The sequence below is a fragment of the Podarcis melisellensis genome (genome assembly GCF_964234715.1).
Source record: "Podarcis melisellensis genome assembly, chromosome: 2".
Taxonomy (NCBI): domain Eukaryota; kingdom Metazoa; phylum Chordata; class Lepidosauria; order Squamata; family Lacertidae; genus Podarcis; species Podarcis melisellensis.
In genome coordinates this window covers 49,682,727-49,826,905 of record NC_138529.1, presented here as the reverse complement: position 1 = coordinate 49,826,905, position 144,179 = coordinate 49,682,727, and the positions used below count along the sequence as shown (strand labels likewise).

Below are 144,179 nucleotides of genomic sequence, written 5' to 3'. Positions count from 1 at the left end.
CTTGGCAGGGATACTGGAGTGGCGTGCCGGTTCCTCCTCCAGGTGGATCACGTTTGGTCAAAACTCTCCACTATGACCTGTTCATCTTGGGTGCCCTGCTCGGCATAGTTCATAGCTTCTCTGAGTTATTCAAGCCCCTTCGCCATGGCAAGGCAGTGATCCATGAAGGGGAGATACATATTAGGTCCATAAATTACCATATAGCACATATTCAACACAAAAACCAGCAACAATTTGTTGTTGACAAAGGACAGCTGGACATATAAAGGGCCCCATTACCTTCAGTAGCTTAGGGCCTCATCAAACCTAAATCCCACCCTGAGATAATATATGAGCTGGTCTTGAAATTCAAGTCAGCTTTTTAAATATCTCTGTTTTAAAAACAAAATTAAATTGTTATTATTAATTCATTGAGTTACAAAGCCATAACATGCAAATAAATAATGCAACCAACATTAAAAAACCGTGTTTGTGTATGAGCAATAGACAAACTACCCCCCAAACTGCTCATTCATCAGGACATATGTTGCCCACTTCACTTACAAGATGAGCACTGTAAGAATAAGCCAAAAATCATACCTCAGTATAATCCAGTGCCTGTTGCATGCTGGCAGGTATATATATACAGTCCAATGGCCCTTTTAAAGATGGAAAGCAACTTCTAGAAGCCATTGAAGTTATTCTGATTCCTGCTGCTTCTAGCTTTCAGGGAAGACCCATTGCAAAGTTTCCTCACACAGTGAGTATCCTCCCACAAACCATGGGATACTACCCGGCCAATTTCCATCTCCTTGCTGCAAATTATTCCTCTTAGAGGGTGCACGTTTCAAATGCACATTTGTTTCTGTTTTCTGAGCAGGATCAGAGCAAAGCTTATAAATGAATCTTTATTGCAATTCACACCAAAAATGGATCTCTGTCAACATAGAGAATGTGACAGAGCAGGAAGGAGAATTTATGTGCTAAACTGTGGATTCAGTCCAAGTATTTCCTCACACACTGTATCCAGGCGAATAGCTCCCTTGTTTCATATCATCAGTGAGAGGGAAAATGGTGTCTTTACATTGTTGCCTGGAAAAACAATTATGGTTATTAATTGCACTAAATGGGAAGGTGGGGTAAGAACTGGAAGTTAAGCACCTTTCTTTTTTCATAAACAGGAAGACTCAGCCTTTCCCGCCATTCTCCATGATTTGGGGATGGAAGCACCATGTGGAACTCTAGGTCTTCAAAAACAGAAGCCCCATGGGAAAACAAAGCAAGTTGACAAGCATAAAGGAAAAAGATCACTGATAATCCTAGGACAGTCAGGATCTTAATTCCATAATGTTGCAATTGTGTCATGCAAAACTTCAGTGGTTCCATTCAGCACTTTGGAATTTTCCTTGAACTCTTTATAACCTAGTGGCCTATGTTGAGACATGCATAAATATCCAGCTCCCTATTCTATTAGTAAATCACAAAGATCTCATACGTACAATCCCCCAAGTTCTTATGGGAGCATTCTGTCACACACAATTCCACAGCAACATATTGATGGAGAGCCTGACATAAAAAGATGTCAGAGATGTAGCATGGGCTGTTAACATACTCAAGAACCTTGCTGAAATTATACCAAGAAAGGAAGAGGGGAGGGTGTGACTACGAAACGGGACGTTGGTTCATGCTTCTATGTCTTTTTTAATGCTTCAGGGAAACCAGGAACTGGAGCCAAAGCTCAAACATAAGGTATTTGGGGTTATTACTGCCAGGGCTTTCCATGAGCAAAGATGTGACGTTAGTTTTGCTCATAAAATTGTGTAGTCTGCATCACCTAGACAAGCCTGTTCCAGAACTTCAGTTCACTCTAACATTTTGAGACTTTAGCACCTATGTGTGTAATGGAACTAGCTGTTATAAAATAATTAAGTACCATCCTTAGCAAAATAAAGGTTATATGTGTTTGATCTTTTTCATATTCTTTCATTTTAACTAAATACAATTATGTTAATTTATAATATTCTAAGAAAAGATGTTGCCCTTTTATTATTAAATGTGATTTAATTTTGCCACTCAGCCTAACCCTTCTGAATCTCAAAATCATTTCTCAAACCGCATACATTTATGCTTTTATAAAAAAAATCCAGAATTAACCCCCTTCACAATGACTCAGTTTTTGCCTTTAGAATATCTCAGACTTAAAACACAGCAAGGTTGTTCATTTCTCCATTCAGATCAAAGCTGATTTGGGATGAAACACATCAAAATGCAGTATTTCATGAGAAATGACAAGATTTATACAAGATAGATATGGATTAAGAACCTTTGAGGCTAATTCAGATGGGACAAAAGGTATAGAAGTCCCACAGCCCAGCATTCTGTTCCAGTTATGGCGTGACAATGGACATGCTTTGGTCAAGAACTCTGGTCTATATAAAGAACCTGAGTGCAATTGTGCCTCCTCACTTTGGATTCCTACTCACTGGTTTTCAGAGGCATACAATGAAGAAAGTGGAGGCACAACATAACCATTGTGAGTTGCAGCCATTGGTGGCCTTGTTTATTCAACAGGGTTTACCATATTTTTCCTTGTATAAGACTAGGTTTCCCCCCTAAAAAATAATGTCCAAAATTTGGGGGCGTCTTATACATGGCTAGATCTCCCCCATTTTCTTAAATTGGAGTCCCCCCAAATAGGGGGCATTTTATACATAGAGGCTGCTTTTAGATGGAAAAATACGGCATATAGTACTTAATCATTAAATCTTCTAAGACTTCTAAGCAATTTACATAAAATATTAAAAATACATTTAAAAGCCATCTAAGTTAGTGGTCCTCACTGCATCTTGTGGTAGGGAATTTATATAACTAGGTACTGTGTGAAGTAGTACTGCTCCCTGAGAGTCCTGAATCTCCCAGCATTCAGTTTCCTTGAATAAATAGGTAAATAGGTGTTCTCACATTTGAATTTCTCTGCAGGCAACCATGCCCAACACACAGTTGTTGCAGAAAGAAGATCAGATGCACCTTAGCAACAAAAGGAACTAGGGTGGACTGAGTAAATGAAAAATGGATAAAAAAACTTATGGAATATGCAGAAATGGTGAAACTTACTGGAAGAATAAGAAATCAAGACAACATACTTTTTATAAAACAATGGAAATGGTTTACTGAATATTTACAGATAAATTGTAAACAGATAAAAACATTTGCAGGATTATTGTAATAACCTACAGATTTATAAGAGTATATATTTACAGTAGATAATTAAATGAGCAAGTTAAATGAATTTGGATATGCAGAAGATATTATAAAATGAATTTAAGGAACTGCAGAAAGAGGGTGAAGGAAGTCAAATTTTGAAATGTTAAATTGATTGTAAAACTAATGAAAATGTATAAATTTGAAAAGTATAAATGGACTGAGTTATGTTTTTTTCTCCTGATTTCCAATTTATTATTCTGCTGGCTTGTGGACATTGATGGGCAATGCCTACGGCAAGATTCTGTTTATGTGTGGGGTTTGCCAAGCCTGAAACTGCTTGTCTTGTCCAGATTCTATATGCCACCATAAGTCTGGCATGTTGCCATATGTGTTTCTTTTAATCAAGCTTCTATTAAACTTTTGCTGAAAGGGATTTCTCTCCCCAATGGAATAGCTGCCAGGCTTCTCCACCCCTTTGCCTTTTGAGCACTGACACAAAAGCCAGCTGCCAGACAGAAACGGGACAGAAAGAACCCTGGCACCCGGTAAACTGGCTGAATGGATGTTGTTTGTGCTTCCCTGGGAGGAAAAGGAGATCCGTTACTTTCCTGGGAGAGATGCCACTTGAGAGACAAGAGATTTAAAGCAATTAAACTGGGCATATAGCATTTCTCTGCCAGAGTTCATGTATTACCCTGAGCAGTTATAACATGGAAACCTGGAATTTCATAGGTATCTAAAAAAACCAACCTGCTTTCTTTCTGGAATGATCTACCAAATCTTTGGATACGGGTTCAATTGAGAGATTGGGTCTAACCCTTCGGTTTGAAATGTCTCCTCTGAGTGATGTGGCACACCTAACAGGGCAGGAATTTGAAGTGAATTCATCGCTTATGTGCAGAATCACACATTCTTAATCTAGATTAATAGCTGCTTCTCTCTCTATGCTCTATTAAAACCATTGCTATACAAAACCCCACCCATGAATCCCTAACCATAGAATGGTTAGGTGGGCTCTTTAGCTGGGCCCAAAGTTAACATTTCTCCATGGGGTGAATATGTCTATATGAATGACAGATATAGGAAATCCTGTCTCAAGGATGCTTATGGAAGAAGCTTGGGTAGGAAGATGAATAAGGCCATTCTTGCCTTGTGCCCAGCAACCATGATAGGAGTAACCCTCTAGTGCAAACTGGTAATGAAAAGTGCTTGGGGAAGTATGAGGGATGGAGGGAGAAGTTTCTGCAGGTAGTTTAATCTGCAATGCGAGAAGATTACCTTTCCATCTAATGGTAGCCCAATGGAGTCAATGGACTCTATCCTGGTCCCAGTTAATGACCAGTCCACCCATAAGCTACTGTCATCTTTCTGCTGGCTTGAATAGATGCACTAAACTCACTACCCACTCATTTGGAGATGGTGCAAGAGACTCAGTGTTCAGTTGTTGTTTCTCCCCCCCCCCCCCGCTGTTTGAATAAAATATCATCTTGGAAACTGACATGTTGTCTCGTTGTGGAGAAACTGGCACAATCACAGTGGTTTTAACCAAGTTTCAGCTGCATACTACTTGGACTATGAAAATAGGACTGTGCTGATGACACTTCAGACACCACTCCTTTGATAAAGCAAGGAGAATGCTACTACGCTGTCTCTGTATCAGGATAGATGAAGATAACTACAGGTGGTTTTTTTTTTTATTCCAGCACATGATCCCTCTATATACAATTTGAACTGCTACAGTCCAGGAACAGATTGTAAAAGTGAAGAAATGGGAAAATGACAGAAGTAACTATGGTGCTCTCCTCTCAGAGGCATCCCCAGTTACTGCCTTGTAATTGTGCTGTTACCACACATCCTTCTTTACATTTGCATAGAACTACACACATAAACCCTAAAGTTTTCTCTCATCCAGAGTCCCTGGATGCCACAAAGGAATTAAGATTCCCAAAAGGAGGAATAAATAAGGAGAGAATAATCAGAAAATAGGGCACCCAAAAACACTGTGGCAAAGGCACATAGGTAAAAAACGGATAATGACTGGGTTAGCACAATAGTAGGGTTGCCATATTTCAAAGAGTGACAATCCAGACAGAAAGGTTTTTTTAAAGGGAACTCGCCATATGTCCTGCTTTTCACAGACATTTAAGCCTACTAGAGGTGAGCGTTTTGGAAGATTGGGCTATAGTAGAGTCTTGGAATTATAGAGTTGGAAGGGATCCTGAGGAGCATCTAGTCCAACCCCCTGAAAAGCAGGAATCTCAACACACAGTCCCCCATCCAATGTGAAACCATACCGGGCCCTGCTTTGCAAACGCACTAATAATTTTATTGCTACACCGCTAGGATGTGAGGAGCGCTGTGGAAGACCTGATACAGAGTTACAACTCTATCACTAAATAAGGAAGAAAAGGGAGGAAAGATGTAAAGTAGACAGAAGATGAAATAGGTTAAGGAATGGATCCAAATTAACCATTGATACCTGACCCAATGTGACACAGGTAGTTTTTTTGCAAGTTAGGCAGACAAGAAGAGAAACAAGCAAGGAAGAGGGCGAGGAGAACACAGCTATTACTCACACTCACTTCATCTTGGAAGAGGTATGTTTTCCCTCAAAGGTTCACTGTAAAACAGGCACAGCTAAGCTGCTCGGCCCTTCTGAAGCCTGGTATGGTATGGAACTCTCTGGAATGAAAGGCGTGTGGGGGTATACAGGCAGGCAAAGCCATGGGTTCTCCTGGAGTCCTCATAAAACAGGTACTAAAATAGAATAAGATAGGAAAGAAAAAGCCACCAAAGCTAGATGGAAACTCTTCTTAAAGGCTCAATTTCCCAAGGGAGGGGTTTCATGAAAGAAAAAAGGAAAAGGAAAGAAATATATATGGTGCTAGTGGGAATTGTCTATTCAGGCCTGTCCAGCTTCTGGCCTCTCAATCGCTTTATCAATGGCTGCTAGTCATGACTGCTATATGCCCTTTCCAGGATTATTCTCATGCCCTGCCTATGGGCTTCTAGAGGCATCTGGTTGGTCACTGCAAGGACCAGGATGCTGGACTAGATATGCATTTGGTCTAATCTAGCAGTGCATCACAAGAGTGATAATCTATGTTGGAAATGTAAAGAAAAAGAAGGTACCTTTTATCATATGTGGTGGACCTGCCCCAAGGTGAAAGACTTCTGGGAGAAGATTTATAACGAATTGAAAAAAATGTTGAAATATACATTTATTAAGTAACCAGAGGCCTTTCTTCTTGGAATAATAGGTTTGGAATTGCCCAAGAAAGATGTTAGATTATTTTTGTATGCCACAACTGCTGCTAGGATTTTGTTGGCTAAAAATTGGAAAACACAAGAAGTACCAACAGTGGAGGAATGGCAGATGAAGATGATGGACTTTTGGGAGCTAGCTGACCTGACCGGAAGAGTCCGCGACCAGAAGGAGGAGGAGTACCAGGAGGAATGGATGAAATTTAAAGACTATTTAGCTAAATATGCTAAGATAACTTAAATAGAAATACTTGCAGGTACCAGATTGGCTTAGGATTTAAATATGTGATATTATAGAATAATACGTCTAAAGCTAAGAAAGAAAGAAAAGAAAAGATGTTAATTGACTAAGTAAATTTTATGAGAAATTAGTTTTTGAAAACTGTTACAATGATATACATTGAAACTCAGCCAGGGGGATTCGAGGAAGTCACCTAACAATGTTAACAAAAGTGGAACTATTATAGTTAGGATTTATGTTTCTTTGTTTATGTTTGTTATAAATTTGGAAAATCAATAACTTTTGGTGATGATGATGATGATGATGATGATGATAATAATAATCCAGCAGTGCATTTTTTTAAAGCAGATGCTTGCTTTGACCCAGCTTTTGGAGGCGCATCTCCTAAGACATGATTTCTTCTAATATCAGTAAAATAGCCACTGGCATGCATTAGATCCAGGTCGACTGCATATTGTCCTCCAACATCTGCCTGCCAGCCCCCATGTAGCAAATTGGCAGGGCTTGCATTGTGCAAGAGGGCTTTTGCACGTGTCCCCGCTGCACACACTGGAAATTGGCTCAGGGTGGGGTGGGCAAACCAAGGAGCAGCAGACATGGGAGGGAAGAACAGATGTTCTATCTAGCAAGCCGAAACGCTGATACCAACAGAATGTTGGAAATGGTGTGATGTTGAATTCCACCCTTTGTGTCTGCCTCCCCTATTTCCTAACTGGGGGAGCTTCCATTTGAGGCCAATGTGACCAGCCTTGTCCTCCAGATGTTTGGGTCTACAATCTCATCAGCCCCAGCCATCAACTACCCTCTCCTTTTTTTTTCTTGAGAAGTGCTGGCATGTTGAATTGAAGGATGGCATTTGGTTTTGTTCCCTATATTTGTTCTCTATGTGAACTATGCCTGAGAGACACCAACTAACTTCTCTGGAGGAAATGAGATTGGAAACACTGGTTTGAAGTGATCTGAAAACAATTACTTGATTCAGGTTGATGCCTCTTATCTTGTACAACACTGATAAAATCATACAACAACACCCATTTTTGTGTCTCCGCCTGGAGTACAGTGACTGCCTCTTTGGTTATATAACTTTGCACTTTTTTTCTTGGCTGGGCTAATTTAAGAATCCAAGTCCAGCATAGCAATTGTACACACTTTCTCTGATAGATAAATGTCATGCCTGCAGGAAGCAATTCCAATGCTATTTATAGGTCAAGTCCAGAAAGTGTGGACATCAAGAGGCTTGTAAAAGACAAACAACAAGTCTTTCTGATCTTTGGAGAAAGGACAACACACAAGAGATAGTATGTTAGGATGTTGATTTTAGAAGGTGCAGGTGGGAAACTCTTCCTTGCATAATTTTGTCAACTTCCTTTGCTGTCAGAAGTAAGGAAGTGAAAGAGTTTACAGCTTTCTAAAAACCAAAGAGTGAAAAAAGAGGAAGGGGAAGTCCACGGAATGGCTGGAGCTGGTGTGAGCAAGGTAGTTTTGCTTGTGTTCACAATATTTAAAACCATAATTAGATAAATGATCTCATGCATCTGATACAGAACTTGGACCCTCTGCTTTTAAAGTCAATATCTATTTTTACATGCATTAAAGGCCCACACAATCATGCAGGTGTTGGGGAAATATTTACACCACTCATAGGCAGAGATGCTGTGAGTGATTTCCAATAGGTTTCCCTACCAATTGTGTAAATGCTTTTCCAAACAGCATTTACAGTTCCAAATGAAGTGCTAGATAGAAAAGAATTGCAATTTTGCAGACGAAAAACACTGCTATTTCAGTGCTGTGGTGGAAATGTAATTTCCCTCCATTATTTATTTTATCTAAAGGAGAGATGTTCGGATCCCCTAGAATGGATCTCGGCTAAGCCTCATGTAATTGGAAGATTAAGTCCCAAACAGGCAGGCATCTTTCAAGGGACAGGAAAGACATAATAAATGGCAGCTGTTACAAGCATCTTAAGTCCATAGCAGAAGAATGGATGAGTCTCCAGAGACTTTCAGCCGGGATATAAAGGCAAAAACTCAATATACCCACAACATCATTTGAAAAGGCCAGTAACGTAGTCTAGATGGCTTATAATTTAAGAGGATAGAAAGGAAGAGAGACATAAGTAAAAGTAGGCACTAGCTCTTAAATGCTGCTGCTGCTTTCTCCACTCTGCATCTCTCCCCCCCACCCCCCATATTGATTTGAGTCTTCCTGTGCTCAGGTTTTTATAGCCAAAGCCTGTGCTCAGGTTTTTATAGCCAAAGCTGGGCCCCTAAATAACTCAGAGAAACTATGAGCTATGCCGTGCAGGGCCACCCAAGATGGACAAGTCATAGTGGAGAGTTTTGACCAAACATGATCTACCTGGAGCAGGAACCGGCAAGCCACTCTAGTACCCCTGCCAAGAAAACTCCATGGACAAATACAACAGGCATATAAAAGTTATGACACTGGAAGATGAGCCCCTCAGGTCAGAAGGCATCCAACATGCTACTGAGGAAGAGCGGAGGACAAGTACAACTAGATTCAGAGCTGATGAAGCGGCTGGGCCAAAGCTGAAAGGTTGCTCAATTGCGGATATGCCTGGAAAGATTTCTGAATGTTGGAGAGGGAGCAAAACCAGGGGGCAGAATGAAATGGACTGTTGAGAACCCTAATCATTGTTATACACATCACCAGGTAAATTGTCTGAGTGAAGGACAGTTCTTGGAAGGAAGAAATCACATGGCAGCTGGTTCTAGTTGAGTAGATCTGCTGTCTTTTGTACCTTTCTAACTACATAGTCCTTCCTTGTACCCTTCCATCCTTGTTATAAGCCTGCTGTTCCTCCTTTTTCTCCTTCATTACCAGAAGGAGAAAAATCTTCATGAAACAGACTGTTGAGAAATCTTAGACCCCTGAGACAGATAAGGAGGCTCAAGCATGAAACAGTAACACAGCAGACAGCAAGCAAAGGCAGAGCAAAATGAAAGTGTGTATTGTTCGACTGACCTCCAAAATATTGGTTTTGGCGGAATCTGGGTGGCTGTTCCAGTTGAGCAAAGAAAAGCTTACAGGGTACAAAGGTCTGGGAGACTACTAATCTTGACCTGGCTTTTTGACTTTGATATTCAATTGGTGTTTTGTACACTGAGTGCGTGCAAGAGAGAGAAAACGGGATTCTCTTTCCATCCAATCAGGGAGGATGACAGAGGCTTTCCATGAATGTGCTCCAAATGTAGACTTTTGCAAACGAGGATTTTGGCAGTCCACACCCCGGGACCTGGCATATCTCCATGAAAAACCTTGCTGCACACAACGAGGGATGAGTGAATCTGTCAGTTTCGGTTTCTCTCATTTTTCTCCAGTCTTCAGTTCAGTTTTTCGGTCTTAAACTCAGTCTGCCACATTTCCACACCAGCTTGCAACCATTATTATTTTTACAAAACCCTCATGAAAATTCACCGTTTTAGTGTTAATTTCTTCTAATATGCACAGTTCTTCTATGCAATTTTGTATAATATATGCTTTCACTTTGCAGAGCAGTTTTCCCCAATAGAATGGACCTTAGCATGTTATTTTCACTAATGTATGCATTCTAATGTACACTTTACCCTAGAATACAGTGGTACCTCTGGTTAAGAACTTACTTCATTCTGGAGGTCCGTTCTTAACCTGAAACTGTTCTTAACCTGAAGCACCACTTTAGCTAATGGGGCCTCCTCCCACTGCTGCACGATTTCTGTTCTCATCCTGAAGCAAAGTTCTTAACCCAAGGTACTATTTCTGGGTGAGCGGAGTCTGTAACCTGGAGTGTCGGTAACCTGGAGTGTCTGTAACTCGAGCTACCACTGTATGCATTTTTGTACACGTTACTTGGCTGGAGAACTGAACTGCCATATTTGGAGAAGTGCGAAAGGATGTCTGTGTTTCCATTTGTGTGTGGATTTGGAAAGTGTGAATTCAGTAGGTTTGCCTTGGAATGCAAACTGAGTCAGATTCCTTCTCCATCCCTGCACACAACTGACTGATCTTGGAGGTTTCCCAGATGACAAAAAGAACCATAGAACTGTAGAGCTGGAAGGGGCCACACGGGTCATCTAGTCCAACCTCCTGCAATGCAGGAATCTTTTTGCCCAACATGGCATTTGAACCCACAACTCTGAGATTAAGAGTCTCAAGCTCTATCAAGCAGGATAAACCACAGAATAAATCATAGGACAGGTTATTAGTAAAACATATATAGAAAGTAGAAAATGTCACAGAACCAGTGCCAAACTGGCCAAGGAGAAGATTTTCAGGAAAACTCTGGACAAGTACTAACATTAGCATTAACGTGGGATGCCGGAGTGAATTTGCTTTTTCACCCTTTGTTCCAGACTGCTGATGGGGATATCTCAGCTATGTGCCAAGATATGTAAGATTCAGATGTGTGAATAACTCACAATTCCCTCTTTCCCTTGAGTCATTCACACATTTTCTTTTGCCTTTACTTTCCAACATGCAAAGCAATTCTAAATATCCACTTCAACATGGGCTGACATAATCACCAGCCCTTGCACAGAAAAGTCCTTGATTCAGCTCTTATCGCACCATCTAATACGTATTTGTTTTTCCTGATCTGTGGCTTGATATTCTAATTCCCCTTGGCTGCTGGTGCTGCTTTATCTTTTAATAAGCAGAAATATTCTCTATTGTGAGTGGGTGAGAAGAGCCTGAAGTGGTGCTAGCTAGTCATCCATCTCTGGCTTTTATGTCGGGCCAATTCTGCTGATACCGGGAGGAAGCCGAGTACTTCTGACACCACCACAAAGACTTACAAGATGATCTCATCTTCTAAGAGGTTCTGTATGTAATAATAAATACATGTTTATTTCCAAAACATGATGTGCCCATAGGCACTCCTTGCTTATAAATCTCCTTGCTGTGAGTAATCTGCTCTCACACTGCTTTTGAGAGGGAAATGTCATAACAGAATCTCCCATCTGGTAAGAGAGTCAATTTCCCCACTCCTAGTCAGCCAAAAGGCAAAAGAGATTAGATTGCAAGTTTACACCAGTCAGGTGCTTCAAATGGTTGGATATTCAAATTGAGTAGCAAATTTGAATTGGAAATTGAGAGAAAGTTTTAATTGTTAAATGAAACCCATTCTTGTAATTTCTCTCCTGCTTCCTCAGTTGTGAATCCCAAGTGTCATGTCTGCCCATCCCCTTTGCATTTGGTTTGTTGCTTCCCCTTGACTCCTCCTCTGAAGCACTAAGGTGCCATCAGGGTGGGACTTATAGGGCAGAGGTCCAGGGTTCCACTCAGTAGTGCTGAAGGGCCATTGCTCAGTAGCAGAACATCTGCTTTGCATGCAGAAGGTTCCAGTTTCCAGCACCTATGGCTAGAGTGGAGGGTTGCAGTCATGTACTGGTTGGTTCTTTTTTCCTTGTGGTGTCCTTGCATAAACTCGGTTCATTTTGATTCACAACTCATAAAATGTGCGTCACTGCAGCCCGCTCTTGCATCTTGAGAAAATGATGTCATTGACTTTGATTCGCCCAGCTGCATTACAAGAACTCCCGGCACAATGGACTTCTGCTACTGGTTCTGCCACTATTAGTCATGGCCCACCAACACCAAGTACCCACTTGCATGCCCCGCCTAGGGTTTTGTAGTTTGTCTTGCAGTGTCTTTGTTCTCATCTTTGCACAATACCAACAGAGCAATTTCTGCTCCTGTCCCTTTTAAATTACACACACATTTTTTTTAAAAAGTTTTCTCAATTTGGTCTCCAAATTAAACAATAAAATGGCAGGGAGGAATGGAGAGAAGAGATGGCCGAATTTTTCTGTGATATTTACTTAGTGGAAGTAAAAAAGCAACAAAGCAGCAAAGGTGGAATCCTAACCTGATTTACATCGGAGTAAGCACCATTGATTCAAATGGGACTTATTGTTGAGTAGATATGGTTAACCTGGTTTGGTGTTACTATTCCAAATAGAAACAGAGGAAAGCATTGACAATGGAGCCTTCTGGCTTGTCTCTCATGGAAAACCTGGATTGCATACTAGGTGGAATAAATAAAAAGATCCATTGTTTATTCTTGGTGCATAAAATGGAAATGAAGAAATATTTATTGCTACTCCACCGTAAATCATTTAAGACACTGTGCCTTTGTTTAGGCAGCACAGAAGCCTCATTTAGTGACATTCATTCTTTAAATCTTCATATAGAATTCTTAATCACTGCTTTCTTCATCAGATACAATGACTTAGAGCAAATAATCTGTTTCATGAAATATTTGTGTTGAAGTCTCAGTTTACAACTAGCACATCTACAGCAGACCTGCCCAATTTGTGACTGGCCAAGTTGAGCACACCACTTGAGGCATGTATTGTGGTTCACGAAGGACTTGATAAATTCCTGGTACTTCTGTCTGCCTGGAACTGCAAAAACAAGTGGATCAGCAAGCAGGGGTGTTTTTAGGTACCCAAAAGATACACAAATGCACACAAAATTGGCATATGCTTATTTATATGTACAAATGCACATTTAGGTCTCTGAAGAAATTAAGAGGGTGACTGGTTGTGGTTTCTTTTTTGAAAAGTTTTAAAATAGAGGGCAAATCACTAGTACCAAAGGTCTGCAGTTCATGCCCATGGACCACTCTCATAACATTGCCCCTGTTGTCAAGCACTTGGTTGGTGGACTGTCTGTGGCTTGGTGTGGCAGGTCACCTGTTGAGGAGTCCTGATCCACTAGAAGGGAATTCAGTTGCTCAGGGTGCTCTGAACCATCTGATCCAGTGTGCACACTCTTCATTTAAACTGTAGATAATCACCCAAAGATACAATTCCTTGCCCCCTTAATAAACTGGAGTTCCCAGGATTCCTTGGGGGAAGTCTTGTGTTTAAATGTGCTTTAAATGAGTAGTGGCGTGCGTGCGTGACCTAATTCTAGTCTTAATTTAATCTTTAAGGCACGCAAATGCACAGCTGCTTGTGCAACTGCAAACTAGAAGTGCAAACAAACTGTTGTTTGTTTTGTACTGCATTCACAGAGCTTCATAGATCACAGCTTCTATCCCTTGTCTTTTATGGGTCTAACTCTCTTTGTTTATCCTGATGTCCACCCTTTCCATGCAAGTGGATTAATTAAGCTTTACATATCTAGTTAAACTTCATGTTTACATTTTTTTATTCTGAAGCAGAGCAACCAGTATTGGGAAACAGGGGACTAAGTACAAACTAAAGGCGATGTGTAGGTGTTGCTGACCACCATCGTACGCCTCATGCCAAGTAAGCTTTGATAAAAGAAGTGTGTGATGTGTCACATTGTCACATCCACATCTTGACTCCCTGCAGGTGACAGCAAACGAGTTGGAGTGAAAACATGGGAATGATGAGCAAGATGGCTGACGTCTCTACCAAACATTAATCAGAAGAAATACAGTAGAGGAGGGGCCTGGTCTGGAATGTATCCCCCCTTATCTTTATTTAGTTGACAGACTAAACAGGTCTGACACACTCCTGCATGAGTGTCAAAGGCAAAAATCAGCAGCTTGCTTTTTCTTAAATATGTCTAAATGAATCTGCAGTTATGTTTCACTAAGTAAATTTGGTGTTTGTGTTTATGTCTGCCTTGGAGCTATGTATGTGATTACCAGCAAATGCCTTACACCCTTCTGTAATAACTGTGATGTGACAGTGACACTCTGTTTTTGTTTGTATAAGTTATCCTTTAGTGTTGTGGTTGATATTTTTGTTCATTGGCTCACTTTATCTAGAGCAGAGCTTTCCAGGCTTTTCATGTTGGTAACACACTTTTTAGACATGCGTCATTTTGTGACACAGTAATTCAGTTTTATTAGCAAACTAGAGGTTAAACTAACCCCTTTCCAGCCCCAGGAGGAGTGCAGGGAGTGTTTGCACAACACACGTACACACCGCAGCCAACATATTAATATATCACAACACACACTTTGGAAAGCTCTGATCTAGAGGATGAAGGTTTTCCATGTTATATAACAGAAGTAGAGACTAATGAAATAAGCATGGTCCCCCCAATCCCATAATGAACTGTGAGTGGGCTTGTCAGCTACAGAACAGGCAGAAGGCTCACCTGTTGGTTTTCCATCTGTGAGGCAGCTGTTAAAGGCGAAAGAGCTGTTCCTGAAAAGAAAGGCGGGCAGAGGGAAAGAAGAAACAAACTCTAATAATGAGTCAGGGCAAAACACGGAAATTCTTTTGTAGACTTATATTTAAAAGGTTAACGGTTAACTTTAAAAGACTTCAGACACCATCTGGCAAGAGCCTAGTTTGCTAGCTATGTGTCTTGATGGTGTTTACATTCAGCAGCATTGTGAACCCTCTTGAATTAGGGAAGGAAACCACAGAGAGAAAATTATGACATTTCCCAGGAGCAGTAACCTGAGTATTCAAACCTGAGAAATTGCCTTGAGCCAGTCAAATGTTGTGTTATGTGACCTACCCTTTTGAACTCTCTCCCATGACATATCAGCCACATGCCACCTCTAGTTTGGTTTCATCACCAACTGAAGACCTTCTTTCTTCAACAATGCTGAACAGATGCCGGTTTGACAACAGCCACATTCACAGCTGCTCACAGAGGTGCTAAAAACTATAGCAAGCTGTCTCCCTAGCTCAGGCATGACCAAACCTGGCCCTCCAGCTGTTTTGGGACTACAACTCCCATCATCCCTAGCTAACAGAACCAGTGGTCAGGGATGATGGGAATTGTAGTCCCAAAACAGCTGGAGGGCCATGTTTGGCCATGCCTGCCCTAGCTGGTTTGGGGGTTGCCCCTGGTTCTGATCCAGGTCAAATCAATGTGCCCCTGCCTCCCTTGTTCTCTTAGATTCAGGCAGGTGGCTAAGGCAGCTCTGAAGCGCCATTGTGCAAACGTGTGTGTGTGCAACAGTAGAGACCTGGCTTGAAAGCTTAAAGCCCACCATTGCTACACAGGAAGGATTGAAGAAAAGGAAATACGAATTGCCCACACCCTGTAGCATGACCAATCGTGGCTAGGAGCAACTAAGAGCTAGGTCTAAAAAACTGTGTAGACTCACACATGCTGGTCAGCTTCCATTTTGACTTGAAATATTCATTTTGGGCTTCTCAGAAGTATATAAAGACAAGCAAAAGCTGTTGGGGGCGGGGGAGAGGAGCACCAGCCTGCAATGGCACCCACCAGAGAGCCATCCAGCTAAAGAAAAGCTCTATCTCTGACTTGGGAATTATGGAGAATTAGCCCAACATTCAAATAGCATAGATTTCCCATGTGCACCAGGCTCCCTCTCTTAGCGCGTTGCTTTATCCCATGACTAAAGTCCGTGTTTTCCATTGTAAAGCAGAAGAGGGCTGCAGAAGAGTTTGCCAAAGTGCAAAGGCCTCCATAAATGTCAGACTGCTGTGCTTGCTGGTCCTTGAACTCTTGCACTGTTGGAAATCTCTGAACTGTCCCATCTTGATAGCTAAAGTCAAAGCACTTGGAAATGCAAAGAATACAGTGAACTAGCAAGAAAATGGGGTGGGGTAGGGTAGGTTGTTGTTGTTGTTGTTGTTGTTGTCGTCGTCGTCGTCGTAGGGTAGGGTAGTTAAATGACCTTTTCAACCAGTTGGCTTTTTTGACATCATAATCTGGAAAGGAAATAGAAAGACGACAGGTTAGAAAAGTTATGCAGTATTCACAAGCTTTTGCCAACCTTGTGCCCTCCATGTGTTTTAGACTACAACTCCTATCAGTCCCAGGGCAGCAGTGCTGACTGGGGCTAATAGGAGTTGTAGTTCAAAACATTTGGAAGGCACCAAGTGTGCAATGGCTGGAAAAGATATGCTTTTGTAACCTACTGAGCCCGGGATCGTAACGGAATTTCCATTGAAAACCTGTCTATTTGCAGATCTTGTTTTACTCAGTGATAAATGGGCACCAATCACAATTTTATCCATTTGCAAACTTGTTCTTCTAAATTGGATATCTCCCAAAGTTTGTATCTTTTATTTGGAAAACAAAGGCATTGGGGCATCAATCTCCCACAGAAGCACTTAAGATGGTTTAACAGCTGCTATCTGTTTTAATGGGAGATATTTCAGCATGTGCCTCTCTCTCTCTCTCTCTCTCTCTCTCTCTCTCTCTCTCTCTCTCTCTCTCTCTGTGTGTGTGTGTGTGTGTGTGTACTTTGCCTCTGCAGCTCTGTTCTTCTCTGTTATACTTCTGGGTAGATAAATTGTCAAATTCATTTATGAAATGATTTGACTTGGACCCACCTTCACAAAATACCGGATGAGTAGCAGTCGGCTCTTGGTCGTGTTTTAGACTTGTGTGGACATTCTCCTCCGTGACACAACATTCCATGTCAAGTTAACAAGAAACAATGCTGTGAACCATATGAGGCTTGCTATATAAGGTTTGCTCAGCTGTTCCACAGCAGTTATTTTGTTTGAGTTGAGTGAGCAGCAAAGTCTAACGTCTAGCCTGCCCTTGATTTGTGTTTCCTTTCCACCCAAAACTTCTTCCGTGTTCAGTTACACTTTCTATGCTATGTGGTGTGAAGCCCAGCACTTTACAAGCATTCTCTAATTGAAAATGAGAATCTCAGCAATGCAGTCTATATATGTTTACTTGGAAGTAAGTTACACTGTGTTCAGTGGGGTGAGTTGATCCCAGGTGAGTGTGTTTAAGATTCCCAGAGGCTCTACCAGGCTCTACCCAACCATTCTCCATTTTTCTTTTCTTTTTTTAAAAAACAACTTTAAAATAGAAAGGAGCTCACATCCCTCACAGTGGTGTGAGCCTCTCTGGGCTCTACCCACTCCCTCTACTGGTGCCTACACATCCTAGGTCTTCAGAGTGATGCAACACAATACATGGTTATGTTGCTCCAGAGCCGCTCCAAAAAGCGTGGCAAGAAAGCCTCAGCCACCTCATACACAGGGCCAGATTTAGATAAAGAGAGGCCCTAGGCTATTCCACTTGTGAGGCGCCTCCCCATCCCCCACCCTCACGAATAGAAGAACATGGAAGAGTATTATAAACAAAATTGAGGGAAGCCAAGGATGATGACGGGAATTTAAAAATCTGCTGTTCACAATTTCTCCTCTAAAGGACATAAGATGTTAAATACATTGTGATTTTTAAAAAATGCATAAAATTAACACTCAAAAACTTTTGCAGTAACTGAAATTGGAAACATTTTGTAGAATAAGCATTATTTCTTAGGAAAATGAAGCTGTAACGCTGGGCAGGCTGGTCTTCCTGTTATATACCTGCTGGGATTGACAAGGCATATGACCCTCACCTGAATCTCATAGCTCTCCTGACAGGTGATTTGGTCTGCAGCCACAGTGTGGAAATAAAGGAGGAGATTGCCCACCAGATACCAAGCACTCTATTATTCAAATTAGGCCCCAGTGTTTTTCTTACAATCTCCTTTTAGAAGGGTTACTGTTAATAAAGCCTAACATATTTTACTGTCCCCTCAGAAAAAGAGGCTACATGAGTCCCCCCCTCCCCATGCTGCATTGTATTTGCGGTGGTCAGTGCAATAACCTCAACTGCTGGCTGAAGTGAAGCAGTGTGTAAGAGGAACAACTGGTGTTTCCTTGCAGTGCCTGGAATGCACCTTAGTTGACAGAAGCCCCACAGCTCATTAAACATCTTTGAAAGCTGTAGCCATTTCCTCTTCATCACTGTGATCCAACAGCTGATAAGACTGGCTCAAGAATCATTACAGTGTTAGTCACTTGTCAGCTCACAGTCCAGTGAGGGCTGCCTGGAATGAATACACTCTCTGTTTTATGTTTGGCTTACCGCATAGATAGTGTGATTTCCATTGTATTTCATCTCTGGAACTTGGAAACACTTTGACATTGTGGCTGACATCAATAGAAGCTTGTAGACAGGGAATGAGCTGGGAAAATGTACATGGCTACCTCAGCCAATTAAGCCAATTAGCACAAGGAACAGGATGGTTCTGTTGGTAAGAATTTCAATGATCCTCGTGGTCCCTTCCAACTCTGCAATTCCATGACCAGAATTTTATAGATAGATAGAGAACTTGGAGAAGTGGAGGGGAAACTAACAATGCTAGTTCTCAGATGTGAGCAGGATACTTTTTTAAAAACGACCACAACAACCACAACAACATTGGGTAGATAATGTAGAGAAACTTCAATGTGGGCAAGACTGTACTTGGGTAGCTCCTTATGTGTTAGTTAAATAAAAGATATGCATGGGGGGGGGGGAGAGAGACAAAAGAAGACACAGATCAGCATAAAAATTGCTTATGCATAGAAATACTGCTCACCATAGCAGAGATTGTGTATAGATTGGGTAAAAAGTAGAGACATCACCTTGTCAACAAAGGTCCGTATAGTAAAAGCTATGGTTTTCCCAGTAGTGATGTATGGAAGTGAGAGCTGGACCATAAAGAAGGCTGATCGCCGAAGAATTGATGCTTTTGAATTATGGTGCTGGAGGAGACTCTTGAGAGTCTCGTGGACTGCAAGATCAAACCTCTCCATTCTGAAGGAAATCAGCCCTGAGTGCTCACTGGAAGGACAGATCGTGAAGCTGAGGCTCCAATACTTTGGCCACCTCATGAGAAGAGAAGACTCCCTGGAAAAGACCCTGATGTTGGGAAAGATGGAGGGCACAAGGAGAAGGGGGCGACAGAGGATGAGATGGTTGGATAGTGTTCTCGAAGCTACAAGAATGAGTTTGACCAAACTGCGGGAGGCAGTGGAAGACAGAAGTGTGTGGCGTGCTCTGGTCTATGGGGTCACGAAGAGTCGGACACGACAAAATGACTAAACAACAAATAGCAGGGATGGTGTGACTGTTGATGGGCTACTTCATGGCCCCTGCTCTCTCCTGTGTAAGATAGGGTTGTGTTCACACTCCTATTTGCTGTGCACTCCCTGCATTTCCAGTACTGGGTTTTTAATGAGTTTTCGTACAACATTATCCAAAATGCATATGTATCCTTATATTATGTATTCTTATAAAATACTTCTGTTTGGTGTGCTGTTTCTCAAAGCTGCTTCACATCGATCAGGATCCTTACGTCGTTCCTAATTCATCTCTAGCCAAGGAGTGCATCTCCTGGTGTGTACACAAACAAACAAATCTGACACTAATGAAGTTTTCCTGATGTTGACATGGGGGGGGGGGAGAGGAAAGAGCTGTGAGATGTGCCAAAAACATGCACAACTTCACTGCACTCTAAATGCACAGCTCACTGTGAACATGGCCTAGGACACATGGCCACTCTAGACCATACAGGCTAAAGTATTGGACTGCTCTTTCTATGATGAGGGGCAAAATCTTTTCCCAGGTACCATGACTACAGTCAATGCCTGCTGCCTGGTAAATGCTGTATCTGCATGTACAGCCCAGTTAACAATATGGAGATTTATCCATGTAATTCAGGATTGAAATGGTTGGCTTGCCTGTGTGAACACAACAAGGGAGCTAGAGCATTCATGACTCCTCGAGGTTCTGTAACCACTGTGGTTCATGATGTTGACAAAATTTGAAATTCCTTCAATCCAGGGAATCTTGAGTGAGGAGCTGGGGAGCAGGGATTCTCTAGACCATAAAGCTGCCTTGTCCAACCCACTCAGAGTCTCATTCTGCGGCCAGCTGAAGCCAAATCTTACTAGGTTGCCGGAAAGTTTCCCCTATTTCCCACCCCCTAGAAGCAAAGAAAACGCATGAGTGGCAAAATCATAGCCTTCACTGGAACAGCATCCAGGATAGTACTGATCCTGAATGTGAAACACATGTTGTCTTTGCTTGTCTCCACCTTGTATCCAGCACTTGCTGAGGCTCCCTTGTGTCCATAGTAAGATATTGGCTGCCCAGGGCAACAGAGAATTGCTCAGGGAGTACACTGGTAGATGGATGGGCTCCTAGCCACTCTGAACTAGAGTGGAGAGGCATGATCTTTGCAGCCCCTTGACCGGCATACTTGGTGGAGGCCAACCTGACCAACCCCTAGGTATGTCCCTGGTCTCTAGTTCCTTTCAACAAAGCAGTCAGTTGATTAAGCTTTCAGTCCTCAGCCTAATTTTTCTCATCAAAATCCAGAGTGAAGTGCTTAAATTTGGCAGGGTCATTTATTTATTTGAAGGTGTGTGTGTGTGTGTGTGTGTGTGAGAGAGAGAGAGAGAGAGAGAGAGAGAGAGAGAGAGAAATATATACTGTCTTTCATAAACATTTATTTCAGGGAAGTTTACAGTGCAGTATGAAATCCAAAGTGAATACTAAATTATGTAATAAAACTATTAAAAATCAATAAAAGGTTGAAACAACAGAGCAGAAAACAGAAGCTTAGTAGAATTCCTGAGAGAATAGAAATGTGTTAACCTGGCACCCAATATACCTACATTTATTTATTTATTTATCTATTTATTTTTCACTTCACTTATTTATCATGTGTTGGGAGGACAGAGATTTCTGAAAGTGGTTTCCAAAAATATTGGACAATATATAAAACATAATGAATTTTAAAGGCATTAAAAGTGGGCACCAGAGATGCTGTTTGTGACTAGGAATGGACAAACCTTTCAATTTCAGTTTCTTTCAGCTTTTCATTTTTCCAGTCTTCCGTTTTCCCCATTTCCACATCTGTTTCAAATTTGCTTTACTTTTTAAAAGATGACCACATGCAAATTCAAGCACCTTTTTGTGCAATTTCATCTAATGCACATTTTTTTGCATATTATTTTGTGTGATATATGCATTTTTGCAAACAGTTTTTTGTAAGGTAATGCATTTTTTGGCATTAATTTCACTGGTACAAGTGTTTTTGAGTACACCTTCCCCTTACTTCCTTTTAAAAATGTATTTTGGTTGGAGGACTGTATCACAACACTGAAGATAGCTGTGTTTCAATCACTATTTGTGTAAATTAAGTGGGTTCACATATGAATGAAAAAAATTCTCTCCCATCCCTTATAACAGAACCCTCCTGACCTCTGACGGCTGGGATACTCTTGGAGATCAATGCAGCTGCATAAAATATCCCCAAAAGAGACTTCAGTGAAGCAGAGCCACAATTAAAAAAACCATGATATGGCTGAGAAGTCAGCTGGAGAGTATATAGTTATCTATACAGAATAACTCTGTTTATTCTGCATAGTGTTTTAGGTTGAGCCAGAAAGTCTTTTTGCCTTTTATCTTTATTGCTGAGGGGATTCTGTTTACATCATTAGACAAGCAAATTTAACAGGGCTTGGTCTCTACATATCAGGCTGAAAGACAGCCAGGGATATTCTAATGTTTGCTGTATGCGGTGTGGTCAGGGTTCAGCCCTGTCCAGACTTTGAACCTGAGACCTCTTGAGAAGAGGAGTGAGGAGAACTGAACACTCCAGCAGATCTCCACGTCACCACTGCCTTTAATGAGCTAATGGATCCAGATATCTTTGCTTCAAGACTCGAGGTCCTCAAATCAGCTGCCTAGCTTCCTGGCTGGCTCTCAGACACCCTCTTCTTCTCCCAAAGCACCACAACAACAGAGGAGACAGCAAGCCAGACAGAAGTTTGAGAGAGCCACTTCCAAACTAGAGAGGAGGTGGGGTTGTGGGCTTCATGCCCCCTCCACGTGCGCGGGGGCTGGCTTTCAGCAGCACGATTGAGGGAAACCCTGACCGCGTCATCCCCTGGCTAGCCAATCGGCTGGCCTAGGGGATGTGGCCTGGGCTATTTAACACTGGCGTGGCTGGGGATCTCCCTCTTTTTTTTTTTTTAATATAATTTTTATTAGGTTTATAGTATACAAAATCCAACTTCCAAACACTTATTTCCATAAATCTAGTGGACTCCCCCCATCTTCCGAACACTGCATTCTCTGTAAATTTAAAACCTCAGCAAATTGTTAACTTATTTTAAACATAATAATATATCTTCCATTTTATCGTGATATCTGGTCTCTAAACGTTTCAGTCCAAATCCATTGTTTTAGTTTCAACACAATAAAATTATTTCATTACACCACTTCTGTCTTGTTGTTCCTTATTTTCCAATTCAAAAAATTAACCGATGCTGAAGCTGTAATTTCCTAAAAAGGAGCATTTTTTAACATTCATACAACTTATAATGCTTTTTCAAATAATCCTTGAACTTTTCCCAAACTTCCTCCGTTTCTTCTTCTCCCGAGTCTCGGATTCTGCCAGTCATTTCAGCCAGTTCCATATAGTCCATCAGCTGCGTCTGCCATTCTTCCAATGTGGGTAGATTTTGTGTCTTCCAGTGCTTTGCCATCAAGATCCTTGCTGCTGTAGTAGCGTACATAAAGAAAATTCTATCTTTCTTTGCCACCCTCTGGTCCACCATGCCCAGGAGGAAGGCCTCCGGTTTCTTGGGTAAGGTAAATCTAAGCACCTTTTTTAGTTCATTATGTATCATCTCCCAGAAGGCCTTCACCTTCGGGCAGGTCCACCAGAGGTGTAAGAATGTCCCTTCCTCCTCTTTACATTTCCAACATTTGTTGTCAGACAGGTGATATATCTTTGCAAGCTTGACTGGGGTCATGTACCACCGGTATGTCATTTTCATAATATTTTCCTTCAGGGCACTACATGCCGTAAATTTCATTCCGGTGTTCCATAACCTTTCCCAGTCTTCAAACATAATGTTGTGCCCCAAATCCTGCGCCCACTTTATCATGGAGGATTTAACAATCTCATCCTGTGTATTCCATTTAAGCAACAAGTTGTACATTCTCGAAATTAACTTAGATTTTGGCTCAAGCAGCTCTGTCTCTAATTTCGACTTTTCCTCCTGGAAACCCACTTTTTTGTCCGCTTTAAAAACTTCCTGAATTTGAGCATAATGTAACCAATCTCGCACCTTGTTTTTTAACTTTTCCATACTCTGCAACCTCCAATTATCTCCAATTTTTTCAATTATTTCCCAATATTTAGGCCAGTGGGCCTCCATATTGAGTCTTTTCCGTGCTTTGGCCTCCATCGGTGAGAGCCACCTCGGAGTTTTACTCTCCAATAAGTCTTTATATTTTGACCAGACCATAAAAATTGCCCTTCTGACAATATGGTTTTTGAATGATCTATGAACTTTAACCTTGTCATACCACAAATATGCATGCCACCCAAAAGCATTATCAAATCCTTCCAGGTCGAGGACATCGGTGTTCTCCAATAAAATCCAATCTTTCAACCAGCAGAGGGCTGCAGATTCATAATATAACCTCAAGTCCGGCAGGGCAAACCCCCCTCTTTCTTTCGCATCCGTTAGTATTTTAAACTTAATTCGGGGCTTTTTGCCCTGCCAGACAAATTTAGAAATATCCCTCTGCCATTTTCCAAAACATTCCACCTTGTCCACGATCTGGAGGGCCTGAAACAGAAATAGCATTTTCGGCAATGCATTCATCTTTATAGCAGCTATTCTACCCAACAAGGAAAGTTTCAGTCTTGACCATGTTTCCAAATCTCTTTTGATCTCTGACCAACATTTCTCATAATTGTCCTTAAACAAATTCAAGTTTTTGGAGGTCAAGTGCACCCCTAAATACTTTACTTTTTTAACCACATTTAATTCCGTTTCTTTTCTGAACTCCTCTATTTCAATAGTTGTCAAATTTTTTGCTAGAACTTTAGTTTTTTGTTTATTCAGCTTAAATCCCGCCACCCGACCAAAGTCAGAAATTAATTCTAACGCTCTTTTAGTGCTAGAGGCTGGCTCCTGTAGTGTTAATACCAAGTCATCTGCAAATGCTTTCAGTTTATATTGTTTCTCTCCGACCACAATTCCCTGTGCCAACCGGTCATTTCTAATCTTGTTCAATAGCACCTCCAGGACTGAGATAAACAACAGAGGAGACAGAGGGCACCCCTGTCGTGTCCCTTTTTCAATTTTGAACTCCTCTGTCACCACGTTGTTCACTATCAATTTAGCTTTCTGTTCTGAATAAATTGCTTCTATTCCATTTTCAAACCCCCGCCCTACTCCCATCCTTTCCAAATTTTTCTTCATAAACATCCAAGAAATGCTGTCAAAGGCTTTCTCCGCATCAATAAAGATCAACACTGCTCTTGTATTTGAATTTGTCTGTAAAAATTCCAGAATATCAATGATGTTTCTTGTGTTGTCAAATAAATGCCTACCAGGGAGAAAGCCTGCTTGGTCCTTATGAATCACTTCATTTAATACTTTCTTAAACCTACTTGCCAAAATGTCTGCAAAGATTTTGTAATCCACATTTAGGAGTGAGATAGGACGGTAGTTTTTAAGTTGAGTTTTTTCAGTTTCTAATTTTGGTATCAACGTGATGAAAACTTCTTTCCACGTTTCCGGTGCCTTCCTCCCCTCCATAATCTGGTTGCAAACTTCCAACAGTGGTTGTATCAAAGAGTCCTTCAATACCTTATAGTATTTGGAAGTGAGTCCATCTGGTCCTGGAGACTTGCCTAGTTGAAGATTCTGAATGGCGCATTCAATTTCTTGGAGCGTAATGTTACAGTTCAGGGTTGCTCTCATTTCCTGAGGTATTCTTTGTAATCCATTAGTTATGAGAAATTGATCCACCTCCGAATCTTTTTGTGGCCTTTGTGAATAAAGTTCTCTGAAATATCTCTGGAAACACTTTCTAATTTCCTCAGGTTTCTGAACCATTCTCCCTTCAATCTCTAGATTTGTAACTGTATTAAGCTTTTGTCTCTTTTTCAACTGCCAAGCCAACAGCTTCCCACACTTATTAGCTGATTCAAAGGATCTTTGTTTCATTTGTTTAATTTTCCATTCCACCTCTTGATTTATCAATTTCGAATATTGTGCCTGGAAAAACTTCACTTCTCTCAACACTTCCTTCGATTTAGGCCTGGATCTCAGTTTTTTCTCTCCTTCTCTTATTTTCTCCAAAATCTTCTCCTTCTTTTCATTCCAGAGCCTTTTTTTAATTGTGTTCTGCTGTATTAGAAACCCTCTCATAACTGCTTTACTTGCGTCCCAGATTGTTCTTTTTTCCACAGTTGTCTTTAAATTTATTTCAAAATAATCCTTTAAAACTTTTTGGGCCTTCTTAACAATCTCCTGATCTCTTAACAAAGCGTCATTCATTTTCCATCTGAAAGATCCGGTTGTGTTTAATCTCAGTTCCATTCTCAAAGCATTGTGGTCGGAGCAGGTTTTTGGGCAGATTTCCACTTTTCTAGTCTTAGGTGCCAGTCCTCTAGTTATCCATATTTGGTCGATTCGCGTCCATGTCATGTGGGCCTCAGAAAAGAAAGTTCCTTCTTTCCCTAGAGGGTTCTTGATCCTCCATATATCAGTCAAGTCCAAATTGTCAGTCATTTCGAAAAAAGTTTTTGGTAGTCTGCCGTCTTTCGTTATGTTAGCACTTTGCGACTTATCCATATTCACTGAGACGACTCCGTTCATATCTCCCAGCATGATAATGTTGTTGTAATCCAAATAGTCCAGCATAGTCTCATGCAGCCTCTTGAAAAATTCCGATTTCCCTTCATTTGGGGCGTAGATTCCTAAAATTAAAAACTTTTCTCCTTGTGTCTGAATTTCAACCGCCAAAATTCTGCCCTGTTCATCTTTAAATACAAATTTTGGTGACAAGTTCTCCTTTGCATATATCACCACTCCTCTTTTCTTAACTTTGTCCGATGAAATAAATTCTTGGCCTAACCTTTTATTAATTAACACTTTTCTGTGGAGTCTTGTCACATGTGTTTCTTGCAAGCAGATAATATCCAATTGTTCTTTTTTCAAAATATGAAATACTTTTCTCCTTTTTTCTGGAGAGTTCCCACCATTTATGTTCCAACTAAGAAGCTGTAGAGACATCCTGGTCTAGTACTTGAGTATCACAGTTGGGTATCTATGTTATCCTCCGTTCCCGAAGGATGTGGTGCCGGTCCGCCTCCAGATGGTACGTGTCCTGGTGGTAATCCCGGTGGTGGAGGCCAAGAATCTGCGGCTCTCTTTTGGAGGTCCTCCTCGTTGTCGTACAGGAACTTCTGCTGGTCCTCTAGTGTTTTAATTCTTACCTTCTTTCCTTTATAGGTGAATGATAAACCTTGAGGGAATTCCCACCTGTAAGGAATTGCGTTGTACCTTAACAGTTTGGCCAAGTCTGTATATGAGGCTCTAAGGTCCAACAGATATTTGGGAATGTCTCTATAAATTTCTGCTCTTTTGCCTTCAACTTCCAGAGATTTTTTAAAATGTTGGCCTAGTATCTTGTCTCTTTCCTCTCTTGTTCTCAAGCAAACCAAACAGTCTCTGGACTTGTCTTTCTTAGCCGATCTTCCCAATCTGAAGGCCGTCACAATTTTGAAGTCTTTGTCTTCCTCAACCCCCCAAAATTTAGAAAATAACTGCGTCAAAAATTCCTCTAGGTTGCCCTGCTCCAGTTCTGGGACGGCCCTCAGCCTAAGATTGCATTCCTTACTTTTCAGTTCCACCATTGACAGGTAGGCTTGCTGTTCTCCTACCTGTCTTTTCAGAGGTCTTACTTCCCCTTTGATCTCCTCAACCTTTTTGCACGCTTGCTCAGCTTTTTGATTGGCTTCCGCAGCTAATTTATAGTTCTCAGCCGTAGCTCCTTGCAATTTCTCAATAGCCTGAGTATGCTGGGAAACCTGATCTGATAACTTACTGATAGTAGATGTAGCTCTATCAATTTTAGATGACTGATCGTCCACCTTCTTATTCAAAAGTGCCAATTGTTCCAAGATTTGTTTCAAGACTGGATCAGTTCCTCCAGTTGCCATTTCTTCTGTAGCAAGCGTTTCAACTTCTCCCTCCTGTGCCGTCAGCACAGTTGGTACCGAGGATCTACGTTGATGTGTTAACGTTGTTTGAACAAGCTGCCCAGCTCTCTTATCTTTTTCTTTAGCTTCCTTAGCTTCCTTAGCTTTGGCTGCTCTTGTTTTCCCTGGGCCGCTCATTCCCCAGCTGCCTCTGTTCAAGGTCAAGTAGTCTTTCAATCCATGAGAAAGGCAAGTCCAGAATGTAAACAATTAAACCACAAAGAATCTCGATATAATACAGTTCCCAGGCCTCTATACCTCTGCAAATCCACCAGGGGGGGGTGTTTCATGAGAAGGAAAGTTTCTTTTCCGCCATCAAAGTTCCTATCAACTTTTATAATCCCCAAGTTCAAAAAGGAGGTTCCCAGATAGTTCTGTTTCAAAATAGTGCCACAAGGTGACAGAAAGGTTCCAGTATCAATATTAAAGCGATAATGTATCCATCCATGCAACAATTTATACTTCAGAAGAAGTTTCAGCAGCCTGACAGTTCTCCTTTGCAACACTGGCAGCCCGACAGCTCGGTTGTCCCCTTTAACTCCACGTCACTCCGCAGTAGGGGGAAGGTTCCGTAGCGAAATAAACCAAATGATTTAATCCTTCATTCCTTTTAATTTCTAAAAACACAGTCTATTGATGCCCCTTCATACTATTTTCAAAGTCTCTTTTTAAGCGCTTCAGCCCACATCCAATTCTTTGCTTTGCTCTGATTAGCAGGGTCGGGAGACGGACTTCCTGTTACTCGCCTCCCGTTTTCAGCCGAATTAAATAAATTTAAGTCAATCTTTAGTACCCCTTACTCACGGGTAAATTGCAGCCAATTCCGATACTTTTCAAGAAGAAAGGTCGACGCTCATCAGCAGCAGCAGCGCGGCTTCACTTCCGCGAAAAGAGCGATGAACTCACAGCGCCGCTCCCCCTTTCACGTTCCGGAGCCTCTTACGAGGTCCCTTCCTCGCTTCTGGGGGGGCTTCTGGCACCCGCCGAGTCCCACGGCCGCAGGCTCGCTCTGCCTGCGGTTTATCTTAATGGGTCTCCGCTTTGCCGTAGCGGACGACCCTTTTTCGCGGAGCCCCTCTTCACTGGGTAAAGAGGACCGCCATTGCCGTTTTGCGCCGCCTCCGGAAGTCGGGGATCTCCCTCTTTTGCCGCCTCAGCTTCTCCGGTTTCCCACCCTCCCACCCTTTAAGGTTTTCTTTTGACCTTGCTATGGACTTTGGTTGGTCGCCATTAAGGGGCCTGGTAGGAATTTTTCCCACTTGGCAAATTGGCACCAGCCACTTGGTTTTTCGCCTACCTCGTAGCAAATCGCCACAACTTCCTCGGCATTGGCGGTTAGCCATTGGTATGGGTATTGTTATGTAGATGGAAGGGAGGGAAGAAGCGCCATCACCTCCCCCAAATATTGAAGGGTAGTCCGATAAAGGATTCCGGGGGGTGTGGCCCTGTCCGAAGCCTATGGAGGTGAGGGCCTAAGGCACGCCCCTGAGTGGTGACCCCGGGGGAGTTCCTAGTTGATGTGCATCAACCACCCCCTACTGGTGGTTAACCCTTCCCAGACTTCAAGCAAACAGGCTGACCTGGATAGTTGGTTAGGACCAATGCCTAAGCCAATACCGCTCATCACCTGTAACCAATAAAGTTGTGGCCAATTTTTGCCCATTAACCTAAATAATTGTGTCATGTGTCTTTATTTCCACTGGGGGGAGGCAGGAACTTGCCATGCAACTGCTGCCAAAATGCCAGCTGCCTACTCAGGAGGAGGGAGAATGCACAGAAGAACTTGCCTGGATTAATGCCTAGCTGAGAACCAAGAGGGATTGGTGCTTCCAGCTGCCATATAAGTTCTCAAACTCAGCTGCTTCCTTGCTGAAGCAACAATGAGCTCCAGCCTTCCTGATCTGGGAAAATTGACAAATCCACCTCCCACCCAACATTAAACTGTAGGCTTTTACTTATGAATGCCACTAGTCTCAAGAGTGGACTTTGGTAATATGGCACCCTGAGTGAGGCAAAGTTTGGTTCTTATTTTCACAATAATTCATTTTAGTAGAGTTGCTTTTTTATGGATCTTCTCAGTAGGTGCCTGTATGTTGATGATGTTTTGTGACTCCTTGGATTTAAGATCTCCATCTCTGCCAGATTCATGAGTCATCTATGCAGTTCCTTGTCTTGCAACTCAAGCATTTCTCCAGTCAGCCAAGAACATGGGGAGTCTAATGTAGACAGTCATTTTGTGGGCTACAATACTTTCACTGTACCTCTCCTCCTCATCGCATCCCTTCCTGAGTCACCTCTTCCCAAATGTAAAACTTTATTAAAAAGTTATTTGTGTTATTTTAAAATAGCTCCAAAATGGTCTAGGAGCAGAATATCTTGACATGCACCTACTCCATAGAGGCCTTCCCAGCAATTTCATCCTATTTTATGACTCGCCCTAGGAGAGTGATGTGGCCACCTTAGAAGAGCTGTTTGTGCCATGCGACCTGTCCTTCAGCTGTGCTATCCTATTACCGGTGTTGAATATTCAACTGCCAGACCATTTGGCTTCTATACAGTGGTACCTCAGGTTAAGTACTTAATTCGTTCCGGAGGTCCGTTCTTAACCTGAACCTGTTCTTAACCTGAAGCACCACTTTAGCTAATGGGGCCTCCTGCTGCTGCCATGCCGCCGGAGCCCGATTTCTGTTCTTATCCTGAAGCAAAGTTCTTAACCTGAAGCACTATTTCTGGGTTAGCTGAGTGTGTAACCTGAAGCGTATGTAACCTGAAGTGTATGTAACCTGAAGTGTATGTAACCTGAGATACCACTGTATATGGAAAGGTTGGGCACTATCTTGTCTTTTGCCTCAGGCAGCAAACATATGAGGCAGGACATATGGTAGAGCATATGCCTTCCATGCAGAAGCTATATGCCAGGTTCAGTCCCCAGCATCTCCAGGTAAAGTTGGGAATGAATCGGGTTTAAAACCCTGGAGAGCCACCGATAGTCAATATAGACAATATGGAGCTAGATGGTCCAATGGTCTGGCACAGTATACAGCATCCTCCATATTCCTTCCCATGTCTCAGGCACATCCTGAGTCTTATTCTGGAGGTCCTGCTTTGGGTCTGTCCATTCTCCTGTCAGAAATATAGTGGGTGCATATAGAAGATGGGACCTTTTCAGCTGTAGTCCCCAAGTCTCCCAAGGTCTACCTGGATCTATCACAATTTACTTTTAGGCAGGCATCAAATATATGTTTCTTTGCTTTGGAGTCTTGGTTATTTTTAAGAAAGGAGAGATAAAAATATGAATACTGAATTATTATTTTTTAATAAATTAAAAGCCCCCTTTTGGAAAATCACTCAGATATTTTACTCCATGGGCGCAAGATAAATGAGCAGCTATCATCTCAATTTCAGCCAATGAAGAAATGAAGACTTTGTACTATAATATGCTTAATCCCTAGAAATAAACTTTGCCTAGATATTGGTTTTTAATTATGCATCAGCATGCAACTATCTACATTTTGCCTTTACATGGAAAAATAATTTCTTCTTGGCTACACACAAGCTTCCTTATCTTAACACTCATATTGAGAATCTTTCTCTGGTTTATGTCCAATGTTGAGAGTATCATTCTTGCATAAACACACTCTCTAAAGAATTAGAAATAGTGTTTTGGGGATTTAGAAAAAAAGTATTTCTTTTTCCTTTGAATGTATGCTCTCTACAGCCTGACTTACCATTTTAGTGTACATTTGATCTTCCCCAGCACTGGTTTGAAAATATATGTCATGTTTAAAGAAGTTGGCAGTGTACTTGTGTGACAGAACTTCCAGGACTGTGAATTCTCATAGGATATCCTACTTATCAATATTGTTCTTCCCTAATAGCTGGTGTCAGAGTTCTCTTGCTGATAAAATGTTCTGCATTTGGGAACAAGCTTAAAAGTGGTTGCATAAATGCAGTCACTTGGAAATTTTCTCTGCTAGAGGAAGAGGGGAATTTTGGAAGTAACGGGCATATTTTAAAGGTCTAACAGCCTGTGTTTCCATGCTTTACTTTGATGCCTAATTTGTGATTCTAAACCTCTGCTGGGGCTTTCTCCCCAAAGAGTACTTGCCTCAAACCTGGATCTTGACATCCAGGAAATTCTTCATTTTTATTTATATATATTTTCCTTTCTACAGACAAGATGAACATGCAAACTGTGGGAATTTCACTTCCTTATGACATTTTGCTGAATGAAGAATACTTTTCTCACTAGAAGGGCATTTGGCTGATGGTAGGGATAGGGAACCTGTAGCCCTCTAAAGATTTATGGACTCCAGCTCCCATCATGCCCAACTACTGACTGTGCTGGTTGGGACTGATGGGAGTAGAAGTCCAACAACATCTGGAGGGGCCCTGGTTAACCCTACTTAACAGGCTTCTGATATTGCTTTATTCTTCTGGGATGAGGTGTTAATTGATGCTATTGTGAGTGTTTTTCTACAGCTATTTTTATAGGTTATGTTTTATCTCACTTTTTAATGCTATTTAGCACTGTAATAAAATGTTTAATGTTTTTATTGTTTTAATAATGGGTTGGAAGGTGACACTCCTTAGTTTGCTCAGGCAACATTAGACAAGTGTATTTGAGGGGATCCTGACCAACAGTTTGCCATAAGAAACACTTGATTTACAGTTGACAAACAGGAGCAAACTAGCTCACACAGATATGGCTATACAGTGGTACCTCGGGTTACATACGCTTCAGTTTACATATGCTTCAGGTTACAGACTCCGCTAACCCAGAAATAGTACCTCGGGTTAAGAACTTTTCTTCAGGAATGAGAACAGTAATTGTGCTCTGGCTGCACGGTGGCAGCGGGAGACCCCATTAGCTAAAGTGGTGCTTCAGGTTAAGAACAGTTTCAGGTTAAGAACACACCTCCAGAACAAATTAAGTACTTAACCCAAGGTACCACTGTATTATATTCACATGCACGTATATGCATATATGGAGGACTTCTGAGCACATATCCCCTCTAGTCATTGGTTTCCTTAATGGAAAGTGAATACATGCTAGACCATAGACATACCGGTATGCTAGACCATAGACATATGGTTGAATATGTCGTTCATAAATGTCAGGTGTGGACTCGGGATGGGTTATCTTCAAGCCCTACATGTTCTAAAGTTTGGGCTGAGAGAAAACAATCCACAGGTTTACTATTTTTTCCCCAGCTGGTTATTTTCCTTCTCCCCACTCTGCATCACTGTCTGCCAGAATTTCACAATGTGTTGTAGACGTATCACAGGGTAAGTGGTCCTAAATATTATGGGGAAGAGCTGATAGACCTGTCACATAGATGTCATTTTGAATGGCATGCATACTTTGTCACTTTGGTCTTTCCTCAGCATGGTCACAGTTCTTTAAAGCCATGCCTGCCTCGCTGATATTTACCAAAGGAAAGTCACTTCTCAACCAATCTGGTTTCCACAAAAATTTCTTTGTCAGATAATTGAGCAATATGTGTTTTTAGCAAGGTGGAGGTCAAGGAGTTTTGAAAACAGAATCGTTGGACTAGAGGGGACACTCATTCAGCTCAATTTTTCCAGGCTCACTTTGGACCAGCTGCAGAAACCCAAAACAGAGAGTAGGGGGATGAGAGCAAAGGCAGGGGGAGGGGGAGGCAGGCTTGTTTTATTCTAGAATGTAGCACTTAGCATTCTGAGCCACGTTCTTCTAATTTCAGCCTAAATGTATTAATAGCTAATTCAGAGCCATTGGTGTTACTCACAGCCCCCCCTCTCTGCAAATAATTATTGCCTTCTTTGTATTGTTACTCCTTTTGATACATTTGTAGAGCCTAACTAGAAAAGGGTGTGATTGTGTGATAGATTGTTGCCTCTTCCTTCCTCTGTGGGATATCAGTAGTCTAATCTTGTACAAGGAGCACAGGGTGATGTTCAGGAACCAACTTTATTATGAAAGTCACAAAGAATATTTTTAGTATTGAGTTCTCTTATAAGAGAGACCTATGAAAAAGCTGTTAAAGGATACTATAAATAAAGATCCAGTGGAAGTGCAGCAAGACAATCAACATGGCAGACTGGCTTGAGCGTTGAGCTCAGACTTCAAAAAACCAGATTCAAACCCTTCCTAGGCTGTGAAGGTGAGGTGTAAACTTCAGAAAGTTAGTGAAACTCTCCCAGCATAACTACTTCCTAACATTATTGTGAGGCTAAATCTCTGCTCCAAATGCCTTCAGAGAAATGATAGGGTTCCGTTTTAGGTCAAAAAAGCTACTCCCCAAGGTCCCAACACACTGCAGCAGTTATGCTGAGAGATAGTGATGTGCTGAAATTTGTGCTTCATAGCTGAGCAAGGATTTGACTCTGGGTACTTTAAGTCCAAGCTCAACAGTCTGGCCCAGGGACAGGGAACAATTTGCAGACCAAGGACTACATTGCTTTCTGGGCAACCTTCCTAAGGTCATGTGCCAGTGGTAGGCGGGGCCAGATGCAAACGTGGGTAGAGCAATGGATGCAAATGTTTGTCACTGTACACTAGGCTAGTTTCTACACTCACACACTCACTCCGTTCTAACTTCCACCTAAGCAAACAAGAGACATTATCAGAGTTCAAAGATACATTCCAGCTAGGCAAAAGCTCTGAGAGGTTAGCAGCCAAGCCTAACAAATGCATATTCTTGCTAGTTGGCATGACAAGGGGCTAATTCCATGGAGTAAGGTTTCCTGAACTTGGGTGTCCAGCTGTTTTTGAGCTACAACTCCCATCATCCTTGGCCATGGGTCCTGCTAGCTAGGAATGATGGGAGTTGTAGACCAAAAAAGCATTTGGACACCCAAATTTGGGTAACCCTGCCATAAAGCTGTTTTGCAGATAGGCAGATACTCAGACCATAGAAATAGAATTGACAGAGAGAGCTCTGTGTGATGTCATTTCCCCTCCTCTTCTGGAGAGGAAGGAGCAAATAGTATTTATCTTCGCACCCCTCTCTCTCATCCTTTGGCAAGTGCTGGATGCAGACATATCTCTGCATGCTCCAGTTTTAGGCACATGCCTGAAGCTGGTTATACTGCATAGTTTTTACTGCTGCCACCAATGCATGACTATATAAGTAAATCTTATTTTTACTTACTTTACAAGTTCTTGCCTGATTCTTTGTTAAACAGGGTAAGAAGGGGCAAGGTAGCTTACTTCAAAACTGGACTTACTCAAAACTACGTTTCACAGCCTAATTACTATGCTTTAAAGTTTGCTGCCAAGGATGGGATTTTGAAATACTGTTCAACCCATAGATGTGGGCACCTAGAGGAATAAATGACAATTTATATATCCTCTCCTACCCATTAAAACCCATCCCACAAAAACAACTGGGATACAAAGCAGGAGCATTGGGGTGTGTGCCTTGGGGGAGTGGGGTGTGGGGCCTGGAGAGATCTCTAAGGGTCAAAGAGAAAGACCTGGAAGGATGCATTTGGCAACTGGGCCTGAAGTTCCCCACCCCAACTTTAGCTAGTACACAACATTCATTATCTTGCTGCCTTTCCAACAGATAGTTATTTGCATTTATAGTATAGTATTGTGACCAAGATGTAGAAGACTAGGCAGACAGGAGCCACCATATTGTTCTCAGTAAATACCAAAATATATACATAGGCCTTCTCTTCCCAGCATTCGTGGGTGCACACACCACAGTAAATGTGGGTATTTTGTTGACACCAGTGCTTCAGGAAATGCACAGTTGACGACAAGGAAGGTGCCTGAGGTACCACAAGATCAGGGCCATGCATTTTTATGTGACACAAAATAGAAACACAGTTAATGATAAGTCATCCATGAAATGATTGCTAGAGTCATTTAAATTAAAGAGGAGGATAGGATGAGCATACGCCAGGTGAATTAATTTGTTGGTTCAGCTCTCTCACTAAGGCTGGTCAAAGCAAAGTTTGCAAATTGCTCAGCATTTTTGCAAAGTACAGCAGAGTTCAGCTGCCAGCAGGGCTTAAGGATCTGAGAAGGAAGAAGGCCCAAACTTTATGTGAGTTTTATCTTCACAGCAGCGTCATGTGAGAGTGATCTTCAAAGCAGTCTATTCCCAGAGAAGCATCAGTGACTGTTTCTTATTAAAAGTCTGCATCAGAGTCAATCTGCAACTGAGCAGATAAGGAGAGAAGGAAGACCAAGAGCAAGTTGCATATATATTATTACCTATACTATTAGGAGCAGGATATATTAATTCTAATGGTACTGCACTGTTAAAAAATGTACTAGGTTTTCAGCTTTCAGTTTGTTTGTTCCTCTGTCTCAGTGAATAAATCTGTGAAAGACAGGTGTAGAGGCATCTTTGATCATAAACCTCATCTCAGACTTAAAACACTAGTGGAGGCAAGCATCAGCAGGTGTGATTTTATTCTAAATTCAACATGTAAATTTAATTTTACTTTCACAGATTTGATGCAAATGGATACCTGGTTTGTTTTCTTTTGATTGAGCCTGAGTTTGTGCAATGTTAACAGTAGGGTATTTGGCTTATCTTGATATAAAGGGTGCAAATACATTTTGTATTGATTCAGCCCTCTTATTTCTTTCCCATAGTTTGTGGTTAATAGATAATTAGCTGGAGGCAGCAAGAATCCAAAAGGCTTGGGTTATTTCCCTGCTTCTTGTTGACACGGCTCCCATTGAGCTTCACCTGATATTTGTAACTTTATTGATATATTAAAGACAACAAAACTGTAAGCAGAGCCATCTCATCATGATTTACAAAACTTTAGGCTCTGTGCCACTGATGTCAAACAAGGACTGAGGGCTCTATTATATATACACACCAAGATAAAGCAGGAGAACTCTTAATGGGATTACGGCGATGTAAATACAATAAGACTCCAGTTATGTAATGCATGTAGCCACCCACCCATTCCTTCCACCATTAGTTTTGTAAACACAGTCAACATTCCTAAGATCTAGAAATAAGTCCTCATCTGAATCTCAACAAATACACCTTATATTGTATTGCCTGAGAGAAGCCAGGTTCTGACCCTGGCAAGCTTCCAAGGGAAGTGAGAGGGAGCCAAGGGTGGAGGCCCTTTGCTCAGCTAGCCTTGTTGCCAGCCCTGCACAGTTCACAGAAGTAGTGCAAGGGAAATGCTATGAGACATGACAGCATCAACAGCATTCTCCAAAGAGAAGTACACAGCAGCGTATGCATTATGGGTGGCTGGGAGTTGCTCTTAGCATGCCCCATTGCATATGACAGTGGCAGACTCATGGGCTTAAAATCCAAAACATGTGCAAAGTAGGGCATGTGTGTGCGCAAAGGAGTGTGTGAGCAGGGGGTGCTGGTTCCTGACACCGCCCCTCTGCCCCACAACTACTACTCTTTTTGCTATAGATTCATTTCTGGTATTGGAGCCAATATGTTATCGAAGCTGACTATTCCATTTGGTCCGGACAACTGGCGATGACTAGAATAAGAGATTTATCTTGTCCCTCCTTGCTGCTTTCTGCACGCAACCACATGTGCACACTCATGATCATAGCCTCAGAAGCTCTAATCTTTATCATTCTCTACTAGGCTATTTGCCAGATCTGTCCAGTCACTATCTCAGCCGCTTTTCAAGTTTTGAAAGATCAGCCTTGTTCAGACAACAAAAGGAATAATGTAAAGGCATGGAAAGAGAACAATGACATGGTGGTGGCAGGCCCCACCTCTGACCTCAGCACATTCTGCTAGAGATAATAATAGAGCCTACACATGAACATTATCTACGTAAAGCATCACCCATCAATTGCTTCAGATGTCTTGTAAAAACATTTTTTTTTGCCCAGGCTTTCACTGACCTGGAAGACTTGTCCCTGTTATTGCTAAAGTTCTGTTTTTATAATACTGTTTGTGAAGGGTAGCGTCTGATCTCATAAGAGGAAGGGTCTCATCAGGAGTCTTTGAAAGCTGGGACACTGAAGGCACTTGGCAACCAAAAGACAGAGGGGGCAAAGTCACTGTTTTGTTGCTGTATCTCAATTTTTATGATACTGTTTCATTATTTTTATTTTTTATACCTGAAATGTTTTACAATAAAAGCACAAAGTGTATTCCAACCTCCTGCTGAATGCATGACGACTGGGAATAGGGCTGTATGCACATTGCACAATCCCATCCCCACCCCAAAGGCACTGAATGTGTGAAGAGGACTAGAAGAAGTGTAGCCAAGCTCATTTGGAAAGGTCAAAATCCCTATTCAAATTCTGGGTTGCCTTCAAATAACTTTTGCCCAGAACAGAGCCATTGAAATGAATAGACCTAAATTAGTAATGGCCATTAATTTCAATGGGTAAATTGTTGACTACCACTCCTTCTAAACAACAACATCAAGAACATGAAAGCATCTCCCTCGTATGCACTAGGTATGCCAGAGACCCTGTGAAAAGAAAGGAGAATAAGGGTAAAAAGCCCAAAGCGGAGTCAGCTCCAACTTATTGCCAGCAGTAGAAAGATGGCTTTTAAAGAGAGAGCTGAGGGTGAAATGTGGTGAAAATGACTAATCCTTCTGCAAATTCTAATTTAAAGACATCCATATGCAGAGCGTCTCTTAGGGCACACTTGGATCTGTACAGGTTGAGCCTCTAACCTCTGAGACAGGGTGACCCTTGCTCTGTGATGGACAGAACATTGCAGCACAATTCCATGCATGCTTACTTGGGGGGCCAGCGGAACTAAGTCCCCCTGTGTTCAGTGGGGCTCATTCACTCTTTAGTAAGGGAGTGTAGGACTGCAGTATTGGACTCAGGTTCTGATCTCTGCTCCCTGGGTGATCTTGGGCCAGTTACTATCTCTCAGCTGAACTGACCTCACAGAGTTGTTGTGAGAATAAATAAGGGAGGGATGTGCACGCCATCCCAAGATCTTTTCCTTAGAGAATTAATATATAAATTACAGACCTCAACATACAGATAGGTAGCCGTGTTGGTCTGCCATAGTCAAAACAAAAAAAATTCCTTCCAGTAGCACCTTAAAGACCAACTAAGTTAGTTCTTGGTATGAGCTTTCGTGTGGATGCACACTTCTTCAGATACCAATATATCAGATACTTCTTCAGGTATCTGAAGAAGTGTGCATGCACACGAAAGCTCATACCAAGAACTAACTTAGTTGGTCTTTAAGGTGCTACTGGAAGGATTTTTTTTTTGTTTAGACCTCAACGTGTAGCTCAGCGGTAGAGCTGGTAGATTTTGGAGTTCAATCCTCAGCATCTTTAGGTAGGATTGGGAAAGGATTATCTGAAATCCTGAAGAACTGCTACCAGTTGGTGTACCAAGCAGGTGATATTCACCTAGATGGAGCAGTGGTCTGCTTTGCTATTGGGCAGCTTTCTAGACTCCTAATAAAAAAACAACTTCACAATCAAGCTCATCTTGAAAATATAGACTGGTCTGTCCCTTGACACCTTATTTCATTCCAGATCTGATTTCATAAGAGGCTGTTGCTGTTTTATCATGTCCTCTCCCACCACTGCTGAGATGGTTTTTTCCCTTTTCTCCCTGTCGCTGGGAACTCTTGTAAATCTCTAGGGTGGGTCCCATGTGGACATCTGGTGCAATCAGAAACACAAGGGAGTGGCCCAGATGATTTGCTGCAACAGATCAAAGTGGCATGGATCTTGATCTAGCATCATGCTTCTAGTGGTGTTTTGTAGCTGCTGCCTCAGGGCAAGGTTGAGCCCTTCTCAGTGTCAGGAACACGCCCTGTATAATTAAGGGAAAGCCTCTGGCAATCAACACTGGCATACTCAAGGTAGGAGATCTCGTGGTGCCCATGCTGTCGAGATGGATCAGAGCTTGGGTTAGCCAGCATATGAAGAAGAAAACGTTTTGTGGGAATCTTGACTGTTGGATTCCTGATGTGTACCTTAATTCTGATTCTGAGTTGCTGGTCAGAAAATGCTGAAAGGACCTACTTGTATGATTCTACCATCTTCTAGTTATACAATGTATTTTGTTCTCAGGTGATTGAATGTTCTGGTTGTTCTGGTTGCACACAAAAGCTCATAACAATAATAAACTTAGCTGGTCTCTAATGAATTTTTTTATTTTGCTTTTACTGGTTGTCATCTGTCTGTCTCAGGAGACAATGGAAGAGTGCACCTTCAGATGTGAAGTCAAAGCATTGAAGAGTTGTGGTGCCTGCTGTGGCTGTAGAGAATGATATGGGAGAGATATGTTTTGTTGCAGCCAGATATATTTATTTTACTAGAAACCTGTGGTAAATATTTGGTTGGTTATTTCCAATTAATATCTGAAATTCAACCTTCTGCTGGTCTGTTTCCCTAACCAATTGACAACATACAACGTTGCCCATTCCTTGGTCCTATGTGGCATTTCCTCTCATCTCCTTGTTTATAGTTCTACAGGACTTGGTCCATACCCTCCAACATTTTTTTGATGAAAATAGAGATGATTGATTCCATAATGAAAATTTCACTAGTTACACCCTATGCATCTTACTGGGTTGCCCCAGCCACTCTGGGCAGCTTCCAATATATATAAAAACATAAGAACATATTAAACATTTTTTAAAAATCCCTATCAGGATTGCCTTCAGACTACTCGGGGTTCATATAACGCCATACTCTCCAACATTTTTCCAATGAAAATAGGGACATCCTAAGGAAAAGAGGGACATTCTGGGATCGAATCAGAAACCAGGACATCTTCTCTAAATCAGGGATATCCCTGGAAAATAGGGACACTTGGAGGGTGTGTTGGCCTATCTGCCCCCCAAGCTTCCAGTCTTATTGGCCCTCTTAAAGCGTACAAATTTTCTTGTGGGAAGAGTGCTGTTGTGTTGATATCTTTCTTGTAGGTTCCCATATGTATCTGGTTGGCCACTGCAAGAACAGGAAGCTGGACTAACTATATGTGCCTTTGGCTTATCTACCAAGACTCTGCTAATGTTTTAACCTATCCCCTCCTTCTCTGGTCTCTTGGCTCCTCAGTCCTCCACTGTCATCCATGCCTTCACAATTCCTCAGCCACATGTAGCTCCATCTAGGCCATGTGAGTTGTTTCTCTGCAACGCCTCTACCTAGAGGCTGTATTGGTCATGGAATATAGAGGGATTTGTAGCAGGACTTGAAGGAAAGAGGCATGGAATGTTGGGAAGAAACAGGTAATAGTGGCTGGAGAAATTGAAAAGCAACAATGATGATGATGATGTTGCATGCCACTCCCATCTCCAAGTGGCACAAGGTTCCAGATGCTTATCCAGGGTTCAATTTCCTTGGAATGAGGGACAGTGGAGACTGTGGTGTCTTTATAACATATGGTTTATTTACACATACATACAACCTGAGCCTACGGGAGGGGCCCACAGGATTAACACTCCAGAAGGTTTGGCTTCTACCATAGTCACAGCCTTGGATTCAAGCAAAAACCAAGTGTGGCTCTTACTGTCTGGCTTCTAGCCCAGCTGATACACATTCCACTGCCCCAGCCTTTGTTTTTCTCACAACCAGCCAGGTGAGGAAGCAGGCACACCCATTTGCCCTCTGGAACAGAGCAACCACCTTTGTTATATTAATAACCATACCTGGGAAGTAAACTACAATCCTTGCCAACTCTTACTGGATACAGGACCCCAGGAACTGGAAGGGTCTCGAACATCATGCAGACTAACCCGGCCCCCTGCAGCTCACAACACTAGTAATATTACTACTGCTACTACTACTACTAATAATAATGCAGAAGTTGGCAAATGAGGTGATGGAATGCTGAAGTGGAAGTAGACTCACTGTACCACTTCAGTTTGTGGGGTAAACCAAATTTTTAATGCTCTGACATGGAAAATTCTTTGCACATGGAAGAGCAACACAACCAGCAAATGGCTTGGTTACAACATTTCCCCTAAAGATCAGCTTTCTGTTTGCAGGGATTTTTATTTCCCCCCAGGCGCGGGGCTGGGGCAGGGGAAGCCCAAGCTTCCCCCAACCCCAGCCCCCAGAACAGGCAGCTATCCGCAAGCCTAGGGAGGCCGGTGGGAACTCCTGCCTGTCTCCCCAGGCTTGCGGATATTTGCCCGAAGACCGGGGCGCGCTACTCAGCGTGCCCCAGGCTTCGGGGTGCAGGCTGCAAGCCTGGGGGAGACCGGTGTGACTTCCCGCCGGTCTCCCCAGGCTTGCGGAGAGCTGCCCGAAGCCCGGGGCAGCTCCGCTGTGCTCCCTGGGTTTCGGGCTGCAGGCTGCTGTCTGTAAGCCTTGGGAGCCTGGTGGGAAGTTGCGCCGGGCTCCCAAGGCTTGCGAATAGCTTCCTGAAGCCTGGAGAGTGAGAGGGGCTGGTGTGCACCGACCCCTCTCACTCTCCAGGCTTCAGCGAAAGCCTGCATTTGCCCCATAGGATGCACACACATTTCCCCTTCATTTTTGGAGGGGAAAAGTGCGTCCTATAGGGCAAAAAATACGGTACTTATTTTTACATGGAGGAAGATTCAAGTGTGGGTTTTTCCACCTGCAACCTACAATCTCTTGTAGGTTCGTTCTGTTGCAGGTGTAAATCACTTTGTAAAAGAAAACGGAGTACAGAATGAACTGAAACACTTTTATCTGTCCATTAAAAATAGTTGATGGGTCATTTAGAATACCCCCCCCCCTTTGGTAAAGATTTGCTGTTTGGTCCTGGCACCAACTTCGTAGTTCTCAGGGAACAGTAGAGGAAGCGCCACACTTCCATTGAAAGATGTGATGGACCAGATTACTTGGATTGGCAGTAGATACACATAAACTATTTAAACTGGGATTAGCTGATAGCAAATTGTTTGTTTAATTACATATTTAACCTGAATGATTTTTCATGGCTTTTGTTTGAGATTGGATATAGTTAGTGTTTAAACCTTCCCCACAGCAAGGGGTGTGATTCATCTCCTCCTCCTCCTCCTCCTCCTCCTCCTCCTCCTCCTCCTCCTCCTCCTTATATTTAATTTAACCTAGAAATTTGAAGCTACTACAGCTCCTTCAACCAACCAGGACAACCGCCATCCATGACAGCAGCTCTACAATTTGTCAGCATTCCATCACTTATCCCTAGACCATTCATGAATATTCTGTGATAATTGGTGTGAGAGTGACCTTTTGAACTATTTCATATGCAAGGTTTTCAATAGATGTGTCTGTTTTGCTGCTGGTAAAATCCCAAGGCACCCGCACATCACATCTGTCACTTTTGTGTTCAGTCCATGACTATGCAGATGCCTCAGTCCTACTTATCTTCTCGACTATCCTATATCCCCTTAAAAAATGTAGCAATTCCAGACTCACTCCTGGGCATAGTGAATTTTGTCTGGACAAATGTGACTTTGAAAAGAAGAACAATACATAGTGAGAGTCTTTTGGTGGGACTTCTAAAATGTACTGTGCAGCTACCGAGGCCATAATTTGAAAAGAAAAAACTGAGTACAGGGGAAAGAGGAGCTCCTTATCTCTTATTCCTCATGCTGCTTTTTGCTGCTGAAAATTGCCCACACGTACTGCTTTTCTCCCCGTTTGGATAAAGGCAGGAGTAATCATTTCATTCTCTTGGTAGAGGTAACCATAAAAGCAGCTGTTTGGGTGCACTTTTCAATGGAAAAATAGCCCATGAGGAAAGGGATAAGTAGCCCCTTTCTCCCCAGACTGGTCTTCCACCTCAAGGTCTCCCCTCGAAAAGAACTGCAGAGCTACATATGTGTTGTTCCTCCTTTGTAAGAAATGCATGTTACCAATAAACAGTGACAAGATTCAAACCTTCAGGACAATAAAATTGCACATTATCACAAAAGAACACATGTATTTGCTTACATTCTGTCAGACTTCTTTTCCTCTTAGTTTTCATTTGGAAACAGATGTTTAAATGGAATTCCTAGGAAACCCTGGACACTCAGGAAACCTCATTCCTGGAAATCAGATTTGGAGAATTATTGGCATGTTCCTTGCTACCTTGCTGATTACCACCATGGCTTTCTATTTCTGTCTTAATTGCTGCCCATGTTCCCTTTCCATTTCCCTGCTTTGGGTGTGAAAGCAAGAGTTCATTTTTAATTTGATATCATCTCTGAATGCTGCAGCAGCAGGAAATGCAAGATACAATAGATGATCAGCAGTCAATCAAACCGGGTATCACATGCAGTCAAAAGTATAACGTTGAAAACTAGGCTTTTTCTGGAGTAGAGTTGGGTTTTATGATTTGACTGCCCATTAAGTTGGTATAGAAAGTGGAGACAGTGCTTAACTTCTAAAAAAACATGGGTGCTGGTCTCAGGCCTATGTAACAGTCATAATGCCATATGCCATATAAAGGTTAGACTTTCATACTTAATTATAAGAGTTAATGTGTATGTGGACATCTAAGCAGTCATGAGGAAAATAAGTTCTCTAAATTTGCAGCGGCACTTCTCCTCATGTATTCCAGGACTCAGTGCTGGTTTCTGAAAAACGTATTCTATGGTATTATCTCTTGTGACAATGAAGTTCTGGACAAGAGACCCTTTTCTCTGTGGTTTGGGCTGGAATGCTTACATTTTTTAAAAAAACAAACAAACAAGTCTCTCTCCAAGGCCTTTGCTTCCTGAGAAACAGAGGCCTTAGGGGAGCATGTGGCTTGAAGGACAGAGGGCTACAGAAGGCAATAAGTCAACGGCCTACTGAGTCTTCAAGCCTTTCTCCTCAGCTAAGATATAGCAAGAGCGCTGAAGGAGCAGAAGCCTGGATTGGAGCCTGGTACTCCAACTATGCTGGATGGGTGAGTGAAAGGGCCTTGGGCTCTTGGAAATGTAATGGATGTGTAAATTTGGGTTCTTTGAGGAGTCTAACCACCTGACTCAGGGTACAGTCAGATATTCCTCTGGGTGGCTTGCAAAGTAAATAGCCCTCTAGCTGGCTTGGGGTCTGTGGGAACCTGTGACAGTCCTGCTTACCCACAGCAGAGTTCTACTTTGCTTCAGGAACACTGCCCAAGTTATCTGGTTTCTGGGGCAACACAGATCCACAAACTGCTGACATTTCTATAATCCATCCTTCCTTGAGGAGAGCCATACCTTACTGAATACTTAGCAGAAAGTGAACAGTTCCTTTTACTGCTGTCTCTCTGGAGTCTGCCTGCCTGTCCACCTGCCTGATGCATTACTCTAGAGCCTTCTTCCATGTTCTTCCCACATGAAATTGTGTTGGGTGTGTCAAAATTACATAATGGAAGGAAAAGCTGTAGGAGGCGGATCATCTTGCAAAGCTCTTACATCCCCTCCCTTTCCCACCACATCTCTAATCATGATCTGTCATCAGCATTATACTTTTGTCCAGACTAGACAGAGTGAGGAATGCAGCCAAGCTCCCTTAATTCAAGGGAAGCCCTGGGGTTGACCAATCTCCTGCTGAGTGCCAATAGTAATCAGCAGATTAGTTGGCAAGGGAGATGCCTTCTTGCAGCAGGTACAGCCAACCCTCCTTTTATCAAGTTGTGTTGATGTAGGTGAGCCCAACTATTCTTTCTATCATATAATTTACTTTTTATTTAAGTATTTACATAATGCATAGCTAAGCAGTCGGCCTCTGAAACCTTCATTTGTTAAGACTGAAGCCAGATCTAAACACTAGCTGCATTGTTGTTGTATAAATATTTCAATAAAAGTAGGTCAAGAAAAGGGGAAGTGAATGTTTTATAAAATGTGCAGAGCGTGCCTGCTCTGCTTGGGGAGATAATTCTCTCAAGTCACCCTGCAACAAATTATACTACTTAACCAGGCAGCCTACCTAAGGATATTGAAGGAGAAAGCACAATTGAAAACAATGTAGATAAGTAAACTTTGATCAGAGGGAGGATGACAGTTTAAGGAGCACATGCAAAAGTGTTAAAGAGTTACAAACTTTCTGGTGAAGACTGTGACTAGGCACAAACTATCTACGAAGACTCGTATATTTGTCCCTTCCTCTACAGTCGTACCTTGGATCCCTAACGCCTTGTGAGTCGAACATTTTGGCTCCCAAACACCACAAACCCAGAAGTGAGTGTTCCGGTTTGCAAATTTTCTTTGGAAACCGAACATCCAATCCGGCCTCCGATTGGCTGGAGGAGCTTCCTGCAGCCAATCAGAAGCCACACCTTGTTTTCTGAACGTTGTGGAAGTCGAACACTTCCGGAACGGATTCTGTTCGACTTCCAAGGTACGACTGTACTCCCACCACTGTATTTATCAGTGTTTTCACTTAAAATTGGTGACAACTAATAGACGACATCTCACCTGGAGCAGATTAATGACCCATTTGGCCTTGCCTTCTTTTTAGGACAAAAGTTTGCATTGTGTATTAAATATTGTTGAGAAAATGCAAGTGGTTTGAGCTAGGAGAGAAAATATTATTTGGGGCAGTAATGTGCCGGAAGCAGCAGCTCTGGACCTGAGCAGTGGAGAGAAACACAAAGCCAATGAGACAATGTTAGGCTTGCAAGATTGATATCGGACAAATCAAAATGATTGTGGGAGAAGGACAGGAAAAGAAGTTTTAACTTCCTTTTCATCCTCCCACTTCACTCATCCTACCCGGCCTTTATTAGTTGCTTTGGAAAGTAGGTTTCAGAACTGCCGTATTCCAATCTTTCACATCCACCACAATGCATTGTAAAAAATTGAATGCAGGAAGAGTTTCATATGATTTTGACTAATGGAAGAGGAGCCCTGGCTATTTTGAGATTGAACAGCTCAGCCAGAAATGCATCCAAACAGCCATGGTAACTGTCATAGGAACTGACATGTAAACAAAGAGAGATTCTGGCATTTAACCTATATTTATAGAATAATAGAACTGTAGGTATATCAAGGGCCATCAAGCCCGAGGTGCTGGAATCCACTTGGTGGTGATTTATTCACAGAAGAGGTGTGCATATAGAGTCTGTGAAAAATCATAACTCATGTTGATGTTGATGTTGCTGTAGATCAGTGGATGTCAGAGTTGTAAGCAGAATTGGGTTTGACATTTAATTACCAGAGGTAAGTGTTTTTGAGCTCTTTAATCATTCATTTGCGCAACCCACTGACTCTTTAAAATAAGTTTTATCAGCTCATATCCTTAAGACTCCTGAATGTAATTTGGAACAAATTTAGTATTCACAAATTTAAGAAACCAGGCAGACAGTTTTGTATACTAGGTGGGCAGGAGCTATAAAATATTTTCATCCTACATACTTCTATACTTTAATCCAGACCCACAGTCTTCCTTGTTTTTCCAGTTTAGGGCCTTGGCACAGAACTGACAACATACTTCATGCTTATAAGCACCAACCTCTGGCATTCCACTCTTGGGAACCCCACCCACATGTGCACTCACACAGACACTCAGGCAAAGACCTGCCATGCTCAACTCTGTTTTAAATCATCAGCATTTCTTGCAAATGCCAAACTCTTGTCTTGCTTGGGTTGAGCTTGTCAGTTACAACAAATATATGCAAAGCAGGTGAATATTATCCCATGTGCCCAAATTATAATCAGGTTGCTATTTGGTATATTGCAAAACAGATGAAGTAATATGGGATGAGTAACTCCTAAGTAAGTATCAGTCCTGAGTAACTCCTAAGTAAGTATCAGTACATTAGAGTATTGGCAGAACTCATGCTCAGACTAAGAAACTGCACAACCTTCTTCCAAAATACCTCTTCTTCTAAGTCCCTTGTACAGGATCACTGTCATGTTTCTAAGGATGCAATTTTATACCCACTTTCCTTGTTTTTGAGTAGACACTTCTAGAACTGAACTGTAACCTTGTTCTGCTGCCATTAAATCCCATTAAAATAAATCACAATACACCTGCCTGCAGTTTCCAGTCCAGAGTTTATATGCAGGATGGGGAACTTGTGACTCCTATCAGTTTCAGCCGGAAAGGCCCAGTGGTCAGGGATAGGAGGAGTTGTAGTCCAACAATAGCAGCAGCAACAAAAATGTGAGCTGCAATCAGTGGATTTGCCAAAGATTCCTTTGCATCAACGTCATCATTAGCCTATCAATGTACATTGCACTAGAGTTTTGTAGATAAGAGAGAAGCTCCTGCCCCTAAGGAGTGTATAATCTAAATAAGACAGCAAGGAAGGTGACAGAAGGAAAGGAAGACCAGGGTAGCAAGGGATGAAGGTGTACAACTGCAGTCTCACTTATTTAAACTAGGCTACAGATGGGGATTAAGAGATGAAACCCAAAATCTTGCCAAAAAGATGGGTTTTGACAAGGGATTTGAAGAAGAGAGATGGTGCCAGGTCCAGGGAGGAAGTTCTTGGCATAGGAGGCAGTTGGCAGAAAGGATGAATGGTTAAGGAACATGAGCCTTTCAGACAGCTGAGAGTTGTAGAAGTGGAGAAGTTAGAAGTTGGCAGGGATACTAGTCATATATTGGGAAATAGTAGCAGACTGGGTTAAATTGTGCTTGTCATGGAAGGGGACAGAAAACCAGGGTCCAGATTTGATGAGGGGTGCTACAAAATATCATACGAAGAGCCCTGATGGATTAGGCCAAGGATGTATCTAAGTCAGCATCCCATTTCCCAGAGCGGTCAATCAGAGAGAAGCCCCCAAGCAGGATATGAATGCAATAGCCATCTCTCATCATGGTTGTTTCCCAGTAACTGGAATGGTGCCTCTGTTCTTGCAGGTAGCATATACATATAATGACAAGTAAACACTGATGACTCCACGTTTCATTGGTATCTGGGTAATAGCCAAACATACACATGAGGAGAACTTGGATCTACAGTAGCATTGCTATTGGTGTGTGGTTAGTTCCACAATCAGAAATTAAGCCACCCATCCTCAATATTTCACTTCACCTCTGAGCTCCAGAGACAACTTCTTGCAATTTTGAAAATACATAATCAAATGGATCTACAGTTTCTAACAAGGTGTTGCTTTCCACCAAAGGGTTTCATGAAATATTGTATGAAAACAGTTTGTTTCCCCCCTGAAAGCCAGAACCTGGGAAAGAACCAATTCACAGAATACATATTTATGAGCACATGATATCTATCACATGTTCTTATTTTAATACTAGGCATGAGCCAGGAAGCCAGAACACACTGAACATTATTACTGCTATTGTTTTTATAGGGAATACTTTGCCTTTTGTTCTCTACATATCAGCTTCTACCTGGCTTGGAGGTTTCAGTGAAGCAATAAGGGAAGTGGCTCATCTATAAGGTAGTCTTCCCCACCCTGTTGCCTTCAAGATGTCCATAGAATCAGAGAATTGTAGAGTTTAGAAGGGACCCTGAGGGTAATCTAGTCTAGCCCCCTGCAATGCAGAAATCTCAACTACATCATATTTGACATATTACCATGCAACCTTTGCTTAAAAACCTCTAAGGAAGAAGAGTCTACCACCTCTAGAGGGAGATTGTTCCACTGTCGAACAGCTCTTACTGTCACAAAGATCTTCCTGATGTTTATTCAGAATTTCCTCCTCCCTCCAGAGCAGGAGAAAACAAGCTTGCTCTATCTTCTATGTGACAGCCCTTTAGATATTTGAAGATGGCTCTCATATCTCCTCTCTGTCTCCTCTTTTCCAGGCTAAACATACCCAACTCCCTCAACCATTCCTCATGAAGGGTCTGGGAACCAAGCCCTATCAGCTTGGTCGTCCTCCTCTGCACATGTTCCAGCTTGTTAATATCCTTCTTAAATTCATTCACAGCCAGTATGGTCAATGATCAGAGTAATGGTGGGAGTTATAGTATGACAACTGGAGGACAATTGTCATACTATAACCAATATGGCAATTGGTTGGGGAAGACTACCATAAGTACATAAAATTGAAGAATGGAAACCATGTGGGGACCAATGATGAGGTGAAATTATAAACTGAAGCATTCCAACAGGCACTCCAGATTGAATAAGAGCACCCAAGTGTTCCACAGTATAGTGCAGCTGAGAGAGTGTTAGACTTGTGCCAGAAACACCTGGGTTCAAACTTCCATTGGATGCTCTGCCATGGATGTGCTGGTGATCCTGGCCAAGCCACTGTCGCTCAACCTAACCTCTCTTAGTGGGCTTTTGTAAAGGGTAAAAAAGAGAGAGCAAACCATGTACACTTTCTGGAACTCCTTGGAAAAATAGGAGAATATTAAAGTGTCTGAAAGTGAAATGTGTGGCTCTCATTATAGGGCACTCACCTGGATTCCAAGTAGTGAAGAAACACAACAGGGACTCGGTGCAGTAATTGCTGAAGACTCATACCAAGAACTAACTTAGTTGGTCTTTAAGGTGCTACTGGAAGGAATTTTTTTGTGTGCAAAAGCAGGATCCAAAGAAAAGAAGGAACAGAACTTCCAAAAATAGCAAGCAGGATTACTGGGTTTTGAAAGGTTTTGAACTAGTTCATTGGGAGGGAACGTTTTAGCAAGAATAACATCAACTCATAAACATATCAGATGGCTTTTAAAAAACACACACCAGTTCCTGATATAATCTGGCGCGGGCTATTGCCACCACAATTATAGGACGACACAGTACTTAAGACATATTCTAATGTTGATGGTTGCCACATTGAACAGGAAATCCCAGGCCGGTTGTCATTGTTTAAGGAGTTGTGCACAACCAGTTGTTTTGATGTGATACAATAGGTTTGGGCAGATAAGGGCACTGGGTCCAGTGGCATGGGGCCTTTCGCTCTCAGCAGTCAGCTGTTATATAAAGCAGGTTGCTAAAGGAAATGTCTGGTTTGATTCTTCTTGGGCTCTTTATCCCTTAACAAAACAGTGTTTTGCTAGAGCAGGGGTGGTTAACCACCATTTTGAGGTAGGGGTGGGGGGCTGACCTGCTGCCCTAAGCAATTTTTCTGCCTTTGCAAGATCCCAGCAATTTTCTTGGCGGGGCAAAAATAACAGAAAAAATGAAGTAGACACAGCACTGAAGGGGCAGAGCAGAGCTCAGTAGTCTGGCAATCAGATTGATCATAGGGTAAATGGTGAGGGAGTGATAATTCCCCCATCTCAGCTGATTTACATGGATCAGCTGACGGGGGTGGGCACTGTGTGCCTGTCTGTCTCCATGCAAGAATGTGCATGCAAGAGTGTGGAGTGGACACACCCACTGCTGTCAGCCCCCAGAGAGTTATCCAAAGATGAATATAACTCTCAGGCTAAGCATGGTTAGCTATTCCTGTGCTAGAAAATGCTATAGGCTACGCTGGAGTCATTCTGACCAGGGTGAAAGTGGAGCATTGGTTTTCCACTGGTAGACTGTGATGGTAACTTCCGCTAGTGAAACCATTATCAGTTTTCGTTACAGTATTTTTAAGAGACTCAGAAGGGAGAGAAGGAAAAAACAGGAGGCAAGTGGACATACAGGGTAAAAAAAAAAAAAGGTCCTCAAATCTGGGCTGAAGAGGACTATCAGTTGGTACAAAGTCTGAAACAGTTGAAGAGCACATAGTAGGGTGGTACTTGGCATCATACTTTCACAGTGGAAGCGGCAACATCCTCAGGGTGAACAATGGCCCACTACAGAGGCAGTATTGTTCCATATGGTTGCAGTAGCTATACTGAAACATGCTTGCAAGTTTGGGCCATGTTCTCAACCACCCCTCTGCTATGACATGAATGTGAGTTGGAGTGTTAATCCGTGCCCCTTTCTTTCCCCATTCTCAAGGCAATCCTGAAGATGTGGCCAGGCAGGCAAAAATAAATAAATGTGTGCTTGGTTTTATTTTCTTCTATGTGTTATATTTTATGCATTTGGGAGATGTTTTCTGCACAGGCATGAATGTTGGCAGCCATCCACCATTATTATGTAAGCTACCCTGAGCTCCTGCATAACCTGAACTCGCTCAAAGTGCTGCAGTGCCCTGCCTCAGTAGCCAGGTGGGCACTCTTCCTTTCCCTAGTCCCATTTTTTAAAGGGTGGAGGTTGTTATTGGGACCACTGGGTATCAGGAAAGATAATGGCTGCCCCCACTGCAATTTAGGTGGTGGTGGTAGTGAGAAATGGATATAAAGGAAAGGGGAGAGTTACAGCTGATTTTTAGAGAGGAGATACAGCCCAAAGAGAAGGAAATGGTTAGAGATATTTATCTAGGGCACAACTGGTCAGGGTAATTATTGAATGGCTCTCTTACAGGCCATCTAAACCTAGGGAAATGTTATCACTCTTCTATGGTATTTTTTTTTAAATGATGGATTTTCTGTACTTTTAGGGTAGGGACAGATGTTGAACATGGGGGAAGATGTTTTGATCACAATATTGCACCTCATAGAAAGCTAGTGAACAAAGGGTGGCTAAATCACAATATATAACCAGTGTGGGAATTGCACTTTCAGGGAAAAATATATCCATAAAAAATAACAGCTGATTGGGATAATGGTGGTTGAGTTAAAAAATGTTACCATGAGGTGATTTCCCCCTTTAGTTTTACATACCGTATTAACATGGTTTTGTGAAAAGATCCCCCATGTAGTAAAACTGAAAAGTTTCCAAAAATGTTAGCAGTCTAGTAATTTATAGGACAAGAAAACTGGGGATCTGGGAATATTTTTGGAAGACAACTGTACCTTATAAAAATGAAGGGGGAAAGATCATTTGGGGCAACGTTTTCAAAAATAATCGTGCAAATTGGCCATACATGGAAAACAATCGGAGGCTGTTTTAAGAATCTCCAGTTTCCGGTCATTAGCAATGGAAAAATGCAAAATAAGACCAGATCACACCCAGTAGCTTGATCTCGCAATCAAAGAAAACAATATATCGTATTCCCATTCTACATGTCACAAATTTCTCTGTCTCCATTTCATCTACCCTCAGTGCTTTGGAGCAACCTCACAGAACAGAAAAAAACTCTATCTGACTAATAGCGACCACATAAGCTATTTTTGGTTTGATAGGAGATTTAATAAGAAAGCTCTCTGAGAATTAATTTTCTTTCAAAGAAGAATAGAGCACATAACGTTCCTTTTCCTATAACTCAATTAAACAAGTTGCTTTCCTAATATTAGGAAGGCCTCTTTCCCCACAGCTGTTTGACATCAGTGATTTGGCTTAGCACATTCTCAGGGCCAATCAATATCCAGCCATTTTGTCACCAGGGGCAAAATAAATTCACTTCCACTATAGGGAAATGGGAGAGGAAAGGAATGTAGGCAACAGGCTGTGTAGGCAAACTGCAGGAATGGGCAGTGTTCTGTTCTGTTCTAGGCTTCTTTGTTTCTTAAAATTATACATGATAGGACATATCTGGGTTTAAACAAAAGGATGTGCTGGCGGCAGACATACGTGTAGTTTGAGCCTAGGAATGTGTTGGTTTATGCCTCCTTCAAATAAGGATCTCAGAGTGGTTTGTGAAATGGATGAAACCATACCAGGATTTTACAGATGGGCAGTAGCAGACAACGAGGTGGGGTGGCTGTGCTTACCTGACCTCCCAAGCAATGGAGTCGCCACTGAGTACTGGGATGGAGAGTGGGAGAGGTAAGGCAATGGGAAGGTCAGTGTTATGTAGATGCATTGGCAGAAGGACCATTTTGGCTTTACCATCTTGTTACACCGTGCCAATCCCCTTGCCCCTCCCATTCTCTGTCCTGGTAATTAGCAGCAACCCCATGGCTGCGAGGTCAGACAAATACTGCTGCCTCATCTCTCCATTTGCTACTAAAGATGGAGTCAATGATGCATGCAGAAAAATTACTCTATCAAGGGTGACAAACTTACCGGATATTTCCATTGCTCTCTTTGCTTCTTAGCCCCAAAGGCAGTAGACCTCAAGTCATTCCCATGCTTGGTGTTGATTTTTCTTGTGATGCAGGAATCAGAGGTGTTGCTTTCAGGGTGTGAAATTATGCTATGAGCTCTTATTCAGAAACCTTTCCAAAGATCTGAAATACGTGGAAAAAAGACCCATTATACAAGCCTTTGCTCAAGAAAAACAGGACATGTTGCGTTAAAAATCATTGAGTGCTTCCTGGATAGCATCCTATTGAAATGTTGCTTTTTTATGATGAGCCAGAAGTGGCATTGTTACTGGAGGGTCACACTGCATGTAGACAAGAGCTTTATCTTCATTGTAGTCTCACAATGTTCTGTCCCTAAGATAAAGGTTAAAGTGGGCACAAAGCTTTATGCTTGGACTAGCCCCCATACAACAAAATCTTAAGAATGTTTACCCAGAATTAAAGAAAGTCTGCTTAGAGCTGCGTTCTTCCATCATAAAAGTGTTCTCCTTTGAGTTGATTTAAAGTGGCTCCTGGTTTGCCACAACTTTGTCAAAACTGCTTTTTAGTTAATCATTTCCCAGCATTAGATAGGTGGAACTATGCTAAGAGGAGAAGGAGGAGCTGGTGGCTTTCTTTCTTTAAATTGGAAGGACTACAGTGTAGTTATTCCAGTTCAAGCACATTTGCAAATTGCCATAAGTAATTGCCATTCTTATTAAAATTGCTGCTGTATTTGAGCAATAGGTCTTAATCCCCATTGCCCCCCGTACTTCTGATTTCGCCTTCTTCAGTAAAGTAGCTAATTACACTTATTGGGCTGGCTATTAACCAGGAGGGACATTTAATCATGCACCATCTTGCATTTGCTCCCCTGAGTCCAGCCTTCCTATTTGCTCCTGTTTCCAGGGATGGAACTATCAGGATACCAGAACATTTACTGAATGCTGGGAGTGAATGGAGGAGGGACAAGGGGGAGGGGATATTTTGCAAATGGTGACCAGCTAGCAAGAGTGGGGAGAGGGAGACAGAGTTGGTAAGGTGGAGAGCAGAAAGAGGCTGTAGTATCTTTCACCTGGAAGTTACCTCTCTCTTTCTTTCTTTCTTTCTTTCTTTCTTTCTTTCTTTCTTTCTTTCTTTCTTTCTTTCTTTCTTTCTTTGGAAAAAATTTGTGGGAGCTTTTTAGGTAAAGGTAAAGGGATCCCTGACTGTTAGGTCCAGTTGTGGACGACTCTGGGGTTGCGGAGCTCATCTCGCTTTACTGGCTGAGGGAGCCGGCATACAGCTTCCGGGTTATGTGGCCAGCATGACTAAGCCGCTTCTGGTGAACCAGAGGAGTGCACTGAAACGCCGTTTACCTTCCCGCTAGAGCGACACCTATTTATCTACTTGCACTTTGACATGCTTTTGAATTGCTAGATTGGCAGGAGCAGGGACCGAGCAACGGGGGCTCACCCCGTCGTGGGGATTCGAACCGCCGACCTTCCGATCGGCAAGCCCTCGGCTCTGTGGTTTAGACCACAGCGCCACCTGCTTTTTAGAATACACTTAATTCAATCCTAATTAGAAGCAGGTCTGCTCTCTCCAGTGCATAATGGACCCAATGTCTGATGGCTTCCACTGTAGAAGTTCCTTGAGTGAAAGTTCCTAGCAGGGAAGCTTCGTGCTAGGCATTTACTCTGGAATTGCCTTTCTTCATTCGCTCACTTTTTATAGGGCTTCATCAGATTGCAAGCATCCTTTCCCACCCACTTGTAATTTATCTTTCTTCAGTCCATAAAAATAAAAATCCAGCTCTCATGAAAACAGCAGACCCCCCCGCCACAATCCCACAGGTTTAAAGCACTGTGTAGCACTACATTTATTTGCAGAAATCTGCAACTAGCGTAATGTGTTGCCAACATCTGGAAAACCATAGGAGCAATCTCCAGGAGAGATTTACAGTGCAGCAATACACATGTCTACTTTGACTGCAGTTCTAGAGACACTTACCTGGAAGTAAACCCCACTGAACTCAGTCGGGATTATTTCTGAATAGGCATTTATTGTCTTGCACTGTAAACCTTTAATATATAGATATATGTACATCTGCCCTTGATAACATCTGACATTGCTCTTGCTGGTTTCAGGGCTGGCCAGCCTATGATTCAGCACCATTCTGATTACATTATGAGCAGGTCTGAGATATAATCATATTGAAAGGATAACATATATTTGACTTGGAACAAGATAATGAGCTGGCAAAAATATCTCAGGGTTTCTCCATGATTGTGCATGTTCCCCTTAATGAGCAATTTGCCTCCAGAGGACTGGAGGGCAAGTGTTTGAGCAAATATATGTTTGACAAACAGCAGTTTGGCAGTTTAGAATTTGGAAAGCCCTTAGGCCTGTTTGGGCATTCAAAAAAACCATGATGGCATAAAAGGTGGAGGCATCACAGGAGCACACATTCCCAGGTCCAACCCAAACAGTCCCTGTCTGTTCCACCCCTGACTTTGCTGTGTTGAGCAGGAAAGCATGTAGGAGCATGATTGTACAGGGTTGTATTACAGGGTTCCTGATCACGGAGAGGCTTCTAACCAACATTCAGTTAAACAAACTTACAAGCCCCCTTTCTCATCAATGAGAGTGATGGAGCAGGCAGTCAGTCAGGGGCCCAGCCCTATCATTAGGTAGAGTGAAGCAGCCACTTTACTGCAGTAGATACTGAAAGGTGGCAACGAGGTGTTGGAGGACAGAGGTGTTTGTTTCATGTGGCCTGGCCTTTTCTGAAACTCTTAAGTTAGCCTGCTTCCTTCAGGAGCAAAAGGAAATGCTCTCCTGTCACAAGGATGGAAGTAAGAGTCAATTGCCAATCCAGCCAGCTTCTGGCACTATTTTGCTTTATGTCTTGGCTCAGCTGTGCAGATGGGGACATTGGATGGTGGGGTTGCATATGCCCCATGTCCCCTGCATATTTCATTGCCTCACACATTCTTTGAATGCCTGAACAGGGAGAGGGAGGGTGGGAGGGAGGGAGGGTGCACTGGGAATTGGCTGGAAGTGAAGCATCTTGAGGTGTTGGGTGTCTCTTCCCATCTCTCTGGATATATGTGGGGCAACAGAGCTTCTGCCTTTCAGGAAAGTTGGTTTGCTCCTTTTACATATTCGTAAAAAATATAAATGGATGTGGGTGGTGCTGTGGGTTAAACCACAGAGCCTAGGGCTTGCTGATCAGAAGGTCGGCAGTTCGAATCCCTGCGACGGGGTGAGCTCCCATTGCTTGGTCCCTGCTCCTGTCAATCTAGCAGTTCAAAAGCACATCAAAGTGCAAGTAGATAAACAGGTACCGCTACAGCAGGAAGGTAAACGGCATTTCCGTGCGCTGCTCTGGTTCGCCAGAAGTGGCTTAATCGCGCTGGCCACATGACCTGGAAGCTGTACGCCAGCTCCCTCAGCCAGTAAAGTGAGATGAGCGCTGCAACCCCAGAGTCGGCCACGACGGGACCTAATGGTCAGGGGCCCCTTTAACTTTACCTTTAAAGAATATAAATAATACAAAGACAGCACCAGTACTACCTCATCTATAGATGGGATTTCCTGAAAATCTTAGCATTGAGCTTATCTACACATTTATTTTCCTAATTCCTATCTCACTCTGTGATCTCAATGAGACGTGAGTTGTTTTTTTTTTTTACCAGTTTCAATAAAAAACACGAACAAACAACACATATTCCTGAATTCGAGGGGTTGGACAAGATGATCTGCAATTCTACAATTCTATGATTCATTGTTCTTTCACATGCATGTACATTCTGGTTTCCTAAAGTAATCAGCACATAAGAAGATACAATAAATTGCATGTAACTCTCTTTCTCTGTGTGTATTTATATTTATATGTGCTTGGGTGCACAATGTTAAAACTGTGCTGCAGAAATATAACACTGCATGGGTCTTAGAGGGTACTACATTGACTTCCTCTAATGCAAAGGGAAGTTACAACCCTGAACTCATTCCTTTAAGATTTCTGTGGAACTCTGCAGCTTAATTCTCAAGTTAGTAGGTTCTTGCTTGTAGCCTAAGAAGCAAAGCAAGCGAACAAACAAACCCTCCCTCAAATATAAAATAATAATAGAAAGTTATCTTAAATCAAATAACCTCCCTAATCTTTTAAATCTGTAAATAATATTTTGAGCTGCCTTTGTTTTATCTGTTTGGCTCCTGTTTCTCCCATCATTTTCTAGCCTCTGTTAATCACATGCATAGATTTATGTAGGGAAATACAACATTTGGCTAAAAGTTGATAAGTTTCTAATATGTAGCAGTTATATTCAGCACTAGAACTAGAGGTTATATAAGGAGAATCAGCTACTGCGGGATGATTTATTTTATATTTTTTGTACTTGATTATGTTTTTATATTGTCCTGCAAAATAACGAATATCAGAGATTCCTAAGTCCCCAAGCCAACTGATACTATATCATATAGACAGTTAAGTGGCGGGGCTGGGGACCATTGGGCAGGGAGTCAGTATATAAAATACTGCTTGCAGTGTTGCCTATCCACTGGAGGCCAGAATCCAGAAATTGCATGCTGGATTCTCCCAGGATTCTTTGGGGGAGGTTATGTGCTTTAAATGTTAAAAAAAATGATTCAGGATTTGTTATCATAAGAGGAGCTAGATTTAATCAGAGATAAACTGCACTTTAGAGATGTTTACTGATTGGTGGTGTAGCATGGGGGCTGCCACAGGGGCATTTGCCCTAGGTGCAAAGTTGTTAGGAGCGCAACATTTCAACACTAGGCGCTGCCTCAATACAGCTGTGTGCTTCTGTTGCTGGGCCCTGTTGAAAGTGGCTTCTCCCTGTGAAACAGGAAGTGACCTGTGCATCATCTCTGCGGTTGTGGTACATATGCATACTCCATCCATTTCCCTTCCTCCCACCCCACTTCTGTGCAGCCCCGGGCACTGGCAACCCATGCTACGGCACTGTTACTGAGGACTAGTATGACACAGAAAAGCTATTTGGAGATGTGTGAGATTCCCCCCCCCCCAAGTTGTGTCTCTAGTGAGTCAGACCCAATAACATTTAATAATGTAGATCTCATCTAGCTACTGTTACAATTACACCTGTCCAATAACTGTTGCTGCTGGAAAAAACAATTTGGTGTGCTTTGACTGAATTCATTGTCAACTGAATCCATTACCTTTCATTACCTAGTTCATTTGCAGTTTTTGGCACCCTATTCATTAGAAGGCTTCCATTCAAAGCTTCCAAGTAAACAGATGTCCTTTGCTATAATGTAGGGCTAAGATGATTGCTCACGTTTCATTCCTTTATTGTTCCCCTTCTTCATTCTCTGCTGAGTTCTACTCCTCCTGAACTTTGGTTTAACTAGCAGAATTTCAAAGCTTTCAGTTCCATCAGCTCATTTACCTCTTCCTCTGTATTAGAGGTGGAAAACTAATGAAACTCTTGATGTTGGTGGACTACAACTCCCATCGTCCCTGACCACTAGCCCTGGTGGCTGAGGCTCTAGAGAGCTGGCATACAACAACATCCCAGAAACCACAGGTTCCCCCATCCCTGTTCTACATTGATAGTTGTTGTTGGCATCTGTCTGTCTTGGGAGGCAATGGAGGAGCACACCTTTACAGTGGAGGTCAAACTCTTGGAAGGTTGCAGCGCCTGCTGTGGCTGTAGAGACCAATGTAGGAGAGATATGTTTTGTTGCAGCTGGGGCAGATGAAGATGTCCAGTTGTGCTGCTGCAGAAACACCATGACGTTTCTTCTCTCTGCACTCCTCTCAGCAGTCATTCTTCCTCTGATCAAGCACAGCAAAAAACCAAAGATTGATATCACAAATTATTACAGCAGTGGTGTATGTGTGTGCGTGGATCTCAAACAACCACACTCACTCTTGTGAGTGGCAGGATCTAGAATACATCTAGATCAGGTGTGGAGAGCCAGAGGTTGCCGAACTGGAACTCCCAATAGTCCCATCAAGCATGGCCCAATGGCCAGGGATTATGGGAGTTGTAGTTTGGCCACAGCTGGATTGCCAAAGGCTCCCCAGACCTGATCTAGATGCAAAGCAGCATATTGAGTATGGCTATGAACAATTCTGCATTCAGATAAGCTACTTCTTTGCATTCTAAATGGTTGCGTGTGCAGCCTTGGTAACTCAGAACCACAAAACTGAGGACTTCTTCCTAATTATTCCTAGTTTCTTCCTGATTTGGGTCAGGTTTAACTCAACAATCTAGCACTCCTGTGCTCTGCTGAAGTCAATATCTGGGACAAGATGCAAAGCAACTCTGTAAATAAAATGGCATGTTTGGAAACTTCCAGAAGTCTGTTTTCTCCAGTGATGGCTGTGCTTTTGTGGCTAACCAGCTGACAGGCTGGATACCCACTAGCCATCAACTAGGATGACCCCCCATGATCCCATCTGTTCAAATACATCAGTGATGCAAGACTAGCAACAGTAGCTACAGACAGGTATGTATTCTAAATTACATTCTCTTTTTGTTTCTAGCTTTTCAAGAGATGATAACTGAGGAAGCCTGCACCTGTTTACAGAGTTTAGGAACTCCCATTACCCTTCCCTTGGCCTGTGCATTCACACTCTCTAGAATTAGCAGAGAAACTTCTTGCATCATGTGAGCAGACTGTATGCTTCTTAACCGAGAAGATCTATTTTAGCATATCCTGTTTCCTACCAATGACCAACAATTTGCTGCGAGGGTATGCATCGTATTCAGTGCAATGTCCCAGGATTGATTTTTTGCTCTTTCCCATGCATATTTTCTTTCTTCTTCCAGACGTATTTTCGGTAAAGACTTCTGGAAATAAATAAGTTTACAGATTGGCTTGAACACACCTACATGCTCCCAGTGAATCTGCTGCAATATGCCTTGAAAAAAATGTTCCAGATGGGCTGTACGGTGGAATCTTGATTTATGTACAGCTCTACTTACATACGATTGCAGTTATGACCTTCAGTAGGTGCTTCGACTTACGAACTTTCCTCTAGATATGAACAGAGGCCTTTCTGGCAGCCTGGAGCTCACCCGGCCAGCTGCAGAGCAGCGTTGGGGCCTTCGCCGCCAGGGAGACGCCTCCAGTTTGCCGGAGCTCCCCCGCCGGCTGCAGAGCAGCACTGAGGACTCTGCTGCCAGGGAGAGGGCCCCCATCCCACCCCTGAAGCTGTGGAAGAGGTGCCGCCTGCAAGAGGCACAGCAGGGTGCACTGCAACCCCAAACCCTGCCTGGCAAGAAAAAATAGTGACCCTGGCGGAAGTGAATCAGCTCTTTACTGACCCATGCCCCACCCCCAGCTTGTAGCCAGGTATGCCCACCCACCCGCAGTGCACGTAAGAAGAAGAAGAAATGTTAATTTTTTCATCTACAATACTGTCTTAGGACGCGGGTGGCGCTGTGGGTTAAACCACAGAGCCTAGGACTTGCAGATCACAAGGTCGGCGGTTCGAATCCCCATGACGGGGTGAGCTCCCATTGCTCGGTCCCTGCTCCTGCCAACCTAGCAGTTTGAAAGCACGTCAAAGTACAAGTAGATAAATAGGTACCACTCTGGCGGGAAGGTAAACAGTGTTTCTGTGTGCTGCTCTGGTTCACCAGAAGTGGCTTAGTCATGCTGGCCACATGAAGCTGTCTGTGGACAAACGCCGACTCCCTCAGCCTATAGAGCGAGATGAGCGCGCAACCCCAGAGTCGGTCACGAATGGACTTAATGGTCAGGGGTCCCTTTACCTTTTACATTGATTATTGTCTTCATTTTATGGATTTATGGTCTCATTGGACAGTAAAATCCGTGTTAAATTGCTGTTTCAGGGGGTGTTTTTCATCATCTAGAACGGATCAATTCAATTTTCCATTACTTTCTATGGAAAAGTGAGCCTCTACTTATGTACGTTTCTAGTTGTGACCAGATCTCTGGAAAGGATTATGGTTGTAAGTAGAGGTTCCACTGTATCCACTGCCTCATGCCATGGGATTTCTGCTTCCTTTCCGCTGCCCATGTCTTCCAACCCTCTGCAGTGGGCTGCAGGAATAAGAGAGGAAGGGGAGTTCTGCTGTGCAAGTGGAGTGGCACTGTTGGATGCAATCCATTATATTTGCTGCAATGGGCTAAAACAAAATATCATAAATGTGCAGGGGAGAGGGAGAACTTAGAACTGTGGGGTTAGTGGGCCCCGAGATTATATAGCAGCTTTATTCAGCTTTTGGTAATAGACGTTAATAGGTGGCATTGGCAAGGTATGGAGGTGAGTGCAGTGCGGACTGGCCCAAGTCTTTGTATGATTTGATTTGGGGAGGGGATGGGTAGCAAATCACATTAAAAAATAGAGTTGGACACTCATTTGACATTTCTGCTAACCACGCAAGTGATAAAAAGAAATATTACAGTCTCTAATTGTAGGTGATATTTTAGAAAGGTCACTGTCTCTGTTGGTTGAATAAAAGATTAAAATGTCCAGATCTATCTCAAATACAAGCCAGTGAAGTAATAAATGTCTGCAAAAGCAATTGCATATCTGTATTTCTTCTGCCCCTCCCCCCTGCTCTTCAGCAGGCTTATTGCATGACACTACAAACTAGTATTTCATTCACGGAGAGTGTAGTATAGATGGACCTGGATTGATACCATTCTGCCACATTAATTATGCACCAAGAATAGATCCTAAAATAAGGAACCAGTTCAGGTTCAACATGTTCAAAAAGCAACCGATTCCCATTCATGTTCATACATTTACAAGATGAACTAGTTCAGTTCACAGTTCAATTCAACTTTTAATTTAATTACCCCTGGCATTTATTTTTATTTTTGCAGCATTCAGAGTGTTGCAATATGTTATGATGCTGAACAGGCCAGACATATCCAGAATACTGCAGTCGGCAGTGGTGTCCGGGTGAAAATTGGCCAAATGTCCGGGAAAATCCAGATGCATGGCAGCCCATGTCGGCAGTGCCATTTTTGCCATTTCCCCATAAAAATAGCTTTAAAACGACTGTGAGTCTTGCAAGACCTGCTCATTGCCCTGAGGACCTTTTCCCACCTGGCCTGGGAGGGTGGGACACTGACTGACTCCAACTACAAAAGCTGAGTCTGCTCAAGAGACTTGGGCTGGGGCATTGTTTAGTGCGTTTTGTTGTGGCCGTGCTGTTGCTGTTATAGATTTTTTTTTTTGGGATCTCTTTTGTATCTTATTACTATATGGGGAAATGGTTCAATTTGGTTGTGTATTTTTGATGTTTTATTTATTATTTATGACTACATTTGTTATGTTGTAATTATGTATTTTTTCATATCCTAAGCCACCTTGAACATGGTTTGAACTATGGAAAGGCAGCATAAAAATAAATTTGTGTTTGTGTGTGTGTGTGTGTGTGTGTATGTATGTATGTATAAAATATACTTAAGACTAAGAAAACATCAAGACACATACACAGTGGAATGTGAATGGTTTAATTTATTTTCCCCAATGATGATGATCTTTAATCTTAAATGCCCAAAGAGTCTTAAAATATTTTTTAAAGCAAGCAAGCAAGCAAGCAAGCAAGCAAACAAACAAACAAACATGTAAGAGGATGAATTTGAAGAAGAACTAGAAATGGTCTAAAATTCTACCCCAAAGCAAACTTAATTCATGTTCAGTTCACCTGGCAATTATGGGGACTACTTTCAGGTACTGTTCAGGGATTTCTGAACTAATTCAGTGAACTTTGTTCATCTGAACTAGTTCATTAGAAGCACCGACAAAGACCAACATAACTGAAAAAGTTGTGGTGTAACTGAAAGCTTCAGTAAAATGAAAACTGCAGAAAGTCTGCAGCAAGACGAGCCCCAAATAAATGACTCTGCAGAAGTTGCTGTCAAAGACCACTCTGAGTGTTTATGTTTCAGACATGAAACTTTTCAAGCAATGCCAGTTTAGGGGAACTTGCAAAAATTTAATCAAGATTTGCATGTGCAGTTCTGCACAATGGAGACCTGTAACTCACGTTCCTGGAAGAAGCTACCATTATCTTTTTGTGCGGAAATGTGTCTGAGATAAGTGCTTTGAGACATGATGTGCCACACAGAGCTGTGGTCAAGATATAGATATATAGATGTATTTATAGTCAGTGTGGAACGGTATCTTTACATCTCATTCTGTTGAAAATGTCATGATATTTTATATGCCAACTGCTTATTCATACTATCAGTTGCAAAGAGCTAATTCAGCAGGGCTCCTGTAATGCTTCAGGAGCTCTGCGTTCAAGATGAGGAAGGGCAGACTGCAATCACGCTGGATAATGGAATATCTTGGAAAGAATATTAAAATACTTGTCTCATAAATCTAAAAACATGACCATTAAGCAACCAGTTTATAATGTCTGATGTACAATTAAAACATCTCCAAAATGACCCAGTCCCAAACCACGGCATGCAAGCTGATAACAGTGAATTGCTTGAATAAATGAATCAACAGTGTTTGTTAGCTGTTTAATAATAATAATAATAATAATAATAATAATAATAATAATAATAATAATAATAATAATTTTATTTATACCCCACCCTCCCCAGCCAAGGCTGGGCTCAGAGCAGCTTACAGGCAATAATAAAAACAAGTTGAATGATTACAACTTAAAAACAAAATTAAAATACAACATTAAAATATTGAAACATTAAAATATTAAAATGTAGCCTCCTCACAGGAGGAGAAGGAAAAGAAAAAAGGAGCAGTTTCAGACTTGGGGCTTTCAGTGATCAGTGAACACTTTTCTTTTAGGGTTGCTTCCAGACTGTCTCAGTCCCTGCTCCTGCCAACCTAGCAGTTTGAAAGCACATCAAAGTGCAAGTAGATAAATAGGTACCATTCCGGCAGGAAGGTAAACGGCATTTCCGTGCGCTGCTCTGGTTCTCCAGAAGTGGCTTAGTCATGCTGGCCACATGACCCAGAAGCTGTACACAGGCTCCCTTGGCCAATAAAGCGAGATGAGCACCGCAACCCCAGAGTCGGCTACGACTGGACCTAATGGTCAGGGGTCCCTTTACCTTTACCTTTACCAGACTGTCTCACCATTTGTGCCCCTCACATTGACTCAGCTTGTGTTCCAAGGTCTATAGGAGCACGAGCATAAGAACTCTGGCTAAGAGATCATGCATATTTACTTACAGGCTTCTTGTTGATGATTATCTGTGTCTGTATGTCTCTTTTCATGGAGGATGAGCCCTAGGAGGTTTGGGTTAAGAGTGTAGAATTAGTGTTTGTCTAATTCTTAATTAGACTGATACACACTATACCTTTAAAGCACATTTGAGGCACGTTTTCCTCCTCAAAGAATTCTGGGTGCTGTAATTTATCCCTCACAGAGTTACAATTCCCAGCAATCCTTGACAAATTACAGTGCTCAGAATTCTTTGAAGAGGAAAAGGTGCGTTGAATGTCCTCTAAAGGTATAGTGTGTAGTCAGCATTAGGAAACAGTTGAAAACAAATAGAAATAGCGTTCCTTCTTCAGTGATTCACAGCTTCGGGTAATCTCAAGTGGCCCCACCTAATATTTATGAAAAGGAGAAATGAGAGGACGAAAGAGGTACACTTGGCAAGATTGTTATGTTACCGCAACAACCAGTCACAAGAAGGTACAGTTTCCTTGCCCAGCTCTTTTGTTTGGAGGTGAGACAAACTCACAATCAACAGTCAAGTAACCCATCAATTTAGAAGAAAACCATTTGTTTATGCTACACAGGGCCTATGGGTAGCTTCATTATGACTTTAATCCCTTCTCAGAATCTGGTGTGGGTTCCATAGCAGGTTGCACACAACAGAAATCTGAGCTTCCAGGAAATACAGAAAATGTCCCTTCTGGAAAAAGAGACTCCGATTCTGCTCTTGCTTACTCCAATCATTATTTCATATTACATTATCTGGAGAACATTTATTTATTTTGGGACCACAAAACTAGTCCATTTACAGAATATAACAACAACAACAACAACAACAACTTATTATTTATACCCCGCCCATCTGGCTGGGTTTTCCCAGCCACTCTGGGTGGCTTCCAACAAAATATTAAAATACAATAGTCTATTAAACATTAAAAGCTTCCTTAAACAGGGCTACCTTCAGATGTCTTCTAAAAGTCTGGTAGTTGTTTTTCTCTTTGACATCTGGTGGGAGGGTGTTCCACAGTGCGGGTGACACTACCGAGAAGGCCCTCTGCCTGGTTCCCTGTAACTTGGCTTCTCACAATGAGGGAACTGCCATAAGGCCCTTGGCGCTGGACCTCAGTGTCCGCGTAGAACGATGGGCAATGGGCTTCCCAATGAACAGTACAGAACAGTACTTCTGTCTTGCCAGGATTCAACCTCAATCTGTTAGCTGCCATCCATCCTCCAACCGCCTCCAGACACTCACACAGGACCTTCACCGCCTTCACTGGTTCTGATTTGAAAGACAGTTAGAGTTGGGTATCATCCGCATATTGATGAACACACAGCCCAAACCCCCTGATGATCTCTCCCAGCAGCTGCATGTAGATGTTGAAAAGCATGGGGAAGAGGACAGAACTCTGAGGCACCCCACAAGTGAGAGCCCAGGGGTCTGAACACCCATCCCCCCCACCAGTTTCTGAACATGGCCCAGGAGGAAGGGGCGGAACCACTGTATAACAGTGCCCCCAGCTCCCAGCCCTCTAGACGGTCCAGAAGGATGTTATGGTCGATGGTGTCAAAAGCCCCTGAGAGATCCAGCAGAACTAGGAAACAGCTCTCACCTTTGTCCCTAGCCCACCAGAGATCATCGACCAGTGTGACCAAGGCAGCCTCAGTCCCATGATGAGGCCTGAATCCCAACTGGAAGGGATCCAAATGGTCTGCTTCTTCCAGGCATGCCTGGAGTTGTTCAGCAACCACTTGCTCAATCACCTTGTCCAAGAATGGAATATTTGAGACTGGGCGATAGTTGGCCATATTGGCCGCATCTAAAGATGGTTTTTTAAGAAGTGGTTTGATAACCACCTCTTTTAGCAGGTCTGGGAAGGCTCCCTCACAGAGAGAAGCATTCACCACCCCGCGAAGCCCATTGCCCAGTCCTTCTTAGCTAGCTTTTATAAGCCAGGATGGGCAAGGATCAAGGAGACAAGTGGTTGGTTTCACTTGTCCCAGCATCCTGTCCACATCCTCAGAGGTAACAGATTGATCCCATGCAACTTGACTCGACAGGACTCTAGCACTCTCCCGCCCCGGCCCTGCTCCCATGGTGGAGTCTACCTCTTCCCGAATATTAGAGACTTTGTCTGCAAAAAAACTTTGCAAAATCATTGCAGGAGATCATGTGGCCCGTACTGGGCCCCGATGGAGCAGGTGGTTCTGCTAAATTGCAAAACACCTGAAAGAGTCTCCTGCTGCTGTTTTCTGCAGATGCAATAGAGGCGGTAAAGAAAGTCTTCTTCACCGTTGCTACCACCACCTGGATTTTACCTCAAGATTTTATGACATCCAAAATTTCTTGAAATTTTTGGACTTAGGAACTGAATGTTTCCACATGCCCCTTAAATGCTGCATACTACAGTTGTGGGAAGAAGGACAGCAGAGGTGGGAGGTATCTCCTGGCCTTTATGTCTCAGCGGAGGCTACCAATTCCCAGCAGGGAAAGCAGTGCAAATGGAAATCTCCAGCCGTTTCATTTGTCTGACCCCACTCCCTTCCATGTCAAGCAGGAGCTGGACTTGATGTTCAAGTCTTGTGTTGCTGCCAAGAACTGAACATTCCAGGGATAGTTTCATGGCATCAGTTGCTTTATAGCCACACATCAAGGCATGTGAAAAACCAGTTCCTGAAAATAAGGACGTCTGAGGGACACCAGGTAGGTAGGTTTCAGCATCTAGAACAGGCATAGGCAAACTCTGGCCCTCCAGATGTTTGGGACTACAATTCCCATCATCACTGACCACTGGTCCTGTTAGCTAGGGCTGATGGGAATTGTAGTCCCAAACATCTGGAGGGCCAGAGTTTGCCTATGCCTGATCTAGAAAGATCAGAAGGTTCATTAATCCAAGACCTGTGCAACAGCCCCACCCACCCTGGTCTATGCCAATCCATAACTTCATGAGACATGCAAGAAAGGAAAACTTTTTTTTTTTTGGTAGACTTATAAATCTGTCAAAATGATTGTATCCTGTTAAATCTTTTTGCTATGCAAACATACCAAACCTTATTGTCAAACATATAGCATTCTAAACCTCTTAGTATAATTCTCCCCCGTTCTCCCATTTTAATAGTTTTTGATTTGTTCATATATGCCTTTATAATGTGACTTGCGAAAGCAGATATGATACTGTGGCCTACCCAGTGCCTACACTGATACTGCAACTTCCTATATTGCTTTGAGATCATTCATCTGGTCTTACAAACTGGTTATGTTGCTAAGGAACTTCAGTGGTGAGGGGCCTTAAAAACAACAACACACAAACTCCTTGCACATGAAAACAGTTGGCCCATTTCAATTCAGCTGCAGATTCCTTCAGGTCCAAGGTGGTGGGGGAGATGTTTGACTCAGTTCACATTTAAAGGTAAACCTACCAAATTTGCAAACCGAAACAGAGCCATTCTTCAGGGGCCCTTTATCTTTTAAGATCCAGAATATTAATCATCAAGTCACCCTGGCTCCTGATGGGAGCAAATTTGCATTTTCAGATGAGTGGCCACGGCAATGAAGCCCAACAAACAGCAGGCAAAGGACACAAAGTACCATCTCAGCACTATCTCCAAAAACCACAAGATAACTTCCTGAAACATGTAACTACTGTATGAACGTCCTGGCTTGTTCCAATTCTTTCGGCTGTTGTAAACCTGTAGGCACTATGATTATGAGCAAAGTAGTTGTTTGATAAAGGCAAGCAAAGAGCTACCTCCCTGTGTTTTATTGAGAGTGTTCAAACTAACATTAATTAGCAAAGAGACACAATCAACCCTAAAGTTAAATTACACAGCACCGCTTCAGTCTCTTTCTTCAAATGACAGCAGGCCTGGATTCCTGAAATCCATCTTATGTGAAGACTAGTATTGCTCCATTTTGTTCTCTTGTGACTGAGTGTAAACAAAGTCATGCCAGAAGTTGCACCTTTGGACTTGCAAAACCTTGTGCAATGCCTGTTTTATAGGACTTGGTTTTTAAAAATTGAAGTATTACATTGAGTGGTGGTGACGGTGGGTAGGGGAGTGTGCCTTTCGCAAAAACAAAAAAGTTGCCAGTATATTTAGTTTCTCTTCAATGTGTAAGTAAAGGTGTCTAGTGAAATTGTGGTCATGTTTGAATTTCCTGTATTTGTCATATCTTTCTAACTCATTTTTGCTCGAAGTGAGGAAACTTCTATGTATAGCACAGGGATGGATGCACTGGTGACATTTCCAGGCTTATGATTTTATTATTTCATTTCTTTATTGGTTTTATATACCATCTTTTCATCGAATGATTTTAAGGCAGTTCTCACTATATTTTATCCTCACAACAGCCCTGTGAGGTATGTTCAGCTGAGAGACAGTGACTGGCCCAAGGTAACTCAATGAGCTTCATGACTGAGTGGGGATTTGAACCCTAGTCTCCCAGATCCAACACTCTAACCACTATAGAAGATTATCATGAGGGTCTTCCTACCTGCTTCAGAGGCATCTACTGTGTTACACCTGCACCAGGGGCTATTGCATGTATTCTACATATTCCCACAGTGGTATCAGATAAGGCACTGCAGAGGCAGGCAAAATACAAGGGAGAGAGTTCCCCTTGGTGGGCTACTTCAGAACAAAGTTGTGGCTTGGAGAATTAATATGGCAGTGGTGGTTGGTGCACATTGGAGGTGGCAGATTGGAAGGCAAAGAGGTCAACAGTACGTGGAGCCAGAGCTAAGGACAGGAGGAGTCCACAAATTCTAGGCTTGTCACCATCCTCTCTGCTGAGTTCTCCAAGAGCAACCCTGAGCTAAGGACTGGTTGTAATAAGGCAGGTGGATGGGGCCTGGGCTGAGGTTGGTGGAGCAATGTCCCATTCACCCTAATAGACCAGCCTCCACTGGAATAGGGATATGGCTGGATTTTGCTCCAGCAAAATCTGTGATAATAATGTAAGAAAAGGCTGATGGAAAAGACCAATAACCTGTTCTCTGCAGCCAACCAGATGCCTATGGGAAGTCCACAAGCAGGATCTGAGCACAACAGCTCTCTCCACTCCTGCAGTTTCTAGCAACTGGTATCCAGAAACAAGACTGTCCCCATCTATCTGCAGATACAGAGCATGTAAAGAACCCAAAGTGAATGCTGGAGCAAACAGCACGTTTGGAGTGGAATCACAATGTCCACGTGAAGCGGCAGGTCTAAGACCTTTCAGAAACAACCTGCCCAATTGGCAAGGTGAGTAGTTGATGAAAACACACCACCTCCTTGCTGTGCTGGATGATGATGCAGCTTTCTGAAGTAGACCTGTGGTACTGTGGACTTCTCCCTTTACATGCCATGATTACATTTGTGATCCATTCTGCAATTTTAGGGAGCAGAACAGATTCATTTTGCTCTCTTATCCAAACTTTCTACAGCAAAACCACTTGCATGTGCTCACTGCTGCTGCTTAATCAGCTGAGGAGAGGAAGTTAAGGGAACTGCGGCAAGACATGTTCCTGGCTGTCCCTTGTGATGACATACAACAGACTCCAGCTATTAGACAGCAGTGACAACAAAGTACATGATTGTTCAACATGGGGCGTTTGGTGGTTTTGGATGTCACCATTCTTACAGTCAATGATACCAACCGGGTTAAGAAATGGAATAGCATCTAGTAGATTTTCCCAGAAGAATATGCCACCTCACCAGGACAGGATACATTTCCTTTTATGTTTAATTATTTGCTGCAAATAGCTGTGATAACTTCAGTCCAAGAAGCTTAACATCCTTAACTAGATATGGTGTTAAGCCCCAAACAGATACAAGAGGATTAAAAAAAAATTCTAGCTGCAGTTTCTCTTCTCATACAGATTATTATGAACCTTGGCTTAAGGAGTAGAAGGACAAGTATGCTCTTCTGCCAAAACAGCTCAGCCTTTCAGAGTAGTCTCCAACTATTTCCTAATCACTGTGTTCCAACTATTGAGAGAAATCAGCCACTCTAATGAAGGGAAGGTCCGTGTTCAGTTAATCACCTCCTGCCCATCCTTACAATCTCTTTACAATTGGATAAAAAGGTTATTTGGGTCCTTAGCTGCATAACTGGTCTGTTAGAAAGCAAGCAAAAAAGTTCAAGTAATGTACTTTCACTTTAGGACATTTCTTCCTTCATGGTTCTTAACTTCCTCTGCATATTTCAGTCCAAGCACAAATGTCACTTCCTTCTGAGAATTTTGTTTTTGTTTTTTTAAAAATATGAGTCTTGTATTTACTTTATATCAACACCAAAATACAGCAGTGACAACAAAGAGGAGCATACAGGCTAGCAGAGGGAGGAGAGGAGAGGGTGGTACTCAGAGTAGGCCCACTGAAATGGAAGAACACGACAAAGTTAGGTCCATTAATTTCAATGGGTCTACTCTGTGTTAAATTTAGTTAAATACCACACTATTCATTTACTTTTTGATATGATTATTTATCTCTCTCCTTAATGTGGAGGCAGCCAAACGGGTTCTACTTGTATTACTTAATTTAGCCCTAGAACACAGTGGAACAACAACATCCTTAAAATGTATTACATAATTTACAAAACTTGATTCCTTGCTCATTATTCTCACTAGATTTTTTTAAAAGAAAACCCTTCCTTCTATATACCCTAAAAATGCGAAAGACAGCATTATCCAAATGATGATAAAATCCATATGTTACTGTTAATGGGATATGCTTAACATATGGCAGAAAGGTTCTCTAAGGCCATAGCAGCATCACTGAAAGTAAGCAGAAGTTTGAGGAATGTGTCATCATTTTAGGATTGCTCCTCCTTCCTGCTTCTAAATATTGCCCCTTCCTCTGCATGTTTCAGTCCAAGTTGCAATGGCGCCTGACCTTTCATCCCAAGTTAATTCTATAAATAATCACCAGTGTTGCAGGTGAAAACCTTACTTGGCACTAGAATGGGGGCGAGGGGGGATATTTCCCAGCTGGACTATGTCTGTTTGCTGTGGGGAATTGCAGCTCCATATTATGAAGTCTCCCCTAGATTCTTTCTGGTGCTATGTTACTCCACATGTCTACAGCTAAGACATTCTCCCACTTCAATTTGTTATGCAACAGCGATGCAAAGGTCTGCAAAGTGGCATGTAGAGCAGGTGACTTTTTGTTCCACGCCATTAATGTTAGACGTGCCTTGTTGAACCAGATCAAAGTCCATTTACTCCACCATTCTGTTTCCAATGGCAAGCATGCAGGCAACTGTGGATGGGCATGGGGAACAACCATCCCTATGCAACAATGATTGCAGTGTTCACAAAAACCACCAGTGAACCAACTACAAACAGTGGCATCAGGTCTATTGATCATGGCTTGTTAGTGAGCAACAAACCATGACATAAGTGAAAGTCAAGGCTTTCTGGCTTATTTATCCTGCTCACGCCAAGGGAGGAATAAAGTGGGAGTGATCAGGCAGCATCCTCCAGCCCGCTACTCATTCATAATACACCATTCCCACCCAGAAAGCCTGGCTTATTAATGTGTGAATGCAGCCGTTGTGTGGCCTTCTACCCCCTGTAGTGTTTTCTCTACAGTTTCATTCACACACAACCAAGGAAAACACAGATTGGGGAGGAGCCATAACACAGGGGCAGGAGAAGGAGGAGGAGTTTGGATTTGATATCCTGCTTTAGCACTACCCTAAGGAGTCTCAAAGCAGCTCACAATCTCCTTTCCCTTCCTCCCCCACAACAAACACTCTGTGAGGTGATTGGGGCTGAGAGACTTCAGAGAAGTGTGACTAGCCCAAGGTCACCCAGCAGCTGCATGTGGAGGAGCGGAGACACGAACCCAGTTCCCCAGATTACGAGACTACCGCTCTTAACCACTACACCACACTGGCTCTCAGAGAACATGCTTTGCAGGATCTCCATTATTATGAATGTGGAAGATCTTTTCCACATGAGAGATCTTGGGAGAGCTCCTGCCAGTCAAAATAGTAGATGATAGTGGACTAGATAGACCAGTGTATGACACGGCCATACCCTCCTATGCTGGAAAATGTGCCCTCTTTAAGAGCATAAGTGTGTGCATATTTACCCAGAAGTAATTCCCACTGTGTTCAGTAAAATTTACTCTCGGCAAAGTATGCATAGCAGCACTGCTGCGGCTGCCTAAATCAGTAGTTTCGTATGAAGTAACTGTGAGAACTATAGCAGCACCTCTCTCTGCCTAAAACAGAGTGGATATTACTTAGGGCTTTGTGAGGTGATTGTACATTACATGTACCTTTACAGCAGTCTGAATAGCCCTCTTTCGCTGTTCTTTCCTAGCAATTGGTATTCAGAAGCATACTGCCTCTGATCTTGGAAATGGCACAGAACCATTGTGACTCTTCTGTTAGCAAAAGGTAAAGGTAAAAGGACCACTGACCATTAGGTCCAGTTGCGGAAGACTCTGGGGTTGCAGCGCTCATCTTGCTTTACTGGCCGAGGGAGCCGGTGTACAGCCAGCATGACTAAGCCGCTTTTGGCAAGCATGACTAAGCTGCTTCTGGCGAACCAGAGCAGCACACGGAAATGCCATTTACCTTCCCGCCGGAGCGGTACCTATTTATCTACTAGCACTTTGATGTGCTTTCAAACAGCTAGGTTGGCAGAAGCAGGGACCGAGCAACTGGACCAGCTCACCCCGTCGCGGGGATTGGAACCGCCAACCTTCTGATCAGCATGCCCTAGGCTCTGTGGATTAGACCACAGCGCCATCCGTGTTAGCAACTGACTTTAATTGTTTAACCATTAGCAAACTGACCTTGTTTCCTCTCCTCTTCCCCCTTTTAAAAATGGTTTAAACTCACAGTGCATCTGATTACACTTCTTATTCCTTAGCAGCAACTGGAACACGTTCAGTAATGTTTACTATCTGGGTAGTCCCACCCCATTCAAAGGGAAGGACTGGAATCTCAAACAATGCTTGGCTTTTGTAAACCACCAGAATGTGTAGTAGAGTAACATTTTAAGCCCTGCCTCATAGGAAAATTGCCTTTTAATGAGTCAGATCAGTGGTCCACCCAGCTCAGAATTTTTTTTTATTTTATTACTATGCTAGCGGTAGCTCGCTAGCAACCCAGACAAAGGTCCTCTCCAAGCCCTACTTGGAGATGCGGCAGACTGAACTTGGGACTCCCTGCATCAAAGCAATGCTCTAACACAGAACTCTCCCAGAAGTAAAAATAGGGCCATTATTTTAGTAGAGGCACACACAAGAAAACGGGATGTGTTGGAAGAACTAGGGACAAGCCGACCATCGGGTTTAGAAAGGATGGCAAAAGACTATTGTTGCGGAGTGCAAACGTTATGGAATAGGGTTGTGTTCCCCAAGCAGGGGTATGTATGGGGTCTGAATTCGGGTAGCGGTGGGCAGCGTTGCTGTAAAGCAGAGTGGCTGAGGACAGTACGCGCTGCAGAGTAAGAGATCGGGGTGTGTCTCTCTAGTCTCCCTTCCGCCACCACCCAAGAGTAGGCTCGTCGGCTCGTCCGGATCTTCTCTCTCCTTCCCAAGCGCCTTACTTCCCACCAGGCGTGGCGCCCAATTCCGCACCCGGGCCCTTCTCCTGTTGCTCTTCCCAAAGCTCTCTGCTCTCGGGAGCCGACGCTGCTTGGGGAACAAGGCGCCCCAAACGAGGGGCAGCCACAGCAGCGAGCGGCATCAGCTGGTAGATCGCGGGACCGGGGAGTTTGCCGGCGGCGGCGGACCCAAGCGGAGCCTTCACTGCGTGCACCTGCAAGCGACGGCCGCGGGGCAGCTCATCGGAAGGCGCCGCGATCCGCTGCCGCCCGTCGGTGCCCGCGCCGCGACTGTGCCGCTCCGTCTCTGTGTGTGGCTCCCTCCCTCCCGCCTATTGGCTGGGAGGTGCCCGACGTCACAATTGGGAGTTCCTATAACTCCCCCACACTCTCAACATAACGGGCTCCGGGCAAGTTCTAGGCAGTCGGGAGGTGACGAAAGGGAGGAGGGTCCGAGCAGACAAATGCCTCCGCGGCGGCAGGCTGCATGCGGCTCCCGGTCCCGCCAAGCCCCGCGTGCGCTCGCCAAGCCTGGATCTTCTCCAGCGCGCCCGTAGCGGCCACTGAGAGCAGAGAGCCTGCAAAGGGGTCAGCGGCCGGGCGCTTCGGAGCCTTGGTCATACCCGGCGGGACGGACAGACCCTCCGCGCGCGGACCTGCCGAGAGGCGCTCCAAGTAAGAGCGGCGCGCAAGAAGGGCTCGGACGCGGCTGCTTTCCCGGAGGGGCCGAGCGCGATGGAAGCGGTGAGCGCCGCCAGCGCCCTGCAAGCCACGCTGGGCGCCAACAGCAGCAGCAGCAGCAGCGGGCAGAGCGCGGGCAACTCGACCGGCTCGGAAGAGAGCTGGGTGGTGGGCATGGGCATCCTCATGTCCCTGATAGTGCTGGCCATCGTCTTCGGCAACGTGCTGGTGATCACCGCCATCGCCCGCTTCCAGAGGCTGCAGACGGTCACCAACTATTTCATCACATCGCTGGCTTGCGCGGACCTGCTGATGGGGCTGGCGGTGGTCCCTTTCGGAGCCAGCCACATCATTCAGCTCACGTGGAAGTTCGGGAACTTCTGGTGCGAGTTCTGGACCGCCATCGACGTGCTGTGCGTGACGGCCAGCATCGAGACTCTGTGCGTCATTGCCGTGGACAGGTACTTCGCCATCACCTCCCCCTTCAAGTACCAAAGCCTCCTGACCAAGAATAAAGCCAGGATGGTCATCCTGTTGGTTTGGGTCATTTCTATCCTAACCTCCTTCTTGCCCATTCAGATGCACTGGTACAGAGCCACGGACTCCAAGGCCAAAGAGTGCTATGCCGATGAGACTTGCTGCGACTTCTTCACCAACAAAGAGTATGCCATCACTTCTTCCATCATCTCCTTCTACTTGCCCTTGGTAGTCATGGTCTTTGTCTACGCCAGGGTCTTCCAGGTGGCCCAGAAGCAGCTGAAGAAGATAGGCAAATGCGAAGGGAGGTTCCACCAGCAAAGTTCACAGCAGGAGCAGCAGGCTGGAAGGGGAATCCACAGGAGGGCATCTAAGTTTTGCTTGAGGGAACACAAAGCGCTCAAAACCCTGGGCATTATCATGGGCACCTTCACGCTGTGCTGGCTCCCGTTCTTCATCGTCAACATTGTGCATGTCGTCTCGGAGGACGTCATCCCCAAATTTGTGTACATCTTTTTGAACTGGGTGGGATATGTCAATTCGGCCTTCAACCCTTTGATTTACTGCCGAAGCCCAGACTTCAGGTATGCTTTCCAGGAGATCCTTTGCTTCCGGAGGTCTGCCCTGAAAATGTACGTCAATGGATATTCCAACAGCAATGGGAAAAACGATTTCAATGGGGATCACAATGGCTATCATATGGGACAAGAGAAGGCTAGCGAACTGCTGTGCGAAGAAGGAAGCCCCCATGCTGGGGAAGAGTTTTTGCACTGTAAAGGTACTGTCTTGCATGGTAGCATTAACTCCCAGGAGACCGAGCCTAGCACAGGGGACTCCCTCTTGTCGTGATTGTTGTCATTGCAAAGTGCAGAGAATAGAATGTAGTGGCTGTCTGGCAGCCGCACTCAAGCCAAGGTTTACCCAGAATGTGGGAGCTGCCCCGTAGTTTAGCAGTCGATGGAAATGTTTAAGGATGGGCATATGTGGATTTGTATATGTGTATATTAGAGCCCCCTTCTTCCACCGAGGGTTAAGACACTGCAGGGGTTAGCCTACAAAGGAGTTTATTCTTGTGATGTAGTGTTACCAAACTCATCTACCTCACAGGTGTAGGAATAATATTGAACTGAGCTGCTGTTCCTAAAACTGAAATCCCTACACGCAAGAAGGAATTTGGTGCTACTGATGGCTCACCCTCTCGTCGGAAAACAATAGCTTTAAAGACTGCTTTAAGGCAAGAAGTTAGGGTTGGCTGTAGAGTGCTTAGGAATCTGTAAAGTCAAGTGTTTACTTTTGTTTTCAGAATATTGTCCGTAGTAGTGACCAAGTTTCCTGAACATGTTCTTCGCTGCAGCAAGCATTACCTTTGAAATCCTCACTAATGTCAGCTGTTTGTTGATATTAGCACAAAAAACCCTTTCAATTCCCCTTCAATTTAGATTTGTATTTATTTTCTACCCACACAACCCTGATCTTATCTCATTTTCATTAGCCGGCACTATTCAAATGCCAGATACTTATGTAGTTGTGAAAGCAGTACCTGGTGTTGCTTTCCAGCGAAACCAGTCCTCCCTCGCTGTTCATTTATGATAATTTCCCGAAGGCAATAATATGCTGGTGTCCTGCATTGGGGCTCACTGTTCCCTATTAGAGTCTTGGCAAATGGACTGGGCGTCAGCTTAGATGACAAGGAACCTGTGTGCATTAAACCTTGTAAAATCATTAACCCAAACTTTTTGCTGCCGTTGCCATAACCCAGAAAGTGACAGCAATAGACCTAGAAGAAGTGAAATACGTTTAAGCCTAGTTTGCATTAGGGTATAAAGCAGCATTTCATTTCTAAGGGCAGAGGAGCTGAATCACCTGCTGTGCCAATGATTTCATTTGCCCTTCTCTGACTTCTAGCCCAGCAATGACAGGAAGGTAAAGGTATTTATTACTCAGAGCAGTGCTTTGCTGGTTTTGGATCAACAAGTAGCTAGCAAGCTGTTCTCATTTAGGACCCCCCCCCACTAACTAGTTAAGTTTATGGAATGATTTTAAAGGCATTAAGCTATTAAACCTATAATTAAGGTAGTAATCACTCCCTTTCCACTAATTCCACTCTTTCTGTTTGACTAAAACACAGCCCACAAGAACCCACAGGCAATGAATTCTGGGATAGATCTGGGATTGACCTGGCCTATTATATTCCTCCTTCATTTGTTAAATTAGTACCCAGTGTGCTTGATGCTCTACCTCATCCCTGCCCTGGAGGTGTTTAGGTGAAGTAAAGGGTTTATGTGGCCATTTGTATTTTAGGTTCACTGAGCTGTATAGCCACTTCCCCTTGCACCATCAGACATCTTGCCCCTTTTGGTTCTCTGTAAAGACTGCCTTCCTTTTCTGTTCTGGGCCTGCAAATCATTCTGTGCTCTTCTGCAAAACTAATCAGTGCTGCTGCTTTTGAACAAAAGCTGAAAGTGTGTCGTGACAAGGTTTGTTGCTGTGTCAATCAAACTCACCCTGTTTCCTGATCTGAGTAGGGTGTACAACTCTTGTCACTTTTTGATTCGAAAAAAAATAAAAACATCTCAAACAATGACAACAAATGCCAAACTGTTAGGATTCTAGAAGCAGGAGATAATTCTTGAAATATTATTCTGAATGTTTTTGCTTTCACATCTGAACTGAGCTTTACTAATAAGGCTGAAACTGTTGCTGGGGATGCACAATCATCTCCCTGAGGCTGTGCGACTCAGTTTAGTGGGTATCTATCTCTCTCTGTGTGGTGTACACACACATTATGAGTGGGCCAGCAAACATTGGCCACCTTCCATGTGAACTGCTGGATGTGAGCCCCTTTTGGTTGTAGTATATGACACAGTGACCTGTCATGCATAACCCATAGATGTAGTGAAATACAGAATAACGAAATGAAATAATGGAGAAAGGCAGCATCTGCAGAAGGTCCGAGGTTCAATCTCCAGGTAGGGCTGGTGAGGAATCCTGTCTGAAACCATGGAGTGCCTTTGCCAGAGCTGAGCTAGATAGACCAATCTGACTCAATATAAGGCAGCTTCCTAAAAATCCATTTGTGTTTCTTCCATTGGCACAGAGCTCCCTCACCTGGCAACCAAAGCCTAACTCCCATTAATTTCTAATGTACTTGGGAGAGGAGAAGACTCATAGAATCGTGGAGTTGGAAGGGACCAGACAGAAGGAAGTATGCATTGTTTTTCCCCAGATTAATTTGACTCATGGCAACGAAGATTGTGATTCATTGTATTTCAAAGGATTCAGTATTTTTAGACACACTTTTGAAACAGCCTATGGCTCCATAGGAGACTTTCTAAGGCTGCCAGTCCTATACTCAGTTTACTAGGAGCTGGAGCATAGGATCCCTTTTTATGGAGAAACGCTGAGTCAGCTCAGCCTGGTTTTGATTTGCCTGCTTTCTGGTTTGCTAGATTTTCTGACAAGTTGCTTTCTTTTTCTTCTGAGTTTCCTGTATGTCAGCTCCGGGGCTGTCAGATGGGAACCTGACATGATGCATGAGTCAACAGGTGCAAGAAAGAGGGGGGTAGGAAGTCTGAAGTGGGTGGAAGACAAGTGCCAAGCTATGTCGTCAGGGTCTTTGGTCCTGTCAGGACGCAGAACAAACTTGCAGATGATCCAACTATTGATGTTTTACATAAGTACAACCCTCCCCCATTCCATGCACAACTTTATTTTCAGGGCATGATTGACAAGGGGATGTGAAAGTGCCCGAGACTGACACAGCAGAGGATATAATGCAATCTGCTGCCTCTCTACAAGGCAGTGGCACATTTTCATTTCCTGTTTGTCTGCCTATCTGCTCATTATTATTCTAATTCCTCTACTTAGCATCTGGGTAGCTGAACTGAAGGCCTTCCCAATCTTTTGGGAACAGAATGCTATTTTAAGCTCCCCAGAACAACCAGAGATTCCCTCTCCCCCCTACCCCCACTGTAAACATCAGGGAAATTGCAACGAGTAAAACATAATACTATATATATATTCCTTATGTTTGCAATATTAAAACCCACCCCCAAGCACTTTTAAGGACATTAGTTCACCATAGGTAAATTTATAAGTCACAGTATACCATGGTTTATGATGATGGGAATGAGCTGCCTTCGGTTTGTGCACCTCTCCTCCTCTGGCACATCCCTGAGAAGGAGATGAGAAGATTTCACATCCGTTTCTAGTTACTGCAGTTTAGCATTATGCCCCAATTCTAAACTCTGGTTAATCTTAGCTATGGTTTGTTGAAACAAGCCAACTTCAAAACTCAAGCAGCAGTGGTTTAGAAATCCCAGGCATCAGAGAATGCCTTGTCTTCCTTCAACGAGTTCTTGTCCCCTTTCTGCATTAACAACCTTGTGTGGTGTCAGGGCAGACCTCTTTGCCTCTTCCCTCTTCCTGCAGGCATATCTAAGGGGCCAAGGTAGTTGCCTGGGTTTGATTCATGTCATGTGACGTTCAAAGCGAAAGTTCTTCCATCTCTCTGAAATGATGCTTTGAGTGATAGGTCAACTTCTTGGAAGTTGAAGCCATTTTCCTTGGCTCTCTTAATATCAGAGACTTCCTGTTAGCACAGAACTGTTGTTGTTTCAGTATCTTTGAATGTGTTTGTCCATTATTATTATTATTTTAATTGCTTGAAATAGCTACTGGCCAATCATGGTGTCTTTCATGCTGCCGGCAGCCAATAAATACATTTGGATCAGACCCTGAGAATTCTAATAAGAAGTTTCCTAGAATAGTGTCTTGATGGGAAAAACATTGGGGAAGGGGGGGGGGACTTGTTTTGTTCTTTTAGGCCTAGCCTCACTTAAAAAAAAAAGTGTGTTGGGGACGCACTCAAAGCACTTTATATAAATATGTATGGACCTATATTTTGTTTATTGTCTGACACAATGTAATTTCAAGCAAGGGGCTGCTAAAAGAATTGTAAAGTAATGAGAAGCATGTATGATGTATGGGGGGAGGGAACAATCTTTGCATTGTGATATGAAACTGGCATTTGCAATCTTTTTGTGGTAAGGTAGTTCACGGTGTTGTCTGCAGGCCGGACATCAATCACCATGACAAACAAACAAACAAAGGCTGAAAGTCTTTCTCAAAACAAGAACAAAAGTCTGCAAACAACTCTTAATGAAAGTGAGAGCAAGTGGTATGAATTGTATAGTGTTGACCAGAATGTATGGAGAGTTGTTTGTGCTCAAAACATCTTTGGGATTGCCTCTCTTTGTTTTGTACATATTAAAGCACTGATGGACTTTCTGCTGTTTTACACTCCCTGTTTTTTTTTGCTTAGCAAACACTACAGTGGGCATCACTCATTCATTAACGGCATGTCCTGGCTGGTGTGTCTTTATTCAACACATGCTTGATAGGGAAGTTCCTTTCTCTGGAAACACAGAAGAAGACTCCTGCCTGCCTGTCTCCTTTCTGGCTGAACCAGTGAAAGATTTGCTGAGTCCCATGAGAAATGCTGTTTGCAGAATGTGCAACATTTAATTTTCACAAAACTCTTCCATCTACATCTGCTTTCTGAGCACAGCCAATCCCCTTAGCTCTGCAATTCACAACGCAGAGTACTAACCACTATACGATCATGGCTCGCTTCATTTTTAAAAAAAGCTCTGCAGTTCAAAAGCATTATTTCCCGTCCCATAATGCACCTTCATAAACCTTTAAACTTGTGCCTCCGTCAGGCTTGAGGCTTGTTTTTACTCAGGTCAAGTTATTACGGGACTCAAAAGCCCGGCCCTTCCTGAACTTGGATGCAAGAGGAAGGACGTGTCGGTGCAAGCTTTGGAGGGGAAATCCTACTGGCGGAACTCTGACAATTCTCCCTCCTGCTTGTCAAAGCACACTTAAGGGATAGGCTCAGAGCAGCTCTCTTTCCAAACAGGATAGGAAAGCAATCATGGATTGTCTCCTGTATCTCTTCATTTACCCATAGGTTACAATCCTAAATGGATTTACAATGGAGTAAACACCAATGAACACAGTGGGACTTACTGCCGAGTAAACATGTGTTGTAATTATGAAACATGCTTCCTGTTCCTGTATACAGAAAGGTGCCTTTCCATCAAGATTCCATCAATCAGGTACCACTGGTCCATTGAGCTCAGACTAGGGTTTCTGGCCCAAGAATGAACAGAGCACTATGAAACAGAATGTAAGGAGAGGAACCTTCCAGGAGAACAAATCTGGGATACTGTAAAACTCAATGCTCTACGCTGTTCCCAAGCTTTTGAAGCACATCTTTTGTTGGGGGGATTATTTAACACTGAGGTCCCCATGAAGGAGGGAAATTGGTGGAGAATCAAGAGCACAGGTAATTTGGACAATCTGAAGGGTGAGGTACTTAGAACTTTCCAAACTGAATAAGTGTGGAAGGAGAAGTAAAGGTAAAGGGACCCCTGACCATTAGGTCCAGTTGTGACCGACTCTGGGGTGGGTTGTGCCGCTCATCTCGCTTTATTGGCTGAGGGAGCCGGCCTACAGCTTCCAGGTCATGTGGCCAGCATGTCTAAGCTGCATCTGGCGAACCAGAGCAGCACACGGAAACGCCATTTACCTTCCCGCTGGAGTGGTACCTATTTATCTATTTGCACTTTGTGCTTTCGAACTGCTAGGTTGGCAACACTACTATTACAGCCTTCTTGCAATGAAGTGCATCTTGGGTCTTGAAGTATGTTTTAAAGTAGATTCAAACTCAGTAGATATTTCAGTGTTTAGAAAAATGAAGTTTAGATTGAGGGAGCTTCTCCTAGTAGTACTCCACATGACATGTTCTTGGGTGCCTTATGCTTGCTGGATACCAATCACCGTACTCAAACAGCAGGCAGATCATTGTGGTTTTTGTATTGTTTTTTAGTGTTATTGATTGGTTCCTCCCCTCTTCTTGCTTATTATGAGGTCCTAAGCAGGCCCAGTGTGTTGCTTCATCTTGGTAAGAAGCCTGACCACATCTCAGGGCTGGACTGTATGTGGAATAATGGCACTAGAAGGGTACACAATTGAGAAAAGTCAACAAGTCAACAAAAACATTTTCTCTTCAGATAAACATTAACAGACTGTCCTAGCACTGTGAAACCTGACACAGGGGACTTGGCAAAATCAGATGATGTTTGCTAAAGAAGCCTGTTTCACACAGCATATGGCTTTTAGGTCAGTGGTGTGGGGCAGAAAATATTCCAAAATGAAAAACGCTTTGGGAAAATTTCCAGGTGTTTTATTTTTCCACAGAAAATATTCCGTTTCATAAGCTCATTAATATCAATGAACGGATGACCACATCAGATGCAATATTAAGCAGGTCTAACAGTTTCAACTTTTTTAGATTTGCTTACTAAAAACATTGCAAATTACTCTATGGCACATACCTCTGATTTGAATAGGGCATTTTCCTGCAATCCCCCCCCCCCCATTCAAAATTTTCCAGAGAGACCAAATCACTGGCTTAGGTACAGGAGACTAGCATGCAGTACAGCACATTCACTGGAATGCAAACATGTTTACTCTGCCAACAGTATTTCAGGATTCCCTAAAGAAGACTCAGAATACAAAACTATACATGTCTACTCAGAGTAAGCCCTGCTGAGTTCAGTGGGACATACTTCCAGTTAAGTAAGTTTAGGACTGCAGCCTAGTACACACCTGCAGGCAAAGGTGTCAGAACCAGTCTTTATTATAGAGAGAATTGTTTATTACATTTGTATCCTCTCTTAACTCCAAGTTGCTCAAGGCAACACCCATATTTCTCCACCGTGTTGCCTTTTATCTACACAACTTCATGAGCTGCAATTAGACTAAGGGAGAGCGACGGGCCTCAGCTCACCCAGTGACCTTCATGGCTGAGTGGGAATTTGATCTCAGGTCTTCCCAGGTTCAGTTTCACACACTAACCACTATGCCACATATTTTTTTTTATTTGTTTAACAAGATTAACATACCACTTAATAAAAAACAATATTCTAAGTAGTTTACAGAAATTATATATTCATTAGAGACGGCAATAAAAACAGACTTCCGGGCTCCACCCACACACTATGCATTTAAAGCAGTATCATACCTCTTAAAGCAGTCATGACTTTCCCGAAAGAATCCTGGATTTGTTAAGTGTGCTGAGAGTTGTTATGAGACCCCTATTTCCTGGGAAGTAAGGGCAGCAGCTTCAGTACTCTTCCCCAGTGGCGTAGCGTGGGGGGTGCAGGGGGTGTCGGCCGCACCGGGCGCAACATCTGGGGGTTAGGGTTAGGGGGCACAAATCCATGGGTTAGGGGGCACAAATTACATGGCTTGGCCCCGGGTGCTTACAACCCACGCTACGCCACTGCTCTTCCCTCATGTATATTTCTACTCTGATTGACCATCACCTAGAGCTGTAATTGGGTATGATTGCTTGGCTCTTTTGGGTTGCGGTTGGACCAAGGCTATGCTTGACTCTGGCTACATTTGCACATTGTAAGCTGGACTTTCTGTCTTATAGTGATTTATCTAGAGTGAGCAGCATGCTGGTGCACTCACTTCACCTCCTCTGGTGTGAGCAGGATAATTAACCGAGGAAGCCTTAGCTTTGTGTTACGTCTGAATCAGAGCTTGTGGTTTATTTCTCTCTAACAAGCCACGATCACCGGCCAGCCTGAGGCCATGGCTTGTTGGGGAGCAACAAACCATGATTTCTGCTTACGCCCAAACCATGATTTCTGCTTACGCCCAAACCATGATTTCTGCTTACGCCCAATTTTCACTTGCGCATGGAGCCTTTGTGCTATCTCAGCTACCCTAAATTCTGAGATTCAGTCCACAACTTCTGTCGCTTGAATCCCACGTGAACCTTGTATAATCTTGTGCTTGTAGTCCATACCAAATTGACGGGGACCTCAGGCTGGGGCGGGAGAGGAAATGCAGCTCTGCAGGCTTATCTGGTCCTTGGGTCTCATGCCATGTCACACTTGCTCTCCAGCCACACCCTCTCTCCCCAGGCCACACTCCTTGAGTGCTTACGCTTGGTTGCAATGTGTCTTTGAACTCTGCTAGTGCATCTTGCTTGTTTGAATGGAGCCTAGTGAAGGGTGTGTGAAGAAATTAGCCTGCTGTTCAAAGGTGAAATTTACATGTGTTGCTTTTCCTCCTTTTGCTCCTGACCCAGCCCACCACTGGCATGCAGCCCCTTGCCCAAAAGGGAGTGTGGCCCTCAGACTGAAAAGGTTTCTCTGCCCTCCTATAGAACTTCTTTCCTGGGTTTATGGAGTTTAATTCAGGCACATAGGAACCACCTGCTTTATGATCAATGTCAGGGTCCTGCTCTCTTTCCCATGTGGGAACAGGTAGGCAGGTATAAGAGATGTGGTCTACTGTGTGGTTCCGGCACCACAGCAATGTCATGCCCTCCAAATGAAGACTTGTTAAGCTTCTGCCTCTTTTAAGATCTCTGTTGAAGACATCTGCATGTCAGTGTTTTAAATACTTTTAATGTTTAGTTATTGCTATTATTTAATGTTTAGTTTTATCTTTGACCGGCATTTGGGTGACTGCTGCTCTTACAACAGTTGCCTTTAATTTAGTTTTCCCTTACTATTAGTATTTTTACTATTTTGTGCATTGTGTTTGTTTTGAATTGTGTATTTCATTATTTCTAAATTCCAGAACAGTAGGACAGGAAAAGAAAGGCGTTTCTCTTCTCCTGCCACAACTGCCAGTCTGGGTTGGCCAGCTCTGCAAGGGGACACTTAGGAAGACTGCCACCATATTTCCCTTATGCTGTCTTCTAAGCTTGGGCAGAAGTGAGACCCAAGTGCTTATGAAAGGAGGCAGGGAGAACACTTTCAGCCATCTCTCATCAGCGCCCAAGATAGCTCATGGTTCTCTGTCAAATCCCACTGAGGCACACACATGTAGTGTGAGGTCAAATGGTCTAGGTATGTGACAGGCAAAAATGTCCTATTGAGTCTGGTATGTGACAGGCAAAAATGTCCTATTGAGTCTGACACAAGGGTCTCAACAACCAATTTATGCAATTGATTTAGGAGAGGACTGTGTATGCTGCCTTGAGCATACATTAAATAAACAAATAATACTCACTCAAGTTTGCTAACAACTGCTGACAACTAAAGCTGCTAACAGAAGTTAAATGTAGCATAGTATGGATAGGCCTAGGGACGCAGGTGGCGCTGTGGGTTAAAGCCTCAGCGCCTAGGACTTGCCGATTGAAAGGTCGGCGGTTCGAATCCCTGCGGCGGGGTGCGCTCCCGCTGCTCGGTCCCAGCGCCTGCCAACCTAGCAGTTCGAAAGCACCTCCGGGTGCAAGTAGATAAATAGGGACCGCTTACCAGCGGGAAGGTAAACGGCGTTTCCGTGTGCGGCTCTGGCTCGCCAGAGCAGCGATGTCACGCTGGCCACGTGACCCGGAAGTGTCTCCGGACAGCGCTGGCCCCTGGCCTCTTAAGTGAGATGGGCGCACAACCCCAGAGTCTGTCAAGACTGGCCCGTACGGGCAGGGGTACCTTTACCTTTTCCTTTATGGATAGGCCTCCTACCAAAGTGTAGTGATGTGAGCTTCATCTTCTCTGGGAGCAGCATCCCTGCTGTTAGATAAGCCTCGCCTAAAGTCCACAGGTGTATCAGAAGCAGCCTGAATGCTGAGCGAAGAATTGCTGACAAAATTGGTACCCCAAAATACTTGATGCCAGGATTATTATTATTTTAAAAAATAATTAAAACAAAATACGAAAATGCCAGGATGACAACGACAATTAATAATAATAATAATAATACTCTACTTTTATCCAACACCTGATCTGTGTATTTATTTATGGGCTTCAATAATGAATAGACTTCTGCCATTGCATGAGAAGCAATGCTAATCTCATGCTTCCAGCCTCTAACTCCTGGTTTTGAAGATTACATAAGCGATTCGGAAATGTGGCATCAAGGAAAATCTTTTGGAACTCTCCATTCCGCCGTTGTCCTTCCCTATCCGGGCTCCAGTCTTCTGTATCACATTCCCTTCACCATATCTTATTTCCTTCATCATATGTTCTATGTGATTCTATTTAACTTGTGTGTTTTATCCAGCCCTTATGACGAAAGTTAATTTGGGACAGATTGTTCATTGCCCCAAATTAGACTCACTCCTTTCCTGCCCCCAACAAAAAATTGTACACTGTACCTTTGCTAGGTTGCCAAGACACCATCACTTGCACTTTTCTCAAAATGAACAAAGTGTCCTAAGCAAACTTTCATGGGCTAACACATCTCCCTTGCAGAGTTTACTGAGCATGTAAGAAATGCAATGCTGGAGGAGCCCTGGTGTCTTGATGTCAGGGATAGTCAAAGTGGTGCCCTCCAGAGGTTTTTGAGCACCACTCCCATCCTCACTGACCATTGTCCATACTGTGCGGGGCTGATGGGAGTTGCTGCTCTAAACATCTGAAGGGCACCACATTGCTTACCCTCCTAAGTTCCTTAGAGTTGCTCTTCCCTGACCAACCTCTCTTAAAAAAAGTATTTGAAAACTATTTTGTACTGAATCTGTGGCACTCAAATGATTTGGAGAGCCTATTTTAAAAAACGGAAACGGTATTAACATGCCCTCAGATGTCCCTCAGTAGAAATCTTGGCCACTTGGATTTTGCCTTCTCCATCAAAGTCAACTTAAAGTGTTTCCGTTCATGCCAGCATCAGATTTCCAGCCCACTGAGAATCCAAAATGGTAGGTGTCCTGTTCCCAGATAGGAATGCTGACTGCTATTATGATTTTGCCTCCCAAACAGGTAGATGCTAGAGTTATGCCCTTGCAACCAAGGATGAGGAAGAAATTCAATTCCATTCACATTTAAAGGCGAACCTACCTGATTCTCCCTTTCCAACAACAATGCAAACCAAAACACAGCCATCTTAATGTAACTTTTAAATGTTTGCTGATAACCTTTTTATGCTACCAGGCTTATGCATACAAGTAAAATAATTGCTTTAACAGTCAGCTAGTGATTTTAATTGTTGTATGCCTTTTAGCGTATGGGTATGTTGATAACTGTTGCAAACCATATTAGTTTTTAAAATAAAACTGCAGTATATAAATATTTTTATAAATAAAATAAATACATTATGCATTTGTGATGCTATTCTCCAGTCAAAAATGCACATATTGAAATGTGCATACAAATGTACATATTATTGAAAATGGCATACAGAAGTGCAGTATATTAGGAAACATTGGTTTGCAAAAATGTCTATATTAGACAAATATATACATATATATTAGGATAATTTTGAGCTGAAATGCTGATGAATTTTCATAAAGGCTTTTAGAAACAAATCAATCACAAACAGGTGTTGGAATGTGGAGAACCGAACTTAAGAGTGGGAAAATAAGAAACTGTGGGAAACTGAAATTGACAGATTAGCCCATCCCTGTTTGAGGCCCAGACACCTTTAAGCCTCCCAATTCAGTGGGAGACAAGATAGCAGTGGCTCCTCCTGCCATATTGCTTTCCAGTCATCTGGTTTGTGGTTATCTCCTTTCCCCCCTGCTCTGTGATGCATCTTGGAGCCCTTCTCACTACTATAGATGCTGCTGCTGCTACTGATGGGGCAGTGTACAACAGTGTCAGGACAGGACAATCAGCCATTGCACTGAAATATTTAAAGCTCTGCTGATGAGATGGCAATCATAGTAGATGGTTGAAAGCTAGCAAGACAGAAAACAAGATGCCGGACAGTCTGCTGGGCAGATCGGATTGAGGTTTCATTGTTGCAAAGAAGGGAAACTGAATCCATGGATTTTAAGTGCCGCTTACCCTAGAATAGCTTTGGAGATAATGAGACCAGTTGTTAGAGTAGAAAGCACAACTCGATTAGAGTCATAAGGGAAGGGGAACAGTGATTGACCATCCATTTTCTCAGTGTATGAGGTCTTTTTTTAAAACCCTATTAATAACTCAGTTGAATGAAAAGCCTTATTGTGGAATGGGAAGCTTACTTAAATTATACCCTCTCAATAGAAGAGAATTATAATTGAAAGGGTGTATAATATTGCTGGAAATCAGCAAGACTACACAGAGGAAACTCATCTTTTTGTTTTAAAGAATATTTATTAAAGTTTTCAATAGTAATACAATAAAAAGAAAACAGAAAAAAGAAAAAAAAACAAAATACAAAAATAAAAATATTTAAAAACACATAAGGTTTCCATTACTTATTTTTCATTAACGTATTTCCCAGACCTCCTCATACCTCCCTTTTTTGTATTCCAATTCAAATTGTTAGTTCAGCAAATCCTTATCAATAAATTTTCACCTATTTCTAAACCTTTTTTTTCCATATTCTCTTAAAGCATTACAGCTGGAAACCACTTAATTTCTATCCAACATCATTCTAACATTCATTAATTTTGCAATATTTCTGTAAATAGTCTTTAAATTTCTTCCAATCTTCTTCCGCCGACTCTTCTCCCTGGTCTCGGATTCTGCCAGTCATTTCTGCCAATCCCATATAGTCCATCATCTTCATCTGCTATTCTTCCAGAGTGGGTAGATCTTGTGTCTTCCAGTACTTTGCAATGAGTATTTTTGCTGCTGTTGTAGCATACATAAAGAAAGTTCTATCCTTCTTTGACACCAATTAGAAACTCATCTTATTTACTCTTGTGTCTTTTGTACAATCATACATACTGCTGAGGGGAGGGGAATGCTAAGAAATTTAAATTCTGGCAGGTAATTGCTTATTATGTATGGTTGGGCCCAATTTGCTTCACACGTGTTCAAATAATGACTATTACTGGTATTTCTAGTGCTTGAATTGTATTCTTAAAGAGAATGTTTCTATTATTGTGTCAGGTTGCCTTCCCATGCCTTTTTTCTGTCTCTTCAAGGGCTGGCCCTGTTATTGGACAGAGGGAGACAGCTGCCTGAGGCAGCAGATGCTGGGACGTGGGTGGAAGTGTTGAACAAGCATAGGCAAACTTGGCCCTCCAGATGTTTTGGGACTACAACTCCCATCATCCCTAGCTAACAGGACCAGTGGTCAGGTTCACTTTGGGGAATATGGCAACCCTAGTCAGATTCAACTGCCAGTCCAGGTCGGCTTCTATAAAATCGAAGGGACACTATATTGTCCATTTTCTGAAGCAGCAAAATGCTTTGGGCTCTTTTGACTATAAAGTGTCTGTACTGTAAACAGTAAATGTGCCAATTGCTGAAGTGTCCTAGAGTCTACAGAGGAGGCTGCAGTTCAGTGGAGGGGGATCTGTTCTGCATGCAGAAACTCCCAGGTTCAATCGCTGGCACCTCCAAGTAGGGCTGGAAAAATCTCCCTGTCTGAAACCTTGGTGAGCCGCTGACAGTCAGTGCAGGCCATGCTGAGTTAGATAGACTAAGGCTCTGACTCAGGCAGCTTCTTATATCCACAGCCTATTCCTTCAGGCATTTGTAGAAAATCAGTTTCTAGTGCTTCACAACAAGCAGATAGCAGTTCTTCCTTTGTTGTAGGGGATTCCAGACAACCTTCCTTCTTGATGGCCAATAAACTTTATGTATCCTTTGGAAAGCACCAATAGTTTTGCCCATGTAAAAGCAAAGCTGCTGAGCGGGGTGGGTGTGCATGCATCTGTTTGCTCTAAGCATTAGTTACTCACTAGAAACCCAGCCCTGAGTGTCACCGTGGAGCCATTTCACATTCTTCATGCCACTTGAAAGCAGTTTGAGGAGTGCAGCTGCAAAAGGCATGCCTTTGTCCTAGACACTCCTTGCCGACTTCAACTCTTACCCTTCTAAAGACACACACACAAACCCACAAGGGTTTTAATTAGGTGGTATGAAACCCACACAATTGGCAACTTTCTAATTACATCTCTCTTTTGGAAAGCACTTAGCTTTCTTTCCCATGACCAGTCCGTAAACATGAATCCAGTCTTAAAATCTTTAAACATAGCTCTAGGTAAATCATTCTAGAGTAATATAGACAGTAGAGGTTTGGAGTTGGTTATGAGAGAGCGGAATTCTATTCAGTACTCAGCCATAGGTTCTCGGGGACAGAGTGGGGGATAGCCAGACTCAGATGCCCAAAGGTGTTGTTGTTTTCTTTTTTAAAAATAACTGCCTTCATGGGGCTATTTAAGGATTAAAGAGAGATTAATGTTATCGTTGTAAACTATTTTGCATGCTAAAAGCATTATTGAAATCCCACTGTTACCCCCTTATATTTCTAAACATGTCATTGAGAAGGTGGCAATGCGATTTGATTTTGGCATTATTTCTGTACTGCTTTTGGGCTTCTTAAAATACAACAGTGCTGGCATTTTGTTATGTATTCCTCTTATGAGCAGCGCTTTCTCCTTCCCCAGCATAATGAATCCTTTAGCCCAACATTCTGGTAGTATGAAGTCCTTCCCACTGAATCTTACCTGCACTTAAACCCACACTTTCTTGTCTGGGTGTTATTAACAATGAATATATTGCGGTCAAGTTTAGGATTAGGGAATTATATCAAAGCACATGGTTAGGGCTGCCAGATTGTAATTTGCCAATTCGCTCAGTCATTTTAAAACTAACAGTTTAGCAGCAGATGCTGCAATAACCTGCCTACTTAGCCTTTGTCTCCACCCACCCTACAGCTGTCACCTGGTTTCTGTGTCATGTTCATAGGCGCCGACTCCATGGGGCCTGAGGGGGCCCGAGCCCCCTCAAAAAATCGTTTGGGGGGGCTCTGCCCCCCCAATAATTTAAGAAAATTATTAGTTATATTATGCTTTGTAAAATCACAAAATTATGTTGGTATTTTTTATTTTCCTTGTTTGACGATAGTTACCTTTTAAAATACATTCAGTAATGAGTTAAAACAAAGCCACTCCCGATCTAGAGAGGGGGTGGGGTTGCGGGCTCTCGACCCATCAACAATCTCGCGGGGCTGGCGTCAGCCCCGCGAGAAGCGGGGATTCCCCCTAGCTCATTAATATTCACCGCCCACGGCAGCAGCCAATTGGTTCACTTAAGGTCGGGGCAGCCCGGGGCTCGCCCCTTTCGTTCCCCCAGCAGCAGCGGTTTGGAGGTCTTGGGCCCCCCAATATTTTTTATAAGTCGGTATGGCCCCCCCCCCAAATATTTTTTATAAGTCGGCGCCCCTGGTCATGTTCTTGGAATTCAACTTGCCCCTGTAGGCAGCAGAGTATGGCAAGAGAGGTGATGTGGTCCAGGGTGGGGTGGGGGAGTCAAAACCCATTACTATTTCTGAAGCACGGTCTCTGACTCCAGTCAATGGCAGACCTTGGCAATTCAAATTTCAGTGATGCTCTGCATAACACCAAACCCCAATGACCTAGAGCCACACAATCAGCATGAAAGGGAAGCATTTTAGCACCTGAGAAGAAGTCTTCTCATGCTGATTGGAGCCAAGCAGAGTGCAAGGAGATGAATCAGCCACTGAGGATTGACTCCTAGGGTCACTCTGAAGAACACGGAGGAGGTTTTTGTATGTTCCAAAGCTCAGCAATTAGGAACAATCAAGACACAAGGTTCTTTGTTTTCAAGAGAATGGTGTGCAAGTTCTGATACATACAAATGAACTTCAAGGAAATCACAATGTAAGTCGCTCCAGCAGAAGATATTGGAGCACTCCAAGTCATTTGCCCGTGTACATGCACAGAAAATAGTTTATTTAGCTGAAAGGCAACATGCAGAGAGCTGCATTGATCATTGCAATACATCCCTAAAGATTTTTAATGTATAACTATACTATAATTGTATAATCTTAGATGGTTGTCTTATCTTAGAAGGGTATGTGGCTGTGAGGGGGCAAGGCTATGACTATAATGAAGGGACTCTGCACTGCTGAATGTGCCGCCACCACTGTATGGCAGGCGGAAGGACTGGGAAAGGAATGGGGTGAGGTGGGAAAAGCTGCAATGTGACTGCTTAACCGGTATTTTTAATGCTACATCATGAATCTCCAGGTTACAGTCTGGTAACACTGAGTCTTGATGAACTCAGTGGATTTACTTTGCTCCATAAATGGGTTCTTCAGGAGGTGAGAGTGGCATGATTCCAATTGGTCCCTTCTGCTGTCCATCCTAAATATTTTGAGCATGTTGCTAACTGGGAAGGCTCAAACTTTTCTCAGGCCTTGCCCCCAGCTGAAATCTCCCCCCCCCCGCTAATGCAGCTCTCCCTTCAGAAACAGTCTGAGAACCAGCAAAGAATCTCATTTTTTTGAAAGGCCACTTAGAGAGCAAAATAGCTTCGGCTCTGCCTCACTGATACTGAAATATGTCTTCACAGCAATGTTTTAGGTTGATAGGTTCTGGAATTATTCTCTTTCCCCAGAATGGTTTTCATTTCAAGAGTTATCTTTTGTTGTGCTGCGTAAATCAAGAATTAGTTCGTACAGAAGAAAATGCAACAAATGAGACTCATTAGATTGTGGACCTCAGAAAGTATGGGCTGTGTAGCACAACTGATAGCATGATCAATAGCTATTTATAACCATTTATTTGATGGGCTTTTTATATAACTGAGCTGGGCAGGCAAACAATACTTCTTGGTAATTTATTTTTCTAGGACTTATGAGATCTTCTCAAAGAATATGAGGCTGAAATGCTGAAACCATTTGTCTGGGGCAGACCGATTTAAAGTCTTGTATTTGTATAACAGATTCTCAAAATGAGTGGCTGCTGTGGGAAGAGGAGCAGCTCCCCATTTCACTTCCCTGTATAAAGAATTGCTGTTCTCACCTTGCAGACACCCATCTGCACAATGCCCATATTTCTGTTCTCCATGCCATAAAATTTGTGCCACTACTATGCAACAAGAGTAAGGATGTGTGAGAAAGATACTTTGTCAGTTTTTCACGGTGGACTGACCTTGTCCAAGTGTCCCCAATCTGTATGTGGATCAGAATGCAGTTCCCCTTTGGATCACACACTTCTGTGGATTTTGTAATGTGTGGGGCTGAGAGACTTCAGAGAAGTGTGACTGGCCCAAGGTCACCCAGCAGCTGAATGTGGAGGAACGGAGACGCGAACCCGGTTCACCAGATTACGAGTCTACCACTCTTAACCACTACACCACATTGAGGACTAGCAGCTTAAGCCTGTGTGCAGAGATAGCCCCTTAGCGTCACATCATGGGAAAAGTTAGAATTCATTCGCATGATGCTGGGATCATGGGTTACATGGGTTGCGCATCCAGAACCAGACTTTTCAACATCAGGACCCCCAACTGTCTCATAGAAAGCTGCCTTATTTTGGGCCAGCTCATTAGCTTATCCAGATCGTCTCAGTATTGTCTTCACTTACTGGCTCCCCAGGATATCAGATGGAATTATTCCCAAGGACATGCCAAGGATTGCACCTGGGGTCTTTTGCAAGCAAAACTTCTGCCCTATCACTGTGCCATAACGCATGTTGCTGTCAACTCTTTGTTGGAAGCCTTTGCAGTGGTAAAATGTATATCTGTGCCTAAAAATCTCAGTGTCTTGTCATGCACAACAGGACTGCATATGACAGAACTTCAATGGTTTGCAAACAGTTTGTACTTTCAGAATGGAAGCCCCGTATAAATGTGCTTCTGTGCCATCGAATACAATTACTGGTAACTTATTTTAGATTGCCATTGGGAGAATAACATGTGAGCTGTTCCTCTTGGGCCCCTTCTCCCTTATGAGTCTGCAAGCTGACATGTTAGCAGGTGTTAAGTGGCAGCTGTGGTCAGATCTCACTCGCAACGCTAGGTGATGACAAACTGTACAGTACCGTGCTGTGGCCGTGAAGGGCAGGGGAGGGGTGTGTGATTCTGCTGGGTTGAACAACAGAAAAAACGGCATAATTAAGGTCAGGAACTTTGCTCACGAGCTGACGCTTGACAGCCACAAACTTGAGAGCAGTAGCGGGTATCTCAGGAAGTGACACAGTTTCTCAGCACAGCTAAGTTTGCTTTGGCTTGGAGAGCCAAAAACGAAGAAAAGACAACATACACCCACCACGAGAAAATCCTGGCTTTTGTCACTGTCAACTTCATAAACATCCAGCCTTGCAAACATCCCCCAGTTTGATATCACAGCCTAGCGTTGCCTCTGGAATCCTCAGGGAATGTGCCTTGATCCAAACAAGGGGATTTTGTTGTGATATGTGCACTGTTTTCTGCACTGAGATCATCCACCAGAGGCATATGAAACTGCTGCAAAATTCTAGAGCAGGGATCTGCACACACAACAGCAGGCTACAACCAGTAGATCAGGTGTCCTTGGGGAATCTCTAAGCCCACCTGATCTACTGCTGGGGAAGGGGCCAAATTTTGTGCAGGAGCTATTAAAATACAACATATAATGATTAGCACCCAGGATTAGTAGAACATATTGACCAATGGACACTCCTAGGTCAGAAGGGTTTCCTTTTTGACAGATAAATGACCACACAAAACTGCACTTTCATGTATACATGATTTTATATTATTTTACCTTGCCTTGAGTTTTTAAATTTTGTAATTGGTGGTTTTTTGTTTTGATACTGGTGATTGACCACAATGAAAGGACTTGACTACTGCTGAGGAACAAGAATCCAGCCTGGTCATTCCTTCTAGTCATTATTTAATATCTGAGCTGCACGTACTTCTAGGAAAAGTTATTTGGCAGAGGAGAGGTGTGTGGAGCAAGATGATAGAATCTTTTGGCATATTTCTAAATTCCATTTTTTTCTGAACACCAAAAAGACTTGCATAGTTCACACCCACACCATACATTTAAAGCACTCTTTCTCTCCCAAAGAATCATGGGAACTATAGTTCACCCCTCACAGAGCTACACTTCCCAGCACCCTAAAGAAATTGCAGTTTCCAGAATTCTTTGAAGGAAGCCATGACTATCAAAGTGGATTCTGGAATTTGAACTTGGCAATCTATGCAGATGGCTTTGTATCACTCTCTCCCACGTAAACCCGAAATTGAGGTATGCGGAGCTGCTAGAGGACACCTAGAGATGGGAAGGTAAAAATTGGTATTTGATTGCTGCATAGCCCATTAGGCTCTTTCTCAAGGGACCAGGGTTATTGTACCATATGCAATGATCTCTGGCAGGCAAGCAAGCCCCAGTAAGAAGTAATGACTCTCCAGCAGTTTTATGTACATTTATTTACAAAAAGACACATCCAGAGCCCAGCATCTCACCTGCTCACATTTACGCTTGTTGCTCAGTCTGACGTTTCTCCCCTCCTACAGCAGGAAGGACGCCAGACTCCCGCCTTTCCCCTCTTGCCCTTCCGTTGCCGTCTGATTTCATTCAGACATCTGGATCAGGGACTGAGAGGCTGACCTACCCCCTCCTCCCCCCCTCAACACAGACTCAGACCTCTGCTTATCTGCTGATTGCCTAGCAACACTCTGGCTGCCTTTCAACTCTTCCTCTCCTTGAGAGCTAACAGAGTCTTCCCCGGGAAGGGGAGGGTCAAACTGCCCTTTCTCGACTGTCAGCCAGCTCTCATCTGCAGAATCAATCCCTCGTTCACTTAGCTCAATTTCTGAGTCTGACTCTTCCCCTGCACTCGTGTGTGTGTGTGTGTGTCACGTTCCTGCCAACATACTTAGGTACATACATACATACATACATACATACATAGCTGTCATCCTTCGTGTCCTCCTGGACTCAGATGTGCTCCTAGAAGTACAGGTGGCAGCTCTAGGTAGGAGCACTTGCTAGCCATTGCATCTGGTTCACCAACTGCACCCGCTTCCTAGAAAACAGGGATCTTGCCATAATTATTCACAGATTGGTAATCTCGTGGATAGACTGCGGTGATGTTCTTTACATGGGGTTCCATGAGCAAGATAATTGAATCCCCAGGTGGTGCAGATTGCTTAAGTCAGATACCAGTGGACTGGTGGATGTTTGTGCTAGGTGTACACAAAGAGTGTTTTTAAAACTAATCCAGAGAACCTACTGCAGGTGTAGCCAATGTGATGCCTTCCAGATGTTGCTGAACCACACCTCCCATCATCCCTGACTCTTGGAACATTGACTAGAGCTGATGGCACCACATACCTATTGAAAACGCTGAATGCTAATGACATTATTACTCCTGGAAGAGAAGTCTCCTTAATCTCTGTCTCCCAGAATTTACGTATTATAAGTCTTTTCTGTAGAAATTGTACCAGACTGAATAATGTTCAGCAGTTTGCAATGAAAAGCATTTGCCCTGTTAGCAAAAGCTTATTAAACTGTCTTTAAGTTTTGTTTTAAGAAGGCATTATTATAGTGAAAAGTATAGGTGTTCCTACCTACTGAAGGGAGGGGGTAGCGTTGGGCTCAAGGATGCAAGGGTTAAAATGACAAGATGAACAAAGCAATTGTATCATACCTGCCTCCAATATTATTCCTGAATGAGACAAATCATTAAGTAGCATGGTCCATCAATATAAAAATAAATTCCATCTCCATTTTGATAGCAATGTACTTACTCCTTGATTTCTAAATGGTCTTATTCCTCAGTAACTACCATAGACATCTCTTGAGAGTTCCAGTGTGGTTAAACCTGTAGTAAAGGTAAAGGTAAAGGTACCCCTGCCCGTATGGGCCAGTCGTGTCCGACTCTAGGGTTGTGCGCTCATCTCACTTAAGAGGCCGGGAGCCAGCGCTGTCTGAAGACACTTCCGGGTCACGTGGCCAGCGTGACGAAGCTGCTCTGGCGAGCCAGCGCAGCACACGGAAACGCCGTTTACCTTCCCGCTATAAAGCGGTTCCTATTTATCTACTTGCACTTAGGGGTGCTTTCGAACTGCTAGGTGGGCAGGAGCTGGGACCAAAAGATGAGAGCTCACCCCGCTGCGGGAATTCGAACCGCCGACCATACAATCGGCAAGTCCTAGGCACTGAGGTTTTACCCACAGCGCCACCCGTGTCTCAAAAAACCTGTAGTAGATATGGCTATTATCCAACTTCATGGAATCCTCTGGGGTCAATTGTGATTTTGGCATGATGTTTTGACTACAAAAGTTTCATTAATCTGTGCTTAAGAGATGGTTGAACACAAAGTCCATAGGACAATATAGGCTGGTCCAGAGAATTCTAATACAGTAATGCCATATCATATGCCTGTTTTGAGTTGGACCTTGAAATCAATAAGAAAATGCTGAAGGAAATTACTGACAAAGAGTTGGAGATATTCGGGGAGGCTAACTGCATCTTCGTTAGGATCTTACTTGGCCATGTAATCATAAAATTTGGGTGGTGGCAGGGGTTATTTAGGTCTGCCACGATGGGCCTTCCTCTTAGCAAGTTTCTTTCAAACTTTGGTCATGTGTCCATCTTTTCAGCTATCTGCCACATACTCTGGATCATTCTGAGATTCCAGACTGATTAGTCTTTGCTGTTTCTGCCACTGAATCTTTTCAATACCTTCTTTCCTTACACTCTGTGTAAGGCTGTGACATGCCTCAATGATAAGTTAATCTTCCAAGAGCCACCACTGGCTGGGAGCAGAGTCAAGCTGGACCTTGCCTTGACTTCATTCCGGGAATGGTCATAAACAGCAGCCTTGTTCATAATTGACTCTCCTCCAGGTAGGCCTTTTCGAGCTTGTCAGCCTCAGGCTTCATTTCACACTCGTTCAAGTGATAAACATTGAAGTTTGCATTTTTTTCCTGGAGAATTTCACAGAACGTTTTTGCCTGGCACATGTTGGCCATAATAACAGTGATCTCACAGAGACAAACTTGGCAACAGTTGTGCCTTATTTTGCCAATGTGTTGTGTGCATGGGCACCTATGCGACAGAGTTACAAGTAAGCACTATCCCCATTACTCATTAGGACGTCCCAGTTTGACCTGGCTGTGTTTGCTCCATGCAGAAATGAAAGAGAGCACAGACCATTATTAATTATGGCAAATTAATGGTGTTTCCCTCCACCCACCCGCCCCTGGAGTCTCCTGGCCATTTTCTCTTAGAACAGCCAATCCTTTGCTGCTTTTAATGGGGTGTTTCCACTGTTGTTAATAACTGCAAGCCATGCAAATGGAGATCTTTTATTGGCCTTCGTATTCTGCCCTAGCTTTGCAAAGCCAGAAAGGTGGAAGAGCAGAATAGGGGACCCGTTTTCTGTGACAAGCAAATGCAGTTTATGGAAGCGGGAGGCATGAGAAATAAAAGGCAGAAGGAAGTAACTAGGTTTTGAAATCAGGAAAGCAAAAGGTTTCACAAGGGTGCCATTTTATTAGTAATATGTCCTCAGGCAAAGGAGGTGCTTGGGCGGTTTCCTTGCTGCCTTGTTTCTTCTTTATCTAAACTCAAGGGTGGATGGATCTGTTGATTCTGATCTCTCTCGTTTTCTCATTCTCCCAGTCTTAATTTCTGCAATGTGGAATTTAAGAGGAATTTAAGAAATCCTCATGAAAATGCACCAGCAATTTGGTTTCTCTTAATATGCACCTTTCTCTGTGCAATTTTGCCTAGTATGCAACATGTTTCTGCACATGTTTTAGTTGGAGAATTGCATTGCAAAATTCAGAGAAGTGCGAAATTTGAAGGATAGGTGCATTTCTGTTCACAAATCGGTTTGGGAAGTTCAAATGAGAGAAATTCACATTGAAATGTGGACCAAATTGAACTGATTTCCCATCCCACTACTAGCCAATTCACAATATTATATGTTAATTTGTTTCGGTTATATAAAGACAACAGTATCATAAATGCATAGAAAACAAGCAACCAGGATGTTGAGGCATCATTAGCAGTGAGAGAACTTTCCACTGGACACAAACTCTAAGGCCATTGGGAAGACCTTTTCCAGAGAAACAGGTCTCTCCTGTTTGAATACAACAAAAAAAGGAAACCACGTCTGTATCAAATTATCTTGTGATGCTGAGCCTGGAAGGTTGCAGTGGCTCATTTGTGCTGGTTGCACTATTTGCTATAGCTTGTCGAATCAGCACTGTGTGGTGTGGCTTGCTCTTGATCTTCAGCATCTGGCTACCTCCATATGGACTGCTGCCAGCATTAGGCTCCCCCTCAAATACTATCACATTTATATTCAGCCTTTTCTCCAAGGTGGCATACAAGGTCTCCCAGATTTTTTTTTTGAAACCCAAGTTTTTCAGGTGCTTGTTGGGACAATTGATTCTGCTTGACTTATCTCCAAAGCAGCAGCAAAGAGATGCTTTGCTAGTATTGCAGGAGAGTATTCCAGTAACTGGATGTGAATGTTTTCGTTCAAAATTACAGCTGCTGAAGCGCTCTGTGGTTTTCTTATTACATGGAACTAAGTACATATCCTGTTTCTAGGATCTCTCTCTCTCTCTCTCTCTCTCTCTCTCTCTCTCACACACACACACACACACACACACACACACTGCTTCAACTGTCTCTTATTTTTCTTATGAATATTTCTGCCTCACTATTTGCTTTGGGCTAGGAAATTTTTATTTTCCTGTGAACATAAACAGTGAACTGTACAAACTCTGCTCCTTGGAAAAGTGGGCCGCTGTTTGTTTAGAGGACATCTGGGATCCCAAATGTAGAACATATTTTGTGCTGCTACAATCTGCTCTTCAGGAGGACCTGCCAGGAGCAACCAGCTACTGGCTGAAACAGTCCATAGAAACTCACACAACATATACAGTACCTGAGGTAATGCAGTTGTTCTGAATGTCTCTACTGTTATATGCAGTTTAGCTACAAGGCGAACATTTAGTCCAGGAGGAAGCCAAGAGGGTGCCTCTAGATGTTGTTGGACTCCAACTCCCACCAGCTCCAGCTAACATGGCCAGTGCTGAGGGATGATGGGGATTGTAGTCCACTAACATTTAAAGGGGACCCAATAGATTGGTTTAATCTATTTAGTTCTTCATACAGTTGTGAGCAGCAGCTGTTTCATAGACTAACCATGAGCCTGGATGTTCTTCATGCACACAGAAGGCTATGGCCATCTTTCAATGAACAGTAAATTTGTCTTTATTTGTACTTTTTCCTTGGACCTCTATGCATCAACAGATAGTGGAGCCAATTTTCTTATAGCAGCATCACTGCCATTTATCTGGAGGCTGTAAGGGGGGAGTCGTTTGGCTCTGAGGTTGGGTCTGCGGGGGCACACCAGCAGCATCCACAGCGCTGCCAGTTTGCCCTCCCAGCCGCAGCCTCACCACCACCTAGCCCCACCCCATCCAGGTAAATGGCTCCTGAATTATGCCTACACCACTGTGGTTGTGTGTCCTAAGTGCTGGCCATCCTAGCCCTCTGTCTATTGCTTCATTTGAGGTTGGGAGCTTTTCCTGTACTCAGAAGGACTTATATTTAAATGCTTTCCAGGAATATAGTTGTTTTAGGTTTAAGGTTATCATCTTCACTGCTCAGTTCTTATATCTACCTGGATATTTAGGTCCGCCCCCTTCCCCACATCGCTTCAGTCTGCAAGTTATTACAAAGGCATTATTTCCTTCATTTTGCTTCTGTGGGTCATGCATTTCTGTGGGGATACCTGCTGTCACTAGGACTGTGCTGAACTGCTTCCCTGCCCTCTTGAAAATGCCCGCTGCTTGCGAAACAAGCACTCTTTCTTCCTGCTTCTTTGCAGAAGCTGCGTATGGAACATTTCAATGGGCTGCAATTGCTTGTGCTTCCTTTTGAATGCAACAAGGTGACTGAGGGATTCTTTCCCTTTAAAACAGGTTTATAATGCTCCGTTTGAACTTGCAGTGGCATGAGGCTTTTCATATTTTTTTTTTTAAACCCCAGCATTCTTTGATTCCAAGCTTTGGTTTGTGATTTGATTACTCATTTCCCCTGGTGCAAAAGAAAGTTTCCCTATGGCACTGTGATTCTGAGCTAAAGGCATGTGTATATCCCCACTTCACATGCAAACACAGGTATACCAGCATGTGTAGACGTAAGCACATGATGACAACAGGTGAGGCATCACACTGCATGACCGTCTTAGCAAACCACCCAGTGTTGGCAAGATGACTAGCACCCAGGTTGTTGCTGACTGCCCAATTCTCTGCTCAAAAGATGATCCTGTAGGAGGAGTGGCTGGGGTGGGGGAGAAAAGCCTGTTGTGTTTGCTGTGGCCATAGCGTCCCCTTGATTCTACCTGGTCATCGTCCACACCCTCTTTGCTACCCCCAGTCTTAAGAAATTGTCATGGCCCTAGAGCATGACTGACCTACTGTCATCATTCAGATGTGCTCATACAGTGGTACCTCCGGTTACAGACGCTTCAGGTTACAGATGCTTCAGGTTACAGACTCCACTAACCCAGAAATAGTACCTAGGGTTAAGAACTTTGCTTCAGGATGAGAACAGAAATCGTGCAACGGAGGTGCGGCGGCAGCGGGAGGCCCCATTAGCTAAAGTGGTACCTCAGGTTAAGAACAGTTTCAGGTTAAGAACAGACCTCCAGAACGAATTAAGTTCTTAACCCGAGGTACCACTGTACTTGCTGCAATGGCTGCCACAGCTACCCACCCCCATTCTCCAAAAGGAGTGATCTGCAGAATCATCCTGGGCCAGCCCTGATCCCATCCACCTTCCCCCTAAAGATCTGCATAAACTGGAACTGTGTCAGAGACAGCTTGTTCCCATGAATAAACAGTGGGTACTGCAGATGGTGCTGGATGGATAGGGAGTCCCACAAGGCTGCCAGCAGGTATAGCTGCCAGCCGAGTCACCTCCACCTCCCTTTCCCCATTGGTCCATGAAGCGTACCAAAACTAACAGTTCCCTTAGTGTGATACCACAGCCACTGAGCGTTCAGTGTCTCAGACTGAACTACAGTGCTGTATGGTCTAGGAGTTGACTCCTCTGTCAGTTTGTTGCTAAGTACCTTGGGCATATGCATCATTTCTCCATTGTCTCTGCAGCTTGCCAGTTTGCTTGCTTAAACTGAGGCTCAGGCTATGAGCTGCACTCAACAGAATGAATACTTCCCCTTATTTTGCCCCCTGTGATGGAAAGCAGCTGCAGAAAGCTGCCACCTGCAGTAGAAGGTTGGGGTGGGGGATATAGCCACTGAAGAGTTAAACACCCCTCTCCCAGTGTATTGTTAGGATCTACATTGCAAATTTCAGTGGCTGCTTTGGTGTGTGAATGTGAAACATATGCAGGACTCAACGTCACATGTATTTTGCCTTGGCATAATTCAAAGTCACTGCTTGTTTTAGGGTAAACTAATTGATGAACCATTTTAGGGCTTTTTGAAAACCATATTTCACTCCTGTGTCTGGGGTTTGTGTCAAATACACCATAACCTTCTTCTCCTTCTTAGCATAAAAAGAAAGTTCTGATGCTACCAGTAACAGAATGGCCAGAAATATGTTACTCAGTTTGAGCCCCTCCTCCTTCCTTGTGCTGACTGAACCATCTGAAGGTACTTCGAACTCTAGCAACAAGGGGCAGTCATTTTAACTCCATTTTGCTGGAGGGCAAAAGGTTTAACACTACAAGGTTTAGCAGCTTGTATTTCTTGACTTCTGGTATATGAACCAAAGCGGTCTTTTTACTTTTATAAGCTTGTTTGTTTGCTTTTCTTGTCTGTCCCTGGGTGTCTGTTTTTCATCACAGTGACAGATAGGCTGTTGCTCATGAATACATACGAAGACACCTTTCATTACTTCACATTGCACAGTTATGTATCCCAGGGTGCAGCTCTCTGTCCTCTCCCCACTTCTCCTAGTCCTGACTCCTTGCATGTGAAAGCTGCAGACTGTCATCCTCTTATACCACTTACCCAGGAATAAATCCCTGTGCATTCAATGGGTGTTCACTTCTGAGCAGACACCCATTGTGCTGTCATTTACTTAAGTCACAAGTTTCTCAAAGTCTTGGAACTATCAAACAGAATGGTGGCATGTACAGATTGCAACAAATAAAGAAAAGATGGTGATGGTGATATATCTCTGCCTAGGATACTGTAATAAATAGTTTGGTGTGAATCAAATAGGAGGGATGGGCAAATCTGTCAGTTTTCATTTCTCTCCATTTTTATTTCTCCAATCTTCAGTTCACTTCTCCACATTTCTACATTAGTTTGTGACACACACACACACACACACACACACACACTCCTCTTGAAAACTCACTAGCATTTAAGTGTGAATTTCGCCTAATATAGACGTTTGCAAAGCAAATTCATCCAAGTGCAATTTTTGATGGATGTCTGTGTTTCAATTAATGTATTGTTTCAGAAAATGCAGATTGGGTAAATTTGCCTTTAAATGGGATCTGAATAGAATTTCTCCCCCATCCCTACTGGTCACAAAGTGACTATGTACCTATGTGCAAGCATGCCAGTGTGCAAAGGCTCTGAATACACAATCTGTATCCTTCCTGTTAGCTGGGTGTAGAGTGTACATTTAGAGCCTATGCACATTGTTTGATACTTGCATAGCCCCATGAATAAGTTCCAGTTAGCCCAAGGAAGCCAAAGTGGAACCAACAGGCATGATACTATTCCACATTTGTACCCACTTTGACTGTCTGCACAGTGCTTTATGGAGCTGCTTTCTCATACTTCAGAGCCATGTTGCGCTTTGCTATTTTAATCGACAAAGAAGGTTGTTTTCTAAACCTTTTCTTCCTCTCCCTGCTTTTTTTCTGAAGGAGTGGTGGTGAGTGTAAAGGCAGACTCTGTGTCTCTGGAAAGCAATTTTTTAGCCAGTTCCTCTATCAGGGTCAGTTATCTGCAGCAATACACAACTGTTCCATTGTTTCCCCAGTTCCCTAGCTGCATCCAGTCCTTTTTGTTGTTGTTGTACATGGTTTTGTCCCTTTAAGACGAATAGCAAATCACTTTCTTCCACCTTGTTCTCTGCAAGTCCATGCTCACCATGGGTGTGGAGCAGACATGTCACTGTCTGTCGGTATTACAGTCAGTGTTCAGTGGTGAAAAGAAAATTATTCTGACTCTCATAATGAAAAATGGGCAAATGACCACCTCACTGACAGACAGCAATGCAGCTAACATGTTTCTGAGGAAACCACTTGTTGATAAAGAGTAAATAGGAGCCATGTTGCTGGTGGCATGGGTGGAGGAGCCAGAGGGAGGGTGGTGCACCAGTTAAGTAATTTAGATCTGCCTTGGGAGGAGATGCCTAAGTGTGCCAAGTTTTACAGATAATTATTATTGCTACTATTTCCCACATGGCTTTTCCACACTCCACTTTGATATCACAAGGTAAGCTTGGCCAAGAGCCAGTGGCTGGCCTAAGGTCACCCAGTGAGCTTCGTGGCCGAGTGAGGAATTGAACCCTGTTCCAGCTGCCTACACACTACATTTCACTGTTCAACCTAGACATCTATGAAGTTGATTTTAAATTATGTAGTCGCTACACCTTCCACACAGGCATAAACTTCAGGTGAAGAACGATCTTCTTTCAAATGGAAACACTTCTTGGTGAATTCACGTTCTCAGATTATGGGAAAGCCAATCCCTGATGGATTTATCACCTCCAGATTGAATGTCAGGTAGCTGCCTGAGGCACCAAGAAGTAATCATGTAGGAAAACTGACTGTGAGATAATTGATGAAAGTGACTGCAAACATTCAGTTTTGTGTGGCATGGTTGCAGCTATCATGTGAACTTCATTGTCGCCTGTGATTTTGTGCTAGACCATTTGAACTGGTCCTGTCATCCAGAAATCTTCCAGAAACTATGTCAATACTTAACCAATCTCAATCTCAAAAGCTGTACCTTTTCTTCCCCACCAGTTGCTCATTTGCCTTTTCTCTAGCCCCTTCCATTGGTTGATTGCCAAGAGCTTTCTGTGTTTATGCGACTTCTCCCTTCACACCCATCTTTCCGATAGTTCTTTTAATGAAGCAATGGCATGTTCTTTGTTATGTGAAAGCCTGGCCTCAAGGAAAGCTGTGTTACGTGAGCGAAAGTGGAAATAGGAAAAAAAAAATTGGCTAGACTATGCATGAGAAACACAGCATACAAAGCCCAAAGGGCTGCACCCTAGCTGCCCAACCTTAGGGGTTTTACATGACAAATGATGAGCAATAGAAATGAGGTGTGGAACAGACTACTTGTGATACTTTAACTATTCCCCCCAAATCCTCTGTTTGATTCACTGTGGATCAGCACATGCCCAAAGAATCAGTAAGCTGTTCAGCACTGCTACTGCAAGTTGTAACAATGGAAAATATCCCTTGCACATTCCTAGGCATTCATTTCTGCCATGTGCCGGTATGCTGTGTATTTGCCTCAGTAATTCAATTTAAATAGTTTAAACCTGCGTAATTCTAATGCATTAGCAAAAGCTGATTCATAAATGCTAACTCACTGTCATGCCTTAAACTCTGCCCTTTCTCACCTGAGAGGTATATTTTTAGAACCTACCCTCTCTTTGTGATTCTAAGTTGCTTTTAATTGTTTTTAATGTATTTTAAATGGTTTCAACCTATCTTAGAACCTTAGGAAGAAGGGTGTATAATAAATTAAAACAATAATCATAATAATCACAACCACCACCCTCATTTAAGCAGTGGTGCTAAGAGTTGTTAAGGGACCCCTATTCCCTTCAGAAAGCTACAGTTCCCAGAGTTTCCTGTGAAGAAGGACTGGTTGTTTGAACACTCTGGGTATTGTAGTTTTGTGAGCTGAATAACAACTCTCAGCACCCTTAACAAGCCACAGTTCCCAGAAGCCATGACTGATGTATGATATTGCTTTAAATGCATATGTGGCCATTGTGGCATGCCCCAAGGAACAGCAATATTTTATGGAACAGCGTGATCTCTCTTTTTTTAACTGAAAACTCTCAGTGGTGTGTTTTTTCTTGCACTGGAAGCTGAACTGGAAGACAATGCAAAACTGGCTCTTCCACTTTCTGAACTCCTAAACCTTTATCTATAATTACATTTTGCAATTTTTTAGCTAAGATAAACCAACTCTTCAAAAGCAGGAAAGCTGCATTAGAAAATTAAGAGTCTTATGTCTATATAAGATTTGGGGAAATGGTAGCTTCATAGGAGAGTAGAGCAGTCAAGGGATGAGAACACAGAAGGTGCTAGAATGGGTATGTTTCCAAGCAAATACCCAGTTGCCATGGATGCAATGTTGCATTATGATGCCCTGCTGAAGTATTCCAAGTATTCCTTTGCCCCTGGGGAAGGTGTGCAATGCGTCGTGTGTTTCATGCTTTCCATTAAAGTTTTCCTCTCATCCCAGCGCTGCTCTGAGGCTTCGCCTTCTTATATCTCTCACTGGAAACCATTGTGTCATCAGCGAGCCAAGCTGCCTCCCAAGCTCCGTTTGTTTTATATCAACAGACTAAAAGATGACCTGGATCAAACTGGTGATTATTAAATAGTCCTGGGTTGAATATTTGCCTATTTCAGTTTTATTCTGGAGGGTAAATATTTCTTTTTTAAAACAGCAACAGCAACTAGAACCCTTAATCACTAAGTATTCTGCCCTTTCCCTGTCAGGTACAGTGCCATTTCTGTCTTTCAACATCATTTTTCATTTCCCTTCTCAAAGTGATTCCAATAAGGGAATCATGTAATAAACATGACACCATACAACAGACAAAGGATATTCACCCCCTTTTAGAATGAACCCCCACAACACACCAAAACAATCTGGCGATTTTTGAATCTGTAAAAAAAAGAGTTCTGCTATTGGTTCAGCCCTATTATTCCATGTCTCTGCCAAAAAAACCAGCGACCTAGAAATAACGTGGTGCAATTATAGCCCCAAAGAAGCCTAAATCTGGGTGTTACACATGCTCCACCCAGGAATTTCAGGCCATTACTTGCCTTGTGTTTATATTTAAGACTCTGAGCAGGCTCTGTTATGTCAGGCTGCTTTCAGTTTGTTATATAACAGGTGCTGCCTGCCACTTGAAAGTCAGCTCAGTAACTTGGCTTACTAGGATGACAGCAGAATGGATGGAGAGGCAAGCTTAGCGTACTGTAGCCAAGTTCCTTGTGAGCATGACCTTCTCATGCAGCCTTGGCAAAACCCTCACGGAAGATCGAAACCCTATTTGTCCCACAATTGACAGAGCTGAAACTATTTTTAAGATTGAACAACACCCTCTCCTTCCCACAAACACTAACAGTGCATTTGAAAAATATTTATTGTAGCTACTTTCTTAATAATAATAATAATAATAATAATAATAAGAGTTTGGATTTGATATCCCGCCTTTCACTCCCCTTCAGGAGTCTCAAAGCGGCTAACATTCTCCTTTCCCTTCCTCCCCCACAACAAACACTCTGTGAGGTGAGTGGGGCTGAAAGACTTCAAAGAAGTGTGACTGGCCCAAGGTCACCCAGCAGCTGCATGTGGAGGAGCGGAGACGCGAACCCAGTTCACCAGATTACGAGACTACCGCTCTTAACCACTACACCACACTGCCAGTCCAGAGGTGGAGAAATGATTTCAGCCTAGGATCTACATTATCTTCTTGACAACCTTCCAGGGACCACATAGTGTACATAGTGAGGTCATAGAAGAGCACTAGATGTAAATTTCTCCTTCGTCCAATAAGCTAGTTTCCTCAACCCAGGCAAGGCAGAGGAATTATTGCAGTTTAAGGACACATTTCAGCCAGGCAAAAACACCCAAGGTTCAAAGTAGGTACAATGGGGGGTATAACTGAGACTGTAGCGAGGGGGTCTGTGACCTGTGACTTCCAGGAGTTAGGAGGAGCCCAATGACCAGCCCAAGTTCTGGAAATGATAAGAACAGTTTTGGTTTCTTATTCCCAAAGCCCAGTGGATGCAGATCTTAACAAAACCTTGTGAAATAATCTTAGAACGGAAGGGTCGTAGGTTAATCATGCAGCCTTAACCACATGGGGAAGATTCTAGTGAGAAATTCCAGAAAATTGCCTGTTAAAACCAAGGAAGCCAAATGTCAAGATATAAAGAATTTTATTAGAGAAGGGAAAGAAAAGGGAAGTCAACAACCACACACACACTCATGGGGGGGGGGTCGGTTTGGCTTGCAAATAAAATCAATACAGTCCATTTAACTGAACTAGCTACTTGAGCAGTCGGGTTTCGGAGTTCTTTGCAGAAGAGCGGTTCTGGACTTCTGGTTAGATGTTTCCAGGAGGACCAACTCTCACATATTTTTTGGAATCTGAGACCTGTTTAAGCCAACCCCTTTATGGAGACCGATTGTTCTTTTCTCCATTTGTGTGCTATGCTCCATTTCTAATGCCATGAATAATGGAGGCATTGAGAAATTTATTTAGAAAGTAGTTCCACCTTCTTAATCACGCTATGTGTGTCAGTCAACAGAGCTGGCTAGTTCTAACTGGATGCAGCATTATAAAAAAAATAGCTTAACTCCAAATGTTTATTCAGAGATGAAGCTCAGATACTCGCTTATTCATACTTGATCAGGATCCAAAATCCCAAACACCCACAAGACAAGATGGCAGCATTGAGCTACGTTGGAATATAGGGGTTCCAGAGAGGCAGGTACAGTCAAACCTTGGTTCCCTAATGGATAGGTTTTGGAATGTTTTGGCTCCCGAATGCCAAAAACCTGGAAGCAAATGCTCCATTTTAAAAACGTTTTTTGGAAGCCAAACATCTGACGCAGCTTCCACTGGAGTGCAAGAAGCTCTTGCAACCAATCGGAAACTGGACCTCGGTTGTAGAATGTTTTGGAAGCCAAACAGGTTTCTGGAATGGATTACATTAGACAACTGAGTTTGGCTGTATTTGGATTTGGGAAGATGATCACATGAGGGTCAAGGACAAAAATAAGTTTCCCTTACTGAATAGTAAGATGGTTTGGCATTTTGATATTGAAGAGGTGATGTAGCCAGGACCTCAAGACACAAATTAGTGGAGAAGGGTGAGTGTATTCAGGAGTATTTTCTGCTATATCTTGGCTGCAGTCCATCCATGCCATTGCTCAGATCATTTTTCTTCTTGTCCTCGTTACACATAAAACTATGAATCTTTTTTTTTTAATCTGCAAAAAAGGACATTTATGTATTTCTAAACAGATTGTCAAAAGAAGGACTTAAACATATATTTCGGAGAATTTTTTGAGCAAGCGGCTGTGTCAGAATATTCAGTAAGTGTGAAAGTGGAAGCAGAATGATCTTCATAGTAGGCTACAAGGTGTGGATCAGGCCAGTCCACATCAGAGTTTTCAAAGATTGGATTCCTCTGATATCCCTAGTAACAGCATCTTCAAAGCCCTTCAAAATGCAATCTTACTCGTAAGGCAGCAAGCATCTTTCCCGCCATCAATTTGCAGGAGTCAATCATTTGCTTGACGTCTGGGAAAAAAATGTTTCTGGTCTTACTTGTTGACCCTAATGACAGATTTAACTGCAGCTGAAATGTAAACATTATGATAGGGATTCTTTCTGCACCCAAATGGAAGGGAAATATAAATCTGCCTTAAACTGGAGTTTGAGTGCATTCAAATATCAATGCTTAACAAACTGTGTTCCCTCCTCCCACCACCAGTAGGATCTCACCCCTGATGGTATATAGAGGCAGGCAAAAGATCCTCCCAGCCTAGGACTTTCGCTCATCTTAGAAAGCTACTTCAACCACCAGATTTTTCTTTGGTCAGCCAAGATTTGGAAAAAGGGGCAGGGAGAGAGGCTGTTTGCCAGCAAGTAGAAAAAGCAAATTAAATTAGAGGAGCAGGTCAGGGGGGCAGCTACTCCAGCGCAGTCACACAACAGCAGTTGCTCTTTTTTAACTCTGATAAGGAGAACATATTTAGAAACAGGAGGTCACAGGCCATGGTTTGCTTTCTGAATTTGTTGGTGCAGTGGTCATAGAGCATGGGCGTTGAGAAGGCAGATTCGTACACAGAAGGGAAACCCTGTGATCTTAGCAGCAAGCAGAATTGTTTCACAAGTCAGCCGACAGCGGCAGAGACCAAAGCTGAAAGCTCAGACTTTTGAATCCTTGAGAAGAGTAGAACTAAACTGAGCATGCAAAGAAATTTGAGGCTCCCCGGGACCTCTTGTTTTTGTTGTTGTTGTTGTCAGATGTAATATTAGCCAAGAGCAACAATTCCACCTAAAGTACTGCTATTCACACTACAACACACAGTGTGAGCGGGAGAGTCTGGCCTTGTGCATCCCACAGAAAATTTAATTGGAGGAGGTGTGATTGTAAGTAAGATTGTGGTTGTTTGTTTGTTTCTCACCCATAATCAGTGCATGGGTGTGTAAGAGAAGGAATGTTTAGGTGGAACAGACTGCTGCAAAGCCAAATAAATAAGTGCTTAATAATAGCTACCAGTTGGCTTTAACAGTCACTGGAGACTGGGGAGTCGTATTTCATCCTCAGTTAAAAATCATTTATGTATAATTCCTAGTGTATAAAATGCTTCATAATTATGTTGACAACAGGTCCCTGAGGTTGGATTCCTGGCATTCTGCAGCTATGAGGGTAGAGTTCTCTGAGACATTATTTTGGGAAACGTGTGGCCCTCACCCTGCATTTGCAAATATAATGGGATTAAGGGTATTTAAACTCCCCCTGCCCTCTTATGCCCACTGATTTGTTTGGTTTTTTGACCCCAAAATGTCCAACTTTCTTCTGGGGACCCACATTGCTACTATTTATTTTGGCATTTGCAGGGGCAAATGGGCAGGTATGGTAAGGAGTTAAGCACCCCATCCTGTCAGCTGGTTCCTCCCCTCAAGTTCCACATCAGTCTTTAAATAGTGTGATGCAGTGTGTATAAAAATGATGCAAAAGAATAAGAGGTTGTAACAACAACATCATCAACAACAATCCAACTCCTTTAAACTAAAGCTACTGTAAGGTTCCCCTAAGATTAAAATGAACTCTGAACTTAGTGCCCACATCGTCTCTTAAAAATAACAAATGGAATTATGAAAGGACACTTTTCTTTTTAAAGAACCAAAGGAGGCCATCTTTGTTAGTCCAACACAATAGTTCATGTATTACTATTGTGGCTTGAGATTGGACACAGTGTGCTAGTATGTCATCACAGATACAGGAGTTTAGGTCAGCCTTTGCCAACCCATAATCCTCCAGGTGTTTTGGACGAAAGTTCCAATCAGCAGGTGTGTGAGATTTAGATGAAAACATATGGGGGACACCAGGTTGGTGAAGTCTAGTCTTGTTTAGGTGGTGCCACTCTGTATCTCACCAGGATTATCCGCTCAGCCCATCTTGCCTGCTGGTCTTGTGCAAAACGAGCTCTGTAATATGTTCAATCTTCAAATTATTGCTTATGACTCTACTGAGCATTTATTTCCATCTTATGAAGAAACTCTATTTAGGCTAGAAACAGCCACCCCTTGCTTCTGGGAAGTTCTGGATGTCTGCTATAGCCCAATTTATGCATGTTCACTTTGAAATAAGTTACACTGGGACTTTACATCTAAGGACTTTACATCCTTTACGTTGCGTAGGGTAGTTGGGTTCTGAACAATGTAATCCATCGTAGATCTACTGAGCAGTCTGTCCCACTGCGTCCAATGGGTCCTGCTCCCTGGTGTGTTTAGGGTGGCAACCTTAGCTTTCTGTAAGTGAGTGTGCTCAGTATCCTTGCATGTGGAAGCAGAGCTGAGCCACTGGGAGCAGTGCAGGGCTTTTCATAAACTTAAGAAAACCAGGGAAAAATTGAAATCTCTTGGTCACCTCATAAAGTTAGTGGCAATCCTCTAACAAAATTTGAGAAGGAATCCCACCCCTCTCTCAGGGATTTCTCAAGAAAGGTTCATTTCACTCTCCACCCATTTTTTCCAAAATGTTTGGCATAGCTCTGCTTCCTGATGCATCTGTAGGGTATGATTCTGCAAGCACTCCAGTGTACTTCATGCAAGTCAAGGAACTTAAGCACATGTACATGACTGCAGGATTGCAGCCACTGAATTTGTGTTTTGCTCCTCTGCCCTGCAAATGACTGGCTTGACTTTTCTAGAGTGCCACTTCCCTGGAAGCGTCGGTTCTAGCATAGGAAATATCCCTTTGTTCTCCTTGGAGCCTTTTGAGATTCCCTTCCCAACATACTCATAGGAAATTACTTCTTTTGAATCTATTGTGAGAAGGCAAGTCTTGATTAATTCAGAGTCAGTGATTTCCTTTTCGCCAGTTGTCCTTAAAATGGCCTTTTATGTGGCACTAGATCCCTATTGATAGCCCCCAAGCAAGTTACAAGAAGGATTTATATGTGTACGTTCTACGCACATCCTGTTTGCAGAGATGCTGGAGAGAGTTTTCAGGTCTGCAAACAGTTCTTCGTAACGTTTGCAAACACAAGCAACAGTGACAGTAGATGTGAGAGACTGCATCTCACTGTACTCGTTCAGGCTAAACAGTGATGTTTCTGAGTTTGATTCCATTGAAGAGAGATGACAAGAGATGTGAAGGGTTCATTAAGCTGGCCTCTCCAGAGACCTACCCTTGTGGATGAAGGCTACCCCTCAAGACATGCCCCCCACCTCACAGAGCTTTGTTCCTGTCTTCCTTTGCATATGGGAACCTGCAAATGATAAGGAAGATCCGCCCTTTAAGGGATTAGGGGTTTAGTACAAATGTGTGATGTTACATTATGGTTTGTTTATATTCCACTTCTTGATCAAAGGCCCTCCCTGAGGTATACAGCATATTAATACAAAAAAATAATAATATACAAATGGATCAAAACAACAAAAAATGCCACAATCACAAAATGCCAATCAATCACACTTGAGATGTGTTTTGAACTCGGCCTAGTATACCAGAAGGAGTGTCCCCACCCCCATCATTCAGCCCGGACACTGAGATCCAGCTCCAAGGGTCTTCTGGCGGTTCCCTCCCTGCGAGAAGTCAGGTTGCAGGGAACCAGGCAGAGGGCCTTCTCAGTAGTGGTGCCCATCCTATGGAATGCCCTCCCATCAGATGTCAAGGAAATAAACAACTAACTTTTAGAAGACATCTGAAGGCAGCCCTGTTTAGGGAGGTTTTTAATGTTTGATGTTTTATTGTGCTTTTAATTCTGTTGAGCGGCTGGGGAAACCCAACCAGATGGGTGGGGTATAAATAAATAATAGTTGTTGTTGTTGTTGTTGTTATTATTATTATTATTATTATTATTATTATTATTATTATTATTATTATTATCCCTGTGGCAAACAGGAAGGGGGGATCAAACAAACCACCCCTATCTTTCACCTAGGATGCACAAACTCCTATCTTTCCCTCATAGCCATGCTTTCAGCTCTCACCCAGGGGGAATGGGGAAGGGGAGCAAGGGACCACTGATGTAACATTCAAATACAACATTGTAACATGGGTGTCACTAATGAATGATGCTTTCCTCCCACAATTTTCCTGCAGTCCAGATCCTGGGGATCTGTTTGTAAAAAGGAAGGAAGCAATAATATACTAATAGAGATTAGCATGAGCGAGACTTTAGAACCTCTTTTGTGGTGGAATGGTTGTTCAGCTCAGCAATGTTTAACTTATGTATCCTTTCATTGGCAAGAAAAGAAGATTTGTGGGATGCAAATTGTATAAAATCACCAACTGTGGCTCTGCGGAGAGCAAGCTGACTGGATGAAGAGAGGGCAAATGTATCTGGTTTCATTGCTTTCAAGAAGTGGCAGGACGGGGGAATGTGAGCTTTGTTAGCTGAGTGTTTTTATCCCATGACACAATATAAAATATTCCCCACCCAATCCCAGGTCACTGTAATCTAATGTGTCCCTTTCTTCCAAATGTCTCTATTCCATTAGCATAACACTGTTCTTTTTTTTAAAAAAGTGCTTCAAACAGTTAGATTTAGGGCTCAAATGTTTCCCCAGCAGGAGTCCATATCCACCCATGCAGCTGCCATTTTCCAAACAGCAATCCCTCTGGACTTGATCTTGAATGGATCATGCAAGGGTACCCATTTCAGGCTGCAATCCTATATGCACTCACCTGGAAATAAGCACCACAACATATGAGTAGACATATGTAGGATTGCGCTGTTGAGCAGTGAAAGGTCCAGCTAGATCAGTGTTTCTGAAACTTGGGTCTCCAGCTGTTTTTGGACAACAACTCCCATCATCCCTAGCTAGCAAGTCCAGTGGTCAGGGATGATGGGAACTGTAGTCCAAAAACAGCTGGAAACCCGTGTTTCAGAAACACTGAGCTAGATCAATTGCAGGTGGGGTCTCCAACAAAATGCTTCCAATAACTCCAGAGTTGATCTATAGTGAATGCTTTAATAATCCCAATATATCTGGTTACCCAAATCCATTCAAATCAATGAGTTGCTAACATTCAGGATGATGGGTAAAGGAAAGGACTCAGCCATTCAAATGAGGGCAAATGGGTTCCAGCTGGCAAATGTTAGATTCATGTGGTTTGTGTGCTTCAAGTTTCCTGCATCCTAGGTTGGCTTTGGCAACAGTATATTATTTGGTGACTGTAAAAGAGAAGTTGTCTTATGTAAATGCACATGCCTGTTCATAGATATCAAGGTTTAGAAAAGGCTTAAGCATTCCGGTTGCTTTTTTTCATGGTGCATCTGCATTTTTGCATGATACGCAAATGATATTTATGCAGAGGAGAGGGACACGCCACATCGCATGTCAAGAGCTCTCCACTATTTATGCTCCGCATGTCATTATATTTTCCATGCAAAACCCCATTCCTCATTAAAGAGTAACAAGCTTCTCTGGGAAGGTTCTGGACACAAGTCTCTCACTGGCCAGTATCTTGCCCTGTTCCTCTTGGCCAAGATCTGTCATCTATTTATGCTCTGCCTCCTGTGGAATCTTGTTCCTTCTTCAAGAGAAATTAGCTTCTCTGGGAAGGTCCTGGGCACAAGTCTCTCATTGGGCAGGAACTTCGCCCCTCCTGCCCGCTATAATAATGTAGCTTCTTGTTTCACACCTTGTAAATGTCACTTGGGAGAGGGGAGAAGCAGCTGAAATTTGCAATGTACGTGACCAGCCTCCTTTTCAATCTCATCTCAAGATCCCCACATCCCTTGCTTGACTAACCTGCTCAGATTTATGGGTGAAATTGCACAAATCCAGTTTTATTATGAGCAGTCAAACTTTGGAGTCTAAAATGCTGAGAGGAAGATGCACCATCATAGAATTGAAAACACTGTAAGGGTTCAAAGATTTCAGGGTTATTTTCTTCCTCCTAATCCTATTGAGTCAAGCCCTCCTTCCCACTCCCAGGAAAACTGGAACCCAGTACATTTGCCAGGGCAAATGCTTGCTACTCACATGCCTGAGATATTTTTTGAAAACCCAAACTCCAAATCCTTATATTCATATCTTTAAAAAAATCAACAAGGGGGAAATGTCTATTCATGTGATGTTTATTTTATCTATATGTGTGGGTTGTTTCTGTCCCATCTATTAACTGAATTTCTGAAAGCAGCAAGCAGCTTATTTCAAGTACAATGAACTAGAAGGGCAATGCCATAGAGCCGAGCTCCTGACTGGGGCATTACTACTGCTTCCTGGGCAGAGCAGGGCAGGGCTGCCTTAAGAGCCAATCCACAACCCCTACAACCCTGACCTGGCTCCTGCCCCGTCCCAGTAAGCAGCAGTAAATGCTGATGTTGCAAAGGGAGCTCAGCGCTCTCATCTCATCCCTCTGACTGCTGACCATTGAGATTAGAGTGAGTACAGTAGGCAGTTTCTTCCACTGATAGCTGACATGCAACCGAAAGTGTCACAGACTTCTATCAGCTTACTTTGCTCTACGTGTTTTACGAAAGCTGAATTTTTGCAACTAATTATACAAATAAGTCCCACCCAGTTATGCCTATAAAATCCCATGGTGGCATCTGTTTGGCACACTGGTTTTGTTTTCCAGTAGTAGTAGACTATAATTCTGTGCGTTACTGTTTCCTGAAGGTTTTATATGTGTTTGTTCAAAGTCAGAGCAGGCCAACCCTGAAACAAAGTGTAATGTGCTGAATCCTGGTGTGTACACATTTTCAGACAGAAGGCATCTGTCAGCTGAGCAGGTGAAGGAGGCAGCATTCAGCAAATTCCCTTCTACCTGCTGTCGTCCTCCAAATCAGCTCTGGAGGGGGACCAAAAATCTGCCTCCTATCAGCACAGCAACACCAACTGGATTCCACCCTGTGTGTGTTGCTCTAAATGCTCTTTTGATATTATAATGGCCTTTGTTTATCATGGCAGTGTTGTCACTCAAAATGCAACAATCTGCTTTAATAATACAGTATCCTTGCTGGGACACATATTTGCTTTAAAACGAAGTTCCACTTTAAAAGCACCAGTTTTAAAAGTGTAATTTTGTTGCATGTTCTTTGCCCCCAGGCTCTTCTGAAAATACATTGGTACATAAAGAGGAGGGTATGCTATGTCTCATGTCATCCCTGTAACAACAGACTTGAGATTCAAAATTGTTGGCAGTAGATTGTCACCCTTTCACAGCTTTAAACACAAACCACTTCATTCCTCCCCTTAGTGCCACCATGTAGAGGATCCATGATTTCCCAAGTGGTAGAAAGAGAGTTAGTAAAATGGGCTATAAGTAGATGGTGCACTGACCTTGTGTGTCGACAGATCTGTCAATCAATACTGAAATTTCATAAAGTAAGCCTCACTGCTGGCTCCATCCTGCTGTTTCCATCCTACATAATAAGCACTGAGCATTGCTTCTCATTTTCAAGCAATGGGCTCTGAGACCCCTCAGGTGAGACCTTCAAGTGGTCATTGGAAAGCCTGTGGCACCCTGCCAAAGAAGGGGAGCGGGTTTCCAAAGCATGCGCCCCCAGCACTCAGCTGTGTGGGCCATCTGTAACATCAGAGCAGATAAGTAAACGACCACCAAAAGGGTCAGGACAGAATTAAATGTTGCACTAAGGTAATATCCACAAAATCATTTCTGCTTGCCAGACAGAACCATTTCCCCAAATAAAGCCTTGTTCTGGGGTTTTTTCTGACTCTCCCAATAAGATTTGGGGGAAGGCACAAGAGTTGTGTGGTGAGGGAGAAGAAGGGGGAGTGTCCTGTCATGATAGTGGGACCTGTTGCACTGGAACAGGAGTAGGCAACCTAAGGCCCATGGGCCACAAGCAACACATGGGGGTCGTTTAACCAGCCCACGAGCCACCCCCAAACCAAGCTGCCCGCTCGGCGAGTCTCCGCATGCCGTGGCGCGGGGACTTGCTTCTGTGGCACTGGAAATGGTGTCTGCACAGACACCAGAAATCATGGGTGTGCGCGCTTACGCATGCGTACAATCCAGCCCATGGCAGGATCTCCACTGGAGTGAACTGGCCCAGGCCAGGTAAACCTTGCCGACCCCTGCACTGGAATCTGCTAGTGCAACAACTTACTTGGATCCAGCTCATAGTTCCCCTGCCAACAATGGTTCATTGTGACATTAGAGTCAAGTAGCCAATAGCATTAAAAATGTGAGCCTATTGGAGAGGCAGAGAAGGTGAAAGTGAAAGTAAGATGGGAGAAAGGGATTGGAGGGCCTCATCCATAGCCTCACTTAATGAGGGCATTGTTTGCTAATTGTAACATAGTGGGGTAAGCCAGTAAGAAGTTTTGTAGAGATTGCATTCAAATAGTAGTTTATGGCAATGCAGAGGTAAATTGCCTTGTAATACTCCCATGATGCTTTCTGCTTATTTGCAGTTGTCAAAATACCCTTTCACTATGCTCTTGGTGGCTTATACCTACATGCATATGCCTGAGAGATGATGCCTTAGAATTCACTCTCCCTTCTTCTGGAGAAAAGTTAAGAAACTGGGTATGCATCTCAGCAAGTCTATAAATATTTCTAGTAGAGCAACCTGGGGAATTGGAAAAGGAGGGGTCCTGGTACAAGACCATGCAAACAGGTATGCACAAATGGTTATCAAGAGCCTGGAATACATACCATAGTGCTATCAGAACAGTATTGTGTTGCCAGCATTTCATAAACATGTCATCTGAAAGAAACCGAGGGGTTTGATCATGAGGAAGTAACATTTCCCAGAACGGGTTAGAGGAGCTAGTCAGCCGGTGGGAATCACAGCTCTTTCAGATTCCACAAACAATTGCCTTACATCTGGAGAAACATTTCCATCACATGGAGCCAAGTGCCTACAAAGGTTTCCTCACTAAGAGTCTGAATCCATTTTAATCTGAAGGATTTGAAAGCAATTTATTGCAAGCGTTTAAATTGTCATATGCCAGGCAAGGAAGGATACCCTGTTTCATATCCTTTAATCTCTCGTCTCATCCCTCTTCATTACCACTACTCTTTGGATCATGTCCAAAACGATCCGGTCTAGATACTCAAAAAGAAGTATTGATTGTAGCAGTGTGAATTTCTTATTTTAAATTAAGCAAAGCTATTCATTCAAAATGTCTCCCTTCAATGTGCTTCCAAATTTGCCATGCACCAAATAGACACTCAAGGTCTAGAACTTATTATTTAATTTATTACCTATTATACACTGCCTTTCAGAGCTATGCAGCTTACGCCAGACAGTTGCTATGAAGCAAATTAAAATACAAAATTCACTAGGATATAATAAATCTAAAAAACCAGCAGTAATATAGTAAATAGATGCTGTAGTAAATAAATAAAGCTGTGTACACGCTCCCATTTATTCTGCATACAGTGCTCTCCCATCGTTGGTTTGGGAAGCAGTGTACACACTTTAGCCAAATCCATATCTATCCTGTTATGTATGAAATACTGTGCTTTGAGAAAAAGTCTTAGCTGTGTTTTTAAGCTGGTAACATGAACAGAGCTCAAGTGTTAAGAGTTTAATCAAAGGATGGTAATTATGTAATATTGCATAGGTGATCACACTCCATTCTGAGTGGCACTAGCTAAGGGTTTGTGCTGATACAGTTTGCAAAAAACAGCAGGAGCCCGCGGCTGAAATTGCAATTCAGGTCTTTCTCTGGGTTCTGCTCCAGAATGATCATTCCCAGCCAGCTTCAAAAGCATTGTGATGTTTTATTAGCATGGAGGTGGAGGTGAATGCTTGCCTGGAGGTGAGATGGCAAAGGGTTGCAAGCAGTAATCAAAGAGGAGGCTTTTTGCAAGAATATTAAATGTGACAATTGGCACTTAATGACTCGCTGTGTAACCATGGCAGGAGGAGATGAAAGCAATTAGCCTGTCATATATGAGCCACAACAATATTCCGAGCTAATGATCAGCTATTGAAAGTACTGTATTTAATCCCCTGACATTCCTGGTTCAATCAACTGCTTTTCAGCCCCCTCATCCCCTCAGTTTCAGATCTCATTTGAATGGTGGATAGAACAAAGATGGGAGGTGAACTAATATTTTCAAAGAGGCAGGTAAAAAATCTGGATGGACAAAGAACATGTCTCTACTTCCCTTTCCGGGCAAAGTTAATAAGCAGTTTGGGTGAAAATTATTGTTGTTGTTTTTCCCTCCTGCAGTAGCACAACAAGAGATTTTCATATATGAGAATGGCTGATTAATAATACACTGACATTGACATGCATGTGTGAGCTCTCAAATGATCAAAGGTATGGTGATGTTGTGTTGTAACATTTCTGAACTAGTCACTCAAATTATGATATATATATTTTTGTGTCTTGGAAACAATTGATTGTTTTTCTTTTAACCCCTGTCTTTTTAAACCATCTGCTCCTCCACCACCACCACCACCACCATATTATGATCTATTAGCTTTATTTAAGAACATTAGAACCACCTTGCAGGATGAGGGCAGTGGTCCATCTACTCCTGCATCCTGTTCTCACTGTGGCCAGCCAGATACCTACAGGAAGCCCCCAAAGTAAGACCTGAGCACAACAGCACTCTCCCTCCTGTGGTTCCCAGCAACTGATGTTCAGAGACATATTGCCTCCCACTGTGGAGACAGAGCATAACCATTGTGGGTAGTAGGCAATGATGGCACCCTAAGGGCTAACAGCTTTATTGTGCCATAAGCTGTTGAAGCTGGCATTAGTTCACAAGAAACTGTTCGGCTCTGTTCAGTGGTGTTGCTCAGCTGATGCTGGCAAGGCTTCATGTATCAGTTACAGATAGGTAGCCGTGTTGGTTTGCCATAGTCAAATCTGCCAATCACCCATTCCCACCACCCTTCTGAGTAATACCCCTCCCCACCTTCTCACTATATAGAAGGGTCTGGTGACTTCTGTTTCAGTGTATATGAAGAAGTGTGCATGCACACGAAAGCTCATACCAAGAACTAACTTAGTTGGTCTTTAAGGTGCTACTGGAAGGAATTTTTTTTGTTAAGGCTTCATGTAGTCATCCTACGTGCTCCCCCTCTCTCCAGCTAGGAAGTAGACATTCCCCCCATTTTGTTTCCATTTTTAAGAAAAAGAATGCAAATTCATGGCAAAGACTGGCCTTTGTGAAACAATCAATCAATGTGAAACAATCACTTTAGGCAGCAAATTCTAGAGGAGCTACGAATCATCTGGTGCTGATTTACAGAGGATGAGGGGCTGTAGAGAAGAGAGGGGCTCCTCAAAAATTGCTGTCATCCTAATTCCACTGATAGAAATCTTACAGGAATCAGCTGAGCAACCCCATTGGATAGAGTCCTAACCGTTTTTGTGTGTGGAGCGGAGCCCACTTCAACAGCTTATGCCACAATGAAACTGTTAGCCTTCCAGTGCCGTAAGACTCCCTTTTTGTTTCTACAAGTTGGGGGGTATATGTGTTGCATCTGTTCTACATTCTGAATAAACCGCAGAGTTGTTTATTGTTGATGGGGGAGAGAGAAGATCCCTTAACTCTAAATTCTAAGGTACATGTTGTTTTTTTAAATTCCTCCCCCACCCTCTTCAATTTGTCTGCAGGGTTTTTCTATTTCCCTGGCATATTGGCACCACCAAGTGGTGATGTTCTAATCTGCCATGGAATTAGTGCTAAATGCTTGGAAGAGGATAAAGAAATGACTTCTCAAAATATGAGGAGCGCAAACTGAATGGCACACAAACTGGTCTTGTTTTCTGCTGCAGAGCCATGGAAGTTACTGTAAATAAATAAGAATTTTATGGCAAGCCAACGTCTCCTGCCTCAAACTGAGAAATGGGGACTTCCCTAAACCTTTCTTAACAGACAGTATTGATATACTGCACAAGACAAATGTCATCGGTGTACTGTGAGGTTCAACTTTATTCTAATGATGCTCTGGCCGTTTTCACACCTGCATGTGGCTGAGAGCTGGCCATGATCACTATTTCCTTGTATGCAAAAAAGATTGCATGAACTCACCCTCTGCCTCGTTATAAATGTGGAGGCTTAAACTTTCCCCCTTTCCTCATTGAGCATTATTGACATGAGAATTGCTGAAACTTGAGTCCAAAACAATATTGATCAGGATGTCTTTATTGGGCATTTCCAGCATGCCACAGAGTGAGTGCAGAGTAGCCCACACAGATGGAAACACTGAAGAGATGCAAAGAGATCTTTGTAAGGTTTAATAACAAAACACCTCTAACGTGCATCTTACATAGTTTCTAGAATCATCACCCATCCATCCACCAGGGGGTAAGATACAGAGTAAAGCACATTATATACCATTCACAATTGCTGACACAGCTAATTACAGTGACTTATCTGCACCTGCTACACTGCTACACAGCTGAAAAACTAGGTGAGGAGTTGCGCACTGGCTTTTAAAGTGGTATACACCCTATGGAGAAAGAATGAACATTTAAGCAAACTATTCAACAGTCTTGGGCCTGTCTGGATCTCCTTTTTTATTATCATTTGTGCTTATGGTGGTATCAAAGCAGTTATACATGACCCTGCTTTCAGTACTGTTTGTGCCTCCAAAGATTTTGAGGCAGGCATATAGCTTCATTTCCAATTGGTGCATATGCCATACCACCCTGCTAAAATCCTTTAACTTTTTATTTTTTACTGTAGCTACTTTGCTTTAATTTTATTTTTTTGCCCCACTTTTTTACACCAAGAATGTCTGCCAGAGGACATTAATAAAACAACATTGGGGGAACATCACAGAACAATGAAGAAATGATTGAGCTTGTATATATAAAAGTGCTTGTATATATGCTTGCATATATGAAAGTGCTTGTATATAAAGTTTTATATGACTTGAGACCCAAGCTGTTGGGTTTCCATATGCTCCAACCCATAGCTTATGGTCTGTGGTAAAGGCCGTTCTAAGAGCACCACTGCTACAAATGGCAAGGAGGGTGGGCTTTCTCTGTGGCAGCATCTTGCCTTTGAAACTCCCGCCCAGAGGAAATTAGGCAGTCCCCATCCCTGTCCATATGCAGGAGGAACTTAGACCTTTTTAGTTGTAGCTTGTTAAGGTACTGGGAACTGTAGCTCTGTGAGGGATAAACTGCAGTTCGCAGGATTCTTTGGGAGAAGTCAAGTGCATATTGGATGTGCTTTGAATTTATAGTGTGGCTATTCCCCTGCAACTTCAGCAGGCCCAAACGCCATCTGGGCACTGTCTTCCCCATTATGGTGAGATTGTTTTTGAATTTCTATTTTAATTATAGTAATTACCAGTATTTCTAAATTTGCATCTGTACACATATAAAATTGGCATATGCAAATCTTCCATCTTTTTTTAGTGAGGCATTTCCTCTCCTTTGGAAATGCAGATGTGGTCACACTACTTTGGATGCAATCCCGCTGGAACGGAGCATGTTCAAGTCCCATTCATGCACTTAATTTTCAGCTTAATTACATTTTTGGAACAGTGCTGTATGATTAATGAGATCCCATTTTTGTTTGGGAATGGTTTTCCTTAAGTTCCCTGGACAGTTTTGCATGCATATACTTTATTCTAAGTTCTCTTCATTCATTGCCCTATCATCTGTTCACTTAATCACAACTGAACGGGAGCGTTTCTTCCACTGAACTTCTTTTCTTTACATCTTGTATATGCAGCAGTAGGATTATAACAGTTTGGTGTCCTCTGCACCATTGGCCAGATTGAACTGTGCCATTATGGTAGCCTTTCTCAAGCTTGGGTCCCCAGACATTGTTGCACTACAACTCCCATCATCCTGCTAACTAGGGATAATGGAAGTTGTAGTCAAACAACAACTGGGGACCCAAGCTTGAGAAAGGTTGTGTTATTGTATACTTGCTTATGTTTGGGTTCAGGGGGCATACAGTAGCTCAGCTCTCAGAAAGTGTCTGTAATAAGGTGGATGCGCCAAAATCTTGACTGAATAGCAGTGTGTATTCCAACTGCAGCCTGAAACATAACTGAATGGAGAGAGTCAAATAATGAGAGGTATATATATACCCTGAGATATTCAGGAGGGACAGGAAGTAACATTCTTAAATATATTGACAATATATCACAGTCACATAATGTCCAAATTCCAGAGGGGTAGCCACGTTAGTTTGTTGCAGCAAGAACAACAAAAAATCTTTTGACACCTTAAGCGTGAACATTTTTTTAATGGCATAAGCTTCTTTGAACTAGAGTCCACCTCACCAGATGCACAATGTGTAATTCTTGCTGGTCAGTTATATATCTACATAAGGGTGTAAAGAGAAATGTTAAAGTTGGAGTTAAATGACAATGAATTCAAAAAGTTCCATCTGTGACCATTCCGTTAAATATATGCAAACTGATCCTTCACAGCATCAGCAATTAGCAACAGCACACTCATCTTAGACAATACAACTGGAGTTTAAATTATTAAAAGTGAGTGCAGATACCCTTCACAACAGCAATGGTGGTGATGGGGATAACAGCATCATCTCAGCACTGCTGAGTACATTTAACAGCAGCAGCAGAGCAGAATACCACTGTCTCTATTGAGACCCAAATGAACAGAATTGAACTTTTTGACAATTCAGCAATTTCATGCTGGAGTTTCCATTGGAGGTTCCTTTGGTCCTGCCCTAACTACTCAGGGTGATATTTGAGCAATAGAATGTTCGTTATTAATGCAGTTTATGTGAGGGAAGTGGAACATAATAATGGATAGAGGAAAAGAGACTTGGAGGAGCTATGTACTGTTGCCATAAAGAGCAGAAAAGGCAAGATAGGGGATAGGTGAGCTCTAGGATAGATCTAGGTAGGGCTGGAGGAGAAGTTTACCTGAAACCCTGGAGAGCCACTGCCAGTAGACCATACTGATCTAGATGAATCAGTAGCGGGCTGAAAAAGGAACCTAAAGGAACGGTGAGTAAAGAAGGCAGGGAGTGGTGGTGGTGGTTTTTTTAATAAGCTGTAGGAAGCAATTGTCCTAAAGGCAGAAAAGGATTGCATGCTGTCAGCAGAAGTATACAGGCAAAGAACAGGACCAAGCATCAAGAAGAGCAAAAATGTATTGAGAGATGTACTTATGAGTCAGTCTTTATGGCTGTTCTGAATGATTTCATGCACGCTCTTGGATGCTGCTCAGTTCTTTAGATTGCCCTCCTTGCTGTTGGGAGGGATCATTTGGCCCTAGAGCAAAGGCAGGTTTGCATTAGGAGCGATCAGTGGTCAACTCTAGGCAAGCTTTTGTTTTTGGGTCTGACTCAGTGAATGAATTTGGCCAAGTGTCATTCATGGGTCAGGAAGCATGGCCATGGGAGGTCATGGAACCTAAATCTCTCACTGGGTTACCCAGAGCAGCAGATAGCTAGAATTCCAGCTCAACATCTGATTTTTTGCTTCATGAGACAGATGTTTAGGGCAAAAGCATCTGTTGTGTTTTCGCTCTCTCACTCTGCATCTCTTCTTCTTATTCCTCGTTCATGCACAACAGTAAAAAGAAAAAGAAAAAAAAGAATTAGGGTGTCAAACACTTATTTGTTTCCATCACAATCCGATGAATGGAATTTTTACATCATTTGCTGTAGTTTTACGGGATAATAGTGTTCACTGAGGAGGAGAAGGCGATAGTTTATTTACCCTTTATACAGTGAAGAAAAGGCGAAACCAGAGAAAGAATGTATGGTTGTGAGGGGTTCACCTGCATAGAGAACTAGGAACATCTGCTACAAAATTTGGTTGATTTTTATACCAGTTTAACACTCATGACTTGCATAAATAATCCTAGGACCTGCAGCTTGCTGAGGCTGCTAATTATGTCATATTTATTAAAGTATTTTCAACACCACTCTTCAGCCAAAGAAAGCTTCCAGGGTGGTTTGCAGAAGTCAACGGCAGGACAAATCTTAACATCAGATTTATAATCTGAAAGCGGCGCAAAGGGGAAAAAGAGAATAGGAGATAGGAGCAGGGAAAGCCAACCCAAACACTAGTTCTTATTTATAAAGCTTTAACAACAAGCTGGAATGGAAACAGTTCAAAGAGAGCATGAGCCAAATGTGGCTGGTATCTCAGTTGAGCCAATGGAGTGGCCCTTCCTCCCCCTTGACTGCAGTCTGATGGAATAGCTGCTGTCAGGTGACAGCTGAGGGAAAGCTGATGATGCCTTCAAAGATCTATAGAGAGAAAATTTATAGCCCCTTACATTTCCCTGGAGGGTGAGAGAATAGCAATTAAACTATTTTAGATGTAGATGGGCCTTAAGCATTTAGTTTTCAGCAAAGTCTTCATGCTTTGGGGAACAGAACAGCCCTTCACAAAATATTAGCGGTCATTCTCTGTGTCATAAAGGGATTGTGATCTTCTGAAAATCTGATTTGAAAGCTCTATGGTTACAAAAATAAAACAAAGCAAGTTAACAATGGATTTTTTTAAAAAAGCTTTCATATATTAATGTAAATCCTTTCAAACGAGATAGCTGAAAAATTTAAAAGTAAACTTACCCCAGTATTTGAAGATAAGGCAAATCATAACCAGTTTATTGAAAAGATTTGGTACACTGAGAGAAAACACAAGGTATGAAATATTAATTTCAAAAAGGAAACACTCAAAAGGAATCATAGGAGATATATCTAAAATAACTGCAGAACTGGAATCATCCCAGCCAAGATGTCAATCAAAATGGGATGCAGATATGACTAGCAATACATCTCAAGAGAAATGGGTCTGGTTCTGGGAGAAACATTTCCAAATTTACACTTTGTAGGAGTTTAAAATCTATAAAATCATGACTCATTGGTATCTGTCTCCAGATAGACTGCATAAAATATATCCAACAATAAATAATTGGTGTTGCGGATGCTCCCAATGTGACTATTTGTCATGTACTTGGAGGAATGTCCAATTATTAAATTATTTTTGGAGTCAGTATTAACAGAAAGTGATAATGTCCTTGGCTAAGTCCACCCCATGAATCCTATTCTAACAATATTTGAATATCTCAACATCATCATTCCAGAGTCAAAAACTGGTAGCCTATTTATTAACTGCAGCAAAAATTTGGGAAATGACCTTTATGACTAAAGTTACAACTCTTAATAAGAGTAAGAGAAGACATACAAATAGAATATATTTCTACCAGAAAATAGAGTTTGTTTCTACTAAATGCAAGGTGCAAGAGCAAATAAATCATTATTCCCTGTTAAGGGGCATATAGGCATTAGAGAAAACTTTATACATTTAGTACAGATTAAGCATTTTATTGTGTTTTGAAGAAGCTTGAAATGTCTGATATAAGGATTTTTGTACTTATGCATTATATTTACTACGTAATCCACCTAACTTATGAATTAAGCTGTCAGCTGTGTATGTAATATTGTCTTCTTCTTATTCTCCCTTTTGTAATCTACCTTGCAAACTCAGTGATCTGTAACAAATAAACTTTTTTAAAAAAGAATAACAAAAAGCTGTTGCACAAAAAGGGGTGTGTGTGTGTGACAAACTGAAAATATATGAGGAAAGTGCCAAAAGTTGAATATTTAAAGAAAAAAACATTTGAGTTGGAGAAATGCCACACATCATTCTGACCTCTTTTGCTTTTAAATGAACATTCTCATTTTCTATGAACACATTATGTCAGGCATGTCAAACAGGTAGATTGTGATGTACCGGTAGATGACCGGACATCTGTGGTAGATCACTGGTAGATCACTGGCTCACCCCAAAGAAGCTGAACAAGTTTTGTTCCCCTAAAGAAAGGTCAACATTTTTGCCCTGCACCCCAAAAAACCAGGGCTTTCCTCCTCCCTAAAAAGCCCAATAACTTTGACCTGAACCCCCAAAGAGGGGATAGATCACTGCCAGTCTTTAACTCTGTGAGAAGATCGCAGTCTCTTGGGAGTTGGCCACCCCTGCAGTATGTCATTGGCATACACTGAATGTGCCTAATCCACATTTTTGTAAGATCTAAAACAATTTCATTCATATACAGCAACAAGGCACAACAGTTTATCATTTTAGTTATTGGATTATTGCCTTAAACACATGCACACACACAATTCCACTAATGCCCATGTAGAGAAGACTAGTTTCAAATAATTTAGAATACTAAAAGCTTGGTCCTTTTCGTTGTTTCATCATTATTATTTTTTTTAAAAAAACAGTCTTGATTGCTTCACAAGTTTCATGGTGTGGGAAACTTTAATATGATGGAATTCGTATAAATAGACACGGCATCAAAGTGTCTGACGTTATGCCTCCTTTGGGAGGAAAGGCAGGTTCAAAATTTAATAAATAAAATGGCACCCTGGGACACAAAGGCATTTAGCTAGGAATGAATGAATCATGTTGCTTCTGCGTCAAAACTGATTTTTCCTGAATTTGGATATCTACCTTTTAAATCTGGATTCTGGAGGGTGGGGTAGTCAATTGATCTTCCTCTTCCTTCATTAAGAACAGATTTATTGTACCAACCTAGGTTGATGCAGCTATCTGTTTATGCCAGCATGCTGCTGCGCCTTGGTTAAAGCATAAGTCAGGCCTAACAGAGGGCATTGATGAGAACATTTCTAGACACATGAATGACTATGAAGGCCTCCCCAAATATTTTTGAGTGGACCTCAGGATTTACCATCAGAAATATGCGTATTTCCTGAATTTGATGCATAGTTTGGGAATGGTATTATATTTCCTGCATCTGATGTATATTTTGTGAACTTTATACATTAAATTTATGTATATTTCCTGAATTTGATGATATACTGTGTCAACTATATAAAGGACTGTGTATATGTATGACTTCATTTCCACGGGGGCTAGAGAAACTTATCTTAGGACCTCACAGGTTGAAAACATGTAATGTAAAACTAAGGAGTACAAAGGCTTAAACCTAGATCTAAGTTCACACAGCAAGCATTCAATTTTTGGCCGCTCCAGCTGTTACCTTATCCCAACCTTTCATGCTATTTGACTACACTAGCATCCATTTATTCCAAGTTCACAAAGGACCTATCTCAAATCTATTACCTATCATTGGAGTGATGCCCCAGCATGGTTGTAAGATCAGTGTTGCTGTTCCAAAATAACATCTGGACGCTATCCTCCTATTCTCTTAGTCTGCAGTGGAGGTTGCAATTCTTACCATTAAGTAGATTAAAATAACCGAATTGTTACCATTAAGTAGATTAAAATAACCGAATGTGTATTTGTTTTAAAACTTTTCTGAATTGCCCTTTCATTTAAATAAATAAATAGATAGATAAATAAATAAATAAATAAATAAATAAAAATAAACAATAGTTCATACAACACAATAAAAGAGCAATAATCAGTAACGTGGTTAGGGGGAGTAAAGGCAGCGCTAAAAACAGTTGCAACAGAAGTGAAACACCAGAGGTTTAAAGTATGAGAAAAGGGGAAAACATAGTACTTAAAAAATATTATGATATCCGTCAGGTGAGCTTCTCTAAGGTGAGAATTTCAGAAGTTGGGTACCACAGGCAGGAGCACCACAATGCATGTTGTTTGTCATTGCGTTCTTCAGTACTATTATATATTTTTTATGAATCAAAGGCTGCCATTCTAGGCATGCTTAGCTGGGAGTAGGTCTCACTGACTTACTTTCAATGGCAGCCTGTAGGGTGATTCGCTAAACAAAACCAGCACCATTCCTATCCATATGTTTACATGCTGCAAATGGCCTCCACTCTCACTCTACCCCCCAAAGTTAGTATGTTTGGACCCAATGCACATTGGTTTCAGCTTACCTACTTTTGCCATTTAATTGTTCCAATTATCACCCAGTTTGGAGAGCTTCTTCTGGAGCTCTTTGCTTTTATGCTTTTTACCAGCCTAAATAATTTGGCGTCATCAGCCCACGGTGAGGCATTCTTTGCCATGGACACACCAGCTAGAAAACAAGTGAGCAAACTACATGCTCAAGATGCTTTGCAGGGCGTGAATGTACATGGGATATTCCTACACTGAGAGAAGAAAACAATGAGAGACTGTCTTTGAGACCTTTGGAAGAAAGGTTGTATTGGTCTAAGACATGCTTAGACAACACTGGGAAACCTGCAGCCCTCCAGAAATTGTTGGACTCCAACTCCCATCAGCCCGAGCCAGCATGATCAATGGTCAGGGAAGATGGAAGCTGTAGTCCGGCAACATCTAGAGAACCATAGATTCCCCAACTCTGGTCTAACGTATATGGAAATTAGAAGAGAACAATGATTAACTCGTTTCCACCCCTCTCTTCCATAAGTATGAAATGCTTTCACAGATGTGGACCACTGTTACAGTTGTAATAACTGAAAATCAATCCTTAGAAAGATTAATAAAGGAAGGCAGAGTTTTGAGACAAGAATTTATTAGAACTGAATATGAGACTGGGTCCAATTATTAAGAAGCAAAAAAGAGAGAGAAAGAGATAAAAAGAGAAAGTAATATACTGAGAAATTACAGATAGCAGTTGCATTACGTGACTCAAGATTCCGGCATGCTATTGCTTGAACGTATTAAAGCAGAAATGTGTTTAATTAAAATGCACAAAAAGATACAAGCAGGATGTCAATGTAGTGCTGCAGGGGAATACAAAAAGGTTGTCTTAATTATCTCCGTAAACTTGACAAGCGTATGTCCTAATTTGCATCAATATTGTAGCAACCTTAACATCATAGTGGTGCTTCTCTTCTGGGTGACCTATGGAACCCAGCTGCAGCAGAGAGGTCATGGCCTTGGAACTCCTATACTTATGAGCTCCTGCCTGCATAATATCAGCCAGTTTGGGGGGCAAATAGTCTAACATTTCTCCAATGAAAATAGGGACACCCTAAGGAAAAGGAAGACATTCTGGGATCAAATCAATCAAAAAATGGGATGGCTTCTCTAAATCTGAGGCTGTCCCTGGAAAATAGGGACACTTGGAGGTTTTGTTGTCCTGCTATTCAATACAGTTTTACCAAACATTATAGCTAAAGCAGGAACAGCAAACCTACAGTATATGGTGCAAAATATCCTATTCCCTCTTGCACAGAGCATTCATTGATGATATAGAAGTGTTTTGAATCCCAAGACATTGATTGCCATTAGGTCTGTTCACAATTTTTAAATTTAACCTGCTATCGATACTCCTGTGCTATATCATTCTCCTACCATTGATTATCCAACCCAGTTCAACCCAGTTGTTTTTCCTCTCTTAGAAAGTTCCTTCATAATCTTAGTCAGTGTCTTTTTGTGCAGGAGCAGCCCCATAACGCAGCTAGGGCTGATGACAATTGTGGTTCAAAGCATCCAGTGAGGACCAAGCTGGGAAATGCTGAGTTGAGGCAATGCATTAGATATGGCAGACCAAACAAACCCTGTATGTGAGATCTTGCTTTTGTTGAATTTGGATTCTCATTTTGTTGAATGTTGGTTTCTCATTACAGACCCACTTTGGGGTTTGAAAGAAACATTAGAAGTTGTTATGTGACGCCACCAAAATCAGTGTTGTGAATGTGGGCAGAAGTACAAATGTTAACTGCGACACATCACCCTTTGGGTGCTTCCATACTCCAAGCTGACCAGATTGTGTTTCTCTTTCCTCTGCAGAGATCCCTGGGTGCCCTGGAATGGTTGAAAGTTGAGCGGGTTAAGCTTTCGCCCTCCTAACCATTTGCAACTCTCAGAAGCTCATGAAGAGACAAGTCTAAGCTCTGCTTTAACTTTTGTTGGCACAGAGGAACTTCGCATTCCTTTGCACAGGGATGAAAGGAAGGACAGCTAGCAAACCAAGTTTCCAGGCTGTGAAGCATAAGAAAACTGCAGTGAATGAACCATTTCGGGGATTCAGCTGTGAGAAGCCAAATTAGTTCTGTGTAACTACTGCTTGAGATAGGATTGGTGGAGCCTTCGCAGTGCAATAATGAAAGAGCTGAAGAACATGAGTTTCCAGAAGTAGGGGAAGAGTTAATGATTTTATTAACTCACCCACACTGTCTCTGCTGGAAATATCCTCAAGGAGCTGAAAAGCTTTGGGAAGACATTTCCCCATCTTGTTGTTAGTCTACTTGCAGAAGGGACATCAAATATCTGGCTTCCTGGTGAAGCCAGCAGATTGTTGGATTGGGACGGGATCATTATGTAGCCGAAATGTGAAAAGAATTTGGGAAGTAATACACCAAGGAGCACTCTTGTAAAACCAAATTGGTTTGCAGCGCACATTCAAAGCTGGTTTCTGCTCCTGGAAGTATTTTGCCAACTTTTCCCCAAGCCAGCACCTGTCCCCATAGCCAAGTGGTTCCACAAAGACAGAAGTGAATAATCACATTGTGGTAGGATTTCACAAAAAATGACTCAACGTTTACCAAGGCCCTTATTCAGAGGCAGTTCTCAGTAATATTGACTTCTGTGCAATTTCAAGAGACCCCAAGAGACCAAGATTGAAAGGCAGCTTCTCTCAAAAAAATTTTTTAAAAAAAACTTGCAAGCAACCAAACACCCCTCATATACTGTTCTTGAAGCTAAGCTTTCTGCATCAACCTCCTGGTATCATAGGATGCCTGCATTCTTCTTTTGGAATCTTGAGATGTCTGGCCTTGACTACTCAGCTCGCTCCAAGTGCTGATGATGTTTAACCCCTTCTGCCAGGAGACACTTCCAAGGCTTTGTAGGAAGGGGAAAGAAGCCTTGTTGAATACTTGAGAGAGACAGACCACTGCCAGAGAAGCTTATGCGAGGAGTCTGGAGTCGAAGTTGGATGGCCAAGGGTGGTTTCAGAAAAGGGGAGAATCTTTCAAGTTGTGGTTTTATAACAAAACTCAATTCGCTGTATATTACATTAACAACTCTGAGGTGTAAAAAAAAAAAGCTTTCAAATGTAATCTGTTTCAGCCTGGAAGGCAACAGTCAGCTTAAAAATGCAGAAGGAAAGGTTCTTCATTTTGATGATTATGTTAAGGGCTTTGTCCCGTAAGATTTAAAAGATGCCTGGAGCCAAACCATGAATTATTGAGGCTTCTGTGTGTGTAGTGTCCTGTCCCTTTGACGCAGTGTGCAATATTGCTAAGGATCAAAAGACCTTCTACTGTCTGCAGCAAAAGAGAAGGAGAAGCCCATGCTATCAACTGCAAGGGGGAATGAAGCTATCCATCAGCAGAGAAGCTGGTGTTCTTGCCATTGTGCATGACAAGTGATTGTACTGCCGTTTGCTCTCATGGACTTTGTGCAAGCATGAGCCTCTTATTCATTGGACCGCTTTGAACCCATTGGATTCCTAAATATCATGTGCGGGGGGGGGGAAGGATTTGGGGCTCTGCAGGGCATGTTGCCTGTGAAATTAAGACACACTGGGCTTCCATGTGTGCTGCTCTAAAGTTGTGGTGTCTATTTATTTATTTATTGGGTAAGGATGAGTTCTGGTTTCCTCATCTTCCTTGCTATGAGGGAAGATGGTGCAAAATCTCACAGAGCAATGGGTCACTGGCTGCTCCAAAATAATAAAAAAAACTGAATCCATTGTGTGATGGTGTCCAGTATCTGTCATTTTCTTCTTACTTTGCTGGTCCAGAAGAGACCATATCAGTATGCTGGTTCCTCCACAGTGCATTCTGTATCCATTTCTGCTTTCTTAGGTACACCATGTGTAGCATAAAAAAAACCAAATTTGATTTAATGCTTAGAGGTTCTTTACATGCTCTCTTTGTGTACAATCAGTGGATATAAACCAGGCCAGCTTCACTACAGTCTCTGTTTATCTATGCATATTTCTCCAGTGGAGCCGCTCAACTGTAGCTTCCTTTCATGCAAGCTAGTTGTGCATTTGCTGTGTAAGCAAACATTTTCATTGGCCACACTGGCATTTAACCATTATCTACTACTACTAATTATTACTATTATTATTTATTTATACCCCGCCCATCTGGCTGGGTTTCCCCAGCCACTCTGGGCAGCTCCCAACAGAATATTAAAAACACGATAAAACATCATACATTAAAAACTGCCCTAAACAGAACCAAACTAGGCAAGACACAGAAGACCAGTGAACAGGATCTCCTGCTTAAATAAATACATAAAAGCAGGCACAGGGCAATCTTAATTGGGACTATGGTGCTGAAGAGACATGCTAACCTTTTCACCCTGTGCCATTTCCTCCATGTCAACTTCATTTTTAGAAGCTGCCACTACTATATCGGTAACATGTTTCCCCCCACAAGGTAAGTGGGAGCTTCAGGGGGCATAGGTTCCTGCAAATTATGCAGGGAGGTAACCCTGCAACCAGTAGTGATCTGTGGCTGGCTGTACCTATTTCCTCTGATGCCCCATCTCCTCCAAGTATGCCTGACTGGGCTCTGGCCTTGGCCAAATCAAGTACACAGTCCTAATAAAAACCCTACCAGAATGTATCAGCTCAACACTTTCTGGCCTCTAACAATCGGCCTGTATGATGACCCAGGAATGTTGCCATCCCTATTTAGAGATTATTGATGTGGGTTACCAATAATTCTCTACACTTGTTGTCAAAGGCCAAGATGCTGTTGTATCTATCCCTGCCATTCCCTAGTCCTTGGGGTGCCTAATGTAGCTGCACCTATTTTAGAGCTGCATCCCTTCATCAGGAACATTAATGGAGGTGACATCAAAAAAGCTGCTCAGCATGTAAAGACCACCAACAAAAACCCATGGCATGGAAGTTACATGTGTGGTTATGATGCTCTCCAACATGTGTATAAGAAAGTGTCCAGGAGCAGCTCACATTTGGGCAGTACAACCCCATCGGTCTGCTGTGCTATTCACCACTAACACCAGCACAACATTGGTGTAGCTTCATCATTTCATCTTACTGATTTCAAACAGCAAAGCAGACAGCCAGATGATACCATTTAAAAGGAGATATAACATAGCAGCAACCTGTTACAGTTTTCATTACAGCTCTATTACCCTCCAGTTTTGGTGGTGTACATCAATAATGCTCTCATGTTAGCCTTGCACAGAAGGGACTGATCGATGCAGAGTGACCCCAGGTTGCCACCTTTCTAGGACTCATACAAAAGGGCAACCACAGAGATACTACACCATCCAAGGAAGCATAGACCTCTGTAGCAAAACAATCGCAGTTGTCCAACAGCTGCTGTCAATAGCCCTGGACTCCAGGGTTCTCTGCAGGAAGATCTTGGACCTCTTTGTAGCATAGACATATCCAGACAACTCACACAACCATGCCAAGCTTACACATGGAAATAACACAGCAAAAGACAGAGTTGGGCCTTCAGATCATGCTTCGCCAACCACATAGGTCCATTGGGAAGAAGCATGCATGGAGAACCCATGAGTGACTCAGGGAAGGGATTCGAGACCCATGAGTATCCATTCAAATGATCCATGCAGTGTAGCCAAGGAGAGAGTCTCATGCACAAGGAAGAAAGGGAACTAGAACTGGTAGCTCATGGGGACCAGGATCAGGAGCTACCTGCTAGCTCAGCAGGATTGAAAAGCACTGGTAAGGTTGAGTCTCACACCAGGGAGAAACATTGGATGGACACCGTAGCCCCCAAGGCAAAACTCATCTTTTGATTTCCTGGCCAGAAACAATGTTGTCAGATGCCAAAAAAAGTTAGAAGCAACATGACTAGAAACCCACACTTCCCATGACACACAGAACTGTTTTGTTTGTTTTTTTCTACAAAGCCACAAAAATTAAGATGTATGATGCAAAACTTTTGTAAAGTTTTGGGCTCAAGCCACAGACCCAAACATATGACATAGGGGGTTTCCTTATACCAAGTCAAACCATCTGTCGATTTGGCTCAGCACTGCAAACACTGGCTGGCAGTGGCTCTCCAGGTTTTCAGACAGGATAAAAAGCACCCCAACATTCTTGGTGGCTGCATGTGTCTGGACATAGATTAATGCAGCATTTGTTTACCATCATACTGACTCCTGCAGACGACTTTGGTTTTTGAGTCTGAAAAGCTTTGAAGATGCTGCTAGGTTTTGGAAAAATTCGACAAAGGAGCAAATGCTTAAGCTTCATTTTCCAAAACAGAAAGTATCTAAGTTCCCCTGATGCTTTGCGCGCGCTCTCTCTCTCTCTCTCTCTCTCTCTCTTCTTCTGAAGTCCCAAGTCTCTTCTTTCTCCACTCACCCTGGAAATTGACGTAGCCCTTGATCTTACTTAAGCATTTGTCTGCCATAAAGCACCCCAGCTTCATCCTTTCATGGCTAGATGCACAAACATGAATGATTGGAGTTTAAACCGTCTTGATGGGAGCATGTAAAATTACTTTATGTGGCTTTGGTTAAACAGCCTTGTTAAGCTGACAGCACTTGCAAACAAGGCTGCCCAAGTGGGGCTCTTTTATTAATATATTTAATCTTCTCAAAAGGAAAGAAAAATGCTGCGATTCATGTATGAACTGCACAAAGAAATGTGTTTGCTATCAGTCACCACACTAGCTTCTAACTTTTTCATTCTTTTTGCCAGTTTCCCAGCTTGCATAGGACTCCCCCCCCCCAGATGTCCATTTTCTGCACACACACACACACACACACACACACACACATCCCAACTAGGGATGAAGGAGAAATTTGATTCTGTTTGCACTTAAAGGCAAACCTACCTGATCCTCCCTTTCTGAAACAATACACAAACCAGAACACAGCCATCAATCATAATCCATGCCACTCTGACCATTGCAAATGCAGTTCTCCAGCCAAGTGGTGCATGTAAAAATGCACCGACTAGGGTAATGTGTGCATTAAAATGCACATAGAGTAGTAGTGAACATAATGTAATAAAATGCATTATATCAGGAGAAATTCATAGTAAAGTGCTAATGAATTTTCATAAGGATTTTTTTCTTTAATCGCAAATTGATTTGGAGATGTGAGAACTGAATTTAAGACTGGGAAAATGAGACATAAAATAAAAATTAACAGCTCCTCCCATTCCTTCCCTCAACTCTTGTTCTAGTTCTAAAAGCATTATGACAGAGTGGGGGAACTGTGGCCCTCCTATTGTTGGCAGATTTCAGCTTTCATTAGCCCAGCCTGGAGGGCCAAAGGTCAGGCATGACGGAAACTGTAGTTCATCAACATCTGGAGGACCACAATTTCACCACCCCTGTGTTCTGAAAACAGCAAAAACATAATTAGTTGATGTTATGAAAGTTCACTGATATATTCAGCACAGCGGGGGAAATGGCCACCTTGAATCTCCAGCTACATCACATCACATCATTTCATTTCTCTTCCTCTGAAATAACCCAAGTTTTATGTTAGTTTATCATTTTGGATTTGAGGCATCCATTTGCCACTTCTCTCAAAGGAGGAAGGTGTGGGAGTGCCTCCTTATTTGCATAGGACAACCATTTAAATGAGTACAAATTTGATTGAACAATTCTTGGATTCAAACTGGTTCCATATGCCCCACTCATCCGGTAACAATGACTAATATAGACAGCCCATTCCACCAACGAGGAAATATCAGAAAATGTATAAGCCCCAAACTTTACTAAACATAAGAACCTGGAGCAAAATTATTTATGCCACGCTTCTAGCAATGCAGACACAGGGATAATAGGCAAAGGGAGGCAACTGTCTCAAGTGGCAAATGATGGGGGTAAGCAGGATCAGTCCTCCAGCTGTTCTTCCTAAGCCTCACAGCCATTCCTATTGGAGAACAGAGCTGTGTATGCTACAGGTCCTCTCCCTCCATGTCCCTTCCCCACAAAAAAACTAGCCCGTTGCCTCAGATATGGTGGAAGAGGCTATCCTAGCATCAGTGCTGAAGTAAGATTCATCTGCCAATCCAATCAGCTTCTGTGCCTGGAATGGGAAATGGACACCATCTTGTCTGCTTTGTGCAGCAAAATGTTTTGCTCCTGCCCTGTAGAGATGATCCAGCAACAACTTGGTGCACTGAAGAACTCTCTGGAGCTCAAGATATCTATATGAGGTGACCCGAGCTGAATATATGTGTGTATGCCCATCAAGGTCCTATGCTGTGCTGTACATTATAGTGCTGACCTCTTGCCTTTGGACCTGAATAAATATAAAGCAGATTCGTACAGTAATTGTTCTGCTAATGGAGTAGAACATCAGAGCAGCGCTCAGAAACTGTTTTCATCAAGACAAATAGAAGAAATATGCAACTGTCATTCTGATCTATATTCTCCACTTTTACTAACTGGTAGAACTCAAAATTGTTGGTTTTGTGGGTTCTTTGATGCTTTTGTCTAATGCTTGGAAAAAAGGCAATAAAGCTTTAATCTCTACAGCAATCAGCAGCTGGAGAGATATAGTGAGTGACAAGCATAGATGGGGCAGTAGCAATACCCAGCTGCGGAGCTTGGCTTGCTGAGCTCCATCCCAGGCTAATTACTCCAATTAATCTTCCTATTTGCAGCTAAAGGGGTTATCTAAAAAGGAAAAGTGAGAAATGGAAGGCTAAAAAAGACAAGCTGGGAGAGTTAATGGTGTAGTGGATGTTGTGCTTTTATCTGGGAGATCCAGCTTCAGAGAGCCAGTGTGGAGTAGGGATTAGAGTATTGGACTAAGTCTGGGGGGACCTGTGTTCAAATCCACACTTGGACATGAAGTTCACTGGATGACCTTGGGCTAGTCACCACTTACTTCTAAGGATGGGAAAGAAACTTCACTCAATTCTTACTTAAAGGCAAACTTAAGCAAATTTGCAATTTTCCAAAACAATATGCAAACCCAAATGCAGCCGTCTTTTGAAATTTGCACTTCTTTGAATTTTGCAGTGCAATTCTCCAGTCAAGGAATGTGTACAAAATTGTAGATTGTAGGCTTAAGTGCACATAAAAATGCATATGTTAGTGAACAAAGAATACAAAAAAGGCAATACATAAAGGAGAAAATGTTTTGCAAAAATGTGTCTATTAGGCAAAAATTGCATTTGAACATGTGTGTAGTAGGGAAAACACTGACGGATTTTCACAAAGGCATTTTTTTAAAGGAAGCTGATGTGGAAATGTGGAGAACCAAACTTAAGATTGGAAAAATGAGGACCTAGCCAAAATTGACATATCCACCCATCCATACCTGCTTCACAGATTTGCTGTGATGATAAAATTGAGTGGGAAAGAACAATGTATGCAAGAAAAGACTGTATTTAAATTTAGTGAATAAGTAAAATAAATAAATTATTGTTCGTCCATGAAACTCACTGGGTGACTTGGGCCACTCACTATATCTCAGATTACCTGCTTTGTTGTTTTAAGGAATATTTCACACCCACCCCATAAAGGCTTCCTTTGGATCCTTGGAGGTAGGACGGGCTACATTCACAACAGTTCTTGGCCAATCCAGCGGATGAAACTCCTGTGCCAGCAGCATTAAGTGCAGGCTGTAGACAATGATGCTGATGACATTTCTGTAATCAATGCTGTGGTGACACCTTCTTTCCTGACAAAGGCCTTTGTTAGCTGCATGATAGTGAGAAATGAAAAGAGGTGTTGCTTTCTCTTCACATTTTCCCATCACAAGAAAAGCAGTACCTGCTGAATACATCTTTGTCATGTCCCTGTTAAGTCCTCTGTATCTGTCAGGAATGGAGGCAACAACCATATCACTTCTCCTTTTGCATGGCAGACAATATTGCAACTTTTTTTTTCTCTGTGCCTTTTGCAGTAGTCTCAAACATAGAACTGCTGGTGCTTTCACCATCAACTTGCTTTTTTCCACATCAGGAAAACTTTCATCTAATAAATTTATTTATCAGGCTGCTGGAAGAGATACAGGAGCAGCAGCAGTAGTAGACAGCACCACTAAGGCAGACTAACAAGCCCTTTTATCATTTATCATATTTATCGTCCAGTGGGTTTGTTCAGTAATTTGTCCTGGGATAGTTAGATGATTCATAAATAATCTGGAATCAAGGCAACATGAGTAGAATCCTCTGCACAATCGGGAACCTTGATAAAGCTGGTTCCCCAATCATGCAAGGTCTCTGCAGAAATTCCTTGCTCATTAGGGGAAGTCTGAGGACTGAGTAGGCAGGGCTATTTGCACAGGGATGTTCAGGTGAGGAAGCCAAATGTTTGCAGGTCAGATTATGAAATCCTAATCAGGCTGTAAAAAACTCTAAGGCTGCAATCCTATGCACACTTATGTGGGCGTAAATCCAACTAAACTAAAAGGGGTTTACTTCTAAGTAAACATACATTGGTAAAAGGATTTTCCAGGCAGGATGATTGGGCTGAATAATGGCAATATGATGTGCACTGGGATTAAGATTTTTTTTAAAAACAACAACAACAACAACAACCTAGCAGCTTTACATATATGCTAATGAAGTCTAAAATGGCTGCAAGCTCCCAAGAAAGAAATCTTTTAGAACACAGTAGGAAGCTTATGGAAAATGTGAGCTCAGCTTGCCATAACAGCGAAAAAGGCAAATTCACTGTCAATGCGTATTAGAGAGGGGAATGAAAATAAAACAGAAAACACAGTAATGCCATTGTGCATATCTGTGGTGTTCCATTTCCAATACTTAGAATTATTGTATGTGGTTCCCGTTACCTGAGTTTCTGGAAGGCATTGTGAAATGGGAGAAGGTACCGAAAAGGGCAACAAGAATGACCTACACACACACACACCCTATACACTGTGCTATTTTAGTGTGATCCCCAACTTGTATATACTAATAGTCAACTCAATTGGCCAAGTGCCAGTTCTTACATAGCCAAAACAGCACCATCCATATGCCACAGCGAGGTATCACCCAGCTTGAAGGAACATGGTGGGACCCCAAAGCAGCCCAGTGAAGATGGAACATGCTCTGTGGCCACATAATGATCACTGGCTGCTGGAGGAGGGGGAACAGAAAGACAGGAGCAGGAGGGATGTAATGAAATGGAAGTGTCCTGGAGGAGAGCATGCCGGACTAGAACTTGTGAACAGGAGCACTCCATAACTGCAACATGTGTCTGCACTTCTCAATAGCCATGATCCTGTAAACCACCATGTTCACAGAAGTATGCTAGGTCATATTGAACTAATAGTGTTACCAATATAAATTGCTTTCCATTAACAACTCTCAATAATTTTATTTCTATCCAATGTAATTAGTAAGCCTGATATATGGCCTTTCACAGAGGTGTTCTGCATAGGTTAATGATGCTGCCGTGCAAGCTGGCACCATGATGTCATCAATCTACATAAAATGATGGAAGGAGACCCTTTGGCATTTTTGAAGCAAGGAATAGGCCATTCTGAGATGCTTGGGTTTACAGCCATCAAGGGATCTGAAGTTCATTCTCTAACCAATTATGACAGGTCTGAACAAAAAGTCATTTCTGCTTAAAGTAGTTCAGCTCCATAGCTTTACTCACGGCAGCTTCCACCTCTTTCAGTGCCAACTCTTTCTCTTCCTTTTAAACATGGGAAGTAAATATTTTGTTCTTTAAACTGTTTGAGGTTTGATTGTTTGTTTTTTACTTTTATCACTCTAAAACAGGTGAGAGACTCAGCAGCTGCACATACTTAAAATTATTATTTTCAAGTATGCTAATGCCGATTATGCAGCAGACACATTATTTGATTATCCGTGGAATCTGACCGAAAAAAAGCCTTATCTCTTTAAAATAGTAGCATCGTGCCAGAGGATGCATTGTTAAGAGCCATTTCTCCTCTTTCATTTATTCCGCAGAGTAACTTTGCTCATTTTCCTACTGGAGAAATGAATAGAATTAAGTTGGCCATGTGCCATCTGCACATCTGACAGTGGCAGGGAAGAGGAGGGAGGAAAGGTGTAGCAAAAGTGGAAATTATACTAATTAAACCCTGGGAAACAAGAGCAAAACATATCAAGGTGTGACAAAAGCAGTTGTGCATTGATGCTGTTGAGCAAACTGTTATATAAGAGCAGGAGAGAGAAACTGGAGAAGCCAGAGAAAGTTAACTACTAGGAGACATTTCTTAACTACTTCACTGCTGGCCTCTGATACAGCTCTGCTCTTCCAGTGAAGGAACATGTAAAATGGACACAGGTCTTGAATAACATCAGATCCTAGTTCAGCTTCGATTTTTGAAGGCAATGGACATCTTAATGTAGGGGAACTAGTTGCACATCACCAAAAATGGACATGATTTGCATAAAATTTGCCTATGCTTATTTTGGTTCACTTGTAGAAATAGTTACTGTCATTCAAATTGTTGTACGATATGTCTTGCCATAGTGGGAGAGATTTGGGGTGCTTCAGATTGCTGTTATTTTCAGTGGGGATTGCCAGCAGATTCAAGCGGCTTAATCACAGTTGATTGGGAGGTTTCACATAACAAACCCAGCTCCTGAAAGTATTGGATGTTTTGTGATGTGGAAAGTAACAGGAAAATTTCCTGGAAACTGTGGGACAACAACCCCTGCTTTGATGCAAAGTCATCTAGCCTCCCTACAAACAAATCGGAGTGACTGCTTATTTAAGAGCCAAAGTTGTTTAATCTCTCTGAAAACAAATCAGGACGAATACTAATTTAGGAGTGCAGGGAACACTAATAATAATAACAACAACATTAACAATAATAATCTTCACATTTTTCAGTTATATACATTTGCAAAAATATGTTAACTCAAATGATCACAAATACAAAAGTCATCTCTCCTAACACTCAAACTAGACATGATGCTGGAGGTCCACTCTTCCCTGCAGTGCCCTAATCCAAATCATTCCCCACATCTTTGTCAGTTCTTTTGGAGAGAAAAAACAAAATAGCAAAGGTTCCCAATTCAGAGCTAGCACACCTTGTCTACTTTGAGTTTTGAAATTGAAATACTTTATTGTCACTTGTACAACTTGTATACAGTGAGATTACACAAGCACTCCCCACTCAGCTCTCTTAGTCTTAATTCCCTTTGTTTACTGATGCACACCCATCAAACCCGAAAGTCAGTTGCCCTGTTGTTATCTTTTCATTCAGCAGCCTAACAGCCCACAGATAGAAGCTGTTCTTTACCCTGTTGGTGTGACTAATCATGCTTCTATACCTTCTGCCTGAGGGCAAGAGATCAGGAAAGTGCTGGCCAGGGTGTGAATCATCCCTAAGAATTTTCCTCACTTTCCTGAGGCAACGTTCTTCCACTATTTCATCCAGCGGATTCACAGGACAGCCCATAATATCTTGTGCTGTATTCACCACCCTCTGTAGGCACTTCCTATCAGTTGATGTCAAACCAGCGTACCACACTGTGATGCAGTATGAAAGGACACTTTCTATTGTTGACCGGTAGAAAGAGATCATCAAATGTTGATTGACATCATTCTTTCGCAATACTCTGAGGAGATAGAGTCTCTGTTGGGCTTTCTTGACCACCTGGGTTATATTTATTTTTACATTGTTTTGTGCTTAATCACCCTCATTTATTATTTATTTTTAAATTGCCCTCCATGGAGGTCTCAGGGTGTTGCCCAAAGTGCATCACAGAGATGCAAAACAGGTGGCAACCCTAGTTCTGCACTTATAAGAGAAGCTTTTGATTTCGATTCTGCCTGGTGGAGCAGAGAGCTGTGTTCTGCCTTGGACAACAATCTATGAAGACCCTGATGTTTACCTTTCTTTAATAAAGCTTTTTTTTATCAATGTAAGATCAAAGATAAAAAGAAAATAAAACACAATCAATGTTACAAAACATAGGAGAAGTACAGAGGTTGCATGTTCCAAATAAACAGAGAGCAGATAATGTAGAAAAATAAAAGCAGCAAAATACATCATGAAAGCTGCCTGCGATCCAAGCCAAAAGGTATATGAAAAGTATTCAGCGAGTAATCCTAAAAAATTCCTCTGGGGAATTTTTTTTTAAAAAAGGTCAACAACTTTGTGGTAGAATCCTAAAAAAAGCTCAACCACTTCAATCCTTTAAAAGGGTCAACAACTTTGGGGTAAAATCCTACAACAACTTTGGTCGGTCCTCACACATGTTCACTTCATCAAATCTGGCCCTCTTTGAAAAAAGTTTGGACACCCCTGCAGTATCAGCATAAGGGCACAATGCCTGCTCTCTTTCCTTCGAGCAAGCAGCATCAGTGTGAGGTCACAATGGGCGTCTCTCTCCTTCAGGCTAGCGACATCAGCATGAGGTCACAATAACAACTCTCTCTCCATCAGGCATCATCATGAGGGCACAATGGCTGGTTTCTCTCCTTCAGGCAAGCAGCATCGGTGTGAAGTCGCAATGGACAGTCTCTCTCCCCATCAGGCAGTGAGCAGCAGGGACCTTTCTGCAGCAGGCATCTATGGAGTATGGGCAGCATCTGTCCCTCATGGAGCCAAGAAGAACCCTGGTACTTGGGTACAGATTCAGTGGGCAAGCACAGGAGCACATGGTCACAGTGGCCATCAGGATCTCTCATTGAAATGGGTGGCGTTTGGGGGCAGAGAAACAGCAAGCGAGGAGGGAAGGGTTGGCAGGAAGACATTCCAGCTTTTGTAGGGTTCCTACATATGAGTGCCTGAGGGTGGCCTGATACCAAAAAAGGTAGAGATAAGCAAGGTGGGCACAGAAATATTAGCAGCAGATCAGATATTGGTACAATTTGAGAGAAAAAACAGGCAGAGATTTAGCAGGCAGATGCATAGGAGCCCCTATCTACAGATACAACAGTGCTTTGAGTTTCAATGTGTGCCTCCACTGAAGTGGGGTGCAGATTAGGAGAGAGAAAAACTAGGTGGTAGCAGGCAGCCTTTTGGTTTGGCATAGGAGGATTTCAACACGTGAAATGTGCTAGTTTTTTGGGGGGGGGTCAGGGGAGAGAAGGAGAGAGAGAACATGGTGGTTGACAGGCACAGAAATTATAATATACTTCAACACCTGATTTTATCAGTATTTTTAATGTATATTTCATATTGTAGGTAAACTTATTAGAGGCTTTGATGAACCCTGCAAACAAATACTGTTAATTACAATAGTAAATAATATAATATAGAGGAAGCCAGTATTCAGGCAGGAGGCATTGGGAGCAGTGAGTGGGGGGCATTGTGTGGGCAGGAGCAGCAATACTTGCCCTAGACTTGGCATTATGCAGC

At 42.6% G+C, this 144,179-nt stretch overlaps 1 protein-coding gene and 1 long non-coding RNA gene across 5 annotated transcripts; one reads left to right on the top strand and one right to left on the bottom strand.

The window, feature by feature from the left end:
* The first annotated feature begins 74,156 nt into the window (after window positions 1–74,156).
* ADRB2 (adrenoceptor beta 2) lies at window positions 74,157–132,655 on the top strand. 4 transcript variants are annotated; one of them, XM_081900059.1, is made up of 2 exons: window positions 74,157–75,785; window positions 80,331–81,051. In XM_081900059.1, exons 1-2 carry the CDS (start codon window positions 74,585–74,587, stop codon window positions 80,531–80,533), a joined length of 1,404 nt encoding a protein of 467 aa, XP_081756185.1. In that variant the 5' UTR covers window positions 74,157–74,584; the 3' UTR covers window positions 80,534–81,051. The 4 variants fall into 4 exon arrangements, with proteins under 4 accessions (XP_081756185.1, XP_081756186.1, XP_081756188.1 ...); XM_081900060.1 differs by lacking the exon at window positions 80,331–81,051 and adding an exon at window positions 113,444–113,520 and having other exon boundaries at window positions 74,168–75,785; XM_081900062.1 differs by lacking the exon at window positions 80,331–81,051 and adding an exon at window positions 78,105–80,296 and having other exon boundaries at window positions 74,170–75,785.
* LOC309363692 lies at window positions 108,677–117,352 on the bottom strand. Its single transcript, XR_014165541.1, has 3 exons — window positions 117,165–117,352; window positions 116,482–116,728; window positions 108,677–109,251 (listed from the first exon to the last, which is right to left on the bottom strand). It is a non-coding gene; the product is annotated as an uncharacterized lncRNA (long non-coding RNA).
* Window positions 132,656–144,179: the final 11,524 nt, after the last annotated feature.

Coding starts and splice junctions, on each gene's coding strand:
- ADRB2 (XM_081900059.1), top strand. CDS start 74,585: ATGGAAGCGGTGAGCGCCGCCAGCGCCCTGCAAGCCACGCTGGGCGCC. Junction 75,786..80,330: donor AGAGTTTTTGCACTGTAAAG/GTACTGTCTTGC, acceptor TTTTTTGCTTAG/CAAACACTACAGTGGGCATC.